Here is a 144,179-nt window from a genome sequence, read left to right as displayed (position 1 = left end):
ATAGCCTGTAAAATGAGGCACACATTAAAAAGAAACAGTAAAAAAGTAAAAATACAATGAAACAATAGAAGATAATGTCTGGGCAGAGTGCTCTCAAGCCGTCCCAGGTCCAATCAACTACCAAATGAGTCTGGAGTAGTTTACTAGATCCTCAGATACAGTCAGGAATTATGGAGATTACTTACACAAATTAATATAAGGTTTAATAACAACACGTTTCTCTCATGGTCTTACCCAACTATGTGACTCCTACTTCCATTCTTCTTTAACATTTGCACTTATCTTCTTGTCCCTTCTACCTGCTTATCCTCCTATCCTTCTACAGTCATCAAACTCTAAGCTCTCCAAATGAAGGTTTGAGTGTCCTGTTAAGAACTGACCCAGAAAAATGTCTAGCATCACTACTGTATAACAAGGAAGCACCTCAGTCAGTCATAGTCCTAAAGCAAGGAGACCATCTGTCTGAGGCTATCTCTATAAGCCCTAGGTATTCATCACTGTACGACAGTCCAGGGAGATTACAATTCCCCAGACCTATGCAGAAGTCTGACATATCACAGCATCATGCTGCTGCTGCCATCTGTCATCCCAGTGGGATGAAGCTGGCTTTTTGGCATCCTACTTTTGATTTGTTTAATTTCTGTGTGGCTTTTGTTTATTTTTATGACTGTTAATAATGTTTATCATTATGAGATGATGACATAATTTCAGCTACACCTTATAAACTTTATTTTTCATTTTTCTTGGGCAAACCATTTTATCTTTGTCTCTTCATACAGTTTATGGTTGATATACACATTGCCGATTAAATGTCATGGAGGTCACACAACATATTTTGTTAATAGCTGCTGTCTATAAAAGCTTCTGACATCTGTGTATTGGATTTTATTTAAAATCAATGTCTGTAATAGGGACAATTAGGGGAATTTTTAAACATTCATTGACTTGCAAATTCCGTTCCATTTCTTTAGTTTTGCTTATTCAGTTGTTTTTTGTTTATCTTGGAATCTGACTAGCCTGCCGCATAAAACATTTTATTTTTTGACCACATTCTCAGTTAATTAATTTCCTGGTCAGTACCTTCATTTTTTTCACACAATCACATTCATATCATAATACCTGTAGAACTGGTACAAACTTAATCCAAGTTCCCCAGCATGCTTCCATACCACTGTTCCCACTGATCTCGACAACACCTTGCAGTTTGTTTCAGTCTCCAGTTATCCTTTAGCAGTCAGACAAATTAAACAAATATTAATCAGTCTGTCAATGTGATGTGTGAACCTCATATTTAAATAAACATAATTATAATATTTAAAAAATATATTATAGCTTATACATATTGTAATTACAGACTTGGCAATTAATGCTGCAAGTAGAATGACTTTTCCAGGAAACATAAAAAAAGTTCAGTTATTAATAGAGCAATGTAAATGAAGGAACCCTAGAAGGGTAATAAAAGGTCCTGCTAACATATGCAGTATTGGTCAGCAGAACAAGTATTCTTGAGGTTAATGGAAAATGGAGTAATGGGTAGTAACTGTCAGCAGATGGTTAATGGAAAATGATGCAATTTGCAGTAATGGTCAACAGAAAGTGTGCTTTCATTTGATTGATTACTTTCAGAACAAAGAGGCTGCTCTAAGGGTATGCAAATGAAATAAGCCCACTGAATTTTAAACCCTTTCTTATGGATGGACTGAAATATCTCCTGCTGCCTGTACCTAGGAAAATGCCTCTGTTATGTTTTAGCCAGGGTTTTTCCCTTGCTTATGTTTATATTCCTTTTCCTTGTCTTTTCTGTTAATTTTTCAGTTTCAGTTACAAAGTACTTATTATGATTATTTCTGTTAATTATTGTTCTTATCATTTAGCATTTATTCATTATGTTTTATGTATTATTGTTTTTAGGATGTTTAGAATTGTTTATGTACTGTTTCCTTACATTTCTTTATGTTCTCTTTGTTTTGGGGCTGGGACCCCAAAATGAGGTACCATCCCTTGCATCACCACTATAGAGACCATCCCAAACCCCATAAAAGGAAAGCTGGGAAGTGCAGTCTTTGGTGGAGTTAGAATTTCAGTTTGTAAGTACTGTATTGCTGTTTTCATTTAATTTTTTGTTTTTTTCCGTACGATTAAGATTATGATTTAGTATATTGTATTAGGATTTGTTTGTTTTTCAGGTTGGTTGTTTGGCAACTACTTTTGCCTCTTTATTTCTCTTTTGAGCATTTGTCATATTTTTCTGATTTTGTAAACAAATCCTCCTTTTATAAAGATTCTTTGTGTCGTCCAGCTCTTCTCAAACCAGGCATTTACAGTAATCCCTTCCAATTTTGACTATAGTTTGGGACTCTGCTTATATAGTTTTAACATTTTGAAACCAATCATTTCTGGGCAGGCTAGTTTTTTTTTTGTCCTGGTTTGTGAACATTTTGGAGAACTCACATTATGTTGGCCATTTCATGTGTTGAAGGCACAAGAGCCTCTGACTTTCCAGAAGATTGCCAAACAATAATTGAAGACCTCGCTGAAGAATTGTGAGACAATTTACTGTTCTTTCTACTTCCTTTAATGGTTTATAGAACATTAAAAAAACAACCTAAATATATTCTTTCTTTAGTGCTATAATTTTTGTCTAAATATCTCCATCCTGGTAATTGAAAAGGGATATATTGGTTGTTATATGGATTTCATTCTAAAAGTACACATTCATAGAGAGCATGCGCCCCTGCTGGATACATCATTACAATGATGATATTTATGCAGTCTCAAAATTATTTTGAAAAGGAATCAAACAGGAAAGTAACCCATCTGTTTTTGTTTGTGTTTTTCTTCTGACAATCACTCCTTTGTACTGTCTGACTATTGTAATGCTTTGTGGCCACACTATTTGAATCATTTAATGATCATAACTAGGAGTGTGACAATATAACATGAGTTCTTAAATTACTTAATTTTACTTGCAACTTTCATATTGCTCTCTTATATTTCTTTTTTAGTCAGTTGTAGAATTGTTTCCAGAATTTCCATTGCTCAGTCTTTTTATTCTTCTTTGTCTCCTCAGGGCCCAAGGTGGAACTCAGTCTTTCTTGGAGAGGATGACACTCATTTTTGGAAGAGGACCAGAATCGAAGATTTGAAAGTGCTAATTTTCAACCCAATTGCATTACATTCAGTTCTAAACCATTTAAGTATGTGCCAGAGATCATAGACTGATGAGGCCAGAGAAAAAAATACAATTAAAAAATATGCAATCCTTAGGTTCCCAAACTGGATGTTCTATAAGGAGTGGTTTTGCCTTAATACCCTTTAGATGAACATCACAAACAGAAGAGGAGAAAAGAAGCAACCATGGCAGAGTCCAGCACCCATATAGAGACATAACTCTTAATACAGAAATACAGGGAGCAAATTAATATGCAGTAGGATTCCCAAAATATCATATTCTTCAAGCACCTATCACAAACGTCTTTGAGATACATGACCATAAGTGTCTTTCAAAGTGCACCAAGCAGGACAGGACAGGACAGGAAAATGCCTCAAAAGAGAGGCCCAATTGCCTATCATGACCAAATCTGTAAGGTTTTACACTAAATATTTTTAGCTGATTATTATTCATATTTGCTGCTTTGTAAACCATTTTATAATAGTCTTAATGTTAAGAACTGTATTAAATAAATAAATAAAATGCCATGTGTCTATCTATCTTGTATGGAATCTCTGGAGGAATTATTAAAATGTCACCTGTCACCTTCTGCATGATTGGTGTTTTAAAAGGAAAACTGGCAACTGAATTCTGGACCAAAATCCATTGTTCTGACAGATTAATGTCCAACTAGATTTTAGATATGGTTTAAATAAACGCATAGATGATAAATCTGTTTTTTAAACTTTCTCCGCACCACAGCCCTCATTGGTTATGACAACAGAGACAACCTTGAATGCTGACCTCTCAAAGTGCTTCATGTCAATAATATTACTCCCTATAAAAAGTGGAAAGGGATAGCATAGAGCCTGAAAATGTTTCATGGCAGCTGAAAAGAAAATAGCATATTGGATATTCACCAATATTTTGTTAATTTGAAGGGCGTTTAGTCACAAAGTTCAAACCACAAAAGTATTACTAAGTAAGATGCTTAAATCTTTAGGAGATGCCAATGATGTCAAAAAATACTGAAAGACTGCCAGAAAAGTAACAGTTTTTGGGACTGGTAGGCATATTTTCATTTGAATTTGATTATGTGATTGGGATACTGCCATTTGCAATCTGATTGGCTTACTCCGTATTCCATTCTCTTGTTTCTTTTTAAAGTTAGTGGCATGTTCTGTCATTTTAGGATGTGCTCCTAATTGAGTTCATTTATTTAAATATTTATTTCCTAAAAATTGTACCATATTTATAAAATAGCACATTGTCACATTCTGAGCAAACATATTTTATTATGTTTTTGCACCCATCAGCTGAGCAAAGTAAACATTATTGCAAATGTTTTCAAATGAATTCAGTCAGTCATTATGCAACCCACTATATCCTAGCACAGGGTCACGGGGGTCTGCTGGAGCCAATCACAGCCAGCACAGGGGACAAGGCAAGAACAAATCCCGAGCAGGGTGCCAGTTGACCACAGGGCACACACACACGCCAAGCACACACTAGGGACAATTTAGGATTGCCAATGCACCTAACCTGCATGTCTTTGGACTGTGGAAGGAAACCAGAGGAAACCCACACAGACATAGGGAGGACCCAGGAAGCGAACCCAGGTCTCCTTACTGTGAGGCAGCAGCGCTACCATTGCACCACCGTGCTGCATATCAAATTAATTATTTAGGAAAAAAATGACATGTAAAGAACGATACTTTTAATGCAAGTGTATTTTTACTAAAATAACAATGCATGTCTGATTTACACCTAAAGGAATAGCCACAGCTTTGTTTAAAGTGTAAAATAATCCATAAAGAGAAACATCGTGAAAATGAAAGCCTGCAAACAGATCAACCATAAACAATGCTGATTTTTTACCTTTGATCCAAACTTCTTAAACTTAATTTCCCTAGTAAACACATTTTTGTTATTTGTTAAAGCTAAATAATTCTAGGAGTTACTAATACTATAACACTGATCATTGTAGTGCAAAACATTTGTCTGAAAAGGGTTTTTTATAGGAATACAAGGAAGATTAGGCCAGTGAAAGGTAAATTAGAATTCTTACTGACTTTGGCTGTTGTTAGTTTAGCTGTTTCACCTTATGTAAAACAGTTAATACCTCAGATCAAATTCCCATCTAAAATGAAGCACCTGCAGGCGGAACAAAAGAGCCCTTTGTTTTCAGCACTGTTCATTTAAATGGCATAATATATTCTCCAGAGTGTGTGAGATATGGCTATCTAACCTCAGTGTTTTGACCCCAGCTTTATTACCTGGTGAGGATGTTTTCATATCCTGTCCATGCCTGTGTGGATTTCCCCTAGTACATTAGCTTCTTCTCAAGACATATAAGGTTGACAGTATGATTTGAATTAACCAGATGTGGGCAAGTGTACTAGTAGTAATAGTACTAGTACAACTAGTAGTGTTGCCACAGAATACAGTGAAATAATACACTGGCATACAAAAAATGATAGGTTCCTGCCTGACACTTTTTGCTGATAAAAGCAAGAATGCACAAAGATTAATTGATTGATAACAATCTGGTGGCCAAGTATGTGACAAATAGCACTGTAATATCACAGAACTTGAGCCACAGTTTGATTCCCAGGCTAGTAGCCTACTATTACATGTTCCCATTTGTTTACTCCAAAAGACCAAAAACAAAGATGACTAAATATTCCCATTCTGAATGACTATGGGAACTACAAGGGAACAGCATGCAGTGCGACAAATCTAGTTAGAATACCAGCTAGGATCCAGTCTTTCAGGTTCTCCAGTTTAGTCCTGTATTCTAAAGACATGCGGTTAGGGTTATGGGCTAAACTGTTCTGGTTCAGTGTGTTATCTGCAGAAATTCTTAAGATAATTCTGCACTTAGAGGTGTATTGATAAGGGGGATGAGACAGAGTACAGGAGTCCGGTTTAAACCTTTGTTTCTTGGTGCAGGAATAATTATCTGCAACTTAACATCGACAATACCAAGGAGCTGGTTGTTGATTCCACAAGCACATGGGGGTCCACATAATTGACAGGTTGGACTAGTCTCATAACACAGACAGGGAAGATCAGGTTGTTTTTTCTTAGGAAGTGGGGAGGGACATCCTTCAGATCTTCTGTAACTCTGTGATAACCAGTATGATTTTCTACTCTGTCGTGTGCTGGCCTGGTAGCATCACTTCAGCAGAGGCCTACCAAATCAACAAGCTAATTAAAATGGCTGGCCCAGTTATGAGATGTACTCTGGACCCTAGCAAAGGAGAGAATGAAAAAAAAACTGAGTGCCATTAAGAACAATTCTTCACATCCTCTCTGTGACACACTAGCATTCAGGACTTTCAGCCAAATAATTATTTAGCAAAAGTATGTCAAGAAAAGGTAATGAATGGAGCTTTAAAAAATGGTAATATGCCTGCAAAATGCTGCAGTGTGACTTCTTTTCTTTTTAATCTTCTCCCACTTTAGTCACATTTTTGGTATGTGTTCATAAGTTAATGTGTCTATCTATCTATCTATCTATCTATCTATCTATCTATCTATCTATCTATATCTATCTATCTATCTTTGTGTGTGTTATTTACCATAGATATATCATCTATGGCTATTTTCTGCCTTGTTATTAGATAAATGTATTCAGAAAACTGATTACTGAATCAAGTGTCCATGTTTGTGGGTGAACACTGCAGAAGACTTGACTTCAAACCAGTGCAAGTTTCCATCCTACATCCAATGACAAAGACCTTGTGGTAGAAACAAAAAACTCACACAAAAATATTCATAGAACAATTAATAGGCATTTTGGCTGGTAAAATATTATTCTCTTTTAGGCATGTTGGCAATATACACAAAGACACTGGAACATTTATTCCAATGTTCTACAGAACAGAACCATATCCATTACAACTGGAATGCTAAAGAGGCCCTACCTAAAATATACATACAAACCACTAAATCTTCCTACTTTCATCCTCCAGTTGAGTTTTAAATATGTATGTAACTCTCATTCAGAGCAAATACCTAAATATAACGCTTTACCATAGTCATTTCTGGGATGAATTTGGTCCCATTATCTTGACTACCTGTATTCTGTTTAAAATTAGGTGTTTGTTAAATTGATAATTTTGTTTTTCTCTTAATATGAATAAATAACACATCAAGACATCTTTTGAGTGTTTGAGGTGGTTATTTGTTTTTGTAATGCTGCTAGTTCATGGTAAATGCATTGTGATTTTTTTCAGGTAAGGCAGACAGTGGTTTTGAAGTCAGATTTGTTATACTCACAAATTCTGGCACCAGAGAATGGCAACACGGTATATGTTGATTTGTACATGCAACTAAGAATTTCAACATACTGTAAATGTTACAGTAATGGTCCTATAATGATTTATAAAGATACAGGGTGAAATCAGTCAATGGTTATGACATCACCATGGTCTAGCTGCATTCATTCCCATCAACACAGTTTCTGTACTGAGAGGAAGAATCAATGAAGGCTCACAATTCCTTCAGTAGACATACATTTCTAGGAAGAAAAAAACTATTGGAAATAAAACAGGAACCAATATTAGCCTGGTTCCTGGAGTTAGTAGAAAAGAGTCACCACAGCTACAAAAGTAAATAGTTCTTTTCTGAAGTACTTCATTCTCTTGAGTCAGCTAGTCATTTTATAACCTGCTTATTCCTTAACAGAAGAGCAGGGGGTACTGGAGCCTATACCAACTAGCAGAAGGATAGCTAGGAAGGCAGGAAACAATCTCCTGGACAGGGTGCCATTCCAACGCATGGCGAACACACACACACCAGCCACAGACTAGGGCCAATTTAGCATCACCAATTCACCTAACCAGCAAGTCTTTGGACTGTGGAAAGAAACATGAGCACCCTGAGGAAAATCACACCTACACAGGGAGAACATACAAATTCCACACAGAAAGGGACGTGAACTCAGGTCTCCTTACTGTGAGGCAGCAGTGCTACCATTGTACAACCCATAGCCCATAATTTTGAGAAGAAAATGCAAGAACAGCTGCTCATTGTAGAGAAGACACCCCTGAATATTACCTCATACAGACAAAGAGCTTTCTCTTAACACTGATCCACCCTAACAAAAGGACAAGTGTCTGTGTATCCATGTGTTTGTCTGGTTGCTATATCTGTGTCATTCCAACAGGTGGTGCATTACAAACATGTGTAGTACTAAAATGCATTGAATTTGTCATTCTAAAAGATGGTACACCACAAACATTAACACTGTTTTTACAAATTATGTACGAAATGCCCTATAACAGAGACATATGCATTGCATCTTTCATTTCAGCAGATGGCGCATCACAAACATCTAAATTGTTCTAATTTTCTAATGTTCTAAATGTTTGTAATGTGCCATCTATTGGAATTATTAATACAATGCATTTTACTACTATATTTTATTACTACATTAATTAATAAATAATAATAATAATAATAATAATAATGAATAACTATTTACAGGTGCCAGTCATAAAATTAGAATATCATGACAAAGTTGATTTATTTCAGTAATTCCATTCAAAAAGTGAAACTTGTATATTAGATTCATTCATTACACACAGACTGATGTATTTCAAATGTTTATTTCTTTTAATTTTGATGATTATAACTGACAACTAATGAAAGTCCCAAATTCAGTATCTCGGAAAATTAGAATATCAATTAAGACCAATGCAAAAAAAGGATTTTTAGAAATGTTGGCCAACTGAAAGGTATGAACATGAAAAGTGTGAGCATGTACAGCACTCAATATTTAGTTGGGGCTCCTTTGGCCTGGATTACTGCAGCAATGTGGCGTGGCATGGAGTCGATCAGTCTGTGGCACTGCTCAGGTGTTATGAGAGCCCATGCTGCTTTGATAGTGGCCTTCAGCTCTTCTGAATTGTTGGGTCTGGCGTATTGCATCTTCCTCTTCACAATACCCCATAGATTTTTTATGGGGGTAAGGTCAGGTGAGTTTGCTGGCCAATCAAGAACAGGGATACCACGGTCCATAAACCAGGTACTAGTAGTTTTGGCACTTTGTGCCTTGCCAGTTCCTGTTGGAAAATGAAATCTGCATCTCCATGAAGTTCGTCAGCAGCAGGAAGCATGAAGTGCTCTAAAACTTCTTGGTAGACGGCTGCGTTGACCTTGGACCTCAGAAAACACAATGGACCAACACCAGCAGATGACATGGCACCCCAAACCATCACTGACTGTGGAAACTTTACACTGGACCTCAAGCAACGTGGATTCTGTGCCTCTCCTCTCTTCCTCCAGACTCTGGGACCTTGATTTCCAAAGGAAATGCAAAATTTACTTTCATCAGAGAACATAACTTTGGACCACTCAGCAGCAGTTTTGTCTTTAGCCCAGGTGAGACGCTTCTGACGCTGTCTCTTGTTTAAGAGTGGCTTGACACAAGGAATGCGACAGTTGAAACCCATGTCTTGCATACTTCTGTGCGTGGTGGTTCTTGAAGCACTGACTCCAGCTGCAGTCCACTCTTTGTGAATCTCCCCCACAGTTTTGAATGGGTTTTGTTTCACAATCCTCTCCAGGGTGTGTTTATCCCTATTGCTTGCACAGTTTTTTCTACCACATCTTGTCCTTCCCTTCACCTCTCTATTAATGTGCTTGGACACAGAGCTCTGTGAACAGCCAGCCTCTTTAGCAATGACCTTTTGTTTCTTGCCCTCCTTGTGCAAGGTGTCAATGGTCGTCTTTTGGACAACTGTCAAGTCAGCAGTCTTCCCCATGATTGTGTAGCCTACAGAACTCGACTGAGAGACCATTTAAAGGCTTTTGCAGGTGTTTTGAGTTAATTAGCTGATTAGAGTGTGGCACCAGGTGTCTTCAATATTGAACCTTTTCACAATATTCTAATTTTCCGAGATACTGAATTTGGAACTTTCATTAGTTGTCAGTTATAATCATCAAAATTAAAAGAAATAAACATTTGAAATACATCAGTCTGTGTGTAATGAATGAATCTAATATAAAAGTTTCACTTTTTTAATGGAATTACTGAAATAAATCAACTTTGTCATGATATTCTAATTTTATGACCGGCACCTGTACATTTATATAGCACTTTTCATAGTGAGTGGGGAACCACTTCACCGTCACTAATATGCAGCATCCACCTAGATGATGAGATGACAGCCATTTTATGCCAGTATAGTCACAATATACAGTATTACCTATTAGGTGGTGAATTAAAGAAAGATAGTTAGCCAATTAGAGACAAGAGATGATCAGGGGCCAGAATGACTAGGCCATGGTGGGCAATTTAACCAAGACATCAGGATGCACCCTACTCTTTATGATCTTTTATGACTGCAGAGAGTCGGGACCTCAGTTTTATCTCTCATCTGAAGGATGGCACCATTTTTACAGCACAGTTTCCCTGCCACTGCACTGGGGCATTGGGATCCACATTCAGAACACAGGGAAAATGCCCCCTGCTGGTCTCAACTACATTTCATCCAGTGGCAACCCAACCTTTTCCTGGCTGGTCTGCCTCCCAAGTACTGGCTGGACCTGAACATGCTTAGCTTCAGGTGGATTGTCTGTTCTGAAGTGCATGTGGTATGGCTGCTTGTCCATTAACATACATGTATGTATAAAATACATTACAATAGATGCTGCACTGCAAACATGAACCCTGAGGTCTAAGCTGATTATTTATCTTTCAAACCTGTCTTAGACAGGTAGCACAGCTAGTTTTTTTAGATGAGTTAAAATACTAATGAAAAGCCAACTGTATTTAGCTTTTTTAGAAATAAGACTGCAGTAAAGTCTATATAATTTTACATTTTAAATATATTTTATTTACTTAACAGAAGCTACGTGTATATTCTGAAATGTTGAATGGTGTCTATGGGAAGCTCTTGAAAGTTTTCACATTTATTGTTATACAAGAATAAATCACAATGTGTTTAATTTGGCTTTTATGAAACTGATCAAATGTAAAAGACTCTAATTATGATAGGGGAACCTAGATCTCTGCAAATTGATCTAAATTAATTACAAATATAAACAGAAAACAATCAATTGCATACACATTCACCCATTTCAAATCAGTAGTTAGTAGATGCACCTTTGTCAACCATGACAGCCATGAGCCCTCTTAGCAAAACTGCTCAAGCTCTGTCAGGTTGCTTGCTGATCATGAGTGAACAGACTTTTCCAAGCCCAGCCACAAATTGTCAATTGATTGAGATCTAGACTCTGACTCAGCTACTACAGGACTTTAAAGTTGTTGTTTTTAAGCGCTTCCTGTGTAAATTTGGCTTTAAGTTTGAGGCTCTTGTTTTTCAGGAAAACAAATCTTCTCCAAAGGAGCAGGTGTCTTGCTGAATCCATTAGGCTTTACTCTAGGGCTTTCCTGTGTTTTGATGGATTCACAAGCCTTATTACAGGGCCTGCTGCATCCATACAGTATGACTCAGCCACCAACCATGCTTCACATGGCTGGTGTGTTTTAGTATAATGTGTTGTGTTTGGGTGCTGCTAAACATGGCATTAGACCTGATGGCTCAATTTTGGTTTCATCAGACCATAACCTTCTTCCAGCTGACCTCAGCCTCTCCCATGTGCCTTCTTTTTTTTTTTTTTAATTTTAGTAATTTTATTGTAATCTTTCCATACAAGTAGATCAATTTTTACAAAAAAATAGGATTGAAAAACAAGACCCCCCCACCCCTGAGAGAGAGCATGGCCAATGGAGTCAAACTTAAGGCTTGTAAACATACCTAAATTGATTGAGTTTAATAGGGCAATAGAGATGAATAGAGACGAAAAAGAAATGCAGAGATAATTGCTTCCTCGGTGCTTTGAGAGCTTATTCTAAAATATTATTGATTAGATCCTGACAGGTTTTGAAAAAATTCTGTACAGATCCTCTAATTAAATATTTGATTTTTTCCAATTTCAAATAGTATAGAACATTGGTTTTCCACTGACTAAAAAACAGGAGAGTTAGGATTCCTTCAGTTTAGCAAAATAAGTCTGCATGCCAAAAGGGTAGTGAAGGCAATCACAGTTTGTTTGTCCTTCCCCACTTCAAACCCATCTGGAAGAACACCACACACAGCTGTTAGTTGATTAGGAGGGATTGTGACACCAAGGCTGTCAGAAAGGCACTTAAAAAGTTTGGTCCAAAATGATGTTAATTTGGTGCAGGACCAAAACATGTGACCCAGTGAGGCTGGGACTTGATTGCAGTGTTCGCAGGTTGGATCTTGCCCTGGAAACATTTTGGACAGTTTTAGGTGAGACAGATGTGCTCGATATATAATTTTGAGTTTAATAATTGTATGCTTTGCGCATATGGAGCTCAAGTGAATTCTCTGCATTGCTATTTTCCACTCTTTTTCTGATATATTGATTAAGAGATCTTTTTCCCAGTGTCACCTTGGATCTTTAAAAGGGAGGGACTGTAAAATAATTTTATATATTGCAGAGATCGTGTCTAAGTCTTTGAAATTTAGCAATATTTTTTCCGGCATGGAGGAGGGTGCAAGATGAGGAAAATCAGGCAGGTTCTGTTTAACAAAGTTCCTAATTTGAAGATAGTGAAAGAAATGTGTGGTTGGAAAGTTACATTTGGAATGTAATTGTTCATAGGATGCAAAGATGTTGTCTACATAAAGATCTTTAAGCAATTTAATCCCAAATCTTTTCCAGATATTAAAAACTGCATATGTTTACGATGGTTGAAAGAGGTGGTTCTCTTGCAGATGTGCCACAGATAAAAGCTTCTCCATCTTAAAATGCTTTCTACATTGGTTCCATATTCTGAGTGAGTGAAGCACATTTGGGTTGTTAGCATATTGCCGGTAGCTTGCATTTATTGGTGCACAAAGCAGGGAATATAGAGAAGTACTGCAGGATTTTACTTCTATTGCAGACCAAGCCTGTGTATGTTCATCTATTTGTGTCCAGGTTTTTATAGCTTGTATGTTTGCTGCCCAATAATAAAACTGAAAGATGGGTAGAGCCATGCCACCTTCTGCCTTAGGTCTTTGTAGGGTCGCTCTTTGGATACGTGGATGTTTTGAGTTCCAAATAAATGAGGTTATTGTTGAATCTAATTGCTTAAAAAATAATTTATTGATGTATATTGGAATTTTTGAAATAAAAAAAGAAGCTTAGGAAGAATATTCATCTTAACATTGTTAATTCTTCCAGCTAGAGTGAGATGAAGGGTTGACCATCTATGCAAGTCCTGCTTAATTTTTTCCATAGAGACGGCGAAATTTTGTCGATAAAGAGCTTTATGTTTACTTGTGATATTTACCCCTAGGTATTTAAACTGATCTGCAATGATGAAAGGTAGGGTGTCTAATCTAATATTATATGCTTGAGAATTCACTGGAAAGAGTACATTTTTATTCAAATTAATTCTGGGACCAGAGATCTTTTGAAATTCTATAAGTGCTGTTAAGACTGCAGGCACATAATTTTGTGGGTCTGATATATACAATGCCATATCATCTGGATATAGAGAAATTTTCTGTTTCAGTCCTTCTCTGATAATCCCCTTTATCTGATAAGAATTTCGATAGTGAACTGCCAGTGATTCAATGGCAATTGCAAATAGCAGTGGTGACAAGGGGCATGCTTGTCTCTGCATCCAATGATAATAATATTTCTGGGTTGTTTGACTTTGCTGGTGAGTATATTACATTAAACAGGCATCGAAGATTTGAAGATAAGTGTCGGCCCTGCCCATGTGCCTTCTTCCAAACTCTAGCCAAGATGTCCTGAGAGTTGTTTTCTTTCTTTTAAACAGTGGTTTTCTCTTTGCATAAAGCTCTTTCATAAAGCTGAGAATGAAGCACTTGGGCACAGTTGCTGTATATACAGTCTCTTCAAACTAAGTTACTGTAGCTTGTTACTCCTTTAGAATTATCAGAGATCTCTTGGTGGTCTCGCTCACTAGTTATCTTCTTTCACAATCAGTTAGTGTTTGTAGATGGCCTGTTCTAGACCGATTTACATGATTGAATTAACTGGATTCCAAAGGGTATTCAGTGACTTGGATATTTTCTTGTTTCCATCCCATAGTTTGTACTTTTCAAGTGTGTTCTTTTTTGTCTTCATTGAGTAGCTTAGGCCACGATAGTGACCACCACAAGTCAGGACTTCCAGGCACAGGTGCATTAAATGACAATCAGTTGAAAACCCAGACAGGTAACGTCCATTTCACTAATGTGGCTTCAAAATCCAACCATGATGCATCTGCGATGATGGAGGAGGGCATATTAATTATTTGTGGCTAGTCTTCAAGAAGTCTTTACAACCAACAATTCCCAACAGAGCTGGAACAGTTTTGCAAATATCTTTTTGCTGTAATTACTGCCAAAGGTGCATCTACTATATACTGTCATGAAAATGGTGAATTCTTCTGCAATCATTTATTTTATGTTTTATTTTTGTAATTAATTTAACCACTTGTGGTGATATATATTTTACTTTGCTATTTATCAACGTCAAAAGCCAAAAATGTGATAACTTTCAAGGGGGTTCATGCTTTTTATAAGCACACTAGTTTGGGTTCCTACTAACCAGAATGGTTTCGAGAAATGATGCAAAGATTGATTTTAAAGTTATTTTTATTTCAAGCTGTAGTTAAATGTCATGGCACATTCAGCCCGCCCTGTGTCATATTTTAAATTCTGCGACTGTCGCTATTGTTTTGACGGGTGTAAAAGATACTTTATCTGGATTGGTCATTATACCCGTCAATCTAACCGTTTCCTGCCAGTCAGGAGGCGGAAGTTCGAATTTTCGAGAGCAACGCTGAAAAAGGCGCCATGTTGGCTCTTTAGACTAGTATCGATCTCTACCTGCTGCTTTGTTTGTAGACTCCAGAATGGAGGGCGCAGGGTTGCAGTTGCGTGCCACTCCCACGAGGCGTGGTCGAGGTGGGCGAGAGGAGGTTGTGTGTTAGTGTTTGGTTTGGTTTGGTTCAGGAGGATTTTTTTTCGCAGGGCGTTATGGCGAGTTGGGGTCACTCTGCGACAGGAGCGGAAGGTGGTTCCGATGACGAGCAGTCGAGTTCCGAGGAAGGAGAATATCTAGTGCAGACGGCACAGTCGGCTCCGACATTCCAGCTTTCAGGACTCGGAGAGGACGTGAGACTGAGTTGCGGACGGTCGGATGCCGCTGTAAGTTACCTGCATCTGCTTTGGGATCCAAATCGATCAGGAGCGGACTCGGCACCCGCGTCCTCTGCACGGGGAGAGCAAAAACGCCTGGGCAAGATCAGTGTGACACGGGTCAAGAGGCACGTTAAAGCGCATCGGACATGGGGACCCATAGGGAAAGACGTACACGGTGAGTAGAGTCGCTGTTTGAAGGCAATCGAAAATGTTTGCTATAGGTACTTTGCAAATCTGCAACAGATTATACATAGAAAAATAAACCAAGGTAAGACTAAGCTGTGACAGCAGACATAACTTATAATAACAACACGGGGAACCCTCACCGCCAAGCAGCTTGTAATGGCACTTGGGGAATTTCAGCATCAGGCGTCATCGAAAAAAAATTGCACGTGGATTGGTAATTTAACAACAGACTTTTCTTGGAAAAAAACAAAAACGAATGCATCTGCATTTTTTAAAAAGTAATTGTCAGAATGCTATTTAATCAACAAACTTAATTGATAGAGTACATTCTCGTCGTTTTCAAAAACAATCGGGTTACGGATATATAAATGGGCAAATAAATATAAGTAGTTGCAGGTACGTTTTACTCATCGCTTTACCCCTTGGGGTTCTTTACTAACAAAAGGTGTGGCCTCTGACCCCAGTATATACCTTATCATGGGTCCTCAAACACGGTCCTGGAGGGCTGCAGGCTTTTGCTTCAAACCATTTGCTTAATAATAAGCGTTTATTGCTCAAGTAACACTTCTGCTTCACTTTAGTTGTCTCGCTTATTAAGATTTTGAACCCTTATTGCTTATGTTAGTCTTAAACAGCTGTATTCTTGGTTTTTAATTGCTCCTTATTAGCAATAACATGCAAATGACAAAATAGACCAGCATTTCTCCATTTAGCTTGTTACTATTTACACCTGTGTGTATTTATCATGTACTATTGGGTTTAATTAAATACTTGAAAGGAAAGTGAAGAGAAAAAAGTGAAGGACCGAGAATTGCTCACCTGTTTTAGCCTTCAGATCATTTGGATGATATCCTTAGAAAGGGGAAGAAAATCTGGGATATGAGCATTACCTGACATAGCAGAGTTAAAGCACTAACAAGCCATGAAATTAAATTATTGGCAAGAATTGCTTTCTAATTAAGCATCCGGGTTAGAACAAAAACCTGCAGCCACTGTGGTCCTCCAAGACTGTGATTGAGGACCCCTGCCTTATACAGTATGTTTGTTTTTATGGTAAATTCCTTGTCAGAGCAATTTCTTTGCAAATAACTGTTTATTACCTGCCCTGTGAGGAAGGGTGAATGTAAGAAGACAAATAAGGCGAGGATATCTGTTTTGAGAATGTAGCAGACAGCCCTCGGGCTCCCAAATTAAAGTTGAAAAGGTCACTGTGTTGCCAATCCTTGTCCGTCCAGGACAGTTAATCTGAACCTCTTAAGTTTGAGAAGAACCAGGTTATTGAAAGAGTTGATGAGGGGTTTGTGATAGATGCCTATTGTCTTTGTGAGCACATGGAAGATTCTAAACACCCATTCCAGAAAAGTTTTTATTGATTTTGATTTTCACCTGCTTTTAATACCACCCAGCCTTGCATTTTCACAAAGAAGCTAACTGATAGCTTTAGTTTGGTTCTTAGCTTTGGTAGTTGGATCATGGATTTTTTTAACTAATGGAACACAAAAGTATTGGTGGATAACTACTTCTCTTGATGAGTTTTGTACTTGTGTGTGAGTTCTTTTTTTAGCTAAATATATATTTAAACCAAAGATATGGTCATAGGTTTCAGAAATTCCATTCTTTCTACTCAATATTAATAAAAAGGCAGATAGGGAGGATAACACATCACTATAGATGTTTAAGGGCAGTCATTTATAATAGGCTGACATTTAATCTGATCACAAAACAAATGCTAAAGGAAATTTGGCTGTTCCAAGAACTCTGAATAGTTTTAAAGTAGACAAAGATAGTTTCATTTGTGTATAAACCAGTTATTTTTGTTTTTTTAATGCTGGTTTCAGAATTTTTGTTAAAAGAGCAAAAATTGTTTTAGGGCCATTGTCTTTGGGGGGAAAAAAGTGTATTTGTTGTCATCCCAGACTTGGATTTCTAAGAGCCAAAAAATCCCACTCCCCCCAGTAATATAAGCAATTTGAAATGTAGTGGCTACAAGGACACTGCTGAAGTCATAATTCTTATTTGTAAGAATCCTAGATTTGTGTTTTGAATGATTATAATAATGGATAATACTTGGTTTGCACTTCTTAACCTGTGCCCATTTGGGGCTTGTTCCATGTACTCCAGTGTTTTTCCAATGACGTGTAGGTTAGGCTGATTGATAAGTGAAAAGTTGTTTGCTATTGTGCTCTGTGATGCCATGTCCATGGTTGGTTCCTACCTTTTACCAGAAGCTGAAGGCTCCAGCCCCCAGGGGTTAATTGGGTTCAGGAAATGGGAAGATGGGTTTCTAGAACAAACACATTTTAGTTAGCAAAATACTTAAGGGCATGAAAAGTGTTTTCATTGTCTGATTCAGTTGAAAGTAAACTATATTAGAGTTTCGAAAATACCAGTAATTATTTCTCATATTTCAGAAATGTTTCACTTTTTGTAGTATTCAAATATCCTTTTTTCAGGCAAAGTACTACACCTGTGTATTATTTCACCTTAGCTATTAGCTAAACAAACAAGCTTGATGGTCAGAATGGTGTCCTTTTGTTTGTCAAATTTATATCTTATCCAACGTATCACATCACAGCTTGTTTGACTCTGTCATCATTGTAGGTTATGAAGAAGGAATATAATTTGCTTAGTATGGTTTCCTAGTACAGTAATTCCATTAATATGTAAATTACTTGAAGTAGTAAATTGTTTGTGATTTGATTCTGTATGGGATATGAAAGGCACCTTAATATTTTGAGCTACAATATAATCACTTCCAAATCTAATATGAGCACATTTCAGTCTGTCTGGTAGTTATACACTGTTGGGTGTGTTATATTGTGATGTAGCATTTATTGTGATTTATGTAGTAATAAAATGCATTGTATTTTTCATTCCAACCGATAGTACATCATCAAACATTAGCACTGCTATTGAGAACATACATGTTGTATACCCATATAAAGGAGACAACAGACAAATTGGCATTGTAACTTAATAAAGAGAACTTGAAATAGAACAAAATAACAAATACAAAAGAATTATTGAGAAAGTACTCCTCAACTGAGGCCGTTAAACATTCTTGTGATCTACTCTCATTAATGTAGCAAAATGAAGGCAGGAATAAAATTCTGTAAGTCAATAACAAATTCCATTAACAGCTATAAAAAAGGCACACTGTCCACTGTCCTGAGTTTGAGATCCCTATGGTTATAACATCAACTACGTACCTCTTTGTGGCAGTTGGCTGCAATAGGATTAGTACTTTCCCTATCATTCTTTTCCATTTTCCATATAACCGTCAGGTTATAGTGTTGATTGTATATGCAGTCTTTTGGAATGAAGCATTCAGTGCGATTTATTGTTACACTTCAACAAACACCTTGGAAAGGGCATATTGTGAATGATGCTCTTGTGTGAGTGTGTTGTGAGTAACATTGCAAGTATCGCGAACTGCAGTTATGCTCTGTTGAACTCCTTTTAAATAGATGATGCTTCTGTATATTGAGTTAAGTGGCAGATTAGTCACAGATTGGACCAGCTATTATAAAATACTGTATATATTGTCAAGCTTGGGTCACAGAGTTGCACAGGAGACTGGAGAGAAAAAAAAGAACCAGGTTTCCAAAGCACAAAACCTTTATTGCTGAACTGGCAGGAACATACACAAGCCTTTATTTAAAAGGGGATTATCTTCAGCAGGCAAGCACTCTCTTTACAAATGAATAAACCAGCTCTTTGTATTACTGTTAAAGTTCTTCTCCTTTTTAAACACATTTTAAAATACTGTTTCATCCTCTAACGGAATGGTTGTTTGATGGATTATATTGTAGTTTTCCCAAGAAATGTATGAAATATGGTTTTTCTGAGAAACTATTATAGCATATATAATGCCATTCTTGAGTTCAGATAATTTTTACTTACAAGTAAAAGTTTTGTATCTCCCTTTCTTTTCAGCTGGGAAAAGGCTACGTGAAGCTGCTAATTCAAATGATATTGATACTGGTAAGTTTGTTTAGATTTCATAAATTCCAATAAGCTTCAAAATACTGCAGTAGAAATTTGTATCCATCCATTATCAGACCTATTTATTCCATGCTTAGGAAGCCATAGCCAAAATTACTGCAAAATGCAATGGAAGTCCACTTCATTCCAGGCCAATTTAGACTTGCTAGGTAGCCTAACATGAGCATATTTGACAAGTGGAGAAAACCAGAGTAGTTGCAGAAAATGCACACAAAGAGAAAATGCTAACCATACACCGTGCATGGGATGTGGTTGAAACTTTGGACTTATGAGACAACAGTACTAAAAATGAACCACTGATCTGCCCATGAAAACAATATGTAATTTATATGGCTTGTTTATTCAGATGCTAAGTAAACATTCTTTTTGTTTTTTTTTTTCTTTGAATGAAACAATGTGAATTCCTTGCGCTGTGTGAAAAATGATAATGGGAAAACTTGCACACTTAGAAAATATATAAATGACCCAAAATGCTGTGGCTGCTTGGCAAACTTGACAGATCTCATGTTCGCTGACCATGATGTGTCTCTCACAAAGAATAGCGTTTTTAAAAAAAATAGAAAAATTAACAATACTTAAGTTTACAAAAAGCTTTAAAGAACAGTATTGTCCCAGACTCCATGCATTAATGAAATATTGGCAAAATAAAAGCACCTGTCATTAATTTCTCAGACCTACCTTGTAATATCACATATATATAAACTAGATCTTAAGTGCTAAAACTAACCCTTTATCTATTTATTTATTAACTGACATACATACATACATACAGTTAGATCCATAAATATTTATATATGTGTGTGTATATATATATATATATATATATATATATATATATATATATATATATATATATATATATATATATATATATATATATATATATATTATACTAATAAAAGACAAAGCCCTGACTCATCACTAATTCTCCAACTTCCCGTGTAGGTAGAAGGCTGAAATTTGGCAGGCTCATTATTCCATAATATTTGAAGTGATACAGTTTTCAGAAATTTGACTCTGTGCACCACCATAATATTTTTGAAATGAAGCAATCAAGATGTGATTGAAGTGTAGACTTGCAGTTTTAAATTAATCTATTTAACAGAAAATTGTATAGGCCATTTAGAAAAGACAGCCATATTTATTCATGACCTCCACCCCCATTTTCAGGGGCTCAAAAGTTTTTGGACAGACTAACATAATCATGAATATAGCAATCATTTTTCAATACTTGGTTAAAAATACTTTGCAGTCAGTGACTCCCTGAAGTCTGGAACTGATTTTTTTTCTTTCGGCTAATTTAGTTGAAGTAGAGCTATGATTGTGCCAACACTTGAGAAAAACCGAAGTACATTTTTGGGCTCTTTGATGTTTAGGAGATACATTTGGCAGATAACTTCCTCCTCTGCTAATTCAATTCTCATACTGTTTAGGACAGAAAACTCTTGAGGATGCTTTCTACAGATGCTTCAAATGTAGTATTTGTGTATTGTATATTTATTGATAACAAGAGTGCCTCAGAATAAGTAAGACTGAAAGCTGCATAAAAGAATGGAGAATGTTAAATGTAAGGATGCATTTTGAATTATATTAAAAAAAATTTCAAGTTTGTGTGCCATGCATAAAAATATAAAAATAAGTAGCACTTTTCATAATTAAGTATATTTTTACCAAAATGAAAACTGAATATTTTTAAAATCATAAAGTTTTCCTTTATTCCTTTTGGACATCAGATATGTAATTAAATTTTTTTTTTTCTATAGTCTGGAATAACCTACACATAATTGAGAAAAACATGAATTCCTGAAGTCTGTTTGCAGTGTAATTATAGCTTTGAGTATTATTAATGTTTATAGCAGAGCTGAATTTAATTGATAACTGATGTCTTAAAGGAGTACTACACTTAAAAATGATAATTCATCATATTTAAATAAATTCAGCATAAATAAATCCCAAAAATCTTGATACAGTTGGCTTTAATGGAAATGCATCTCAAAATCTCAAAAACCATACATAAAAATAACTTATTATATTGTTAAATGAACTACTCCCAGAAAATGCCCTTGTGCATAAAACAGAAGCACTTTCAAACTGAGTGGAGCTATTGAACTCAAATTCCATTTCTCCATACTTTTTTTTTTATTATTTTTTTTTTTTTATAAATAGCAGCTTACCACCAAGAACAAATGCTAATATCAGCAAATTAAAAGAAAATGAAATTGTGCCAGTTTAGGTTCCAAAATATTGAGGGTTCTAATGGTCCATCTCCATATGAAAATTTAGTCAGACAGTTGTTCATAACAGTTATTAAATGGCAGAAATAATGTGCAACTCCTATTCATCCTCCAAACAGGATATTGGCAAACATCTTATAATTGGGGAAAATACTAATCTTCAAATACATTTTCTTCACTGCGGCAAGAAGATAGTGTGAACCACCAAGGGGCATACAGCTCCCCAAACCCAAACACAACAGACACTCAGTCTTGCCACACAGCATACATTTATTTTAACTGGGGGAAACACTTTTCGTTTACTCCCCACTACACAACATAATGCAAGCACCAAACAGCACGAATACACTGTCCCTTTTTTCTTTCTGTTTATCTGTCTCTGCTCCTCCTCCAGCAAGTTTCGTCCAACTCTTCACGATTCTGGCTTCTCGAGTTGTGGCAGGTGGCCCCTTTTATAGAACACCTGGAAGTGTTCCACTATCTCCTTCCAGCTGCGCATCTAGGTTTCGTGGCAACCCTGCAGAGAAGGGCTCAGCCGTTCTCCATACAGTCCCTGGCAGTGGCCACGGGCCCCACCCAGCAGGATTGGACTTCCCTGCTCCAAACCTGTGGCAGTGTAGCAAGCCATGGGGCCTAACCTCTGTCATCCCAAGGGAGGTATTGCACTGTGCAAGGTTCATCCTCCCTGTCCTTCAATTATGAAGGCGTCCCAGCCGGGTTAGAATCCTGGCTGTCCGTTACAATAGGCAATAAGAAAGCCTGGAACTGGTACTATGTGATATTTCAGAACAACTGTTAGCAATGACGTTTCGTTCAAATTGTATACTTAATTGAAATTAAATTTTTCTGTTTTAGTTCAGAAGCTTTTAGATGAGGAGACTGATCCCTGTGCTGCCGATGACAAAGGACGGACAGCATTACATTTTGCTTCCTGTAATGGTAATGATCAAATAGGTGAGTGTGAGTTTCCAGTGACTTGAATTTCTTTTTAGAGCCATATATCAGTGCCAAAAATTGGCAGTGTTACTGCTTTGCTGCATTTTCTGTTAAATCTGACTTGGCCGTTTTACCAGTGTACGTTTAGTTACTTGTAGCTCCTTTCACCATAGCCCTAATACTTGGCATGTAACCTATTCTTTTAAACTTGAATATTACCATCCACCAGATGCTCGTTTTAACACTACATTTTAGAAAAGTAGTGTGAGCCTGTTAAATGTAGTAATAACAATACATAATGGAAATTGAGTGATACTTTGACATGGATTTCATGAGAAATGTTTAGGGCCTTTATTCTACACAGCTGTTTTTGTATATCTGATAAAATTCACAAAATGTTTACCAATTTTAACTTTGTTAAACAGTATATACCAACTTTATATTTAGTGTATTGAATAAATCATTGTGAAAAATGGCAAACATGATGAAATTTACTGTCTTATTTTGCTCTGTGTAGAAGCTGCTTTATGGTACAAATGGGGGGGGGAACACACTTGTCCCTGGTACACAGACATAGTTACTCATTAACGCGTACTGCAACAGCCTTGTAGTTTACTGGATTGATATTCATACAAGAAAGTCTCATCCCAGGTAGGTTGCAGGCACTGATGTCACATGTTTTGTTTAAAAGGAAATATTTTGGGTGACTAAAGCATCGTAGGTGAGTAGCTAAGTACTGCATTCATCATTTTTTCCACAATGTACTTAAAAATGTATATATAGAATTTGATACATCAACGATACTATGAATGAGAAACAAAAAAAATAAAAGAACCAGATATGAAGCAGCAAAGATCCAAAGACGTATGCAATTGCATTTTACTGCATTTTCTTGAAAGTTGTACTAAGCTGAATTTTCATAAGATTGGTGCCGCAGACCACTGCTTTACAGATGTCTGACTGATGAAAACAGTGGTTGTAAACTGATGTGAATGGCACATAGATATGCTCAGTATTACACAACATCAATTTCCACCTTAGTTACTGTATATAATTAATGCAGGCTCTGATCGGGGCTCTCGAGAGACTGAGCAAGGAGTTTGAGTGTCTGGGCTTGCAAGTGTCCTGGATAAAAACCAAGATCCAAGCCTTTAATGTCATCTTGGTCACAGCAATTAGTAGTGTGTCTGTCTGCGGAGAGAATGTTGACCTCTTTAAGAGATTTTCTTACCTCAGCAGTGACATTCATGTCTCATTCATGTGGTGCTCCCGATATCTATGCAAAAGAACAAAAGTCCAAGTCTTTATAGAGTCCTGGTGCTTCCTGTCTCGCTATATGGTTGCAAGATATGAATGCTATCAAGTGACTTGAGAGGAGGGCTGGACACCTTTGGTACTGTGTCTTTTCGAAGAGTACTTGGGTACCACTGCTTTGACATTGTGTTGAATGAGCAGTTACTCACAGAGTCCCAAATGAGGCACATTAACTGCATTGTGAGGGAGCATCAATTATGGCACTACAGCCATGTGGCGCGATTTCCTGAGGGTGATCTGGCTCGCAGGATCCACATTGTTGAGGACCTGAGAAGCTGAACCAGGCTAAGGGGACGCCCATGTAACACCAGGCTGTGGCAAATACAAACCGGATTCCAAAAAAGTTGGGACACAATACAAATCGTGAATAAAAACTGAATGCAATGATGTGGAGGTGCCAACTTCTAATATTTTATTCAGAATAGAACATAAATCACGGAACAAAAGTTTAAACCGAGAAAATGTATCATTTTAAGGGTAATATATGATGATTCAGAATTTCATGGTGTCAACAAATCCCAAAAAAGTTGGGACAAGGCCATTTTCACCACTGTGTGGCATCTCCCCTTCTTACAACACTCAACAGACGTCTGGGGACCGAGGAGACCAGTTTCTCAAGTTTAGAAATAGGACTGCTCTCCCATTCTTGTCTAATACAGGCCTCTAACTGTTCAATCGTCTTGGGCCTTCTTTGTCGCACCTTCCTCTTTATGATGCACCAAATGTTCTCTATAGGTGAAAGATCTGGACTGCAGACTGGCTATTTCAGTACCCGGGTCCTTCTCCTACGCAGCCATGATGTTGTGATTGATTCAGAATGTGGTCTGGCATTATCTTCTTGAAAAATGCAGGGTCCTCCCTGAAAGAGATGACGTCTGGATGGGAGCATATGTTGTTCTAGAACCTGAATATATTTTTCTGCATTGATGGTGCCTTTCCAGACATGCAAGCTGCCCATGCCACACACACTCATGCAACCCCATACCATCAGAGATGCAGGCTTCTGAACTGAGCATTGATAACAACTTGGGTTGTCCTTGTTCTCTTTGGTCCGGATGACATGGCGTCCCAGATTTCCGAAAAGAACTTCGAATCGTGACTCGTCTGACCACAGAACAGTCTTCCATTTTGCCACACTCCATTTTAAATAATCCCTGGCCCAGTGAAAACGCCTGAGCTTGTGGATCTTGCTTAGAAATGGCTTCTTCTTTGCACTGTAGAGTTTCAGCTGGCAACGGCGGATGGCACGGTGGATTGTGTTCACTGACAACAGTTTCTGGAAGTATTCCTGAGCCCATTCTGTGATTTCCTTTACAGTAGCATTCCTGGTTGTGGTGCAGTGTCGTTTAAGGGCCCGGAGATCACGGGCATCCAGTATGGTTTTACGGCCTTGACCCTTACGAGATTGTTCCAGATTCTCTGAATCTTCGGATGATGTTATGCACAGTTGATGATGATAGATGCAAATTCTTTGCAATTTTTCGCTGGGTAACACCTTTCTGATATTGCTGCACTATCTTTCTGCGCAACATTGTGGGAATTGGTGAACCTCTACCCATCTTGGCTTCTGAGAGACACTGCCACTCTGAGAAGCTCTTTTTATACCCAATCATGTTGCCAATTGACCTAATTAGTGTTAATTGGTCTTCCAGCTCTTCGTTATGCTCAAATTTACTTTTTCCAGCCTCTTATTGCTACTTGTCCCAACTTTTTTGGGATTTGTTGACACCGTGAAATTTTGAATCAACATATTTTTTCCTTTAAAATGATACATTTACTCGGATTAAACGTTTGATCTGTCATCTACGTTCTATTACAAAGAAAATATTGACATTTGCCATCTCCACATCATTACATTCAGTTTTTATTCACAATTTCTTTAGTGTCCCAACTTTTTTGGAATCCGGTTTGTAGATTGCCATTTTCAGATGGTAGGACTGGAATGCATGTCTGCCTGGGGGGTTGCCAACCAGGATCTTGAGCTGTTTCGTCATGTCGTGGGTGCAGCAATGTGGTGTATTACATACTCCCCAACCTGACCTGACATGACTATATAGAAAGTCCCTTATTTCAAAATTGGTTGAATTTCAGGTGCTTCTCAAATATAAAGCCTTCCAAAACAAAACTTCTGTGACATGACTAAGGTAATTATAGACTTGTATATGCTCTATCTTGTATAAGCTCTATCTTGTGATGACTGGTTCATTTTTTATCAACTTCAGTGCTTAAGTGAGTCCATTTCAATGTTTTGCCTACTTAATCAGTTTTACAATTTTGTTTATGCAGAACAAAACCTTGCAAAATCCGGAGAATGATGGTAGATCTTGGCATGATATTATGGAGTACAGACACTAGACACCATATTCTAGACTGAAGTAGTATATATCTCATATTAGAATATTGTCTGTGGGGGGGTCGGTAATCTTTCTCATAGCTGGTCACAAATTAATTAATACATCATCTTAATCTAAACTGTGTCTCTTGTTGTTTTGTTGCTAGATGTAAAATATTAACAGCTGTCCTAACATTTTTGCACAGCTTTTGTCGTGTATCAAATATAGCTTGAGTACTGTTACAAGACACAACTGTTGTGATGCTCACTTTTTGAACAAAAGAATGTCTAGTATAAACCTATTGTATCTTATTTGATTAGATCTGAAACACATTTCAAAATGTGCTTGGGCATCATATCTGATTCGAACATTTGAATGTTAAGGATCAGCTTACATAGTAGTAACACCTACAAGAAGTTTGCTTTCACAAAGAATATTCCACAGGGTAATAAGTATTGGTAATTGTTGCAAAAAAAGAGTAATTTTAATCAATAGGAAGAATTGTATATACCAGTTCTAACTCCTGAGTAAGCATTTTCCAGTTCTAGAAGTTTAATAATTTTCTGCTACAGGGTTCTGCTGTTTTGAAAGACTGGATTTGGTTCAAACATGAATTGTTTTTGGTTCTTTAAAGAGTTTATCTTTTTTGTTTACTTATATTGGTTACTTTTTAACATGCCATTAGTAAATCTAAGTACCTTTTTTTAAAGCTTTAAAAATCAACAAGTAGATGTTTAACTGTGCACACACTGCATAACCTGGTTTTGCCATTAACCTGACTCTGTGGTTGAGAGATTAAGTAACCAAGTGAGAAGTGAGCATCTGGAGCAGAGCAGCTATTTAAAGTATAAAAACAAGGAGAAAACTTAGATGATGGGTATGTAATAAATGATACTTTGAACCTATGAAAATACTAGCATTGTATTTATGGTTACTGCCTAATCAAATTCAAATCTTATTTAACCTGATCAAATTTTATGGCCAAAATAAACATAATTTAATCCAGAAACCAAATTTATTTATTTTTTTGTTGTAAACATGTAACAAATGTGTTTACTGATCAGCAAACCTGATAATGAGAAATGGAGTTACAGGGAAATTCTTGACATGCTGAATGCAAATTGAATTCTACCTTAGTTGACTTTGTGGAGTTTGCATGTTTTCTCCAAATCCTATGGTTTCCCTGACACCTCCCTAAAGATATGCTTGTTATGTTGATTAGTGTGTGTTAGTCTTTTGTGAGTGGGTATTGGTGTCTGTTTGCAGTAGGCTGGTGTCCTGTACAGGGCTGTTTCCTGTCTTGCTCCCAGCACTAGTGAGATAGGATCACAGATGCCCAGTGCCTAAGCTGGATCAAGCAACTTGAGTAGACACAATTATGATTTCTGTGTGTGTGTAATTACCTTCAAAAACTCTAGTTTTTACATTAGAATTGTTTTATATATAAAGCACATTACATTTATCAATTCTAATTGATCCACCAACAATTTTAAAAAGTTTTCTGTTGCCTCACATTTTCTTTTCTAGTTCTGCAGTAAAATGTAGCATAACATATTCTTTAATTTTAATACATGAATACTGGTAATTCACTGTGAAGCTACTTCCTTGTGCCTGCAAAGGAGTAAGTAAGTATTCCTCTAAAAATAATAAACATTTTATCAAATTAAGTATTACTTGGGCATACACTGCTTATGCATTTGATCCACTGTTATGTATATACATTTTTTCATTGCTTGTGTTTTGCTGTATGAAAGTGCCTGCTTAATATGTATGACAAGCTATTGAATATGAAGTAGTTTCATTCATGGGCATTTAACTGAGTCATCAAGGAATCATCAGCAGTATGCTATCCTAAGATTGAGTAAAACCCCTCCTATAGTAGAGAACAATCAGACTAGGGGAGAAGAGTCTTTCTTGTAACTGGCATGCAGTAAGTACTCCTGCCACTAGGCTGTACTGCTTTATTTCATGCTTAAGGGCCAGTAAGGTGATTTCCTCATTACCTGACCTGATTGGTACCATAGGCTCATAGCGACCCTTATGTAAGAAGTAATCGGAGTAAGCTGTTGTTAAAGTGTGATGTTTGTTAAGATATTGTGAACCATGTTTGAGTCAACAATTTACTTACAGTATAAACGTTTGAGAGAGAGAAAAATATGTGAAAGGGAGATGTTGTGGCATGTTAGAAAAAAAGGCAAGTTGTCATCACAGAGGTATTTAATGTTCTGATGTATGGTGTTTCCACAATTTTTTTTAAATCTACCTGAATTTTGTATAATTACAAGTGCATTTGGTGTTCTGGTACTCTTGTATTCTGGGTACCAACTATTAGTGTAACAATATGATAAAACATTTTTTCAGTTAAAACTGAAAAATTTACTACATAAAGCTTTTCTTTATAGTGTGAGCAATTTTTAAAATAATTTTATAATTACAACAAATTACAATTTTTTGGTGTGCATGGCGCAAAAATGGACAGTTATCAATTTAATCGTGCTACAGACAATTTTCATTTTGCTAATCTTATTAGCATTTCAAGATAACAAATAGTGAAGTGTTCTTAAAATGTTTTTTAGTGATATGCCCAAGGCATGTAACAACTTCTTTCTTTTGCCAGTCCAACTCCTGTTGGCTCATGGTGCAGACCCCAACCAAAGGGATGGACTTGGAAACACTCCACTACACTTAGGTAAGTGATTAGTAAGTATAATGTAGTAGTACATAACACGACTTGACTATTCTTATTTATTATGAGGCACAGCATCAGACACGTTTATTTCCCTTTACAGACACTTTGCATTTAAAATAGTTAAAAATAGTGCCTTTGTGGAAATAGATGAATATCACACATTGAAGTTAAAAGGAGAAATAAATTTTTAAACTATATTCTATTGCTTCTCATATCTCATCCTTGTGTATCCTTGAGACTGAGATATTTCATTTGAACTGATTTTGAAACTGACCTGCATATAATTCGTTACGTAGATAACTTGTTTTCTTCTGAGCAGTTCGACAAAGCTTAAACAGTAAATCATGTGTGATATTTTCTTTTTATTAAGGGTAGAAGGTGTGTATAGGGTGGTACAGATCTAATTGTGCAACTTTTAATGCAATGCAGGAAAACAATACAAAACAAAAGAATTGCTGTTCGACTGACAACCATCTCCCCGCCATTTTGGAACATAGGGCAGGTGCTGCCATCTATCAGCAACAAAAAGAATTTTTTGTGAATTCTCTATGTAATAAACTTAAGTTATAGCATAATGAAAATTGCATAATTAGATCTGAACCACCCTGTATTTATATTCTGAAATAGTTAATCTCTCCAGGTTTTGCTTTTACCTTTTTTATTTTTTTCCCTAAATAGAACTACCCTATTTCTCAACATTGTACATGGAATGAGCTACTCTTCTGTATAAAACAGAATTTGTTTTACATTTGTTTATTACACCCAAATCAAGCAAAATGTGTTTTGTTACATGTTTATGTGAGCAAGCATTAAATAAAAGACTTTGAACTGGAGAAATCTTTGATTGGGATAACTGTCACGCTCTTGTGACTGATGCAATGTACACCATCGTAGGCTGCCTGCATTTCCAATTAAAGTAATTAAGCTGTTTGTGATATTCTGCAAGGCAGGGTTGCTTATTTATTATTTGACTTGACCTGTTTAAAAAGCAAACAGTATCTTATGCGTTATTTATCATTAATCATCCAGAGTGAACTGTCAATCATACACCATGTTAAACATTAGGATATTATTCAAGCAGTATTACAAAATAATTCTGACACAGTACCAAATGTAAGTACCAGTAGGTACATTATATCTCAATTTAACTAAAAATCCTGTATGAAAATAATTACAGCAACAATGTGTGCTTAAAATTAAAAAACATTACTACCTTGTCTTTTCTTCTTCTTGGGTGACAGGTACAGTATAACAAAGGCTAAATTGACATTTTGAAATAATTTCAGAAATTTTATTCTTGTTTCCTGCAGCTGCCTGCACTAATCACATTCTTGTCATCACAACTCTGCTCAGAGGAGGTTAGTTTTTTTGTTAAGATTTGTTTTCAGTAAGCTGATTAACTATATTTAGTGCAACCATGAACTTTGTGCAGTCTATTTGAGTAAAGTCTGTCATATTCTGTTTGTATATCAGGCGCTCGTGTGGATGCTTTGGACCGTGCAGGAAGAACACCACTTCATTTGGCCAAGTCCAAACTAAACATACTGCAAGAAGGCCACTCTAGAAGCTTAGAAGCACTACGAAAAGAAGTCAAACAAGTTAGTTTTGGCAGCTGCCGATTGTGACTTTAGAAATGTGTATAGCAGTACATTTAATTTTCCATTCTTTATATTTGTACCTGCAGATAATACAAATGTTGCGTGAGTATCTAAACAAGCTAGGCCACCATGAAGGCAAGGAACGACTTGATCATCTCTGCACACAGCTTCAGATGACCAGCACTAAAGAGCAGGTATGAGCCAGTTGTTTTTGGTAAACCTGTCCATATTTGGTAGATAATTCCCAACCTGCTCCTGCCCCATCACCTGGCAATATATATTTTTTTTTAATCTTAAACCAGTGCCAAATTTACACTGCATTCATAATGTATGTGTAGGCTTGGCATGTTAACTTGGTTCTGTTGTATAATGGACAGACAACTGAAGGCTGTATATCTGATGTCAAAAATATGAAGCTTATGATGATAAAGGCAATAAAAGGCAAACTGAGAATAAAGCAGGAATGTGATTTCTCTTATATTTTAAAAATATGGCTGCATGACTATAATTCATTTAACATTTAGAATTGGGAAGAGATAAAGAATCAGTCTTCAGTTTGTGAGTGAAGCTACAGATATAAGGTTATCTATACCAAAGCATCCAGCTGGCACAATTGTTGTAGCTGTTGTTTGTGCAACAGCCCAGTATGCACAGTGTGAAAATAATAATGAATTGTGGTAAAAATTATGATGATAAATATTGTAAGTAACAAAGGGGATAAAATTCTCCCAATAAAGTATATGAGAAATGCACCCTTTGCTATGATCACAAATATGTAAAAAAATTGAGTCCTCAGTGCTCATTTTAGTTGTGTAGCACAGCCAAGCTCAATTACTTTAACAGTATTCCTCTCAAGTTAATGATGTTGCAGATCATTTGTACAATATCTAAATTACATAATTTTTTGCTATGAATCGTGTTAACTTCTGTGCTGAAACATGCAATATTAGTAGCTAATTAATACATAATACATAATGCAAAATGCATAGAAATATTCGTGATTGTTTTTGCAGCTTAATGTTGTTTTGTCCGTCCCCTAAATGGCAGCAGAATACTGTCCCAAGAGTTATTTGGGCTTACTACTGTAAACCTAATCATTATACCTCACCGTAAGACTGACTCTGGCTTAACGGTAATTACTTAGAATTCTGAACCAGATTCACACTCGGGGTTAACACCAAGGAGGTTAAGGAACTATTAAAACTAGTAAGACAGAAAACATTTACCCTCTGAAATTTTCATACATGTGATTTGTAATATTTTGTCCACACTACGCAAAAGCTAATATCTCAAAATCACTTTCTGTAAAATGTCTTCTTCTTTCAATGGAACTTCCTGTCTATTTTTAGATATCTGAAAATGGATTTTGAGATATTTTGAAATGTGCAGGAAGTTGTTTTAAGATATCTGAAAATGCATTTCAGATATCTTAAAAATGAATGTTGAAGTTATTTTAAGATACAATATCTCAAAATGTAATTAAGAAATCTTTAAAAAGCATTTAAGATATTTTGAAATTCACTGTTATTTGAGATATCTAAAATGCATTTTAGATATTTCAAATTAATTTCATAATATCTTAAAATAAGTCTCTGCTCCACTTGAGATATTTTAGATTGTAATTCATCTCAATAGCATTTTCAGATATCTACAATAAAATTTAAGATATCAGAAATACATTTAAATACAGTTAAACTGAACATAGACCAGATAAAGGAGAGAGTTGTCTGAGGAGATTAGAAACCTCTAAGCAGCCTGATGTTCTTGTGAAGAGATGCAACTATTAAGAATTTTAAGGTCCATGGGACTGTAGTCAACCTCCCTGGACATGACTGCAAGAGGAAAATTGACCCACAGAATAGGTAGAAGATAGTGAGAATGGTAGACAAAAAGGCAGCTTCATAAGAGATACAAGCTGAACTCCATGCTCAAGGTCCATCAATGTCTGATTGCACCATCTGGAAGAAGACCAAAGAGGACTCCACTGATGAATAGAAAAACCCAAAAAAGCCAGACTGGAATTTGCCAAAATGCACATTGACAAACCAGTGTTTTTGGGAGAATTTGCTTTGGACAGAAGAGACAAAACTGGCGCTATTTGGCAAGTCACATCAGCTCCATGTCCACAGACAAAAAAATAAGCTTTCAAAGAAAAGAACACCATAACTCCAGTTTTGGGCTTTTTTGCTGTGTATGGCACAGGGTGTCTTGAGTCTGTGCAACAAACAATGAAAACTCAGAACTATCAAGAAATTCTGGAGCACTGTCAAAAAGTTGTCTCAGTCACAGGTCCAACAGCTAAAACGCACACAAATGCCTAAGTACAAAGCATTTGACTATTCTAAAGAGGCCTTCTATGATCCCTGATATGAATCCTGTCAACATCTATAGAAAGATCTGAAACATGCAGTCAGGAGAAGGCAACCATCAATTCTGACACAGCTGGAGCTGTTTGCTCAAGTAGAGTGGGACAATCTACTTGTGCACAGGTGCAAAAGTGTCATAAGAACCCCAGGAATTAATTGCTACCAAATGTTGTACGACACATTTTTTAGGTTAAGGGGCCCCATTAGTTTAGTTTATGCCATATTAATTTGTGTTATTATTTGAGATATTCTGTTGAATCAAAACTCTAAAGAAAAGCATGTTTTTTTTTGTTAAATAGGGAATAAACAATGATGGGTGCCAATTGCTTTTGTCTGTTTCGAGTTGTTTAGGAGACAGATGTGGATTCTTCTTTTTTTTTTTGTGGAGGGATATCAACAGAGTTGTCCACGTCGGTGTAATATGAAATAATGGAAAACTGTAAATGATGTGTTGTAAACTAAAAAAGTATTTTGCAATAAACTGAAGAGTCTTGGTGAATCAGACACTGCTATCTTTAAAAGAAATGACTCAATGAGATACAGACTCATTATATTATAATCCATAGATAATGATGAGTTAGAATGAATAGTCTCCTAACCTGAAAATTTTTGAGATCTCTGGAATGATGCTGAGTGTGTGCCCTGACTCTAATATTGAGTAATTTATTATAATGTCTAAATCTTTCTAAGCAGTTTTCTTCTATTTGCAGGTAGATGAGGTGACTGATCTTCTTGCCAGTTTCACATCACTCAGTCTACAAATGCACAGTTTTGGGGAGAGGTAAAAAACAGAAAAATGACAAGGAGCTGATTGAAAGACTTAATGCAGCATAAGCAGTTTATGACACATCCTTGGCTTTTTTTTATCATTGACTGACCTTCAACCAGTTTGTAAATGATTTTTAGTGTTGACGTGAAATCTTTTGTCCAGTTGCTTATGAATTTTGGTAGACAGACTTAACTGACAAGAAGGAATATGTTCTGCCAGTTTTTTTTCCAATAAGGTGTCTACAGTCCAGAACCAAAGTGTCCACATGTGTTTCACAAACTATTTAAAAATCCAACTGAGGATGTATACACCAGCTTCTCTATATGATATGCTGTTAGTTGAACATACAAGTGACCGAGTGACTGCTGAATGTTACAGACAGACTAAAAATTTAGATGGTCAATGTCAAAATGTTCGAAATGATCATAGCATATACTGTACACAAATTGTACACAGGCAATAGAAGTTGGAGTGATACAGAAAAAGAAGATTTTTGTTTATTGCTTCCATAATGTTTTATACTATTTATGGATTATTTTTATAACAGAAGAATATTCATCAATGGTTTTAATTATTGTGTGCAAACATTTATTGTGAATAGTTACCTTTTGTATATGTTGTAATTGTTTTTAGTCCTGTCACGCAAACAAAAACCTCAATTTTTTTTTTTAAATATTATATCGCAACAATTGTTTTAATACCCATGTCAATGTTGCAGACTTCAGCAAATGTAGTTTGTTGTAAAGCTTAAAATACAAAATGCAGGTAGCCTAATGGAGCTTGCATAAATGAACAGAAAATCACCAGTATAGTAATTCACAATATGTATACAATGTCATCATTTTCATTCCAATTAATATAAAAAGATACATTTTGTTGGTCAAACTGGGAGATTTTTGTGTTTTAAAAGAGAAAAAAAAGATCAGATATGAAGAGACATCTGCTTGAACAAGTTAGAACTCCATAGAAAAATGTTAAGATGAAGGAGAAAAAATGTCTATATAATTCAGCCTCATCCTTACTTGTGGTTGGGGTTTTTTATTTTTTTTGAGTTTCCTTGTTTGGAAAAAAACAAAATGTTATTAAAATGGAAAAATAGTGATGTAATTATAAGGAAGATCTTGGGCAAACAAAAAATTAAACTTTTGAAATAATATTATTTTATATATTTTACATAGGTTCAGGCAGGTGAACATTCATTCAATTGGTAAATGTTTGGAAAAACCTTTATTAAAGGATAGAACTTTTGGCAAGGTATTCTCATTGCAGTCTCCACATAGAATTAAAATGTACTGGCAAAGAGACTGATGATTCAGCAGTGTTGGAGAAGTGCAGTGCAGTTGGTGCAAAGTGAGCTTCACAACCACTCTCCGCAACATAATGAAACAATGCTTTTTGAAAAATGTTTCCACTTTTGGTTTACACTTAAAATTGACTGTCAAGCACCTTGCATTTTTTTCCTGTATTCTTGAGGTATATAATAAATACTTGTTCGCATGTAGCTGTCGAATTAAAAGTATTCATATCTTAACAGTCATCCCCTTTCTATGTCTATGGTTGTATTACTTGATTTTGTTTTGTTACTGCATAGCTTCCTTAGGAAATGTAACTAGCATATCCTAAAATTTCTGGTACAACACTGAAGTAAAGAGAGATGTTACTGTAATTTCCAATTAACTTGTAAATATGTTTTGTTTCTGTGTATTGTTTCTCTTCATACAAAATTAAACATCTGAAGATGTAAATTGCGTGTTGCATGTTATTTGATTAACTGTAAATTTAAATATCCATCCATCCATTTTCCAACCCGCTGAATCCTAACTACAGGGTCATGGGGGTCTGCTGGATCCAATCCCAGCCAACACAGGGCACAAGGCAGGAACCAATCCCGGGCAGGGTGCCAACCCACCGCAGGACACACACAAACACACCCACACACCAAGCGTCAATTTAGAATTGCCAATCCACCTAACCTGCATGTCTTTGGACTGTGGGAGGAAACCCACGCAGACACGGGGAGAACATGCAAACTCCACGCAGGGAGGACCCGGGAAGCGAACCCAGGTCTCCTAACTGCGAGGCAGCAGCGCTACCCACCGCACCACCGTGCCGCCCGCTAAATTTAAATATGTTCAAGTTTAATCAATTTACATTTTAAAGTCTAAATATAACTGTTTATTTCAGCATTACATTTTATCTGTTATGACTTCACATTTGTTTTGTGACACCTTTATCCAAAGCAACTTGCTAGATCAGAATACGGTACTAGTGTTTATTTATGTTTTACATTTGAGAGAAAAAGGAAGAAGGAGAAGGGGGGGAGACGTGTCTGGAGGAGAGGAGGAAAGAAAAAGAGTGGAACTGAGGGTAGGAACTTTGAATATTGGCAGTATGACTAGTAAGGAGGAGAGAGTTAGCAGATATGATGGAGAGAAGGAGGGTTGATATACAGTATTGTGCATGCAAGAGACTAAATGGAAGGGGAGTAAGGCCAAGTGGATCGGAGGTGGATTCAAATTGTTCTATCATGATGTGGATGGGAGGAGAAATGGGGAAGAAGTTATTCTGAAGGAACAGTATGTCAAGAGTGTTTTGGAGGTGAAAAGGGTGTCAGACAGAGTAATGATTATGAAGCTGGAAATTGGAGGTGTGATGATGAATGTTGTTAATGCATATGCATTGCAAGTTGGGTGTGCAATGGGCAAGAAAGAAGATTTTTTTTTTGGAGCGAGTTGGATGAAGTGATGAACAGTGTACCCAAGGGACAGAAAGTGGTGATTGGAGTGGATTTCAATGGGCATGTTGGTGAAGGAAACAGTGGAGACGAGGAGGTGATGGGTAGGTATGGTGGCAAGGAGAGGAATGAATAAGGTCAGAGGATAGTAGATTTTGCCAAAAGGATGGACATTGCTGTGGTGAATATGTATTTTAAGAAGAGGGAGGAACATAGAGTTATGTACAAGAGTGGAGGAAGATGCACACAGGTAGATTACATCCTGTGCAGAAGAGTTGATCTGAAGGAGATTGAAGACTACAAAGTGGTCGCAGTGGAAAGTGTAGTTAAGCAGCATAGGATGGTGGTCTGTAGGATGACATTGGAGATCAAGAAGAGGAAGAGAGTGAGGGCAGAGCCAAGGATCAAATGGTGGAAGTTGGAAAAAGGAAGACTGCAAAGGTTGAGTTTAGGGAGGAGGTTAGACAGGCAGTGGGTGGCAGTGAAGAGTTACCAGACAGCTGGGAAACTATAGCAAATGTATTAAGGGTGACAGCAAGAAGGGTGCTTGGCGTGACATCTGGAAAAAGGAAGGAGGAAAAGGAAACCAGGTAGTGGAATAAGGAAATACAGGAGAGTATACAGAGGAAGAGGGTGGCAAAGAAGTGGGATAGTCAAAGATGCAGAAAGTAGACAAGAGTACAAGGAGATAAGGTGCAAGGTGAAGACAGAGGTGGCGAAGGCCAAAGAAAAAGGCTTATGATGAGTTGTATGAGAGGTTGGATACTAAGGAGGGAGAAAAGCACTTGTACCAATTGGCTAGACAGAGGGACCGAGCTGGGAAAGATGTGCAGCAGGTTAGGGTGATAAAGGATAAAGATGGATACGTACTCCTAAGCAAGAAGAGTGTGTTGAGTGATGGAAAGAGTACTTTGAGAGGCTGATGAATGAAGAGAACGAAAGAGAGAGAACGGAAGTTGGATGATGTGGAGATGGTGAATCAGGAAGTGCAATGGATTAGCAAGGAGGAAGTAAGGACGGCTATGAAGAGGATGAAAAATGGAAAGGCCGTTGGTCCAGATGACATACCTGTGGAAGCATGGAGGTGTCTAGGTAAGATGGCAGTGGAGTTTTTAACCAGATTGTTTAATGGAATCTTGGAAAGAGAGAGGATGCCTGAGGAGTGAAGAAGTGTACTGGTGCCAATATTTAAGAATAAGGGGGATGTGCAGGACTGCAGTAATTACAGGGGAATAAAATTGATGAGCCACAACATGAAGTTATGGGAAAGAGTAGTGGAAGCTAGGTTAAGAAGTGAGGTGATGATTAGTGAGCAGCAGTATGATTTCTTGCCAAGAAAGAGCACCACAGATGCAATGTTTGCTCTGGGGATGTTGATGGAGAAGTTTAAAGAAGGCCAGAAGGAGGTGCATTGCGTCTTTGTGGACCTGGAGAAAGCATATAACAGGGTGCCTCGAGAGGAGCTGTGGTATTGTATGAGGAAGTCGGGAGTGGCAGAGAAGTACGTAAGAGTTGTACAGGATATGTACAAGGGAAGTGTGACAGTGGTGAGGTCTGCAGTAGGAGTGATGGATGCATTCATGTTGGAGGTGGGATTACATCAGGGATCGGCTCTGAGCTCTTTCTTATTTACAATGGTGATGGACAGGTTGACAGACGAGATTAGACAGGAGTCCCCATGGACTAAGATGTTTGCTGATGACATTGTGATCTGTAGCAATAGTAGGGAGCAGGTTGAGGAGACCCTGGAGAAGTGGAGATATACTCTAGAGAGGAGAGGAATGAAGGTCAGTAGGAACAAGACAGAATACATGTGTGTAAATGAAAGGGAGGTCAGAGGAATGATGTGGATGCAAGGAGTAGAGTTGGCGAAGGAGGATGACTTTAAATACTTGGAATCAACAGTACAGAGTAATGGGGATTGAGGAAGAGATGTGAAAAACAGAGGTGGAATGGGTGGAGAAGAGTGACAGGGTGGAATGGGTGGAGAAGAGTGTGAGGAGTAATTTGTGACAGACGGGTATCAGCAAGAGTGAAAGGGAAGGTCTACAGGACGGTAGTGAGACCAGCTATGTTATATGGGTTGGAGACGGTGGCACTGACCAGAAAGCAGGAGACAGAGGTGGAGGTGGTAGAGTTAAAGATGCTAAGATTTGCATTGGGTGTGCGAGGATGGGTAGGATTAGAAATGAGTACATTAGAGGGTCAGCTCAAGTTGGACGGTTGGGAGACAGAGTCAGAGAGGCAAGATTGTGTTGGTTGGGACATGTGCCGAAGAGAGATGCTGGGTATATTGGAAGAAGGATGCTAAGGGTAGAGCTGCCAGGGAAGAGGAAAAGAGGAAGGCCTAAGTGAAGGTTTATGGATGTGGTGAGAGAGGACATGCAGGTGATGGGTGTAACAGAACAAGATGCAGAGGACAGAAAGATATAGAAGAAGATGATCCGCTGTGGCAATCCCTAACAGGAGCAGCCGAAAGAAGACGACGACATATGAGAGAAAAAGGTGGGATAAGAGACTTGCACATGATCACAGCGAATCCACATTGAGGAATTAAATAGACAACGTGGTAGTCCAGTGCATTAGCTTCTGCACTGCCACCACTTTAAAATATTTAAACAATGTGAAATTTAGGGGGAGTTAGAAAGAATTTACACTGGACAAAACAAATGAATTTGTATTTTGATACAGCTTGCATATGCAGGTACATCAAAGGATTTTTTTATAGTCTGTGATGTAGTTGCATTTGTATATGCTGGATGGGTTCTGTAAATGTTAGCAAATATTGAGCCAGTGCCTTTTGATTAAATATATAAATGACCAGGAAAATGCTTACATATCCTAATATCAAAACCAAAACTGAAATAATCCATATTTTGCCAGTACCTACATTTATAGATAAAATGAGTCTGCTTGGACTTTTCTTTCAACATTACTCAGTTTAACAGCTTAAAACGTTGTGACTGAGTAATCAAAACAAATCCTTTATCATGGTGATTTTCAAAGTAGGCCGAGGACCACTTTGTCACACTCGATTTGTCTGACCTCCTTTGGCCAGCATTGATTTATTAGCGTAATTTTTTCTGCATGTACTGATGTAGACAAATTGTGTACAAACCAAAAGTGCAAAGAGGAAGAACTGGTGCACGAATATGCTATATGGCAAAAAATAATGTGGACACCCTCCAAATGGCTGCGTTCAGCCGTTTCCGTCACACCCATTGCTAACAGGTCCCCAAAATCAACCACATAGCCATGCAATCTCCATTAACACACATTGCCAGTAGAATGGGTCTTACTGAAGAACTTGGTGACTTCAAATTTGGTACTGTTATAGGATGTCACCTTTGTCACAAGTCAGTGCTTGAAATTTCTGATTTGCTAGATCTGCTATGTCAACTTAAATGCTATTATTGTGAAGTGGAAATGTTGACGGGCGCCAACAGCTCTGCCATGAAGCAAAGACATTTTAGACAATTTTGTGCTTCCAACATCATGGTAAACAGACTGGGAAAGACCCTTTCCTGTTTCTGCATGACTGTGCCCCTGTGCACATATCCAGGTCTATAAAGAACTGTAAGAACTTGTTTGGCCTGTACTGAGCACTGACCTCATTCCTGCTGAACACTTTTGAGAATAACTGGAAAGCTGATTGTCAGCCAAGTCTTCCTGTCTAACATCAATGGTTGGTCTCACAAATGTTCTTTTGGCTGAATAAGCATAGATTCCTTAAGACACACTCCAAAAATGTGTGGATTGTCTTGCTAGAATAGTGGAGGCAGTCATACCTGTAAAGGGGGGTTACAACTCCATATTAATGCTTGTGATTTTGTAATGGAATGTTCAACAAGCTCATGGTCAGGTTTCCTCAAACCTTTGGGCATATAGTGTACTGTACATGTAGTGCGTTGAATGAATATAGAATGAATAATAATGAATATATATTTATGGCATATCCATGAATATAGATATTTGAATACATCTCCATAATTTAACTGCCTCTACAGTATCATCTGTTACAGCTTCAGGAGAAAAGTAAGAAAGATGGCAAGAACCCCACCACAAATGGGATGCTGCTAAATCTGTGCAGTTCCTTTGTCACTTTCTGTGTCACATGCTTCTTTACTGAGTAGACAAGCTGGCTCATTCTCTTTTGGTTTTAACTGCAAGTTTCCAACTCTCACCTATAATCATCTTCCAGATCCAGACGACCCACACTGTTCTGATTTGTATATGTTGCCTGCCAGTTTGATAGCAAATGAGTCAGACACTACTTTTTTTCTAGACTTGTGTTCAAAGTCCTAGATTTCAGCCAACGATCCATAATAAACTGTTGGCCTTGAAGGTGTTACAGGAGACAAAATGAAAAATGGATACTGCTGAAGCAGTGCACGTCAGTGGACCGTTAAAAAGATTACCATGCATTGAGGAATTCTTCTCCAATTGTACGAGACGCTGAATATAAAACATAGTAACAGGGTTTGGTTGGACAGGAGCACCACAGCAGCAAATCTGAACAGTTGTCGAAATGGATAAATGGTCCTATCAATAAATAGCAACATGCAGAACGGGCAGGAGAGAAGTACAAGTAAACAATGTTACCATCCACAAGACAGAATGCTGTCTGTTATGGCTACATCCATGGGAAGATTCATCTAAGAAAGACAACCTGAACCAGATGCAATCCTCCCACCTGTCCCTCTATTCAGGTGACAAAATGATCTGCTCCATATGTTCATTCCAAAATAAAATTTATTTGGTTAGTGTTTCAAATGGTTCACATTGCCAAGACATTTTCTATGCAAATCTCTAACAATACGACATGTAACGAGTTAACATAAGTCCAAAGAATTTGAGATGTGTTGTTAGCGGAGCTGCTAAAACAGAATACTTAATTACTGAAATCGAATTAGCAAACACTACATTTATGTTGTTGTGTTTTTGAAATCAAATAAATGTTCATTATTATAACAACTAAAATGTGCCAAACGTGATGATAGCACAAATGGCACATAATTGGATGGAAGAGGAGTGAAGGGGATGCAGCCTCCACTTACCAGTAATTGCTGCTGTTCCATTCAGTGGCGAAATCTGGATAAGTATACAGGCATAAGTAATAGGAAAGCATGATCAGTTGTGTAAGGCAGCATGAAAATGACAGAACAGAAGATTTTTTACATTCATTCTGAAATTATAATAATCTTAAATTAACAAGTTTAATAATAATACATTCTATTCACAAAAGTAACCTTAAAGATTAACAAATACTAAAAAGGCAGCAAAGATTTGAAAACTCTTCAGGTGTGTGATAACTAAAATTTGAGTTAATCTGACTTGTCCATTAAACATCAAACTAAAAGAAGTGGGACTTCAGGGAATGGTGTATAGGTGGGTACAAAATTGGCTCAGACACAGGAAGGAAAAGGTTATGGTTAGGGGAAAGAGAAAGAGTTAAAAGTGGTGTCACTCAGGGATCACTGATGAGCCACTGCTATTTTTAATATATATAAATGGTCTCAGCAGGAAATAAATAACAAGTTGGTTAAGTTTACAGATGATACATGACTAGGTAGAATAGTAGATAATGTAGAATCAGCTAAACTGTTGCAGAGGGACTTACTCCTCATATAGACTTGCGTAGATTTGTGGCAGATGAAGTTTAATGTAAGTAAATGTAGAGTATTGCATGTAGAAAGGAAAAATGTTGTATTTAAATAAACAATGGGACATCTGAAACTTCAAAGTACACCTTATGAGAAGGACCTAGCAGTCAAAGTGGACTCATCCCTACCTATCATCCCTACCTACATCAAAACAGTGAACAGAACTGATCAAGAAGGCGTAAAGGACATTAGGTTATATGCCACAAGTCAATGGAGGGTATACAGCTACTCATATGGTTAGAAATTATATAATGCTCTAGTGAGGCCTCACCTAGATTTTTGGTTTCCAAATCACAAAAAAATATAGCAAGGCTAGAGAATGTCCAGAGAAGAGCAATTAGGCTGATTCTGGGACAGGGAGGATTGAACTATAAGGAGCTATCGAAGGAGTTGCACCTTTTCAGTTTACGAAAACAGAGACTAAGTGAAGGCATGACTGAAGTGTTTAAAATTATGAAAGGAATTAAAGTAAATTCCGAAATTAGAACATGGGCACGTGGTTGGAAACTTGTTAAGGACAGATTTTCCACAAACCTTATAAAGGTTTTATTTACACAAAGAACCACAGACATATTGAGTTATTTTGGACTATCTAGGTGAACAGGATAAAAAAGCTTGTTGGGCTGAATGGCCTGTTTTCATCATAATTGTTCTAATGTTCATTACTTTTCTGTGTTACTAACAAGCTAAAGTCTCCTCCATACACTGATGCAATCTCACAACAGCAAATGTCACAAACCTGAGAAAGTGATTTTTTGGCAAACATGATTTAAAAAGTATAAGATTATAAGCAGCTTTACTAGTTAGTGTAAATGTCCTCAGTTATTCTGACATTCACTAATGCACATGGCAATGATATAATTATGTTGTTTCTAATATTGGTTTTAAGCAGTGTTTATTTTTCAGTTAACAGACAAAAATGTAATAAATGTAGTATGTGCACAAAGTGAAGATGAAATTGAGTAGTCTACAATCATAATATCATTCTTTATAAACCCTTTGGTGAAATCACTCAGAGTCACTAAAATGACCCCCACTTGTTCTTACCCTGGGGGAAAATCCCTCTCTGAAATTCAAGACACATGTACACGCAAAAAACGTTCATCAAAATCTGGTTAAAAGCCCTCCAATAAGATATTTGGTTGGTGTGTTGGATAAAGAAATATAACTTTTAGCTTTAGCTAACAAGAATTAAGTACTTAGCAATTTCAGATAAAAAGAAAGAAACCTGACCTAGGGCGGAAGCTATTAAAAGGCAAATAAAATATTTAGAGTATACAGTAAAATTTATTGAATATAAATGAATAGGTGTTGTGCTCACAGAGTACATTGTGGTAGTGAGACCACATCTGGAGTACTTCTATACAATCCTGATTAGTTCAGTTAATCACAATTTCAAGGACAATAGTGGACTTAAAAGATAAGTGCATTTAAGACAAATGACAGTTAATACATCTTCTTGTAAAGAATTTTACATATCCAAACTAAAAATCAAGTAGCTGAAGTGGAAAATTTAACAATCTTTAAAAAATAACTGGATGAGATATTGGGACAAGTTAGCTATTAGCTAATAAACAAACCTGAATGGTCTACTCTGAGTTGACAAGATTTATGTTTTTAAATGGACACACACACTCACAAATATACATACAGTATACTGTATGCCCCATCAGTGGTGATGATGAGATGGCTTACAGAGAGGAGGTCAAGTAACTTGTAGGCTGGTGTGAGAACAATAACCTGACCCTGAATGTTGATACAATAATGGAGATCACTGTCAGCTTTAGGAAGAACCTTGCCACTCACCTTCTCCTTTCTATCAACAGCTCCACTTTGGAGTCAGTCAGGAGCACAATGCTCCTAGAAGTGTAGATAACAAATTGTCTCTTCTAGACACCAAAACACCTCCTCCCTAGTCAAGATAGGACAGAAGTGATTGTATGTCCTGAAGTGCATGAGAAGAGCTTGACTCACCCACTCACTCTCATCTCATTCTACAGAAGCAGCACAGAGAGTGTACTGACCACCTGCATCTCCATCTGGCATAGGGACTGTACTGCCTCAAAACAGGTTTCCCTGCAGAGAATGGTGAGTGCAGCTGAGAAAATTACATGGAAATCTCTCCATCCCATACAGGAACTCTACTACAAACACTGTCAAAAAGGGCCATCAGCATTATCAGACAATGGACTGTTTGCCTTTCTGTCCTCTGGAATGTGGAACTGAAGTATATGGTGCAGAACTGACAGATTTCATAACAGGGTCCCACAAGTCATTAGACTCTTCAGCAATGATCAGTCTGAAAATACGATGCTAGTTTGTTAAAATTGAACAATATATATATATATATTATCTGTGAAATATGTTACTGATCCTCTGTTGTTTGATTTTGTTATTCTTGTTTATTTTGTTGGCTATTCTTGCACATTTTAGGCTGGGTGACACAATTTTGTTCTGCTGTATACTGCTGTGTGTGGTTTAGCATGACAAATAAAGTGAACTTTGAACATACTGTACACAGTGTATATACATGCTAGTCATGCATGTCCCAAGTGTGCTTCCTGCCTCGAACCCAATACTGGGCACCAGTTTACCATGATCCTGATCTGGAGAAGTGGGTTAGAAAAACAATGGATGGATGCATCCATTGGAAGTCTATGCATTCTGCCCCTTTCCATCCATTGTAATTCATTTGTTTTGAAAATACATATTTTAAAGACACAAGTCTGTGCCTTATAATAATGATTACACATGGGTTTGGATAACAAAGTAATTTTCTGAGGAGATGAATATTCTGAGGGCGGCACGGTGGCACAGTGGTAGCACTGCTGCCTCGTAGTAAGGAGACCCGGGTTAGCTTCCTGGGTCCTCCCTGCATGGAGCTTGCATGTTCTCCCCGTGTCTGCGTGGGTTTCCTCTGGGTGCTCTGGTTTCCTTCCACAGTCCAAAGACATGCAGGTTAGGTGCATTGGCGATCCTAAATTGTCCATAGTGTGTGGGTTTGTGTGCCCTGCGGTGGGCTGGCACTCTGCCCAGTGTTTGTTTCCTGCTTTGCGCCCTGTGTTGGCTGGGAATGGCTTTGGTGGACCCCCGTGACCCTATAGTTAGGATGCAGCAGGTTGGATGATCGATGGATGGATGAATATCCTGAATAATTTGCACAAGCATATTATTAATTACTAGATCTGTTCATTCCCCTATTGAGTAAAATTGTAAGCTGGTCCCCCTTCTGGCAACACTGAGTATAAGGCAGGAACCATAACTGGATTAGATGACAATCCACTGCATGACACAGAAATTAGCATGACAATACTAATCAATCTCAGGTCACTTTGAGTTGCAAACTGTACACATATGGAAGGAAACTAAAGCTAAAAAAAAGTTATACAAATAATCAGCAAAATAACCAAACTTCACACAGTGACTGAGTTGGCAATTAACTAAAAGAAATAAGGTCTAAAAATCTGAATTAGCGCAATATGCCCTTTATAAGAAATAGGATTTACTTCATAAGGTAAAAATAGTATATAATAAACAATGATAGTTGCATCAGATATTTGAAATATTTAAATGTGTGCTTCAAAGATAACGTATAAAGTTATATTCTTAATTGTAATAGAAATTTGTCATTTTTCACCCACTGATAAAGGTCAATAGAGGGCTAGCCCTAGTAAAGGGATAAAAATAACATGTTCTTAATCATTGACCTTGTGATGATCTTAAAAGGTACCACACCTTCTTATGTTTGAAATTTGTCATTTTAACCTTCTAGGAGTGGATTTTAGAAGGCTATGACCAGCAGTAAAGAATCCTATATCAAATCTATTGTCAACATTGTTATCAGCAGCCTTGAAATAACATAAAACGACACTCCACATGCCTGTATTACCAATCCCCATTTTTTTCAAAGTGTTATGAAAAGCAGTAACTTGTATCCCATTAGGGTGTGTTGATGTGGCATGTACAACTTCTGATTATAAGGATACAATTTCCTGCCCAAAATATATTAAAAATGGCCTACAAATTAGGGTTTTTGGGGAGTCTAGTGGGGGAAAATGGGAGATGTGACCCCAAAATGCTCGACGTATTGCATAACTAGACATCAAGGCAAGTAGAACAACAGTATATGACATGTGGGGATGTCTCGGATCGTCGAATCAGGAAGAGGCGCCAGACAATATTACAAGAATTAACATAAACCACACTTTATTCAATGGTGATAAAAAGAAACAACACACCATACGCTAAAGGTGTCAGAATTGTGGATAGGGAACAGCAAAATCAGACTTTAAACGAATAAACATGTATCAACCAATCTTCTGAATCCACTCAGACCATAGCAGGACGATGGCAGGATGTTCCCCAGATACCACATCAGCCCATTAGCGGACGCTGTTGGCTGCACATTTACACTTTCAGAGAATGTTCAGATTTTAACGCAGCACTTACTAGTTTAGGATCTGATGCGTATATGAAGCTAATCTGGATTTGCTAGCAAGCACACACACACATACGCGTTCGCACAAAGCTGTACTATGTAACTGGCCAGAATGTGAACTCAGCCTACTGGAACCGTGAGGTCCCAGTTTTAATCACTACAATCCCCTATTAAAATCTGATCATTAAATCATTACTTCGTTCGGAACAACAACAGTCCTCACGGGGCACCGGTACCCACTGCCACACTCGTGCATGCTTCTCCTATTTATAGTCTGACTATGCTAAAATGTATAAACACAAGAAAATCCATTTTGTTTTGTCTGGCTGTGATTTTACCTGTAAGCAAACGTTCTATGAAGTGGCATGATTAGAAGATGTCACCGCCTCATACACCTTTTACACAGAATTGAACTAAAAACACGAATATTGCAATGGCTAAAGTGCACACTTGTCCCAATTAAACTCTTGAACATTAAAACACATCCACACGGTATACAAAAGCGACTACAGTGTCCTCTCCAGTAGCGGCGAAGCTATTGTCTACTTGACCCTGTGCCGCCAGCCCCCGCTCCCACCTCCCTTCTCGCGTCTCCACCCCGGGAATCCTTTTTGTCGGGCAGCACTAAGATGGCGGCGCATTTAACCGGTGAGCGGGACTCTGAAGTTGCACACTGAAGGTACAAAGCAAACTTGGACTGCGTAAGCGCCTTGTTTTGGCCTGGATGTCTTCCGATGGCTGTCCGATCACCTTTTCTTATTTTGGCATGTCCAGGCAACCGTACAATAAGCTGGCGGTTCCTCCGCGGCCTGGACTGATGGGCAGAGCCCCGCATCTCGAGTTAGAAGAGTGGCCGAGAGAAACGCCATGACGGCCCAGCGCAGTTAAATGAACGGAATAATTTAGGCGGAGGGTGGGCTAGCAAGGGGTGTGTTTGTTTGTGTTTTTTAAAAAAATGGCAGGCGGGAATTCCGGGCGAGTGGTATGGGGTTTGAAAAGGAGGACTTGGTCGCTTAAATAAAACTAATTGAATTCGGGAATAATAATAGTATGCAGCATGCGAGGTGCCTTCTTTTGCCATTCATGTCACTCCATCGTTAAATTATAAGATGGCCATTTAGTTTAATTTAACTCGCTGTTATCATCAGGAACAAGTCGCCACATAAGCGTGCGTGCATTTTATACAATGTCTTGAAGACGCTGCTTACAGACAGATCTCATTCAGTTTATCAGAGGTGCTGCTGCTTTAACAATAAACCCAAGTAACCGCTTATTTCTGCTGAAACTTCGTAATTATGATTAGTGGGTTCATTCGTGCATCTGTTTTACCCGTTAGTTTGATCAGTAGAGTAGTATTAGTGACATGTATCGCATGTTTTTATGTTAGTGAACAAAACTGCATTTTTGGAAATGCTAAAATTTATGTCCAAGTTCGAATCATACTTGAGATCTCAATTATATTAATGGGATAAAAAACAAGCAAACATACTTTGTCATGTTTTTCAACATTTTGCATTACAAACACAATACAGGAACATTCATTCATTTCAGATGGAATAATGAGAATTGGCTCAATTTCAGGTTAAAAGGAAAATGTGAACAGATAAAAAGAGACTTGACTGGAGTTTGGGCAAACATCCATCCTCACCTCTTCTCGTCTAAACCTGCTTTGAGTCAATCCATCCATCCATCTTCTAAACCAGCTTTATCCTGAGCAGAGCTGCCGGGAAGCAGGAGGCTATTCCCACAAGGCAGGGTGCCAAAGAGGGCAACATGAATTATGGCAAGGAACTTTGGGAGAGTAAATAAAGCCACTTGTACAACTGAGATCTGTAGAATTAAGTGATTAAGAAAAGGTCCACCTTTGGGTAAATTTTTGAATTGCAGGACTGAAGAATCCGCCTAAGCAGATGCAGGGAAAGAATTACAAAAAGTGGTTGTCGGGGTCCTATATAGCTAGAAGATCAGCTTCCCATACAATCGGCTGTTCACAGAATTATTGAATGGTGAGCTGTAGATGCTGTTAAACAGTTAATGCTTACTTTTTATTATGCTTCCTTAATTCAAATAGAATTAATATTCTGCCTGCTTTTTAAGCCAGTGTTCATGACGTGTATTTTGAATTTACTGCTTATATTTTCCATTTATCCATTTTTTAAAAGTTTATTTTTTTTAATACAGTGTTTGGGAGACAGAGAACTGAAGATTATATTGGCAGCATCTTTTTAAAAATACGATCCAACCCTGTGAAGGATGACAGTCCATTATGTACTCCTATAGGACCAATTTAGAATCTTCAGTTATGCAAGGAGAATCCAGTGTGAATCTGGGAAGAACATTTAAATACATAAACACAGTGAGCTGCTGTACTAATGTCATTAGTCTGTAGCACATGTGCTAGTGGGAGTCTCGTGTATTGCACATGCATGGCAGTAAATCAGAACGTGATTCTACAGGAATCAAGCCGAGGTTTCTGATGTTGTAAAGCGTCACTGTACTATCAATGGAGAAGATATATATATAGGGAAATGGTACAGGCACTTGCACAATTATAAGAGTTAATATTTAATAATATGTGATTACAAAATATGTTGAAGTGAGCAAGTTAAATATTTTGCTAGAAACGCCCAATTGCATGTGAAATTTAATCATTTGTTAGCCGTGGGAAAAATGCAAATATAGAGAAATACTAAGATTTGTTTGTCCATTTTTAAATCCTGAAATATTTTATAGCATTACTTGGATATTTGTAAACTGTGTTTTTGTCCATGTCTGAACTCGTCATGTCCCAAGAAATAAGTCTGAAGATCTTTTCTATAAGATCTTATCTAAGTCTCTTATCTATAACATTCACCACAGGCAATGTTACATTGACTCTGGATATGTCCAGAGTGCAGACCTTATCCTGTACTGCCCACAGTCTTTTAGAATATCACCAGAAATCGTTTTAAATCTTCATCATCAGTTGTTCCAGAATTACCATTGCCATAGACACACAAACACAGTACTTATAAAATATATATAAAAAACCTGTGAAGTAAATAATAATGAAAATATGAATTGTCAGAAATTATTATTGATTGAAAGGCCTAGTGCTCAAATCTTTAATTAGGTTACAGTTATTAAAATCGGCAGTTCACAGGCTTATTAAATGGTGAGCTGTACTTTAAAAGATGTTACTAACTTGCTACTATTTATCATTAATTAAACATAATGCATATTTTGCCTGCTTTTGCCATCTTTGCCTGCTTTTGCTTATTTTCCCATAATAGTTAAAAGTTCATTCTTAACTTAGTAAAGCTTTGCATAAAATATTTTTATTTGTTAATTTACAAGATATATGTTTAAAAAGAAATTTCATACCTTCACGACCTTATGACCATAGTATAGATATTATTCTTAGTAGAAGTGTTGTATTTTTTTCATTCTTATTTGTGAGGACAATGAGATTTTTCTTCACAGTCAACCATTTTTGTGAGAGAGCATTACATAGTTAACAATATAGTATAACATTACATTCTGAAATCTGCTTTATCCAATTCATGCTTCTGTAGAACTGGGCATTTAGCGTTGTTTGTCATACTTTTAATGCGTACCTGAAAAAAATGCATGCAAATATGTGGAGATTACGCAGACTCCACACAGACAGTGGACTTCGGTGCAAGATTTAAATTCAGGATGCTGGGCAACTGAGGAGAGGTTGTAACTGCTGCAGCACTATGGTGCTTGTGTTAAGCAGGTGCAAGTGACAGTCAACTGAAGAATAGCAGCAAAACAAAAGTGTTTATAGTATTGATTTGTACCAGACTGGCTTTTTATTAAAAAAATAACTCTGACTTTTTGGTTAGTGTTATTTGAGACTTTGTATTTTCACTATATTCCTGGTTATGACATTAATCTGCATCCAGCCCTGCATGTAGGCCCTCCATCCTGTAGGGAAAAACCTGTGGGTTGGTGGAAGAATTAACAGTGCAGCCACCATAAAAAACCTCACACTGTTCCATTCCATCTGAACTAGTGTGGTGCTGAGGTGTCACCCGTTGCATGGCTGCTGTCGGGTCCTAATCTGGGATCCTAAGTTAGTTTGTCATATGGTGGGTGCGGCAATGCCCTGTATCAGCGTGTGGTCCTATCCTCTCTCTCTCTCTCTTCCAATAGTCTACAGTATGTTGATATATATACCAAAATGATAAGGAAATTACTCTTTAAGATGAGGTCTTCCTAGGTTTATACTTTTTGTTACATATGGCTTCTTTATTGGCAGTTTCCAATGCAGAAGGGAGGTGGCCATCGCAGTCTTTCTTCACCAATGTTCAAGCAGTACAGCCACAAAATTCGACCATCTGCAATGGCATATGAAGAAATTAAGAAAAAAGGAGGTATGGTATATAAATGGTACTTGTGTGTCTTTTATGTGAATACATTTTATGATTAATAAAAATAATGTATCCATTGTAAATTCATATTTATTTATTTTACAACTTATTGTCCAGCAACATGCAGTTTAAAAATACTGCGCAAAACTCTGATGGCAAAGGCTGCCTGTACTGAAATATTGTGTTATGCTGATCTGATGTGACAGTTTTTCAGCTCATCATTTATGGTATGAAATACTGTATATTTAGTGATTGTTCTGTTTTTATGTTAGTTAACAAATGTTTTTGACACCATCAGTGCAGGGTCTGTCATTCTACTGCACCGCTGGAGCAATTTTCAGGTTAGGGGTCTTGCTTAAGGGCCCAGTGGAGTAGGATCCCTTCAGACAGTAATCGGATGTGAACCAATAACCTTTTAGATACCAGCGCAAATCCTTAGCCTCAGAGCCACCACTCTACCTATGAATATAGCATAATTCCACTGTCAGAATTGGACATCTTACTAGATGACATAATGGCATTTTTTTAAAAGTGCAGTATGGAATTTGCAAGTTTTAATGCGTTTGGTCAGAAGGCTCTTGTTTGGTGACTGAAGGAGAAACATAGAGAATGGAAACCACAAAGCTGATTAACCATATACTAACAGTTGCATAATATGGCATTAGAAATGAAATTGTGGGGTCTCTATGGTATCTTTAGGTAGTATTTAACTCTTTTCAAAGTAAAATATTCTCTAGCTCTCTTATTGGAGCTTAATACTTAAATTTTTTTATCTCGAGACACAGTACACTGTATTAAACAGTTTAAAGAGGTTAAAGATTTTTATACATAGTAAAAGAAGACAAACGTACCACTGAAGTATCCTCAAATATATGAAAGTCATTGGTTCCTTGCATTTGGTAGAAGCACATTTGGCCATATTTCCAACTTTAAGCTTAATGTATTATATCATTGTATTTGATTTTGGGGGTCTTCAGAAATTGTAGTTGTAAGTTTTCTCCTCATCATTAGATCTAAATCTGACCTAGGTCTTTGATTATAAGTCACTGAATTTCATTTAGTCTTTGGTCAAGTGCCACTAATTTATTTGCTACATTTGGAGCCACTCTAGTATTAATGGGGCTTTATGCTTGTGATAATTATGTATTGAAATTTGAATTTTGTTGCAATGTGACGGTCTTTTGTAGTCAGAAGAAGATACTTCTTAAGGAAACTGACTGTGCTCATTTCTGAAAATTAGTTTACATTATTGTTCTGAAATGTACTAAATTTGATAATGGTGTCCTGAATATATTTTATGTGCACATTTAAATTTCATCTCTCAACCATAATCAGCTGTTGATATTTGAAAGATAAGTATTCGTTCAGTAAAACATTTGTGAAATTAACATTGATCAGTAAAGCCTGCTCTTAATCAAGGCACTTTAGCAAGGAACATTATTGTACTTAAGTACCTCTTTACTTTTAAAGTATAATCTTAGTATTTTTCAAGTCCAAGTTATTTTTTTACAATTATAGAATATGCTAATTTGGCACAGGAAATTGTGTTCTTAAGTGAGGCATTTGTTTTATAAATGTAAAAAATACTGTACTGCTCCTGCAGTTTAAAGTGGTATGTATGTATGTATGTATGTATGAATAAAGTCCTGTTCAGGACATGAAAACAGAAACCTTAAAACATACTCAATATGTTAGTTTCCTAGGCCTGAATGTTTCCAATTATTGTTTCATATGTTGAGCTTTCACACTTATTATAAAACAATGTAGTCTTGTTGCTGGAGTTTTTGTGAGGTTCTGACATTTTGAAAGAATTCAATCATTGCTCTTTGCATTATTCCCTGTCTCTTTTCACTGATACCTCTCTTCCCCATGAATATTGCTTCCTGGAACTTCTTTTCTGAATGCTGAAGTTATGTTGAAAGTGATTCAAATTCGTAGAGTAAGTTTTTTTTAGGGTTTATACAAAGTTGTTTCATATCAGAGATAGGTCTGACTATGGGGATGAGGATACGTTTAGCCTTATTACTGAAGTGTATTGTTTTATTACTAGGTTTAGAGTCCCTGTTTCCCATTGTTAAACTTTTTGTGGACTTGAAATGTTTATTCAAACCTCAGTATATTTTATCGTTTTGAGGGTGACCTTTTATGGTGCTGTCTTGTTGGTTTTTTTTTTTTTGTTTTTTTGTGGACATGGGTATTTTGTGCAAGTTTTGAATTGCAGTGGAAATGTTTTTATGTTGACATCTGCTGTTATTCTTATGATCAGATACTTTCAATTATACATTTCTTCATCATACCCCCAATATTTAAAATTGCAATATGGCAATGTTTTTGTCTGTGTATTAGAGTCATTTAAAAATAGGGATGTCACATTAACTGATACTTAGATACCAAGTTGATACAAAAATTCAGAAAAAGTAACTGTACATTTTTATAATATTTAGGGATGCACCGAAATTTCGGCCGCCGAAAATTTTCGGCCGAAATAGCATTATCGGTTTCGGCGAAGCGTAAGCGCCGAAAATAAAGCCGAAATTGTGCCACGCCTCTCCCATCCTCCCGTCTCGTCCGCGCTGTCATTACGCATCAAACACGGAGTATGTCGGCGGTTTGGAAGCACTTCAAAGTTTCAGATGAGGACAGCAAAGTTGCAATATGCAACATTTGCTCTGCAAAAGTTTCAAGAGGGGGTTCAACAGCAAAGACATTTTCGACTACAGGTTTAATACACCACCTTAAGTCAAGACACGCAATTGAATTTGAGGAATACCGTCAAACAACGTTGGTTAAAACTAAGCCAACTAGCACATCAACACCCTCGGTTGCCACATTTTTCGAAAAAATTAAGAAATTTGCAAATGACAGTGCTAAAGCACGTGACATAACAGAGAAAGTAATGGAATTCATTGCTTTAGATGACCAGCCGTTTTCAGTCGTGGAGGACATCGGATTTCGTAGGCTAATACACCACATTGAGCCGCGTTACACACTGCCAAGCAGACGGTATTTTGCAGAGACCTCTCTACCTGAAATGTATGACCGTGTTGCAAAACATGTTCATGAGCTCATGACCACAGATATCTCTGCTCTAGGTTTTACCACAGACATATGGAGCTCTGACGTTAGTCCAACTAGCATGCTCAGTTTGACAGCGCAGTGGATAAACGCGGAGTTTAAATTGCAAAACATTCTGCTTCATGCACAGGAGTTTGTCGGCTCGCACACTGCAGCAGCAATATCCGATGCTTTGGCTAACATGTTTGAAACTTGGAACATAGACAAGTCTAAAGTGCATGTGATTGTGAGAGATAATGCACGGAACATGATAAAGGCTATGGATGACAGTGGATTAAAAAGCATACCTTGCATGGCACACACGCTGCAGTTGGCTGTGAATGAGGGAGTGCTTAGTCAGCGGAGCATATCAGAAATCACAGCAACTGGGAGAAAAATTGTGGGACATTTTAAGCATTCTCCGCTTGCTTATTCCAGACTACTAGATTTGCAAAAACAGGTTGGGATGCCAACAAAACAACTACAGCAAGATGTGGCCACTCGCTGGAACAGTACATACTATATGTTGCAAGGATTACTTGAACAGAAGCGGGTTTTAGCTGCATACATGACAGATCACGACCTGCCAGCAACTTTGAGTGCACACCAGTGGATGTTGGTGGAAAACATTGTCTCTCTTCTCGCCCCGTTCGAACAGTTAACCAAGGAAATAAGCTCAGCTCAAGCGTCTGTTGCTGAAGTTATTCCACTGATCGCAGCACTGAAGCGCCTGCTTGGAAAAGAGGCGGAAACAGATAATGGCGTAAAAACAGCTAAAAAAAAAACTCTACTGGAGGCTGTTAACAAACGCTTCCAAGACATTGAGTCCAACCCTCTTTACGGCATTGCAACAATATTAGATCCACGCTTTAAAGACCATTACTTTGACGATGAGAAAAGGCAGGATGTACACGAAATGGTGCAAACAGAGCTTACGGCTCTTGAAACCTCTTGTGAAGCACAAGCCGCGACGGGGAGAACAGAGCAAACTGTGCCTGAGAAACGGTCACGTGCAAGTGATGAGGCGCACATTCCTTCGCTTTCTGATATGTTTGACGAAATTTTACAGGAAAGCGTCCCAACCCACAGCGGTGTAAGAGCAAGCGCAGCCTCACAAGAAGTAGCAACCTATCTAGCTGAACTACCCATTGGCAGAAGTGACAATCCACTTGACTACTGGCGCGCGAGCAAAGATCGCTTTCCTTTGCTTGCATGGACTGCGCGCAAGTACTTATCTGCCCCAAGCACCAGCACAGACAGTGAGAGATTATTCAGTGCAGCATCTCATGTTCTTGATGAGAACAGAAATCGTCTCTCCAGCCAGAAAGCTGAACAACTTTTGTTCATAAAGAGAAATCTGCCACTTTTGCTAAAATAAAAGCAGCCTAATTTGATGTGGTTTACAGTTAAAGGTTTGATTTATTTATTCTGTTATTGCAATGTTGTTTTGCACAGTAATTTAAAATTGAAGTAAAACGTTTAATGCAGGTAATATTTTGCACAATTCGTAAAGGCACTAAAAGCTAGCACAGACTGAGTGATTTTATTCAGTGCAGTATGTTCTTCATGAGAAGAGGAACTGTGTCTTCAGCCAGAAAACTGAAAAACTTTTGTTCATAAAGATAAACCTGCTTCTTTTGCTTAAATTAAAAGCAGACCAATTTAGTGTGTATAGTTATGTTGTTTACAGTAAGAGGTTGGATTTATTTATTTTTCTTCTGTTTGTGCACTGTTGTTTGGTACAGTAATTTAAAATTGAAGTAAAAAAGCAGCTAGCATTTTTTTTGCACAATTTTGTTACAGAAAGAAATTTTATTTAGTTTTGTTATTGTTAAACAGCCTTATTACTGTTATTTATTATCAATAAAAGTTTGATTGCTTAATTAATTTGTAGTTTTTTTAATACAAACAAAAAGAAAATATTTTAAACATGTTTTTTAATGAAGCCATTTTCGGTTTCGGTATCGGTTTTCGGCCAAGTGCATCCAAACATTTCGGTTTCGTTTTCGGCCCAGAATTTTCATTTCGGTGCATCCCTAATAATATTGGTACTATTCAGTGAAAGTCAGTCTGACTACAAACTGAAAAAATATTTGGGGATGCAGACCAACATGTGAGTAAAAAAACTACATATGAAAGCAGCTAGTGAACTATACGCAAGGTAAATGCCACCATTAACACAAATTAGGCATTCACCTAGGACACCGATTATAAGGGGGGAAACCCAGCCACATGGCTTAACTACTGAACAGTCGGTTGGCAAACTAATAAACAAAATAACAGCACTGGCACTGGCTACACCTATAGCACTTCATAATGTAGCATTTGTCAAAATAAAAAAAACAGCATAAGTGTTAACTGTGAAAAGCACATGCAGGATGGGGGAGGTGATTATGGAGTCTTACTGCAGTAGTGAGATTTGGTAATATGTTAGATGTTATAAGGATGCTTCAAACTTATACAAAGTTGGTTTTAAAATTACTAATTATTTTTACTCAGTCAAAAAAACAGCATCCTTATCTGTATATACTCTTAATATTAATAATTTGCCATACATTATAAACATAAATTGGTGTGTAACATTTCCTTCTGTTATGTTTGGCTTAACTCGACCACATAATGTTCATTTCCCTACTTGCACATGACACTCTATGAAAAGTGTTAAATGTTGCTTATTGTAAACTTACAGTAGTAAGAGTATGCAGGTGAACAGTGGCATTGGCATTTTCAAAAAATTGCAGTCTTTGCTGTGATATTAAAAGTGATGTTAGTTTGTTTTAGATTTATTACCACATGTACAGAGTTTAATGAAACCTATTTGAATGCTTAACCAACATACATCTCTCCCCAAGTCTCCAGCAGTGTAAATATCTATCAGTAGTATATGTGTAGGAACACAAATTGTAATAAATGAACAGTAGTCTTCGTGACTACTATAGTGCCTTCATGATCCCATGAATTCCTCTGTACATGAGTATAAATACTTTGCCATCGAGGCCAATATTCAGGATAAAATTAGATTAGATAAATTTTATGAATCCCAATGGGAAATTCACATGTATATAGCAGCAGAAACATAAAAACAAGGATACAGCGTCACAGGACAAATAATGCAGCCAGTCAATCAATCCATGTGTAAATATTGAGTGCCCTGGGAGGACGCATTGAAATACCTGATAGCACTGGGCAGAAAAGACCACCAGAGGCACAGCACACTGTGGAGGAATAAGCCTGTGGTTAAATGTGCTCCTCAAGTGTGCCTCCTGTATAGGATGAAGAGGATTTTTCATGGTGGTATCTAATTTTGCCACCATCCTCTTTTTTTACAGCAGCTTCCATTGTGTCCAGGGTTCGTCCTGTGATGGCACAGGCTTTCCTGATAAATTTTTTCAGGCATTGTGCTTTGGCGTAGAGCACCACACTGGCTACTATGGACTGATAGAATGTTTGCGATTGCTTGCTTCTTACAAAATAAGACCGGAGTCTTCTTAGCAAGTGCAGTCCGCTCTGGCCTTTTTTATATAGTGCCACTGTGTTGTCAGACCAGCCCAGTTTGTTGTTTATATGGACCTCTTGGTACTTGTAGCTCTGCACCACTTCTATGTCCTCCCCTGGATGGTGACTGGTCTTCAAGGCTCCTTGGCACAGCTAAAGTCCACCAAAAGCTTCTTTGTCTTATTGATGTTGAGTTGTTGTCCCTGCACCACAAGACGAAGTCCTCTGCAGACTTCCTGTAATCTGACTTGTCTCCATCATTAATGCAGCCTATGATGGGGGAGTCGTCTGAAAATTTCTGTAGATGACAAATGGTGGTATTTTGCTGGACATCTGTTGTGTAGAGGCTGAACAGGAAGAGAGACAGGACAGTTCCCTAAGGTGCTCTAGTAATACATACCACCATTTCTGACACAAAGTCTCTCTCAGCCTCTCAAACCGCTGTCTGTTGGTCAGGTAGTGCATGATCCAAGTGGGGGCATCAAGATGCAAAGCTATGAGCTTTTCTCCTAGTCAGTGAGGCAGAATGGTGTTAAAAGCACTGGAAAAGTCAAATAACTTTATCCTGACTGTGGTGCCAGCTTTGTCCAAGTGGGAGTAGGTTCTGTGGAGCATATAGATGAGCACATCTTCCACACTTGTATGGGTCTGATAGGCAAACTGCAGAGGATCAAGAAGTTCTGACATCTGGGACCATAGCTGTTTTAGGATTAGCCTCTCAAAGGTCTTCATGATGTATGAAGTAACAGCAATTAATCTGATGTCCTCTCCACTGAAAGGGAGAACAGGAGTTGTAGGACCCCACAGAGCTGGCTAGCACCCTGGGGTTAATTCCATCTGGCCCTGAAGCCTTGTTTATGCATCATTGGTTTTGAATAAACAGTCTTTAAACAATGGCTCTGACCAATACAAACCAAAGGGGAAACCATCTAAATTTGGCTTAGCACATAAAGAACCAACAGTATGATTTTTAGTAAAGAGTGAGTTTCAGCTTATGATAACATTATTTTGCAACTAGTATCATGTGTTGTTATCCAGAAATGCAGATATTGCCATTCTTTTTATATTTGAAAATAATATAACCATTAAGTCATATTTCAACATAATATACTGGTAGTTTTTTTGTGTAGATCTTTACAGACATTATTGGTATTGGTCACTGTGTCAGTAAATTTTAATTTCTGTTTGTACTCTGAGTTTATAAAAGAACCATAGCATGGCAACCTGCTGAAGGCCTTAACATGTGAATTTCACTTTTTTGCTTAGTATTTTTTTTTTACTAACTTAATAACAGTGTTCACTTTATTTTTAAAACAATTTTACTCATAGTTCAAGTTATATAATTATAAAGTCTACATTATGCTGAATAACGCTGAGGAAATTAAGTTTAAATATTCTTATATGCTCCATTTTGGCACGTTCATATTACCAAACAAACACTGTTAATGCATAACATGATCATGGAGGTTATTGTTACAATTCATAACATAATCAGTCAAGTTTTTTTTTTTTTGATCCATGATTATATATCATAGCACTTCCAAGGTTCTGTATGGAAATCTGTGTGATAGAGTATATTATTTTGATATTCATGAATATCAATATTTTTTTTCTCTTCATCTCTTCCCACTTTTTTGTGGAGTCGTATTGCCTGATCAGCTGTCAATATACAGTTCAGTCCTGCACCTCTGCCTCCCCAGTCTGACCATTTTTCTTCAAACCTGCTTTTACTGTATCGATCCACCTCTGCTTCAGCCTCCTCCGCATTGCCTTCCCCTTGCACTTCCAATATTAGTTTCCCTAAATAATAGGTAACTTCTTGAAGGCTACACTGACATTTTAAAGTTGTTACTGTTGTTAGTATTTGTACATTTTATACTCTCTTACAGAATAAAATCATGATTGATCATTTGAATAATAGAGATACTTCTAAAACAAAACAACCATTTAATTACTTGAAGGTTGTTACCGTTGTTTAAATTTTTATTTGTTTGTGTAAAACATTTTTTAATCAAGGAGAGTGTGTTGAATGGGATTTCTGTTTTTGCTGTATTGTTGAATGGGTGTTAAGTTAATTTGAAATGTAACTAGTATTGATGTCGACTACAAAAATTCTGGTATCATGACAGCCCACCCTACTTATAAAACAAATCTAGATAGCATAATGCACTTTTTTATTTCTTCCTTTCATATTTGATTTTCACTTGTTGAGCTTTTGATGATCAGTACTTTTGACTTCTTCTCTGCCTTTTGACACTTTCCTTAGCATTATAGGAAGCTTAAAGGCACTTTCAACAAGGCTTATGAACTAGGACCTTTACCTGTTTCATTCAGAATGACTTCAGTTTGTGTTTTTGGATAGTCGGCTTGTGTTCTTGTTTCTCCCAGTATAAGAGTCCTATGTACCTCTTTGATTTTGGTGCCATTCCTGATGGCAGGGCCTTCCTTGATCTCTTTGAGATCATAGCCAGAATATTCTGATGAAGAGCTCCAAAAGATCGAAGATGAGAAAAAAAGAGAGACAGAAGGAGGAACATACATATCCTGAAGCCAAGGTGAGAGTCTGGACAACTGGCGAGGTAACTTGAAGGTATCATGAAATACCATAATTAGTAGATGGAAACTGTAAACACTTTATTTTTTCCATTTTACTTTGACATCCTTTGTATGTTTATTTTCAAATTATTTTACCAAAAAAAAAATTAAACAGCTTCTGGTATATGTGTGGTTTCATGCAATTTTGAGTCATTGTTTACACAGTTGTTTACACTGTGAAAAGAGATGTGTACAGAAAGATACCCTTACCCCAGGAAAATATTGCCAAGAATTTGTGATAATGAGTAATTATTTTTTTATATACAGAAATCTACCTTAGGAATGTGGAAGGCTTTATCCATATCAAAGTGTGATGCATTTGATTATTTTAAAGGCTTTTTTTCACACATTTGAACTACAGTGGGATGCAAAAGTTTGGGCAACCTTGTTAATAGTCATTATTTTCCTGTATAAATCGTTGGTTGTTACGATAAAAAATGTCAGTTAAATATATCATATAGGAGACACACACAGTGATATTTGAGAAGTGAAATGAAGTTTATTGGATTTACAGAAAGTGTGCAATAATTGTTCAAACAAAATCAGGCAGGTGCATAAATTTGGGCACCACAAAAAAAGAAATGAAATCAATATTTAGTAGATCTGCCTTTTGCAGAAATTACAGCCTCTAAACGCTTGCTGTAGGTTCCAATGAGAGTCTGGATTGTGGTTGAAGGTATTTTGGACCATTCCTCTTTACAAAACATCTCTAGTTCATTCAGGTTTGATGGCTTCCGAGCATGGACAGCTCTCTTTAACTCACACCACAGATTTTCAATTATATTCAGGTCTGGGGACTGAGATGGCCATTCCAGAACGTTGTACTTGTTCCTCTGCATGAATGCCTTAGTGGATTTTGAGCAGTGTTTTGGGTCGTTGTCTTGTTGAAAGATCCAGCCCCGGCGCAGCTTCAGCTTTGTCACGGATTCCTGGACATTGGTCTCCAGAATCTGCTGATACTGAGTGGAATCCATGCGTCCCTCAACTTTGACAAGATTCCCAGTCCCTGCACTGGCCACACAGCCCCACAGCATGATGGAACCACCACCATATTTTACTGTAGGTAGCAGGTGTTTTCTTGGAATGCTGTGTTCTTTTTCCTCCATGCATAACGCCCCTTGTTATGCCCAAATAACTGAATTTTAGTTTCATCAGTCCACAGCACCTTATTCCAAAATGAAGCTGGCTTGTTCAAATGTGCTTGAGCATACCTCAAGCGGCTCTGTTTGTGCTGTGGGCGGAGAAAAGGCTTCCTCTGCATCACTCTCGCATACAGCATCTCCTTGTGTAAAGTGTGCCGAATGGTTGAAAGATGCACAGTGACTCCATCTGCTGCAAGATGATGTTGTAGGTCTTTGGTGCTGGTCTGTGGGTTGACTCTGACTGTTCTCACCATTCGTCGCTTCTGTCTATCCGAAATCTTTCTTGGTCTGCCACTTCGAGCCTTAACTTGAACTGAGCCTGTGGTCTTCCATTTCCTCAATATGTTCCTAACTGTGGAAATAGACAGCTTAAATCTCTGGGACAGCTTTCTGTATCCTTCCCCTAAACCATGATGGTGAACAATCTTTGTCTTCAGGTCATTTGAGAGTTGTTTTGTGACCCCCATGTTGCTACTCTTCAGAGAAAATTAAAGGAAGAGGGAAACTTACAATTGACCCCCTTAAATACTCTTTCTCATTATAGGATTCACCTGTGTATGTAGGTCAGGGATCACTGAGCTTACCAAGCCAATTTGAGTTCCAATAATTAGTTCTAAAAGTTTTGGAATCAATAAAATGACAACGGTGCCCAAATTTATGCACCTGCCTGATTTTGTTTGAACAATTATTGCACACTTTCTGTAAATCCAATAAACTACATTTCACTACTCAAATATCACTGTGTGTGTCTCTTATATGATATATTTAACTGACATTTTTTATCGTAACAACCAACGATTTATACAAGAAAATAATGACTATTAACAAGGTTGCCCAAACTTTTGCATCCCACTGTAAACCCTGTATTACCCATTTATAAACACTAACAAGCATTTTTTTTCTTAACAACAATCCTTGACCATAAAATATAATTTGCCTTGCCAAACTAAAGTATACTATGATTGTCTGAAATACCTTTAACTTGAAAACTATCAAGCATCCTTTAAGAGGGAATGTTTGAGATAGAATAGACTTTAAGCTATAGTATAGCTTTTCATTTCTTATCTGGCTGCTTGAGAAATGGCTGGGTGGCCCTTAATTTTCTCACATTACCTACTGTCTGATACATTTAAAAGCACTGTATTACGGATTGAGACACATCACATTTTGCAACTATTTCCTCATCTTGGATATTTAGCTTATGAATCTTATTTGCATATGTGGTTTGCATACCCCATACCGGTTTGAGCAAAACATCTTAATAAGTTTTCTCAAAATAATTTAGGGTATGATTGCAACAAAATATAAATTATAATGTTGCTGGAAGAATATCTGTGCCTTCCAGAAACTGGCATTCATAGTCAAGTTAAAATCAAAAGAAATAAATCCATGCCAATCAAAGTATTCTCTGGTTCATTTATTTTTTTTTTAAATGGTAAGTTTATAAAGTTGATAATGTGACCATTGCCAGAGTGTGTTATTCTGAGCAAGAGAAACATATATAAACACATTAGGAACTTCTGCAGAGGGAGGGTGTCTGTTAGCAAAAGGTACTTAAAAAAGCTTCACTTCATTGATTATGTAGAGACAGTAAAGAAAAACAATTGTTGCCATGAAGAAATATATTTATTTATCTACAGGCTACAAAGAAAATACAAATAATACATGCAAACCTGTATCACATAAAATTTAATAACTATTGAATATTGATAAATACTTAATAACTAAAGTGGCCATTTTTATAAATTTTGGTTATGTTGCTGATTGAAACAGTCAGTATATCATTGAAGGACATATTAGCAGATTTTGTTTCATCCTGTTTAGGAAACTTCACAAGCTCATCAGCTGGTAGCAGACTTGTTCAGACTCTAGTGCCGTCTAGTGGACAGTGAATTATCAGTTGTGTGTTTTAAAGTTTGAGAAGACAGAAGAATACTCCCCTCAAAAATTATATATTGTAAAATTTTTACTTACTTGTGTTGTTTACCGTGATGACAGAGAAAACTTTTTAGTCTAATGAAATAAAGTTCTTGAATTAATAATGCCAGTCCAGTGCTCCCATTTTTATTAAATGAGTTTGTGAAGCTGCCTGAGGAATTGACCTTCCCTTCTGTTTGTTGAAGAACCTCAAATATGTACAAATACAAGGCATACTTTAACCCCAATAATGTTTTTATTTATTTTTTATCGTTTAATGTCTAATTGTACATCTCTTTTGACCATGTGCTACAATATTAATATCGTGTGAACCACCATGGTAGCTAATGGTTTTAATTCAAAAGCTTGTTTCTGTGTGAACACATTCCCAGTTGTATGCAGTTAACAATATTTTTGCCAAAGTTCAAGTGTTTGGTACATTGTGAATATATGATAGGATTCCTCACATTTAGGTTATGCGACACAAGTAATTTGTCATTTTTAATGGACGTGTTTATATTTGGTTTTGTTCAGTGTTAGCCCCTGCTCAAGCCATTTGTATCAGGAATTGTGTTATGTATATTCTTCTTGAAAATATGAGATTTGGATTTTCTGTGCCATGACTATGAAAATGAGGGGTACATAACAGAATAAAAACCTACCATTTTTGGCTGGCTATTCCTTTCTCAGATTCCAAAGATATTTATGTTTCTTAAGGTTTCCTTTGTACCTCACAGTAATACCAAAGTGTGTTGATGATCTTCTAAAAGAAGGTTGGTAATGGTAGGTTTAGGATATGTCTCCAGGTGCCTTTCTTCTGTTACTAGGCATTAAACAGATATTTATATGTTAGAGGGGCATTTCGTTATATGAGTTGACTACAGCTAAAACTTACGGTAAAATTAATAAATGATGTATCATATTATGTAATGGAGTATGGAGAGTGAGAGAAAGCGATTGACATAGGAGTCCTCAGTGGTACACTTTTTACTTAATCTTACCACTTCAGGAGGGAAAAGAAGTTTGAAGATTCAAACAAACCAACAGTTTTGACTCTGTCCTGTTTACTTTAACATGCTGCATTCTTTCTGTATTAATTTTTCCATTGTGTCATATTGTAATAGAGGGACCTTTTTTGTTTACTTTTGCTGCCATAAGGGGCCTCAATTCTTACAACATATACCCTCTGAGCTTGGTCTGCTATATCAAAATAAGTAACAAAGGTAGAGATGAATTATCAGTTCTTTTATGTTTTATTTAATAAAGGTATTTGCAGTATAAATTTAATAAAGGATTTGTTAATTAAGTTAAAGTTTGAGGAAGTGATGAAATTTGAACATACCTACTTAACTGATAGGTTACTCTGTCAGCCTGTTGAAGTCTTTTGTAGTTATGCATGCTGCTAGGAGAGTGTATGTGAACTAATTTTTATCCTTTATGTGGTTCAGATTCTTCTGTTTATGGATATGAAGCCAGTTTTGCAGCATATAAATTTGAAGGCTTTCAGTATGATGCTGCAGTGGTTTCAGGAGATTGGTTTCTAGACAGGGACTGGTGACAATGTTTTTTTGTGCTGCATATTGTTACTATGCCCACCTGGGGTTGTTCGTTTTGTTCTTCTGTTTTTTTACCCCAAACTGCAAATATCTGTGTAATGTGGTAATTAGATATTTAAAATTGGTCCAGTGTGTGTGTGAATGTGCTTTGCTGTGCACTGGTACTGTGCCCAAAATTGATTATTGCCTTTGATGTTGGTACTGTTGAGATATGCTCCAGATTCATGTATTAAATTGGTTTGAAAACGATTATAATAAGGCAGTGTTAATTTTACTAGACTTCATTAAAACTTACCTCGCAGATACTACAGATCCAGTCCCTCATATATGGCCACCTCAATTTTATCCACATCCATGGATTATAAGTAATACACCAGTAGTCCTTAATGTCTCCTGTTGTACTATTATTAAAAGGTTTTTGGAGTTGTTTCATTTGCTTGTTTCTTCTGAAAATATTTGCATTTAAAAAAATAATAAGGTAAAGCTTAAAAGAACTACTGCAGATACTCAACTGAAGTTGTGTAGAGAATGTTCAGATATTGTTGTGTTGAGACTGGCAGTACATCAATTTGCAAAATAACAATTTTGTATCTTATATAATAAGTAAAGCTTTCAATAAATGTTTTGTTGTTTTTATAGACAGCATCGTGTTGGAGAGTGGGATTGAGGAAGTGGGTTTAGTTGCAGGCCGAAGTCAGAGAGAAAAAAAACGTTCCTATAAAGATCTCCTCCGAGAAGAGGAGGAAATTGCTGCTCAAGTGAGAAAATCCTCAAAGAAACGCAAGGTAATCTATTCTAGCTTCTGGTGAAGTATAGTTTGAAGTTAAAATTTCAAGTTAATTTTCTTAAAAATATCAACATCTTGAAAATTAATGTATCATGGAGTAATTTTTTATGTGTTTTATTTTGTCAGAATAATCAGTGATACTTGCTGGTTTGCGATACAGCAGCACAGATGCACAGTGATATCAGCAATTTAATCAACAATTCAGAAGCAGTAACTCCAGATGCAGAATGCACTTGTGCACTTGTGTTTAAAATCACTGAAGACAGAAAGCTGTTTTTGCTAGAAGCATTTTTCAGTAGCCAAAGGTTTATATCCTCTTTGTAAAATTTTTCAGACTCTTTTACTTGCTGGATTACTAGAGATAATTAGAAATCATAAGTACAGTACTGTATGTTTATGGCTTGCAGAAAATGAAACATTTAAAAGCAAAATTTATTTGTCGGCAAATATCTTAAAGTAAAAACTGAAGCATGATGCTTTACTGTCATTATTAAGCAGTTAATTCATTGCATCTATGTAAAAAAAGTGCTATCTCTCATACCACAGTCACAACACTTAAGAGGAGGCAAAGCAGCAGAAGAAAGCTGCCACAAACAATCATTTTGTAAACAATTTATTGAGTAGTAATAGCAGTAACTGATAAGTGCATTTAGCAGACAATTTATCTGTTCTGGGCAAAGAAGAAATGTGGTTTTAACTTTTGTCTCAACACTCATCACTAGAATCAGTTTGCCAAGGTAACCAACTTCACAACACTTAAAGAACTATTGCTGAACAGCCAAGTAAGTGTAAATAGGTTACTTATTGTTGGCTTCTTTTACAGGAGTTCATTCATTGAGCTAGTGTTGTTGTGGAACAACACACAATGATCAAACAACTACTTTCTCAGATTTTCGGGTGAAATATTCCCACACTGAAGAGACTTTTTCTTGATATTTTGAGGAATGTTATTCTACTAAATGTGGTGCAGCTGCTGCCATGATTAGCCTACTCAAAAACAGTACAAAAAGTCATAGCATGCCAGCGTGCAGTATAGGGGCAGTGACAACTAATCAATTTAGTAATAAACTTGCATTTTCTTAAAGTTTTAATCAACTACATTGATTAGTTATGGCAGCTCTACAGCAGAATAGGCTTGGTGCTAATAAGAAATTACTGTGTCACTATAAACAAAGTTCAGGTGTGTATTAAATGAGTGATAGAGTTACTGCAATTTTAGCAAAACAACAGGCAGATGTTGCTAAGGTTGTTAAACTGAACATTCAAGTGTTTTTCATTTCAAGTGTATTCAAAATGTTTTTTCACTAATTTATTTCTTTACTGTAAAACAAAATTTGGACACTAAGTTAACTTATATGTGGTCATATTATATGACATTTCTGGTGTGATGTGACTAGTCACATAACATACATCTTGTATCCAGCAATCCTGTAGCATCGTAGTGACCAGAAATACAAAATGGCAGTGCGCATGAAAGCTAGAAGCACAAAATTGTGGTAGCCAAATAAGCAAACAAATGCATATCAAAATAGTGGCACTAAGGGAACTTTATTTATATAAAATAATGTCAATAATGAGGTCACCATCATAGTGGTAATTTATAAACAAAAGATACAATGAAAATGAAAAGATATTTGTGCATTCTTGAAAGACATTGGGCAAGAACATTGTTTAAATTTGCCAAATGAAGTGGCTCTGCTTATCTTAACTACATCATTGATTGTCCTATACTCTGATTAACTAAACATGGCAGAGTTAATTACTGCTAGACCTGGTTGTTGCAGAGGCACTTCTGAGTTTCTGGTTGCTACAGGTAGAATGGTCAGTGGGTTATTTGTTTAATCTCAGGGTTAGAGGTGTTTGCATTTGAAAGTTGGTGTTGAAATGTCAGAACCTCTTGTTGTTGTAGACATTTTAGGGCTGTACACCATAGCAATAATTAATCTTCTTCTTTCGGCTGCTTCCATTAGGGTTGCCACAGCAGATCATCTTCTTCCATATCTTTCTGTCCTCTGCATCTTGTTCTGTTACACCTATCACCTGCATGCCCTCTCTCACCACATCCATCCTCCTCTTAGGCCTTCCTCTTTTTCTCTTCCCTGGCAGCTCTATCCTTAGCATCCTTCTCCCAATATACTCAGCATCTCTCCTCTCCCAACCAATGCAATCTCGCCTCTCTGACTTTGTCTCCCAACCCTCCAACTTGAGCTGACCCTCTAATGCACTCATTTCTTATCCCTGTCACACCCAATGCAAATCTTAGCATCTTTAACTTGGCTATCTCCAGCTCTGTCTCCTGCTTTCTGGTCAGTGCCACCGTCTCCATCCCATATAACATAGCTGGTCTCACTACCGTCCTGTAGACCTTCCTGTAACAAAAATGAAAATGAGAAGTTAATGTACCAGTCAGCTAATTAAGATCACAGTGAACATTTACAACCATCAACAGCCTCTACAAAGTAAAAATGGTTTAAGTAAAAACAGTGAGTGCCCACTTCTTTTTTCATAATTAGGGTATTTTTTCACTATTTTCTAGTGCTTGGCCTAAGCACAGGTTAAGATAAGTTATTTATGTAATACATTCCAAAGTGAAGAGACAGTCAATTGTCTGACGCCAGCCCTTGACTTTATGCTTTTTCGTTCACAGGACAGTGAGTTTTATTTGTTACCCGGAGAATCACATAAGAAAAAGAAGAAGTATTATGATGAGGAATATCATTATGGAGGTACAGACAATATGTAAAAGAACAGACAGCTTTGTTTGTCTAGTTTTTGAATTATAAAGGACATAAAGTAGTTAAATTAAAGTGCAGTAAATGTGGATTTGTGCTTGTTATGGACATATGTATATGATGAAATGCATTCTTTGCAGATTAGCATGGAAACGATTAAAAAGCTGATAGAATTATTTTCTGTTATGTTTAACTCACTTAGTTTCATATACTGTAGAGGGAAATTTAAACATGAGAAATTCTAAGTGGAATGAAACAGCATCATTGAGTGTGTTTATATACATACACAAAACAGTGATAAGGTGAGTAACCGAGTTAAGCCAGAAATCTGAAACAAATCTGCATTTACTTGTGCAAGTAATCTTCTGCAGTTGTTCTTTGGCAAAATGTTTCAACATCATTAAACTGCACTAAAAAAGAGTTACATGTCCTCATTGGCCTCTATGAATTTAAAAATAAGCAAGAAACCAGTGATAATTTTCTTGTTTTTTATAAATATATTCTCCATGTCTTCAGAAACACATAACATTTATTTTGTTTTTTTACGTTCTTGACCTGAGCTACCGATGATGAACACTGGCTGCTGCATCACCTGATCACACTATTTTGACATATCTATAGCAAATAGCTGATGAAAACTAAACTGACAGATATGTTTTTCTTTTACTAAATTGCATGTAGCATACTTTTTTCTGCGTGGTTGTGATGGAGTTCTGCTATGGAGCATTGTACCAGTATGTTTGCTTCTTGCCTTATTCCCAATGCTGCTGCAATAATAGTAGCAAAGGTATTTTTACTTCAATAAAATAAATATTGCATTATGTTACTTGGTACTTTAAAAAGTAATCTACTGCTTAATGCATGCTACTTTTACTTGTTATCCTGCTGTTCTCTAGATTGTGCTGCTGAGCTTAGCACTGTATGTTCACCTCATTAACATAAATTTGGTGACTTCGGAAATATTGAGACAGATTATTTAAACCAGAAGAATGAATAATGCTGTAGCTTATGCATTATGCAAACACGGTCTTGACAGAGGACAACGGACATGCGCAGACTACAAAATCCTTAACTTTAACCAGGTTAAGTGTTAATTAGCCAGATAATTGGGTTATTCACTGAGAAATCTACATCTGTTAACCAGGCTTTTCAGAGACCAATAACCCGGTTCAGTAACAGGAATAATGGTTTAATTCAATTGTAGAAGCCATGTTTTTTTATTACTAACAGGATTATGAAAGTGTATGCGAATGTAAATGTATTGTACACTTGTTGAATACAGTTGCCATTGCTTTAAAGTCCACAGGAATAACAAGAAACACATAAAGAGAGTAAAAATAAATAAAACAATTAAAAAAACAACTTTTTTTTCAAACTGCTACGTGGACATAGTTAAGCTTCTGTGCAGTTGCAGCACCTTTTTAATGATGTTATTTACCATCCCTGTCAAAAATTTCATATTGCCCCAACTTTTGTGAATATATCCAGCTCTAACTCTAAATATGCAATTAAGAAAACTTTTGTTCACTTAGATGCAGATAACAAATTGAAGGGAAACAATAAAATGACAACAGAAGCCTTATGCCAGTGTAAAAAGACAAAGTTTTTAGTGTCCGTATTTAAATGCAGACCTAAATCAAGGGGGGTGAGCAGCAGAAAAAACCTGGAGACGTGTTTAGGCCAAAGGTTACTTTACAAAGAATGTAAGAATGTAAACCTAGAAGTAGTCATAATACAAATATTACAGAAGATAAAAAGTACAGTAATGAAGTAGCAAAAACTTACTTAAAAGCAAACAAAGTCTCAGCAATAAGTGTAGCAAAGAGATTCTGTGGTTTTCAGGTGTATCAATAAATTGCTACATGGTGCTTTTCCAAAAAATGTTTTTTGATTAACAAATGAGACAGTTAAGAGACCCTTTCTTTGAAATAATTGGAATGACAACCCACTTTAATAAAATTTAAGAACATAAACTATTTGAAACATAGGCATAGGGCTGCTTATTGCGTAATGTACTTATATTTTCATTCTTAATGCACTGCCCTATTTTTTATTGCTGTTTTATACATCTTTACCTATGAATTGCTTGCTATTTGAGTGAAATGCTTTTTCAGCATGAATTGTGCATGTTCACATGTACAGTATATACAGAAAAATGTTTTTAGTTGATTTGCTTCTTTGTTCACTTGAAACTTAAACAAAATATTAAAGTGGATTATTAAATGCTACTACTGTTAAGTGTGCATTCATTTTTGTAAAGTATGTTATTTGTGCATTGTTTTTCTTGTCTAATTTTAATTTGTTTTTCTTTGTATATAATTACTTCTTTGACATCTTGTATCTTGCACATGAACTACATAGTTTGTATGATAATATGCTATAGAAATAAATGTTGTTGCAAAGTGTTAATATCATTCTCCAGACTGCCTTCTCCTACAGTGTACTGGAGTAGTGCTGTGCATTGTCTATAGACTTTCTACCAAGTATCCTAAAGTTTACAACTGGTAAAGCAATACTGAATCTTCTGAGTCATGTCAGTATACTGCATATCAGTTTCCACGAAGACGACAGCCTCCATCTAATTTTTCTAAATGTAGATGATAGACAGTGATTCCTGGAACTGAAGGGATCTGGTTAGCAGACCATAAAATAAAAGGGAAAACATATCTGTTTATAGTGTTTAAGTCTTTGTCAGTCAAGTCATTCACTTTACTAATCATAATAACATTTTTATAATTGTACAATTAAGTTCTGATAGTTTTTAAAATAATGTAGCCCAGATCTAAATGTTCTTGTAATGGTTTTTTTTTATTTTAGAGCTCTCTCCATTACACTCGCTGAAAAAGAAGAAAAAAGTGGAATCCTCCTCATCTTCTTCACACACTGATACAGCAATGGGTCTCCTGAAGGCCATAACTTCTCCCCTGGCTACAGGATCAAAACCGAGCAGCCATTCCAAAAAAACAGCTTTCTCTCCCTATAGCCACAACTCTTTCTCAATGTATTCTGGTAGTGGCAGTGGTATTAAGGAGCGTCGGAAATCTGGGGATGATTTGGTACATCATAAATCCTTAAAGAAGTCATCTTCTAAAGGAACAGGACTGTATGTGAATACAAATCTTTCAGAACCCCTGACTCTGCGGGATGCAGAAGGACTGAAGATGAAACTTATTCTTTCTCCAAAAGACGAAGGAGGGGACAGTGACAATTTTAGTTACCCAGCCTCACATAGCACCCCTATGCATACCTCCAGTCATTCAAAGAAATCTTCAAAGAAACCCAGCCGTGACCATGGAAGTGGAGGCACTGTAGTGTTAAGTAAGACTATTCGTAAAAAACATCCCAAAGAACCTTTGCCTATTGTAGGTCAGGAAGTGGAAGTTGAAGGTAAGTGCTAGACACAATCAAGAAAATAAAGTGATCAGACATAAATTTAGAAACAAGAATTATTTTTTCTAGTTTAGAACATTGTTTTTATAACACGAGGGATCTTATTCATTCTGATATTTTTTTTTTCTGAATTTAGAATCTCTTCTGAATGTTGATTCAGTAATATTCATCACCAATTTAGCAGCCATTTAACAAACTTATCCAGGTTAGCTGGTCCTCCCCTATCCCCCATCTTTATAAATGAAAGGATCTTTTGTTCATGTGTGACTTATATTCAGTATTACAGATTTACCTGACCTTCAGCCTTTACTCTGCTAGCTGTTTAAGTTGAAAACTGCCCTTATTGGTAATTAAATTAGGACTGCAAACCATTACAATATTGGTAAAATTGACTTGTAGTGTTTCAGCTGTTCTAAATACTGAAAATGCTGACCCAACTGGCTTTTTTTTTTAGTTTACTTATTTTTTTAAATAAAACCCCACTGTGTTTTGGAGAGATTTTGGGAAGAAATTGCACAGTGCATCATATTTAATAAATATACATACACCAAAAATGTGCAGCTTAGGCAAATTGGTAAATGGACATCAAATCATTATATGTGAGAGAGGGTGCATGGTTGATTGTGCCCTGTGATGGCCTGATGTCCTATCGCATACTGGTTACTTTGTTTCATATGAACACCACAATCTTGAAATTGAATAGGCAAATTCACAAAATGAAATAATTTAATTTTAGGCTGATAGACTGCAATTGATTACTGCTTTGAAATATAATTTTCACACTCTTAAGTGGTGTTTCATTGTACAGTATATAAGATATACTATTTAATGCATAGTTTGAAAACCTTAGTTTTGAGCAGTGGTGCTTTGAGCTCAACCTTTAATGTCTAAGTTTAACGTAATGGTGAATGGCTTTTTTGAACAACAGGTACTGCAGTGAAGATAGTGGTACTCATAATTAATATTAAAAGTCAAATGTTCAAAAAGGAGTTTTGGTAATATACTATGTGCAACTAATGAGTCTCTTCAGCTTCAGAATGTACTCCTTTTAAAAGATTTTTTTAAAGTAAATGTAAATTTGCAAATATAAAATTTTGCTTTTCAGGTTTAAAAAGATGCCCATTTGGTAACTATGATAGTAAAGTGTTTCATCTAAAACTTGTCAAGCAAAATGACAGTCTGTGCAATATTGTTTTAAAAGAAACAACAATAATAAGGTCATCTAACTAAATCTCTATATAATAATAGGTCTGTTATTAATATATGCATTAAGTATATTCTGTAACAAATTAAGGAAAGGCAGACTACTTGCATAAAATTTATAAAAGATGTACTGCCCTCCAAACAAAAAACATTCAGTTAGATTAGGTAAAATGTTTTAATCCCAAGGTGAAATTTAGATGTATACAACAGCAGAAACATAAAAAACAGATAATGCAATCAATCAGTTAAATAATAATATATGTATATTGTTTAGAAATTGCAAGATCAACTTAAAGAGTATAAACATGTCGAGAGGAAGCATAAAGTTAAATTTGAGCAGCAATAGCTTCCCATATAACAATATAACTAAAGCATATACATTCCACCTCAATGGGCATTTCAAACTCTGCTCACTAGGGCATGCACTTTCTTGAAGAGATTTACTTTATGCTGCAGTTTTCCCCTGCCAGAGTCAGCTAACTTTTCTTCACCAGCTATATCATCAGGTATAAGCAGCAAACCAAATGTTATTAGTACAATCACAGTTATTTATTGGACTTTTAAAATCATATTTGCTTGTAAAATGCCTCTGATCTGGAGAGGGTTAAATTACCATTGAATTGAGTGGCAAAACTTGAAGTGATCACTATGCTAACACATTTGAGAAGGATGAAAGGGTAGAGAAAATACATATGTGTAACATCAGTCAATACAATACAATTCAGAACAGTATTGACTGAAAATCTGCACCCTCAGTTCCCAGGTTCATATCGTATACCATTAATGACTGTTACAGTGGAGTGAAATAGATAAACTAATAGTGTTAGAACTGGCATTTTAAACAGATGAATGACATTTTTTCTTCAGTTTTACAATATATTGAGCGAAATACATACATCAGTTGTGCAACACACGTTTCTTAAACTGTAAAAGGGCGTTACATATTTCATTCTTCTCTCTACTAACAATTTTAATTAACCTATGGAATGTACAAATTTTTTTCCTTCCAAACAAAGTCAAACTGTAGTTTATCTCTCCCAGATAAAAATCCCTTAAATTCCTTTAATAAGTAACAAAAGTACAGTTTCTCTGTTTTTCACTCATACATTATATTTGCTGCCCCTTAGTGTTTTAAACATCCGATTTAACATCAGAGTTATCCCCATACAGTGCATGTATTCCCTGAGGTAGTTCCTTTGCCTGTCATTGATAACCAAACTACACACAAAGTTTGTCCAGTCTTTAATAATTATGGGATATAGATGTTGACATTTATGTAGTTACTTCATTTACTTTATATACAGGACATTTCCCTGGTCTTATGGGAAAGGCTCCTATGACAGTAACCAATGTGGAAATACTAAAAACTGGCGCACCCCCAGCAAAACAAAATGATGATGCAAAGTGATAGTAAATAAAATTAAGTCTTTACAGAGAGAGTCTTGAAGAATATGAATGTTACCCTTGGATAAATAAACCCCTGATCAGTGTACACCTTTAGTGAAACAAGTTTTGAATAATTAATAAAAAAGGAAGAAATCAGTAGGGGCCTCGTGTATAAACAGTGCATATACACAAAAATGTTGCATACACCTGTTTCCAGACTCTCATTCAGATATATAAAAACTAAACATGGTGTAATGCCACCCACATTTTGAAGACAGCCTCAGACCATGTGTGCGCATGTTTCTGCTCAGTGTTGTAAACGGGTGGCACCCAACTTCAAAGCAGTGGTACTGTTTCTGTGTGGTTTTCCTTTCTTTTTTATATTTGCATCTATGACAACCAATTTAATTGCATATCATTTACAAATTTAATTCACTTGATTGTAATCAATCTGTAACAATACAATTTAATTGCAAATGCTGCCTCGAGACCTAGGGTGATGTTTAGCACCATAGATACTCTCTTAAACCCACCTATCAGCGACCTCCTTGAGAGTACGCCTGAGACCTGTGAGCTTTTTCTTAATTATTTTATAAATAAAATTCAAGCCATACTTTCCAGCATTGCTCTTCCAAGTGTTGATTACTGTGGGAAGATACCAATCACTCTAAGGCCAGTACACAGCCAGTTTACTTCCTTTCAACTTATTTCTTCTTCTCAGCTAGCTGATATAATCCTGCATATGAAACCTTCCAATTATCTGCTAGATATCTTACCTGCACACCTACGTAAAGATACTTTTAAAGCGTTTTGTCCAATTGTGTTGGCTATTATTAACAACTGTCTAAAATCCAGAATAATGCCAGACAACTTTAAACATGCAATTGTTCAGCCTTTGCTGAAGAAGTCCACACTTGATCCTACAGCTCTTTCAAACTATAGGGTGGTCCAGATCTAATTATGCAATTTTCATTATGCTATAAGTTTATTACATAGAAAATCACCTGAAAAATTCCAGACCATTGAGATGTGTGCAAACTGACGACATGAAGAATTGTCTTCGTGCCGAACTGGAATCTTCCACGCATAAATCAAAGTCATCCATACTATCTGGATCTGCATAATTAGATCTGGACCACCCTGTATAGGCCTATTTCTAAGCTCCCATTTCTGTCCAAAATTATGGAGAAAGTGGTTTCTTTGCAGTTAATTTCATATCTGGAGGATAACAATGTATGTAATGTGTTTTAGTCAGGTTTTAAAAAACTTCATAGTACTGAATCGGCTCTACTGAAGGTAACAAATGATATTTTATTAACTTTGGACTCTGGTTCTTCTGCAGTCTTGGTCTTGCTGGATCTCAGAGCGGCATTTGACACAGTGGACAGTCTAATATATAAACAATCAGAAAACTCCATACATGTATAGCAGATAATGACTCAATTATTTTTGCTAATCTAATTTCTCATTTATCTTTTTTAAAATAGGGAGGTTTGAACCAGAGTTCTATGGAGATGTATCTGGGTTTGATCTCTCTGGTGTATCTGGTGGATCTTTAGAAGGGTTTGGAGACACCGGATCTTCCTCAGGTGGAGAGCTGGAGGCCGGAGAACTTATCATTGATGATTCATACAGAGAGGTGCAGAAAAAAAAAAAGAAATCAAAAAAGAGTAAAAAAAAGAAAGATAAAGAAAAACACAAAAGTGAGAAGAAACATAGCAAACTCAGCAAGAAAAGTAGCAGTGGTAGTAATGTTCAACCGGTGACATCTCCAGGTAAAATGACATTTCTAAACAATGACATTTTAAATATTTGGTGTTTAGTTTTTTTTTTTTTTGGTTAGTGCAAGGTATAATAGTCTCTTACATTTTTAAGCAGCTATCTCCTGTTTTATTATCGTATTTCAGTTATATATTATAGTATATGTGACAGCTATATGTGATAGTTATGTTAATTGACAATGCAATGGAACCAAAAAATCTAGAGGTCGTTTTGGTAACTAGGCAAGAAAAATTGATTATAGTAATAGGAAGCACTTTTTCATGCACAGTATTGTGGCAGGCTGGAGCAAATTACTGAGATATGCATTTAAAGCAGACATGCTAACAACATTTAAACAGTCTCTGCATGATATTAGAGGGCAGCTTTGCTATCCCACAGTAATGAAGTGAACTAAATTGGCTGAATGGTCTTACTTGTCACCAACCTCCTTTCAAGAATCATCAAAGATAAAGAGTATAGGCAAAAGATAAATATACTGTATGTTCTTTTTTTCTAAGAACTCATTTTTCATTGTTCAAATCAGCCAGACTTGCAAAATATTTGTCACATTTGCAATTTTTACAAAACTGCAGATGAATGATACAAATAGGCTTAGTCTTGCTATTCTTAAAACATTGTTCAACCAGCTGGCTGCAGGGTCTCAGATCTTTACAGCGTCTCTTTAAGCATTTGTGCAGTTCCTTCTTCATTTTCAGAATCCTTCATTATTCTTCTGACTGTGGCTTCTAAAATCTTCAGCATTGAGTATTTTAGACTAATAACCTACATAGCTGTGTAACTTTTGAGAGTTTTTTTTTTTTTTTTAATTATAACACTGTCAACCTCTGTTCTGTACCCCACTTACAATCTGTATAAAGCCATACAATTTTTAACTTGTACCATTTCCAAGGATCTTCCTCTCCCAAAAAGAAGTTTACAGAAGTAGCAGTAAGAGTTTCACCTAAACTGTGACAACTCAAGCTGTTAGTGGTGCAAACATATAAAAATGTAATCACACATTGACACCTGCATTTGAAATGAAGGTATGCATATGTATAACGTATGGATTACTCTTATGTAATTAATTATTTTAATCTTCTGTTATTTAATATATTGGAAATGTTTACATTCTTCACAGTCCTAATGATTATTCGTTGAATATAAAACGATAACATATTTAATCATTTTAGCGATTAAAATGATTACCTGATTTGGTGAATTGACCATACAGATCACTGTATGATCTGCAACATTTTTTCCTGATAAGTTTAAATTTTATGTGTATTTAAAAGCTGAATTTTGAGAATACCACAAAAGAAACAAACCTGTAAAATTAACACCTAGTTGAATTAGAAGGTAAAAAAAAAATACAGTAATGAGGCCACTGATAGGAAAGCAAGATAAAAATATGGAGAGTGTGTACAAGAGATACTTTCAATATTCCCTGATAAATAAATAGCTATAGTAAAAACCCGACTTATTATTGTTCTATTTATATTTTGCTGTTAAGTATTTGGTTAATAAAATAAATAAATGTTTATGTAATCTAGCCTATTAGAATATTGGGTGTGTTTACCCTGCATAATCAGATCTGGTTCAAAATATATTCTGGTAGTATATCTAAATAGGACTATGGTATACAGTGGAGGAAATAATTATTTGACCCCTCACTGATTTTGTAAGTTTGTCCAATGACAAAGAAATGAAAAGTCTCAGAACAGTATCATTTCAATGGTAGGTTTATTTCAACAGTGGCAGATTGCACATCAAAAGGAAAATCGAAAAAATAACTTTAAATAAAAGATAGAAATTGATTTGCATTTCATTGAGGGAAATAAGTTTTTGAACCCCTACCAACCATTAAGAGTTCTGGCTCCCACAGAGTGGTTAGACACTTCTACTCAATTAGTCACCCTCATTAAGGACACCTGTCTTAACTAGTCACCTGTATAAAAGACACCTGTCCACAGAATCAATCAATCAAGCAGACTCCACACTCTACAACATGGGAAAGACCAAAGAGCTGTCCAAGGATGTCAGAGACAAAATTGTAGACCTGCACAAGGCTGGAATGGGCTACAAAACCATTAGCAAGAAGCTGGGAAAGAAGGTGACAACTGTTGGTGCGATTGTTAGAAAATGGAAGGAGCACAAAATGACCATCAATCGACCTCGCTCTGGGGCTCCACGCAAGATCTCACCTCGTGGGGTGTCAATGGTTCTGAGAAAGGTGAAAAAGAATCCTAGAACTACACGGGAGGAGTTAGTTAATGACCTCAAATTAGCAGGGACCACAGTCACCAAGAAAACCATTGGAAACACATTACACGCAATGGATTAAAATCCTGCAGGGCTCAAGGTCCCCCTGCTCAAGAAGGCACATGTGCAGGCCGTCTGAAGTTTGCCAATGAACACCTGAATGATTCAGAGAGTGACTGGGAGAAGGTGCTGTGGTCTGATGAGACCAAAATAGAGCTCTTTGGCATTAACTCAACTCGCTGTGTTTGGAGGAAGAAAAATGCTGCCTATGACCCCCAAAACACCATCCCCACCGTCAAGCATGGGGGTGGAAACATTTTGCTTTGGGGGTGTTTTTCTGCTAAGGGCACAGGACAACTTAATCGCATTAACGGAAAATGGACGGAGCCATGTATCGTGAAATCCTGAGCGACAATCTCCTTCCCTCTGCCAGGAAACTGAAAATGGGTCGTGGATGGGTGTTCCAGCACGACAATGACCCAAAACATACAGCAAAGGCAACAAAGGAGTGGCTCAAGAAGAAGCACATTAAGGTCATGGAGTGGCCTAGTCAGTCTCCGGACCTTAATCCAATAGAAAACCTATGGAGGGAGCTCAAGCTCAGAGTAGCACAGAGACAGCCTCGAAACCTTAGGGATTTAGAGATGATCTGCAAAGAGGAGTGGACCAACATTCCTCCTAAAATGTGCAAACTTGGTCATCAATTACAAGAAAGCGTTTGACCTCTGTGCTTGCAAACAAGGGTTTTTCCACTAAGTATTAAGTCTTTTTTTGTTAGAGGGTTCAAAAACTTATTTCCCTCAATGAAATGCAAATCAATTTCTATCTTTTATTTAAAGTTATTTTTCGATTTTCCTTTTGATGTGCAATCTGCCACTGTTGAAATAAACCTACCATTGAAATGATACTGTTCTGAGACTTTTCATTTCTTTGTCATTGGACAAACTTACAAAATCAGTGAGGGGTCAAATAATTATTTCCTCCACTGTAAGTGCTGTCTTTACAGCGTCTCTTTAAGCATTTGTGCAGTTCCTTCTTCATTTTCAGAATCCTTCATTATTCTTCTGACTGTGGCTTCTAAAATCTTCAGCATTGAGTATTTTAGACTAATAACCTACATAGCTGTGTAACTTTTGAGAGTTTTTTTTTTTTAATTATAACACTGTCAACCTCTGTTCTGTACCCCACTTACAATCTGTATAAAGCCATACAATTTTTAACTTGTACCATTTCCAAGGATCTTCCTCTCCCAAAAAGAAGTTTACAGAAGTAGCAGTAAGAGTTTCACCTAAACTGTGACAACTCAAGCTGTTAGTGGTGCAAACATATAAAAATGTAATCACACATTGACACCTGCATTTGAAATGAAGGTATGCATATGTATAACGATGGATTACTCTTATGTAATTAATTATTTTAATCTTCTGTTATTTAATATATTGGAAATGTTTACATTCTTCACAGTCCTAATGATTATTCGTTGAATATAAAGCGATAACATATTTAATCATTTTAGCGATTAAAATGATTACCTGATTTGGTGAATTGACCATACAGATCACTGTATGATCTGCAACATTTTTTCCTGATAAGTTTAAATTTTATGTGTATTTAAAAGCTGAATTTTGAGAATACCACAAAAGAAACAAACCTGTAAAATTAACACCTAGTTGAATTAGAAGGTAAAAAAAAAATACAGTAATGAGGCCACTGATAGGAAAGCAAGATAAAAATATGGAGAGTGTGTACAAGAGATACTTTCAATATTCCCTGATAAATAAATAGCTATAGTAAAAACCCGACTTATTATTGTTCTATTTATATTTTGCTGTTAAGTATTTGGTTAATAAAATAAATAAATGTTTATGTAATCTAGCCTATTAGAATATTGGGTGTGTTTACCCTGCATAATCAGATCTGGTTCAAAATATATTCTGGTAGTATTTTATCTAAATAGGACTATGGTATAAGTGCTGGTCATGTTGTTTAATGTAGTATAGATCCAGTTCAGATTTGTCTTAGATAGAGTAGATCCTTTTCTAAGTAACAACTATTATGCCCCACAAACTCAAAGAACTTTACAGTTTTTCTTTCCTTATATATTGACAGTCTTTCTCATAGCCTTCCAATATTAAAACACATTCTAAAGCAGTGTTTCTCGACCTTTTTGGTCCTCTAACCTTTTTTGTCGTTTTAATGTCACTGACAAATAGTGTTTATCAGCAAAATTTACCAAAATGTTTTTCACAGCAAATATGATGTTAGTTTATTCTGATATCAATAGATACATTTGATATATTTGAACAAATATGTCAACAGCAGTTTAACATCAATACAGTACCACATGAAAAATTGTGAGTGAACTCTGGATTCAGAATCAGACAGTCTTTTGTACATGCAGTAGTTTTTATGAAACTGTAACTAAACCATATTCAAGTTGGTCCACAAATACAGTGGAACCTCGGTTCACGAACGTCTCGGAACACGTACAAATCGGTTTATGACCAAAAAGTTCACCAAACTTTTGCATCTGTTCATGACCACAGACTCGGTATACGAACAAGCCAGTTTCCATTTCAGTTTGTGTGCGGCAATGATTTCCGCACGTGTTCAGTCTCTTCCTGTGCATTCACTGTGCAGCGAGCGAGTAAGAGAGAGAAGAGAGACACCCACCCACACACACACAGACACACGTGCAAGCGAGAGAGAGAGAGAGACACACACACACACACACCACGCGCGCGAGAGACAGACAGACAGACAGACAGACAGACAGACAGACAGACAAGCAAGAGAGAGATTGACACACACACACGCACACACAGAGAGAGACATGTGCGTGCAAGAGAGAGAGAGACACACACACACACACGAGTGAGACGGCTGGACACATAAGGCCGAGAAGGCAGTTAAAACAATGCACCAGGCTTGTTTTTAAAGAGACAGATCCGAGTATTGTTTTAACCTTGTTGTATTTAATGAAGACTTTTTCCTATTGGATTTTAACCTCCACTTCACTTCTGTTTACAGCGATCGGTTCGTAGCGTGCATTGTTGCAATGTTCAATGTTACTTTTCTTGGTGTTTTATTAAATTACGGATTTTTCAAATGTTCATTTTTTCCCCTGTGCTTAAAACTCATTAAAAAAAGTGTTTTTAGCGAGCGGTTCGTAGTGCTATAGCGCAAACTCTTGCAGTGTTAGTTTTCTCTGTTGTTCAAGGTTTTCTCAGTGTTATTCAATGTTTTTACATTTAGCTTACTATTACGCTGTGCATTCTATGGTATGATTAACTATATTTGTACTTAAAAATCTTAAAAAAAATATATATTTACATACAGTTCGTATGGTCTGGAACGGATTAATTGTATTTACATACAATCCTATGGGGGAAATTACTTCGGTTCACAACCAAATTGGTTTACGACCAGAGTTTTGGAACGAATTATGGTCGTGAACCGAGGTTCCACTGTATGAGCAAGATATATATGAAATAAAATGTATGATTTAGTTGTAGCATAACTTTACTGTTTCCAGGACAGTACCATATTTCAATCCCAATTTACCTATTCTAAAAATTCTTTTTGTCCTATGTTTTAGATGTGGCCAGTTTCTTGCATGCCCTGGCAATATAGATTATGTTAAGCCTTGATTTCAAAAATAGAACCTTCAAAAACGGAGACAACCAGTCCATGTCAAACTGAGAAAAAACATTTTTAAATTCCATTTTTGTAAATTACTATAGCATGGCTGTCAGTGATTCTGTTGGTGCATTCTCCGTAACAATTGTTTAAACATGTTATATAATAGAATGTGGCAATACAACAGAAAAACAAACAAATTAATGTTTATATTTTATTGCATATTACAAATATTTAATTTAAAATAGCAGTGAAAAATGCAATAATGTCATATGATGCTGAATATTTATCTGAAATTTCATGTAGTACTATTCTTTCCAGTACCTGAAATCTTAGTACACAATGAAAAAATATTCAAGTGTTGGATATAATCAAAGATGTGTCAAGTTAATTGAGCATGTTCTCAACAGGTTCTACTATAGCTCATTCTTCTAATGAAGCTACACATGGACATAGTCATTCGGTTTCCAAATCCAGTCATGGAGCCTCTGGTACATCAGGAACTGGTGTTTTTGCAGGTTCTGCATCCACATCTACATCAAGCACAGGAGCTTTTGTGGTTAATCCACCTCCTATTATTCACCACCATCATCATCATCATCATTCCACAGAATCATCAGCTGAAAAGAAGAAAAAGAAAGATAAAGAGGACAGGGAAAAAGACAAATCAGAGAAGGAGAAGGTAAAAATATGCATTTTTCTTTGTTGTAAGTACTGTTTTTTCATTGCATAAATTAGCCAATCTTGATAAAACGTTTGTCACATTGGTAATTTAAAAAAACAAAAACTGTAGTGAACTTCAGAGAGGCCTATCTTTAGTGACCAATGAATTCAGAAACACAAAGAAACTGTTACCTCTTTTTCATTAGTAGGATAAACATTACATTTTCTTTACTTTAAACTGGTAGTTTTTACTTTTTCTTTTTAAAATTTTATTGTTTTATTAGCCTAAAAAGAAGAACATGACAGCCTATCAAGTGTTTTGCAAAGAGTACAGAATCAATATTAATGCCGAACACCCTGGCCTTGGTAAGTATGCAGTTTTCTTTCTCATAATTGTTGGTTCAGATATCTTGCTGTATATTTACAGCATGTTTTGGATTTCCAAAATATGTATTTGTTTTTGTAATGAAAACTTAGTTATAGCTTAATTAGGAAATCCAGTTGCATGTCAATTAAGACCTCTCTAGGTTATGCAGGGTTGTTTTAGACCTGTCAATCATGAAGAATCCACTGCATCCACTTAACAGTGTTATCTCCAGGCAGAGGAGTAACTTCAGTGACAGACTTTTGTCAATGTCTTGCTCCGCTAATAGACTGAGCAGATCGTTCCTCCCCCGCACTATGCGACTCTTCAATTCCACCCGGGGGAGTAAATGCTAACATTGCTCAAAGTTATTGTCTGCTTTTACATGCATTTTTATTTCTATTTAATATTGTGTTTTTTTGTATCAGTATACTGCTGCTGGATTATGTGAATAATAAAGTATCTATCTATCTATCTATCTATCTATCTATCTATCTATCTATCTATCTATCTATCTATCTATCTATCTATCTATCTATCATTTACTACATACTAGATCTATCTATCTATCTATCTATCTATCTATCTATCTATCTATCTATCTATCTATCTATCTATCTATCTATCATTTACTACATACTAGAACGCCTTCTTGATCTGTAAATGAAGTGTTCTGTAAAGACTTTTTTTAATCTAGTAGTGTTTTCAAGGAATACTCTTCCCAAGAAGGATATTTTTTTTTTCTTTTAGTTGTTACTTGCCCTGTGTTTTTATTTTTAATCTTATATTTACATCAGAAAATGGAAATAACATAAATTACTATGGGGACCAATACAGACTAAACAGCAAACAGTATCAAAACATCCATGAAACTTTTTCCTACTTGTATCATGTAATCAGTTCAGGACTTCTGACCAATGAATGAGTAGTGTGGCAGATGTTCAGTTTGAATGATCATTCTCTTTTGGGCATGCTACCCAGACCCTCTTGAGAGTCTTTTCTGGTAGTGTTTCTGACATTTTGAGCGCATGACTGGGTGTTAGGTGTGTGGATTATGCAACATGAGTAAACAGATGTTTTTCATGGATGTTTTAATACTGTTTTGTGTTTGTTCAGTATTGGTCCCAATTAAAGCCTATTGTGACAGGAACTTTTTTGAATCTATGTTCTCATTTTTTTTTATCAGCCATCACTACAAATAACATGGAATAAGTAACAGATTAAAAATATTGCTTTTGAATGGCATGTTCTTTTAACAAGAAATGTGTTGAGTAATGGAACCTTTAGTGAAACTTTTGAGCTTATTTTATTTGAAGGCATGCTTACATTAGTCCAGTGATGATTTTTAGCCTTAATTCCTTCTGCTTTTTATTGTTGTGAATATGTATGACAATATTCTGTATTCACTTTTATTTAGTAAAAAGTGATTGCAGCTTGGTAAAACTTAAACAGAATATCAAGTTGTTCTCAGTTGTACCTTACTTTGCTTTTGTAGTCTTCGGTGAGTTAAGCAAAAAGTTGGCTGAAGTCTGGAAACATCTTCCTGAAAAAGACAAACTGGTGAGAAAACTGTTCGAGCATGAATCAATTGTATATCCTTCCTTTGGAATTTAAACTTGCAAAACTGTAAACGTATATGTACAGTTTGTATAAACTTTATATATACACACATATATACAGGTAGAATCCCATTGTACTGAAGTTTATGGGCCCATAAGAATATTTTGTTATACTAAAATTTTGTTTTAATGAATATGGGTAAAATATGTATACCTGTCTTGTGACCAGGGTCACCGGTGATTCACCATCTCTAACCACGCAAGGACAATTCTATAGCTGCTCTGCTGCATCTGGTAAACAGTAAACCATTAGCAAAGTAATTGGTTAATAATAATATATATAATAATATAATATATATATATTTATATAGCGCTTTTCTCACTGCTCAAAGCGCTCAGCGATTGCAGGTTAAGGGCCTTGTTTATGGGCCCAACAGAGCAGAGTCCCTTTGGGCATTTACGGGATTCGAACTGGCAACCTTCTGATTACCAGCACAGATCTCTAGCCTCCGAGCCACCACTCCGCCTTCTCTGTGTGATCAGGCTTACTGCGTAATGTGCTTGTTGCACAATGTTTAGAACAAATAACACATGACCTGCTCTTTCTTGCGCTGTCCTGATCCCTCCTTTCCAGACCACGTCTGCTATGGCGTTGATTCCAAGCCGCTGGTGTTCTGTAAGAGTTAGCCTGCTGCAAGGCTCTGGAGACTCTACGAAAGCATAGGCGCGGCATTAAGTATTTTTTGCATTGCATTATCTTTGGTGACATTTTTGTTGAATAAATGTTTGTTACACTGAAATTTACATTTTGATAATACAAAATTTGTTAAATGTGATGTTGTATGAACATTTGCTTGGGCCAGCAAAAAATAATTGTTATTCTGAAAATGTGTTATATTATACATTATATTATAACAAGATTTGACCTGTGTATGTGTGTGCATGTATACATATACATACATACATACACACTGCCTTGCCAAAAAGATCCATTGGATAAGTACTGAAGTGATTAATATGTTTCAGCTGGCAACAAGTTATTTACTTAAGTGATGAGTTCCCTTGTCATCTCTTAAACAACCATGTCGGAAGACATATCTTGTGGTGTGTGTGTGTGTACAGTGGGTACGGAAAGTATTCAGACCCCCTTCAATTTTTCACTCTTTGTTATATTGCAGCCATTTGTTAAAATCATTTTAATTAATTTTTTCCCTCATTAATGTACACACAGCACCCCATATTGACAGACAAAAAAAAGAATTTTTGAAATTGTTGCAGATTTATTAAAAAAGAAAATGATCACATGGTCCTAAGTATTCAGACCCTTTGCTCAGTATTTAGTAGAAGCACCCTTTTGAGCTAATACAGTCATGAGTCTTCTTGGGAAAGATGCAACAAGTTTTTCACACCTGGATTTGGGGATCCTCTGCCAGGATGCAAACCCAGGTCTCCTAACTGTGAGGCAGCAGTGCTACCACTGCGCCACCATGCCGCCCCTGCATAATTATATTATTGAATTATTTAAGAATAAAAGTAATTATTAATTTGAATGTTGCTACCAACAAAGAGTCAATGTACACATAAATAAGATTAAAAAAAACAGTGAAGTACAGAATTGAAAGGTAAAAAAAAAAAAAATTAGGGGAAAAACAAACTGGATCACACAGCCACTGTACATTAACAATGATGGGCTGATTGCCAGGTTTTATGGCATTTGAGTTTTAAGCAGTCACTGATGTCATCTTCTTTGGGTTTATACTCTATGCATTTAAAAAACATCACATGAAATACCAAATTGTATTATCTTTTTTCCTGCTTATGTTCTGACAGTTACAGTTAAATTACTGTTGTAATAGATTATGAAGAAGTTGTATCCAAGAGGAATATGCATTTTCCTCTATTAGCAAAGCTTTTCTTTATTTCTATGCACTTTCCAGGTGTGGAAGCAAAAGGCACAGTATCTGCAGCACAAACAGAACAAAGCAGAAGCCATGACAGTCAAGAGAAAGAGTTCAGTATCTGATGGAGGAACTCCAAAAAATAAAGGTATTATGATTTATCAAGTGAATAGTGTAAAATAAGTATCAGTGACTAGAGTAGTCTTCATAGAGAAACTCTCCAGCTATACCTCAGTTGAGTGTGGTTAATGTTTTCCTACTCTTATTGTTAAACAACACAAACAACTGAGCTGAAAAAGGGCTGTGTTTCTAAGGGAAATCTCATTCAATCAATACAAATAAGGAAATAAGGTGCTTATTAAGATTTTAAACCCTTATTTTAGTCTTAAATAGCATTCTTGGTTTTTAATTGCTCCTTATTAGCAGTAAGATGTAAATGGCAAAAGAAACCAGCAGTTCTCCATTTAGCTTGTTTCCATTTCCTCCTTTGTGTATTCATCGTACAATATTTGGTTTAATTAAATACTTGTAAGTAAAGTGAAGAAAAAAAAGTGAAGGACTGAGAATTACCCATCAGTTTTAGGCTTCAAATGATTTGGATGATATCCTTAGAAAGGTAAAAAAGAAATATAGGATACTAGCAAAATACCCGCGCTTCGCAGCGGAGAAGTAGTGTGTTTGCTATATATATATAGCAAAATACCCGCACTTCGCAGCGGCAAAGTACTGTATTAAAATTTTTATTAAGAAGAAAATTAAACCTTTTTAAACTGAGGGAAAATATTCCAATAATTATTTGTTAAAGATCTCTTTGTATACCACATTGTCAGCTCGGCTCTCTGGTTGTAATATGACGAAGCTGTGCGCTGAGCTTACTCTTGAGCATGCAACTTACAGTTGGCCATGTGAACAGTAATCTTGTCTCAAATCTGACAGCTTGGATTGCTGCTGTCATAATCGGTTTGAGTTTTATGGTTTGTTTCAATTACAACAGTATTTGCAGGACTTGTGTTGAAGTGACATTCGGCATCTGTCAAGCGTTGTAAGCACACAACCGGTTTCATCGATAAAATTACATCCAGCTTTTGAGAGTTTAAACATTCATAAACATCAAAGTGTCCAATACTGAAATCGTCACCTGTGAATCTAAAATGTTTAAGAGGCATTGGCGGTTGTCGAAAGTTGTAAAATGTTTGGCTATTTCGGTACACTTGAAAGCGACAAACAAACAATTCAGCGGCAGTCATCAACTCACGTGCAGAACCATAGGTGAAGGGCTTAAGCATTTCACTCTTATAGTGCTCCTGTGTAGTATAATTATCTCCTGTACCGTCATCAGTCCATCAGTTAAGCGTTATGACCGTTACATGTAGAATTTCGAAATGAAACCTGCTAAACTTTTGTAAGTAAGCTGTAAGGAATGAGCCTGCCAAATTTCAGCCTTCTACCTACACGGGAAGTTGGAGAATTAGTGATGTTGGAAAATTCAATATGGCAGCTGACAGTGGCATCATACCACCAAAATAAGTATGTACATTGGTTTCGGTTAGCTCAGGGAAGCCACCTACCAAATTTCGTGAAGATGGGGCTGTAAATAAGAAAGTTCAACATGGCGGACGTTTGTTTACCGTTATGACCGTTACGCGTAGAATTTCGAAATGAAACCTGCTAAACTTTTGTAAGTAAGCTGTAAGGAATGAGCCTGCCAAATTTCAGCCTTCTACCTACACGGAACGTTGGAGAATTAGTGACGTTGGAAAGTTCAATATGGCGGCCGACAGTGGTGTCATACCAACGAAATAAGTATGTACCTCGGTTTCCATTAAAAGTTCAATATGGCGGCCGACAGTGGCATCATACCACCGAAATAAGTACCAAATTTCAGCCTTCTACCTACACGGGAACTTGGAGAATTAGTGATGTTGGAAAATTCAATATGGCAGCTGACAGTGGCATCATACCACCGAAATAAGTATGTACATTGGTTTCGGTTTGCGCATTGAAGCCGCCTACCAAATTTCGTGAAGATGGGGCAATGAATAAGAAAGTTAAATATGGCAGACGTTGTTGACCGTTATGCGGAGAATTTCGAAATGAAACCTGCTTAACTTTTGTAAGTAAGCTGTAAGGAATGGGCCTCCCAAATTTCAGCCTTCTACTTACACGGGAAGTTGGAGAATTAGTGACGTTTTGAAAATTCAATATGGCGGCCAACAGTGGCGTCATACCACCGAAATAAGTAAGTACATCGGTTTCGGTTAGTGCAGGGAAGCCACCTACCAAATTTCGTGAAGATGGGGCCGTAAATAAGAAAGTTCAACATGGCGCACGTTGTCGACCGTTATCGACCGTTATGATCGTTACGTGTAGAATTTCAAAATGAAACCTGCTTAACTTTTGTAAGTAAGCTGTAAGGAATAAGCCTGCCAAATTTCAGCTTTTTACCTACATGGGAAGTTGGAGAATTAGTGATGAGTCAGTGAGTCAGTCAGTCAGTCAGTCAGTGAGGGCTTTGCCTTTTATTAGTATAGATGAGAATGACCTGACTTGGCAGAGTTAAAGCATTAGCAAGCCATGAAATTAAATTATTGGTAAGTATCGTTTCCTAATTAAACCACTGTGTCCCTCCAGGATCGACTTTACCCAATATAAAAATAAATGTTATTATTGATGATGATGTTGTTTTTGAATAAAAACACAAGAAAAAAAATCACAATTTCAATAATTTATTCATTGAAAATCTCAATAGATATTATGATCTGCTGTGGAAAAAGTAAGTACACCCCTGACCTTAGAAGCTGATATTGCCCTCTTTAGCAGAAGTGACTTCTTGTAGATGTTTTGCACAACTGCTCACCAGTCTCTGAAATCAACTCAGGAAATTTTTGACTACTGCAAAATTCCTTTACTTGCAAGGTGTTTGTGAACTTTCTTGCATGTACTGCCCATTTCAAAGCCCCTGCAGCATTTCAATGGTATCCGAATTGGGGCTTTGTGCAGTCCATTTCTGATTGCACTTGCAGAAATTTTGACACCAACTTTTGCAAGAATTACCTGCAAATGACACAGTTTGATATTTGTGTTCTTGGAGATTTCTTTTACTACCAAATGGTTAGTACTTCGGCTGGATTTGCTGGGTTGTTCGGTCTTGGACAGATTAGCAGTCATTTGAAATCCACGCCACTGTAGATGATTTTCCTTAAAGTGGAATGATTGACTTGAAATTGGCAGTCTTTTTAAATCCCACACTAGACTCATAGGCATCCTCAACTTTATTTCAGAGGGCCTTAGAGAGCTCTTTTTATCTTGGTATGATGACACGAAACATGTCAATAGCAAAAAGAATACCAGACCCTCAATAGCTGTGGTTTAAGTAAGACAGGGTCCACCTGTATACTCACTAATGATGATGTAATCGTTAGCCCCTAATCTAGAAAACCTGATTCTAGATTCATGGATTTAGAGTGGTGATACATGTAGAGGTGTAGTTACTTTTTCCACATGACAAATATGCATTTTTGTTAATTTAGGTAATGAGAATGTGTAAGCTTTGTGTGCCGTCTGTTCAAGTACAGGTATATCATCCTTACTCACTGCTTGCATTAAGATATAATGTTTGCCTGTTGAAAAAGTCGGCAATGGGATGTACTTTGTTTTTCACATGACTCTACTAAAATGGCAGAGAGTTGCAAGGAAGGGTGCTGGTGAGAAATAAAATTGGGAGGAACACACTTTTGATCCAAGAGAGAAGCTTATGCAAGCCAGGCATTTAAAACAGAAAAAGCCAGCAAATATGAAACAAGGATATAGTCTTGTCTGCCTGGCAGAGTAAAAAGGAAAATTCCGTGGGGTGTAGTTACCAAGGGGAGTCAACTAAATTTAGTTCAGAAGCAAAAGGGGCATCTATAGTGGGGGTTTACACTGATTTTAAGGGGGGAACAAATCGCCTAATTGGGGGTTCATATTGGAATTTGCATTAATATCCTGAATTAGCTTAAAGACACTAACATTTAAATGTTGATTAGATAGCAAAGAAAAACGATGATTGATATGGAGTAGGGGTGTAAGTAGCACAAAGTTGAGGTTTCATTGTGAAACCGAAAGTGGAGATTATATTGCATAATAGCTACTCTGCAGTCCTTTGATTGGACACAAGATGGGCAGTGACTAAATAACAGCTATTACCAAAATAGAGTATAACTTTAGTTGGCATCCAAGTTTGCTACTGGAAAACAATATCAACATGCATGCACCAGAAGTATTCTAACATTCCTAAACGTTTATTATTGGACCCAAAGACACAATTGTTCAAACTTGGCACAGTGAGCTATGGTTTTATAATTAGATACAATACACCCCCAAAATTCACGGGGGTTACGTTACTAGAGCACCCACAAATTGTGACAAACCGTGACTTTTGAATGTGGTTAAAAAATGCCTTTCAAATGCCTATTTTTATAGTTTAATCCCTAAATACAGTATGCCCCCAAAGCACTTTCATTTTGTTGCATACTCAGCTTAATACATTACCTAAAAAATTACCTTAGTACATTACCTAAAAACAGAATGTAAAGGTAAACCCATATACTGTGCAGTACTGTACTGCTTTGTCTCCCGCGCTGCTAGAATGTAAAATACTGATGTTACCACTATATGTACTGTAACTCATGCGTGTTTTCTTTGGTATGTGCTGACATTTTCTTTGTTATAAGTAGAGTAAATACATAATAATTTAATTAAAATACATTAAAATGTACGGGTACTCAGTGGTGGAAAAAACACATGGACACTCACCTGGAGACACGTCACAGGGCAGCAGTAAACCAGCAGCAAGGAGAAATGAATAACGCTCTTGGATTGGCTACTTTCACCATCCCAAACCGCATTCCCTCAGTGGTGGAAAATGCGTGGACACTCACCTGGAGACACGTCATAGGGCAGCAGTCAACCAGCAGCAAGGAGAAATGATTAATGCTTTCGGAATGGCTACTTTCACCATCCCAAACTGGGTTTCCCTCAGCGGTTGCTTCCTGTTCTCTCTACAGCACAGTATTGCTACGAAAAAAGCCATACAAATTGAGGAGGATATTTGCGCTTTCCACTAACAATTAATAGTTAGGTTCTAAGGAAAAATCCGTGAACTACAGGGGTCTACTGTATATCATCAATGTTAAGTGGAATGCACCTAAGGACACACATGTGTAAAGATGCTATAGTTTTATCATTAGCTGTGTCATATATTTTTACCAGAAGTGTTTTTTAGACATTCCTCCAACAGTAAGAATCGCTGTTAAGATGTGTGCCTAAAAGCAAATATAATAACATTGTTGTGTTGATAATTTAGATTGCTCTGATTTAGATATCTAATGGCTAAAGGGTTTACCTTCAAAATATTTAGCAATTATTAAAGTGCAGTTTTACATTGCTTTCTGTGAATTAAGTATAAATTGTGTGCCCATGTAGAATTACGTAAATATTATTCTTTGATAAAATATTTAAACAGAAGAAAGTAGCTTGCTGTTTGATACCTGTTTAATGGGCATCTTCTGCTTATCTTTTAGTTCCTTCACCTCGTGTAACCTCACCATGTAGGAAGTCTCCTACAGGAAGTGTGTCCATGTCTATGTCACCAGCCCGTGTTCCAGATGTAGACCCAATAGATGTAGCAGCACACCTACAATTGCTTGGTGAATCTCTAAGCCTCATTGGACATCGTTTGCAAGAAACTGAGGTCAGGCATAACTTACTGTTTTTCTGAATTTATTAAATTGAAATTGGAGGTCAGATTATGCTAGAATGTAGACCATGTTTTGTTTTGTTTTTAAATCTAGTAAAATTAAATGAAGTCAGTATTACAGACAGTGATATCCAGAATCTGAGAAATAGGAAAAACACCTAAAAGCTAGTGTAGACTGAATCAGTAAGCCTAAAACCAAGTTACTTTACTGCTTTTGTTTTGGTACAATAAATGTGTGTCCCCTGTAAAGAGTGTTCAGATATATTTTAATTTTCTGTATTATATGAACATCTTAGAACTTTCTTAATCTTCTGAATTTGAAGAAGGGAAGTCAGTATTTATCTCAATATTCTAAGTTGGAAGTTAATACGGACTAAAAGTTACATCAGCCAGTGCACTGCTTCAGGTAATTTCTTCAGTGCTCACAGAGTTTAAATAGTAACATCGGCAAATGTGGCATGTCATCAAAGGTAGCAATTTCTCTGTCTCACAGCAATTATCTTAGTCTTTTTGTCTCATCTTAGATTGTGTTTAGACATACTGTATTTACAAGACACTTTTCCCCCGTTTATTTTAATCTGGACTCCTTTCTGAGAAATGTGTTGTCAAAACCAGTGTATGCAGTGTTCCTCCTTCCCCATCCCCAACCTTAAAGGACTCCCACACACAAATACCTGTTTTTTGTAAGTTTTGGTGTAGCAAACTTGGACGTAAAATGTGACATATTCACAAGCAAACTCAGCTGTTGTCCACCAGCATATTGTGATGAAGGTCACAATACCAATCAACGATGAGTGTTATGCACATTTTAAAGTTTAAAAATATAGCTACTCTGCAGTCCTTTGATTGGACACAAGATGGGCAGCGACTAAATAACAGCTATTACCAAAATAGAGTATAACTTTAGTTGGCATCCAGGTTTGCTAGTGGAAAGCAATATCAACATGCATGCACCAGAAGCATTCTAAAATTCCTAAACATTTATTATTGGACCCAAAGACACAATTGTTCATACTTGTTAAAAAATACAAATATTGTATACAGAAAAGTGCTTAGCTAGTTACATTCTACTACTGATACATCCAGTTAACCAATGGAACTATAACTGAGGCCCAACGTCTCCTGGACAGAAATTCTCCTGGACAATGTTGGGTAGCACAGCTACTATTACCTATTTCCGAAATCTCATTTCTTTCCTTTCCCAGCAGAGGCTGAGTCAGTGCACTGCAAAATGCATATGCAAAAAAACAAACAAAAAACTTTAAATAGGAGTTGTTTTGCTTATATTTAGCAAATAAATCTGCCAAAGGGGTAAGCAAAATTTATTTGAAAAGATTTCTTAAAGTAAGCTAAATAATTGTAAATACACATTTTTGGATAAGTCAGTAATTCCTACAGTAAGAAAGGTAGACTTAATGTCATGTGTGAAAGCCGGCCCGGACACAGACAGGCGGGCACGTTAATGTCACTCAACACACGTTTATTTACACAGTCCATTATTTACAAGGTCCCCAAAAGTCCTGGCCACAACAATGCCTTCCTTCTTCAGGCCGCCTGTTTGCCTCCTCCTAAGACCTTGTCTCCTTTACCTCCCAACTCCAGCCATTGTCTGAAGGGAGGTGGCCCCTTTTATATGCACCCGGATGTGCTCCAGGTGCTTCCTGGCAATCTTCCACCGGCACTCCCCAGTGTGGCGGAAGTGCCAGCTGCGTACCTGGAGGCACTCCGGGTGTCCGCGCTTCTCTTCCCCCCGGCACTTCCGGGTGTGGCGGAAGTGCAGAGGTCCTGGGCTCCCAAGGCACAGGGGCGCCTCCTGGTGGTGACCACGGGCCCCTACAGGGTAGAGCTTCAAAGCTCTTTACCCATGGAACCCAAAGGAACCAGGGTGGTCTCCCCCACGTGGTCTGAGGTGGACGTAAGCCCTCTTCCGGTCTTCCTGGGTGTCCCAGCCGGGTCGCCACCCCAGTCATCTCTGACACAAGATTTAAATACTTCTCACTTGGCTTAGATTTAATTTTTTGCAGTGTAAATAGCATACAGGATTAAACTAAACTCTGTTTCTCTTTTTCAGTTTCTGCAAAAACGTAATACAGGTGAACTTAATAATTATTTTGCCTTAAGCCTTTATTTTATGTAATGTATATTAGCTTGGATTTTCTCTGAGTACTCTGGTTTACTTGTTACCTGACATTTCTAAATAAGCTGGGTGCACTTGATGGGTAGTCTGTGACTAGATGATATCACTTTTCAGGGTTTAATTCTGCTTTCTCCCTGATTTTGAAAATGATTGACTTCAGATTTTTCTAACCTTTTCTTGGATTAAGCTATTTAAGAATATAGCGGAATTGATTCACCTATGGCAACAGATTGGCCTCCATTTGAATTTAGGTTTACATTTTATTAATCACAGGACACATTTTGTGATTGGTAAACTTATGTTTATTTTTGGAGGTAAACATTAAGCTAGAGGGATACCATGTAAAAATAAAATTGATAAATGAAAATAACCAAGATAACAACCTTTATGTTCTCCTTTGCTTTCTTATTTACAGTGTACTTAAATTTTGTCAGCCTTTTATTGTTCTGACAATGTAAATCCTCTGTTCATCAGAGGAACTTTTTGGAAACCTTACTGTACAGTGCCTTGTGGTGTGAAATAGCCACACATACAGCTTGCTAGTCTTATAAAGCTTGCACTGTACTGCACTCTTTCTGTTGTAGGATTTTGTATCATAAAATTAAGCTATGCTGTTTCTGTATCATGATGTATGACCACTTTTTCATGGCAAACTTACTCTTGATTTGTGCAGCTGAAGGTATGATTTCTGAAATTGTTTTGTTTAGCTTTTGCATTTTTAAATTATTTAACCCGGTAGTCAATCCGTACATGAAATATAACAAGTTAAGTTATGAGACCACAGGAGCCACTCTAGTTATCCAGTTATTCTTCAGTCCACACATTCATTTTTCAGGCCTGCTTGTTCAAGTACAGTGTTGCAGAAAGGTGGATCCTATTGAAGCAGCATTGCAGTATACCCTTGAAATACAGTAACCACTTTAGAGTCTACAGTTAACTAAAATGCACTTCTCAAGATTCTTTTTCTCTGTTGTTTGTTGTGCACAGGGTATGGTTGCAGTATCTGGTAGCCTTTCTGTATTACTTGATTCAATTCTTTGTGCTCTTGGACCTCTGGCCTGCCTGACAGCTCAAGTTCCTGAACTGAATGGATGTCCTAGACCAGTACTAGTGAGTATTTTTTTTTGTAAATACTATGTTTTTACATAACATACATTTTATTTGAATTATTGTAAAATACTATCATTTAGCTTAGAGTTTTGTAAACTAAACAAGCAGAAAACTATACAAAGAAAAAAAGGCAAACAGAACCTGAAGTCCTAAATCAGTTGGCCACAGTCTCTGAAGGATTTTACCTCAGTCAATTTCTTAATTAGAAGCTATTTATTATTTCTGGAGTTAAGACTCAGAACTGTTAATGGCTGATTTTCATTTTAAACAACTGTATTCAAATTTTTATTCTTTTTGTAACCAGTTACTCTAGTGAACTTGGGTAGCATCAGTTATCAAAGTCAAGTTGGGGAGCATGCACTGGTACAGTGTGTTGCTGCACCCACTACATGACAAAACAACTCAGGATCTCGGTTGGCAACCCCCCAGGCACACATGCGGTCCAGTCCCACCCTCCCGAAATGACCCGCTACATGCTGCAGCCAGGTGTTACATGGGTGACCCCTTGGCCTGGTCCAGCCACTCGGGTCCCCAACAATGAGGATCTTATGAGCTGGATCACCCTCGGGGAAACACGCTACATGGCCGTATTGCCGTAACTGATGCTCCCTCACAGTGCAGGTAATGTGCCTCATTCGGGACTCCTTGAGCAACCGCTCATTCGACACAAACTCAAACTAGCGGTACCCAAGGATTTTCCGGAGAGACACAGTACCAAAGGAGTCCAGCCTTCGTCTCAGGTCACTGGATAGCGTCCATGTCTCGCAACCATATAGCAAGACGGGAAGTATCAGGTGTGGTCGATAGGGGGCGCTCTCGCTCCCTTGAAACCCTGTCCACGACTCCAAACACCAGGTAAAAGTCCAACAGTTGACTTTATTAATTCACCACAGTGCACAAAGCACACTCTCCACCGCAATACTCATATAAATCAGTCACTAATCACAATAATAAACCAATCCTCCAGCTCCCAGACGCGTTGCCACCCTTCCACCCAGCTCAGGTCGCCATCTGGGAGCTCCCACAGTCCTTTTATATTCCCTGACCCGGAAGTGTTCTCAATCCCCAGTCCATGTGATCCTCAATCACTTCCGGGTCAAGTAAAAGTTCTTTTCTTCACCCGGAAGCCTTGTGCAGGGAGGGCGCTCTTTCTATGACGAGCTTCCGGGTCATAGGGCACAAATGAGTCCTCGGTCCTCCTTGCAGCACCCTCTTGCGGCCCCTGGGGTATCCAGCAGTTGAACTGAAAACCTGCAGCCCTTCCGGACCAAAACTGAAGACCCATATATTCAAGAAAAGAAGCAATGGGATCTACTGTATATGTAACTTGCCTAATTTTAATTCACTTATTTATTAAGGTTGTGTGTCCTTTATTTTTTTTCCTTAACAAGCAGCCAAAAATAATGAAATGCAAAGTGAGTGTTTGGCTACTGGTTATGTAAAAAATTAAGGCAAAAAAAGCCATGCATTCCATGAGAAGCAGTAATGGGTCGCTAATTAAAGTGGCCAGAACGAAAACCAGCAGCCACCGCAATTCTCCAGGATGAGTTTGACAATCCTTGCTTGAGGTAAATCAATTTTAATAATAACGTAACATGATTGACAATGTAATTGTGTTGTCATTGTCATGAATGTTGCTGGCATATATATATATATATATATATTAGGGGTGGAACTCGATTAAAAAATTAATCTAATTAATTAGTGGCTGTGTAAGAATTAATCTTGATTAATCGTATGTAATCACACATGAAAATTTGCCCCAAATCGCAAATGTTTTTTTCTAATTTAAAAGGGTTTTAGTGGGCGACAGAATCAAATAATAGACATGGACATGAATATTGTAAACTCAAGCTCTTTTAATTTATGAAAAAAAAAATGCTTTTAAACTGCATTTCAATTTAAAACAGAAACAAAAATATCATCCCTGGCTAAAATTGGGCAGACTTGAAAATAAAGTGGTATTTTAAGTACATTTTCAGAATGGTATTGTCTTTAAATAATAATAACAAAAATTTCAAGATAAAGTGCAGTTTTTCTTCTTAAAAAAATAAGGCAGAAACATAAAAGGTAATTTGACCAGCTTCACCTTTAAATTCTGTGTAACCTTAGCCAAAATTATTTTGTACATTAGGCTAAAACAGTGTGATCATTGAACATTTTGTAATTAGATGTAATTAGAATTACTAACGGTCACGGAAGTCCAATGATCCCCAGTAAGAGCCACAAAGTCCGCTTTCTGTAATGCATCTAATTTTGCTTGCTTTTCAGTGTGCACAAAACCATGCTTTTATCAAGGCTTCCGTCGGGTAGTCTTTTGAAATGAAATTTTCCTCCGATCAGTCATAGGAACGCGCTTTATTCCGACTCTAACATTTTTGTAGCTCTGATGTGTGCATCAATGTAATCGATGTACCAGGAAATCATGCATTGACAAAAGTTCCCCTTTGCTTGGAATTGAAAGTGTGATTAAATGCATTATTTTTAACGCATTATGGAGTACATGCATCGAAGCTTCTCAGCTGTGCTTGTGCTAAGAAAAGGAAACATTTTAAAAATAACGTAACATAATTGTGAAAGTAATAGTTTTGTGACCGTTATGAGTGTTGCTGTCATCAAGGATTTGATTATAATTTCTTTCAATCAGATTCGCATTTTCACAGTTTGCACAAGACCACGCTTTTATCAAGGCTTCCGTCGGATAGTCTTTTGAAGTGAAATTTGCCTCCGATCAGTCTTAGCAACGCGCTTTGTATCCATTATTCATAAAGCTTCAATTGGTGATCTTTCTTTCTGCGTTAACCGCATATTTTTTCATACGTCTCAAACCAAGGGGATGCGAGGGTAAAATGAATCGGGAAGCACGCGTACATACTCAGTGCACCCCCTCTCGGGAATTGAACCTTGGATGTCGGCGCTAGAGGTGAAGCCTCTACCATTGCGCCACGGCGTGTGGTTTGTCTATTTGAGAGTATGTAGATCGGGGTATATATATATATATATATATATATATATATATATATATATATATATATATATATATATATATATATACCGCGAGAAGTAGTGTGTTAAAGAAGTTATGAAAAAGAAAAGGGAACATTTTAAAAATAACATAACATGATTGTCAATATACAGTAATTGTTTTGTGAGTGTTATGAGTGTTGCTGTCATCAAGGATTTGATTATCGTTATTTCTTTCAGTCAGGTTCGTATTTGTAGGATGTGTTGTGTTCAAGTTACATTCCATGTTTGTCAATCGTTGTAAAGATAACAGGTTCCATTCATCGATTCGTTTCTTACTGCATCCATAAACAGCTTGTCTTCCTCTTTATCTGAGACGTGACACACTGCATGCATGGGTTTTTTTTTACACTGTCTTCCTTTAGCGGGACATTGACTTTTTCTGCCGTGTGCTTTTTTTCCGCAGTAGCTGCACTTATGAATATGCCTGTATGTATCAGACGCTTCATATTTTTTTGCTGCCTTCTCAATTGTGTAATTCGGTTTTTGTTCAGCACTCTTTGGAACTGTTGCTTTTTGTCTGTGTACTGTGTCATTTCACGTGAGCCACTCGGTGTACATGCATTGAAGGTTCCCAGCTGTGCTGGTTCTATCTCGTGCGATGTCCACGGCTGTATTTAATGTTAGCTAAGACCCGGCACTTAAATGTTTCTCTCGCAGTTTCGCTGAGTTTGTGCCAAACACCACCCTGACCATCTCATTTTCCTCTGCATAAGCACAGTCCTTCACCCGTGAATATTTAGCGGCAGTGTTTCTATTGGATTGCCACTGACGGACGGCCTTATATGGGCAGGCACTAAATTACATGGGAGGTGTAACTCCGCCTCCCACGGGCATCGAGCAGAAGTCTATTATAGTATATGGACGAAAAAATAGGTTCCAGTTATGACCATTACGCATAGAATTTCGTAATGAAACCTGCCCAACTTTTGTAAGTAAGCTGTAAGGAATGAGCCTGCCAAATTTTAGCCTTTGACCTACACGGGAAGCTGGAGAATTAGTGATGAGTCAGTCAGTGAGTGAGTGAGTCAATGAGGGCTTTGCCTTTTATTAGTATAGATAGTGATTGCATTGATGTTGGCACAGAACTGGCAGACAAAAATCTCATTAGCTTGGGCAACAGTGGATAAAAGCACAAACTGGTTTAACCAGAGGTGTTTATTAATTACAAAAAATGCATCTGACAGTAAATGTCAGTTGAAGAAGGGATTTGGGTGTTTCATACTGGACATTTTGTCAAACTTCTTGGAGAGGAATGGTATGGTCAGGCTGCATATTAACATCTGGAAGTATACTTTTCTGGACTGAATGAGACAATGAGCATAAGCAGTGGTCTTCTAAGGAGTAGACGAGTAATTAAAACATTATAAAAGATACCCCCAGTAACACTAAAGTTTTAATTTTCATCAGAATTCCAGTGAACACTAACATACCTCTTACAACATCCATTAGTACTTTACAAATGCGTGATCTCAAAATTTAGCAGAAAAGTGTTGTAAATCTCTTCCTTATATCAGGCTGTAACATTTTTGTGTGCATGATTCCTATAAATATGTTAAATGTTGATCAGAAATAAAAATATAAAAATAAATACTGAACTGCGATTATTAAAGGGAATATTTTGTTGAGAACAGAAACACACAGCTAATTCAATGTGTATTGTTTTTCTTTTATGGCTTTGAACAAAGAAGTTTCTTTTAGAATAAAGAATTTATGAAGCTGTTGTTCTGTTTATGTGTCTCATTTTCATTTATGCTTCCATATTTGTTTCTCTTCTGTTGCTCCAGTCAAATACCTTGGACAACATTGCATACATCATGCCAGGCCTCTGACAACAGTGACGGCTTGGAGGACGACATACCTTCAGCTTTTGTGTAGATAATGGAAAAAAGAAATCTATTTTATATTTTTAAATTTACTTTAAAATGTGACACGACTGTTTTATTGGAAAAACAAACCAACTTTTTTATATGTCGATGGCATATGTTTTTTTAAAAAGGACTTTTTTCTCTGAAAACTTTATACATTTTAATAAGCTGCCAATGATGGGGAGTTTTAAAGTGCCAAGAATAATGAGGAATGGATGAGGGCCATTGGGAGCTGAGGTCACCGGGACAGACCAGAGGATGGCTGTTTTGTTGTTCTTGTTTATGTATCAGTACTCAGAAATTATGTGGTCTTTTCAAATAATGAATTACACAGCTGATCAACGTCAATTGTCTGTGTTTAAACTGTCTGCAAAGGAGACAAATGTTGATGATGATGTTTCATATGAGATTTCAGGAATATTTTGACTTTCCTCATCTGTTCAGCATTTAAAGTTTCAACTTGTTTCTTATTTTGCTTTTAAAATGTTTTTAAAAAATTGAAATAAAACAAACACTTAAATTAGTTGTAGCATATCATCTTAAATTTTTCTTGCACTATTTCTGTAGACATTTGTATGAGTTTGTATGTGGTGGTTAGTACTGTGTATAAACTTCATTGGTTTTTGTATCCTGGGTTTTTCTCCAGGCGCTCAGCTTTTATTCTCACATCTCAAAGATATTTGTAGTAGTTTGACTGGTGACTGTAAATTTTCCCTGTGTGAGTTAGCAGTATGTTGTTTTGAATGGATCCTGCAGCTGACAGTCAGTGTTATAGGGATAGACTGTATCCTGCTGCGCCCACGAATTGGACTATTCAAATTTGAGAATATTATGTTGTGTTGTTGTTATAGCCTCTCTCATAGACAATAATGTAATGAGGCACTTTTACAAAGTGGACAAGAACACAAAATACTAAGGTAAATTGCATTAAATTGTAATTAATGACGTTAAATATTAATACAGCTGAAGTCTGCACTTGTCCTGAATTCAGGTCAGTACGGAACACCAGTAAAGAGTTCACAGCGATGTTCAATTATGGAACATATTTTGGCTTTTTAAACAAGTGCATTCACAATATAAAAATAGTGTAAGGACTCAGGAAATGGGTTTTCCAGGGACTGAAAGAAGAATTTATTGAGTACCATTACACACCTGATGAGTCACACAAAAATAAAACCATTCGCTGCTGGGCAATTTTAGTTAATTGACTTTTAACTAAAATAAGTTAATAACAAGAATGACAGGTGTGTTGAAAGGAGTGTTGAAATAAAGATTGCAGAGTGATTAACATATGCATAATGAATTTTGCTTTAAAGGAATACTCTACCCAAAAGTAATATTTTTTATATAGTACTTGCCCGTGTGTTTTGAGAAAAAATCTCATGTTTTCATTCAGAACAGTGCATTCAGGAATATCACAGTAAGTTCAGCTGAAAACAAAAACAGCATTACTGCTAAACATAAAGGGCACTTGTTGAAGTTACAGGTGCCACTGATCATTTCTTCGGCTGCTGTGGTACTAAAGACAGGTAAAGTAAATCCTGCATTCACATTCTAAGGCAAAGCAATAATTTGTTTATAATTAAATATCAATTTTAAATTTCCATTGCAAGTAGACTGCTGAATTTATATATTTTGCTGCCATTTCCAAAACAGTATTGCTTAAATTAAAAACAACAAATATAGATAATGTGTTATTTATCACCAACAAACTGATTGTCTTCATTTTTCAAAGTCACTTTTAACCTGTTGAATGAGTCTGTCGAGGGAGTGACCTGCTTTGGCACTCCAAACATGGCTTGGGAGCGCAGAAATAAAAAAAGAAGAAATACACACATGGTGTGTAGTTCATAACTTTTAAAACAATATACAAATGTTGTACCACTTCAGACAGACCATCCTGAGCTAAAGTGGTGAGGCCATAACTTGGATCAAGAACAGAAAGAGAAGGCGAGTGGCCCCTGCTGTTGGCATAAGATAGACTATTGTAATAGCCAATTAGAATACAAACAACCTAACCAATCAGATGGTAAATAACTCCGTCCCACAAATTATGGATGGCTCTGTAAAATATTTAAGCACTAGAGAGAAGGGTTCAGGGGATTTTCTTAACATTTTTTACTTTGCTACTAAGCTAAACTGTTCTTTGAAAAAGGAAAGAATGAATAATATGTGACATTTAAATTCTGCCATTTTTCACCATCAGTTTTTTTATCTTATCAGAGACAGGGTTTTTTATAGCACATCTAAGGCTGTTGTATTGTTACTTCCACTATTGTTTTTGTTAATTGGATATGTTTGTTACAAAATTATAAGAGATTAAAGGCTATACAGTCCATTGAAAATGTTAAAAAGAATACTAAACCACACTTAAATTATTAAGAATATTTTGTCATGAGAGGCAAAAGGAAAAGAAAAATTGTTAACTACAGAACTTCTCAAGTTCCAAGTTCATAAACCTCTAACACTAAGTAACCTAGAGATGTTCACAGTAATGTAAGTTACAATGTATAAATGCTTGACTTCAAGCCATTTTAAGGTCAAGTATGATGTGCTTTTTTCCTTATCATCCTACACTGATATTTTTAAACCAACAACACAAAGACAAGAAAGAAAGCCCAGTGTAATTTTTCTTATGTTATGACTGCCAATAAAATGGAAGCATTCATAAAAACTGAGAAGTGTGGTCCAATATTTGTGAACATCTGCATGAATATCATCTCTACAAGTTACATTCAATGCATAAAAACTTTGTTTGCTTTCAGTAACTCTGTAGTATCATCTATGGTGTGCCCAGTCCTTGAGAACCTCATGAATGAGGGCACAAAGTGGGCATTGCCTGTTTTTCTGCGCTTTTTGTGGTGCATAAAGTCTGTTAAGACAACAGATGTAATGGGGAGTCACCCCCACTGCCTGCATTCCTGAGTTAACAGTAAAGTGAATGGCCAAAAGGCAGTTCTCCCAATAGTGTAAATCAGAGTTAATCTAACACTTCCGCCAAAAAAGTGCCCAAATGGACATTAATGTTATGCTTTTAATCACAAACTGGTCTCTGGCTGGTTGGATGTGATGGACAAAATAAGGCACCCATTAGCAGACACTGGGTCTGTAACTGCATGGGACCTTTGTCTTATCACAAGATGTTACAAAGTGCTTTACATGATGAGGAAAGAGAAAACAGACAAAGTAAGAATTAAAATTAGAGAACACTAATTAACATAGAATAAAAGTAAGGTCTGATGGCCAGGGAGGACAGAAAAAACAAAAAAAACCTCCAGATGGGTGGATAAAAAATAAAATCTGCAGGGGTTCCAAGGCCACGAGACCGCCCAGGCCCCTTTAGGCATTCTACCTAACATAAATGATCAGTCCTCATTGTATTCAGGGTTCTCATGGAAGGACTTGATAATGACGGTCACGTGGACTTCTGGCCTTTAACCCATCCATGTAGGGACATCATGGTGCTTTGATTAGGTGGTGGTGGTGCAGGTTACCACCACAGAAAACTTGAAAAAGAACTGAAGAGAGAGTAGGGGTTAGTGTGGATTTTGGAGCCACCATGAATATTGTCAGAGACTGCTGGGGAGGTGACCTAGCCGGGACGCCCAGGAGGACCAGAGGAGGGCTTGCGCCTTCCCCAGACCATGTGTGGGTGACTGCCCTGGTTGCTTTGGGGACCATGGGTAGGGAGCTTGGAAGCTCAACCCTGTAGGGGGCCTTCGGAGCCCTGGACCTCAGCACTTCTGCCACACCCGGAAGTGCTGAGGGGAAGAAGACTGGGGACACCTGGAGTGCTTCCAGGTGCACAGCCGGTACTTACGCCACACAGAGGAGTGTCCGCGGAGGAGTGTCAGGAAGCACCTGGAGCCCATCCGGGCTTGCATAAAAGGGGCCGCCTCCATCCATTCGATGGCTGGAGTCAGGTGGAAGAGGACAGAGTTTGAAGGAGAAGAGAGGAGAGGAGTGGAGGCGGACCAGAGAAGACATTGTGAGAAGGCCTGGACTTGAGGGGTGATTAGTGCTGCGGCACTGGGTTTGCGCACTATACTGTAAATAATATTGTAGATAAACGTGTGTGTCCTGATCAACATCATGTCTGCCTGTCTGTGTCCGGGCTGTACCCCACAATAGTTATGATAATTAAATGAATATGCAGAGCATCAGGAGCCTGGTGCTTTTCAGTTCCTTCAAAACTAGGTGCGTTTATCTCTTTGGTCTTTTCAGGGACCTCTTGTGTTGGGGGACTGGCAATCTGTGGTCTTTGGGGAGCTGACAAGCTGCACTCTCAGGGGCTGGGGTGAGAAGCCACCCACTCTCTGAGTAACAAAAAGCTCACAAACTTTCTGTACCCTGGAACCCACTCTCCATAGAGCCTTGGAGCCAGACATCCTAAACTAGATGGAAGATCCACTCTGCCAAGCTAAGCTCAGTGCCTGTGCCTGGACCCAGCCTAGCCATTATTTCAAGCACCTACACTGTTGTGTCAGACAGAGTAATGCTTTTTGCTATGAAGTAGTACAGGACACAGCAAAGAGCCTGAAGGCAAGCTGAGGAAGTCGGCAACATACCACACTATGGACAAAGTAGTTTTAACAACTGTACCCTAAAAAGTGGAGAACATTTAAAATCTTTCACATATAATGGCCACATGGCTACCCCTACTATTAACCTTTGCCGTGCTAATGTAGCCGGTCTTCGCTCTGCCATTGCATTCGAGAAAAAAAACACGCCATTCAGGTTTTTTTTCCACTGAGGTCTGAATAAAATGATACAAAAAATAAAAATAATTACACAGAAACTTGCTGCAACCACAAAACACATTAATATTAAAAATGACATTTTACAACAACAGTAAAATAATCCAAATAGGAGCTTGTGCATTATGTACACCGCCTCAGCCAAACATGGACAGAGGTCAACAATGAATAAGTAAAATACAGGAAAAAAAAATCATTTCACGTAATTTTTATCATAAACTGAATTCAACATAATTAAGCAAATGAAGGATTTGGGAGAAATTAAAGAAATGCATACAACTCCATTACACTAACAAAATTTCTAACACTTCCAGTTAGGCTTCTTTTCAAAGTAAAACTTTCTGTCTGCAACACACAAAGAAGTCATTTAAAAGAAGTCTTTTTCTGAGTGATCTCGCATTAAACAAAGCCGTCTTCACTGAAGCAATCCCAAGAGTTGTCTGCACCAATGGCAGGCAGCTGATAGCAGATCCTCTAAAAGGACCGAGAACAGAGCATATTCCAAAGCACGAAGACTACACGGATCGGGCCCACACCTACAGAGCTGTAACCTGGGTGGTAAATGATGGGGGCTGATAAAGACCATCCTGAGAGAGTACAGGACAACAGACAAAAACATGTGCAGGTGTTGATGAAGCAAGAAGGCGTTGACGATCACAATCCAAGGGAGCTGAGCTGCAAATTTAAATGTAGAAACAAAAGGAACAGAAGGAAGAGACAATGACTTTCTGATAAACAAGCTGCCAACATCCTGTGTCGGAATTTGTTTGCATGCTTTTTTGCATAAACGAGTACATACAGTCAATACTGGCATGGAAAGGAAGAAGAAATGAAAATGTCACATGCTTCAAGGGCCGATCTCAACCGCAGATAGAAAAAGGAAGAAGAAGGATGAATAGAGAACCTACATGTTAGGAACCATAAAATTCAGAATCTAGAGTCATTATACAAGTCATCCATTTTGGAAAAGAAATGGTCTGACTGCCAATATAAACTGTCTTATCAGAAACATTGGAGTATGAGAGAAAAATGTAGAGGTAAGTTTTAGAGCTATAGGACTAGTTCCATGTGGCACCAGGTCTTTACATAAAAGAGCCAAATATACTATGGACGGATCTAAACTACTGTGCATAGCATTCAACAGAAGCTGAGGCAGGTTACGAGGGGCGACTACATTTACTTCAGTGGGAGGCCTAATCCTGGCCCGTACTGGACAGATGGGGAAGGCACAATGAGAACATCTGAAGTTTATACAGGGCCCAATATTCATTTTTAAGATGGCCAAAGAAGAACTGAAAGGAAGTGGAAGATGGGATCATATGCAAAGGAAGAAATTAACCATAATTAAAAATGCCATGATAGATATTGCAATATCAGTTACTGATTTATAAATATGAATACCCAGATATCTGATGGTATTTGTAAAGAGAATATTAGAAGGAAGATATGACCCCAGCCAGAAATGATTCAAAGGGAACAGAGAGGAGTTTGTCCAGTTAATTATATGGCCAGATTAACCTTTGTAGGTATGAAATAACCTAAAGATGGAATGGCGGTCTGCAGCACTATTACTAAGGTAAAGCAAAATGCCATCGGCATGCAGAAAAGGTTTGAGGGGATGCCATAAGATAGGTGAAATTAAATTAGAATTGAGCAGGAATATAGCTAAGGTTCAAGACAGTTTAAACAGCAAAAGGAAGTCGTGAGAATTCTTGTCGAGCACCTTTGGAATTTCCAACTGATGCCGGAATTAGTGAGAATAGTAGAAGAAGGAGGGAAAGTATAGCATGCTTTACTCATGGTAATGAAGTTAGGTTCAAACCCTATGGAGTTATGAACCTACCATAAAAAAGGAGGCCATTCTGTGTATCAGATTTTCATACACACACTTAGCTCAGAGTGCATTGCAATAATAACGAACTGAACTCTCAAACAAGGCGAGAGGGTGTGAAGCCCCCAAAATGACCACAAAGTAACCACCAAGACCTTCAATGGCCAGTCCCGAAGAGGCCCACCACAAGGTTCAGATCCTCAGACTGCTATAATGTTATAATGTAACAGAAACAGCTTTTGATCCTGTGGCATCTGCACTGTATTCTCTTTACCTTTAAGTTTTAAAATGACTGAAATAGGTGCATTAAAGTTATAAATTACTGATACAATGCAGGAAGAATTTGTAAGAAAGAAGACTTTCAATGTACTGTAGTTAAATTGCCTTATGGTTCATCCTGGTTTGCTCAAACAAAATTAAAGTTTAATATAAGCAATCTGCAGTTTCAACATATGACGATTTTAAACTCCAGCACAAAGTATTATTCAATTACTGTAGATTGCCTCATAAATGAACAGTAAATAAACACCACCCAACCTGGTAATGGCGGACGTTATGTCTTTCCTGGCAGCTAACTCGGGTTCTTCTTGGTTTGGTTTCTTCTCTAATTTTCTGTTCTCCCTATTTTTAACTGCTCTTATAAAGCTCTTTGCCATTATCCAATGTTTAGAAGCTAAACGCTTCTAAAATCATCCGCTTTACTTCACGCCTCTGACATTGTAAATAGGAGCCCACAGCACGGCGCGCTGGTATAACTTAGAAGAAGCTTACGAAACTATAGGTGCATTGAGGCAGCGGATCTGCATTATACATTTGATTTAAAGCGCTTCTTATCTCCTAGCAATAAAAACCACCACAGCCAAGCAATTCCTAGGAAAATACAGCACAGCAGAGCTTATTGCAGCTTATCCGTCAAGTAGTTAGCAAAACATTTAGGTAATTCCTAAGTAAGCACAAAAGCATTCACAGACCCGGTGCAATTTCAGGACAAGCTGCTTTAACATGAAAGGCTGTTTTGGCTTAAGAAAAGGAATAAAGCGTCCTTGTGAAAGTCGACAAGGAAAGTTCTGCTCCTCCCTCCACAACTTCACCTTTCAGTTGGCTTTCTTTACCCAGAGGAATAAGCTGGATAACTCATCTGAGACGTGACGCTGCATACATAAACTGTGCAGAGGGATCCACCTGTGCAGGGCGTGGTGGTAAAAGGCAAATTACTTGGCTAAATAAGTTAACTTCACACACCAGGCGTCTTTGTCATTTATAGCCATGGCTGCTGCAGGCAAGATTCAAGATTTCGGTGAGTTGGTGTTTCACTGTATACTGTACACTGTGTTAGAAGAGGCAGGCGTCTTAAGATTTATTGAAATTATTTCAGACCATCATTTACCTGTGTAGGAAATTATGGCATCTTGGAGACTCGTGTTGAGTTATTTAGTCATATTCTTTTAAAAGTTTTACGTTTTTTAGCAGACATAAATAAAACTTGCATGCTCATTTTTAAAAACACACTCTGGACAGTGGCGTAGCCAGGGAGGGCAAAGGGGGGACATCAAGCATCCAGGGGGCGCCAAATTGAGGTTTCCAAATTTTAGAATGAAATGTTTTCCATACTTAAATGCACTAAAAAGTAAATAAAAAAACATTCGCATACTCAGTCCATCACTCCATCAGTTTGAGGATATATTTTTCCAATGTTTTTTGCCTCTTTCTAATTTCGAAGCACGTATTAGTTCTACATACCCAACAGACAATAATTTATCCCCTCCACTACTCTAACATGCTTGACTTATTAAAATATTAAAACATGTAAAACTATTTAAAATAAAACTTTTTTTTCTTTTCTTAAAATACTATTATTTTAAATACATTTTTTAAAATTTTCAATCCCTTCCCCATTGCATTTTGGCAAACAGTAGGGGGCGCGAAATCTTCAGTTGAGCCCGGGCGCTGAAATCCCTAGCTATGCCTCCGACTCTGGACAAGTGCAGAATAAAAACATAAAAAATGTTAAACTACAAGAGCAAACAACATAGTGAAGATAGGAGAAGTTGTACATATTGACTGTTTTTATTTTTCGGATCACTCTTGACTGGACGTTGACACTGAAGCATCTCTGGCGGCTGCTCTTCAGACTGTGCACTGGCTCCTGTCTGGCTGCTCTTATTGAGTTGTATTCACATACCGTGAATCGGTTTGGCATTGAATTTTAATTTCACACTACTGTTGGCTCTTTTTAGACATTTTAAAATTAATTTAAAGGCTTTCTGGGTGACAGATTTTTTTTATCTCGGATTTAATTCTGTGACCATTATTATGTTGGTTCTTTCACAGGGCTGCTTTATTTTTCTACATATGCCGCCATTTTAGGCACCTTTTTGATGACTTGTAATCATGGGCAGAGGTTGACATTTAGCTTGTTGGGCATACGAACCATAAAACATGATTGAATTTGTTTGGGTCACAGCCATACTGCTACATATTTACACTCTGTGACTCCCAAGTCACATATCATAAATTGTTTGTAATATAAAATTACAACATAGCCCAACCTAAATCTCACCTATATTAGCCCATTTAGTCATCATTTTCTAACCCACTTAGTTATGACCAGGATTGCATTGCTGGAGTGTGAGCCCAGCAAGCATAGTACACAAAGCAGGACAAACCTCTCTTACAATAATAATAATAATACATTTTATTTATATAGCGCCTTTGATATGCTCACGGTGCTTCACTGAGTCATAGAATAAAACAGCAGGGTTTATGTAACACTGGATACAAATGTTTTCCTGAATAGAACAATTAAACAGATAGCAAAGCATTAAATAGAATAAAGAACAATAAACCAGAGTTTAAACTAAATTCAATACTAAAAGAAAAACCTAACAAATAACCTCATTTGTGATATAGCAGACACACAAATGATCCTGAGGTCCTGAACAGAGAGGTAAACTGAAAGAAAGGGCAGAATATTAAGTTAAGTTAAAAGCCTTCCTAAATAGATGAGTTTTAATTTGTTTTTTAAAAGAATGAATTGTGTCAGCTGATCAAATTAATTTCGGATGTCATTCCAAAGTCTGGGTGCTATGGAGCTGAAGGCCCTGTCACCCATAGAGTGCAGGTTAGTGTGAGGCACAACAAGATTACCAGAATCAGAGGACCTTAGCAGGCAAACAGGAGCATAGTGATTTAGAAGGTCCCTGATGTAGTCCGGTGTGAGGCAATTTAAAGAATTTTATATTCAATCCTGTAAGACACATGGAGCCAGTGAAGGCAAAGCAGGATGGGTGTGATGTGCTCGCTGCTGCTGGTTCGAGTAAGGACTCTTGCAGCAGAATTTTGAATCAACTGGAGCTGTGATATAAGATTAGAAGGGGCACCTGCCAGCAGCGAGTCACAATAATTGATGCGGGATTTGATAAAAGCAGGGACAAGTTTCTCAGCATTAAAAAAAGGACAGGAATGAGCAAACATGGGATATGTTATGAAGGTGAAAGTAAGAAAGTTTCTTAATGTGGTTTATGTGGGCGGAATAAGAAAGGAAGGAATCAAAAATGAAACCAAGATTCCTTGCATCAGAAGAAGGTCTGATGAGATCACCGTCAAGAGTGACTGAAGAGGAGCTCATTTTCTTAAGTAGCACTTTAGTGCCAATTTGCAGGAGTTCAGCTTTGTTGCAATTTAATTTTCAAGTTCTGCTCCATCCAGATTTTAATTTTATTGAGGCAAGTTGTGAGCTGTGAAGTTGCACTTTTGACATTGAAATAGAGTTGAGTGTCATCTGCATAAAAATGATAACCCAGTCCATAGCTACTAATAATATGGCCAAGGGGAAGCATATAAATACAGAAGAGAAGAGGGCCGAGGACAGAGCCCTGAGGAACTCCTTGTGTGACTGGCGCTGAGCTGGATCTGCTGTTGCCAAAACTAATAAACTCTTGCCTATCAGTCAGATGGGACTTGAACCACTGGAGGGCAGTGCCAGAGATACCCAGCATTCTGGACAGTAGAATGTCATGTCTGACCTGAGTGTCAAATGCTGCGCTGAGGTCTAACAGAATTAATATGCTGGTTTGTCCAGAGTCTGCTGCCATAAGCAAATCATTGGTTACCCAAAAGAGAGCAGTTTCACAGCTATGCTGCACCCTGAAACCAGACTGAAAGGGTTCCATCAAGTTATTAGAAGTTAAGTTTAGTAAATGGTGAGTTGGGAGGCTCCAATACGCTCAAGAACTTTTGACAGAAAAAGTAAGTGGGAAATAGGCTGTAAATTGTTAAGACTGTCACCATCAAGACCAGACTTTTTAACAAGGAGGTTACAGAAGCGATTTTAAAAGTGAGCGGCATAAACCCAATGTCAAGGGATGTATTGATTATTGTTGTAACAGTTGAGATTATGGCATGAAGGCAGGATTTAAGAAGTGTGTTGGGGATGGGGTCCAGTACACAAGTAGTCGGCCTCATCTTACAAAGCAGGTCATTAACAAACGCAGATGTGAATGGTGAGAACTTAGAGAAAGAGCTGGATGGAGTGGGAAAACAGGGAAGGATTTAAATGGATGATGGATTTATGTTAGTTGAATTATTTAGATCTTTAATTTTGTTGCGGAAAAACTGGAGGAATTTTTCACAGACTTCAGTAGGGGAGGTAGTTGGGCCAGATGCAGGTTGAAGTAATTTATTAACTGCAGAGAACAAAACCCTTGGGTTATCATGGCGACTTTTTATTGTTCTGCCATAATGTGTGTTCTTGGCTGCAGTTAGTGCATCCCTAAGCCCTTTGATGGTCAGAGAAAGCCTGGATGTGCACGGTGAGGCCAGTCTTACGTGATATTCTCTCAAGGCGTTGGCCAGTTGCTTTCATAGATCGCAATTCTGAGTTATACCAAGGAGCTGAACGCTTAAAGGAAACCTCCTTATGTTTTAAAGGAGCTGTTTTATCTAATGCTGAATGAAGGGCTGAGTTATAGTGGTCAACAAGACTATCTTAGTGTTGACGGAATAGGTGAAGACAGAAAAAGAATAGAAATGGATCCAGCAAGAACAGAGGGACAGATATTTTTAAGGCTTCGGAAAGGAATTTGATGTTTACAGGTAAGAGGAGGGAGAGATAATGAGACAGTGAAAAATACTGCTTTATGGTCAGAGAGTCCCAAATCAGTGCTGTAAGTGTTGCCGACAGATCATCCAGATGTGCACATCAGGTCCAGTATATGACCACCAGAGTGGGTGGGAAAATCAACCTGCTGCACCAAGTCAAAACAGTCCAATAAGGATAGGAATTCATTTCTCAGTTTACATGTAGTAATGTCAATATGGATGTTGAAATCGTCAAGAAGAATGACTCTCTGAGAAAGTGAACTTAAGTGGGTTAATAATTCAGTCAGATCAGATGAAAAAGAGGCATTGTATTTCGGGAGACAATAGACAACAATAAGTGAGACAGGTCTAGATTTTGTTATTAGCTTAAGAGCCAGACACTCAAAAGACAATGGACCGTCAATGGGGATTCTTTTGATGTTTAACTTCGATTTAGCAATTGCTGCGACTCCTCCACCTTGTCTTGAGCTGCGAGGCTCCATGAAGTGAATGTATCCAGGCGGGGTCACCTCCATGACAGATGTAAAATCATTTGGTTTTTGCCAAGTTTCTGTTAAGCACAGCAAGTCAAGGTTTGAGTCTGTAATGAATTCTGATAGAACCAGTGCTTTGCCATTAAGAGATTTTGAGTTAAACAGTGCAATATTAGCCAATGTGGGTTCGTTGTGTGCAGATCCGTGACCATGAGTTTATTTTAACATATTGCAGATTTGGCACACTGACAGTCCTATTTCCAAAGCCGTGAGTAGGACGGCATATTCCTGAGCAAATGCTGCCAGTGAACTTTTCATTCGCAGCCCGGCTATGGCAGCGATCTGACCCGCGATGTAAATATTTTGGGCACTGCACAATACCATTGTCTTTTAGGACATTCCAGTCTGACCATTTGCTCTGGACAAACTGTTTAATATCATGAGAGTATTTTAGCATAGTAGAGAGCAATACTTATCTGAAAGTAGCAGAGAAGCAGCACAGCAGAAAAGGTGAGACGGGAGGATCGTGTGGCACAGATGAGCGGAAAAACCATAGTAGGAGATATTACAAAATGCACATGAAAATACCAAAATTTGGAGGTTCTAACATACAGCCACATACATATAATGCTGGGTAATCACAGGCAGGATTGCCCAGAGCCGCATCCAGCTGGTTGTAAAACCTCAGATCATGTCTTAGTCATTAAGCAAGTATAGAAGGAATCGAGAGCAATCCAGTGTATAAAATATAATCAAGAAGACAGGCCATTTCCGGGTCATAGATCGACACGGTGCAAAGAAATGTCCATAGGGCTCGTCCAGTGTGCCACAGAAAGATTCAGTTGTCCCCGAGGCAAACCCAGTCAAGGCAAAGTCTATAAAAGTAAATCCAAATTAACACAGTTTGAGTCAATTGCATCCATGAACTATACATACAATAAAAAGAAAGTGAACAATTGCAAAAAGTTTAGGATTAATGCAAATTTTAACGAAAAGTGTTGATAACAGGGAAGAGCAGTAGCAACATGTGTGTGCCAGTGTTCCCTCCACAGTCACTTGTTTTGTGTTGGTAAAGTGATATTTTACTCTACTTTTCCCCTTTTTATTATTAATATGTAGCCTTTTTCAGAATGCCTCAAATCTCACAGACTTACCACTGTTTATAAGGTATTGTACCATATACTGTACAATTAAAAAAAAAAAAAATTTAAATTCTAAAATTTTTATTTTTATGCTGTATTAAGGATTTGTTCTGTTCTGTGTATTGTGTTATATTGACCCCCTTTTTTTGACACCCACTGCACGCCCAACCTACCTGGAAAGGGGTCTCTCTTTGAACTGCCTTTCCCAAGGTTTCTTCCATTTTCCCTACAAGTTTTTTTGGGAGTTTTCCTTGTCTTCTCAGAGAGTCAAGGCTGGGGGGCTGTCAAGAGGCAGGGCCTGTTAAAGCCCATTGCGGCACTTCCTGTGTGATTTTGGGCTATACAAAAATAAACTGTATTGCATTGTATTGTATTGTACTGTAACTTCTCCCCACCTTCCCCTCTATATCTATAACCTCAGGCAATTGGGAGTAGTAAAAGACAAGCAGGAGCTAAGTTACAATTTAAACAATGTATTATTGACAATATTCATAAATAATAACAATATGCAAAGTACATTTGAATATTGGCAACCATACAACCTGATAAAGGGCGGCACGGTGGCGCAGTGGGTAGCGCTGCTGCCTCGCAGTAAGGAGACCTGGGTTCGCTTCCCGGGTGCACCCTGTGTGGAGTTTGCATGTTCTCCCCGTGTCTGCGTGGGTTTCCTCCCACAGTCCAAAGACATGCAGGTCAGGTGCTCCTAAATTATCCATAGTGTGTGCTTGGTGTGTGTGCCCTGCGGTGGGCTGGCACCCTGCCCAGAGGTCTGTTCCTGCCTTGTGCCCTGTACTGGCTGGGATTGGCTCCAGCAGACCCCTGTGCTAGGATATAGCGGGTTGGACAGTGACTGACTGACAACCTGATATATGTTGATGGGTAGTTTCAGGCAGCACACAGACTTGTTATTTACTTAAAATGTCTCAAGTTCATTTGTGGTCAGCTTTCTTCTGAACAGGCCACATGCCTGTCTCAAAATGGCTGCTGAGCTGTGCGCTTCATTGTGTTGTCCTTTTCAGGTCATGGTGTGAGATGGTCTTTCATCAGTTGACCACTCTTATCACTCACCTTTTTTTTCTTTCCTCCTCCTCCTCCAGAACTCTCTGCTGTTGTTCTCCATGCCTCAGGAACTGACTCCTCTGGGTACTGAATCTGTAGGGTGACATCACATGAATTACTTACAGTCAACTTGCACTTCTTCTACACCATCTGTCTTGGTGTTGCAACCCCACCTAAATTTTCAGTTTTTCTCCCACAGCTACAGTTCCTTGTTATTTTCACTTAAACACACCATAGAGCAATGGACACATACCATTTTCAAAATTTCCATTTCTTAAGGCCCAAAATCACAACTAATTCTCTATATTTACCAGGATATTGAAATGTTTTCATGCTGAAACCTTGTAGCTGGCTCCCCAAATAACAACAGGCAATACCCAAGAAAATAGAATTATGCCATGAGGTGGTACCCTCCACCTGCTCCCAAAAAATAATGAAAAGTAACATTCAGAACTTATTATATATATATATATAAGGTAACATTACATTATTACCTTCCATCTTAGTGAAATGCTCTTTGTTCTAATTATACAGTTTAATGTACAGTATCACCTGAGAAAGAGGTGCTCGCCAGTTTTAAAGGTAGCATAGTGAATTGGATACGTCTATGAACCAACACCTCTGAGTTCAATTCCCACAGATGACCAACAACTATTTCTTTCTTTAAATTAAACAAAATAAAAAAAAAAACCTCATCCATATTTGTCATTCCTCCATGACACTCCTTTTCAGGTTTTCTGTGTCTCATTTGATTATGCTTTGTTTTCCAGATTAGATTAGTCAATTCCACACACAAAATATGTTCTTCATTACCTCATTAAAGGCTTCACCAATTCACATTTATGTGTACACTCCTGATATTCACACTGAGAAGCCACAAGAACAAATCCTCACCAACATCTCTCATAGTTCAAAAAGCACAGCAAAGTGCAATATGTTTATATGAAACACCTGTGACTTTAAGTGTCACGCTGCTGGAATCCACGTTGTATTACAGTACAACTTGGTAAACATTACAACTTTATTTAATTGTCATTTATTAGAAGACAATATTTCAGCAGTTGACCAAGAAATAGTATTCTTATAACCCTCTTCCATCCTCCTTTGTATGATTTTGACTTCTTCAGTGATTGCTGTTACAACTCCATGTTCACAAACAAACCAGTGGAAAGGAAGCACAGTTGTTAATTTGGGTGCCAGGGTTCAGTCCCTGCATGCTACATGAATATTTAACAAACACAGCAGCTTTTCATTTTTCTTATTAAGGTTGTAATTAAGTAAGATTTTCCCCCAAATTCAAAAGAGAATACAATTTCACAACATGTTGCTCTTTTCTGGCCTTTCCTCTCATGCACTCGTCTCTCTGGTCACTTCTACAACTGTACAGTCTGTCTCCTATTGAATGACCCCATGCTCTGCCACCATCCATGCCTTCTTCTTCTTCTTCTTTCGGCTGCTCCCATTAGGGGTTGAAACAGCGGATCATCCTTTTTCATATCGTCCTGTCTTCCTGTTACACCATCACTTGCATGTCTTCTCTCACCACATCCATAAACCTTTGCTTAGGCCCTCCTCTTTTCCTTTTGCCTGGCAGCTCTATCTTTGACATCTTTTTTCCCAATATACCCAGCATCTCTCCTCTGCATATGTCTAAACCAACGCAATTTCGCCTCTCTGATTTTGTCTCCCAACCATCCAACTTGAGCTGACCCTCTAATGTACTTGGTCCTAATCCTGTCCATCCTTGTCACATCCAATGCAAATCTTAGCATCTTTTACTCTGCCACCTCCAGCTCTGTCTCCTGCTTTCTGGTCAGTGCCATCATCTCTAACCCATATAACAAAGCTAGTCTCACTACCATCCTGTAGACCAGGGGTACTCAAAGTTTTTGAATGCCGGTCCACATTCAGTTCGCCACCAACCATTGGGGTTCGCTATAGCCAGGTTTACCATGTAGGTCTGTAGGACTGTAGGTGTAGGTCTGTAGGAGGCTACTAATAGATTCAACGCAAATGATGAAATTTTTACAGAAGACCAAGACATGCACAAAACATGGAAAACAATTCAAAAAAGTCACATGACTACTTGCAATTAACACACCAATTACAACAGTTGGTACGTAAATGATTGTCACTCAGGGTGAAGTGTGAAACTGTTGTTACGATTTCATAATGGCAGCATAGTTCAGTGAGATAGATAGATAGATACTTTATTAATCCCAAGGGGAAATTCACATAATCCAGCAGCAGTATACTGATACAAAGAAACAATATTAAATTAAATAGTAATAAAAATGAAAAGAATTAAAATAAAATTAATGTTCGCATTTACTCCCCCGGGTGGAATTGAAGAGTCGCATAGTGTGGGGGAGGAACGATCTCTTCAGTCTGTCAGTGGAACAGGACAGTGACAAAAGTCTGTCACTGAAGCTGCTCCTCTGCCTGGAGATGATCCTGTTAAGTGGATGCAATGGATTCTTCATGATTGACAGGAGTCTGCTTAGTGCCCGTCGCTCTGCAACAGATGTTAAACTGTCCAACTTTAATCCTACAATGGAGCCTGCCTTCTTAACAAGTTTGTCCAGGCGTGAGACGTCTTTCATCTTTATGCTGCCACCCCAGCACACCACCGCGTTGAAGAGGGCACTCGCCACAACCGTCTGGTAGAACATCTGCAGCATCTTACTGCAGATGTTGAAGGATGCCACCCTTCTCAGAAAGTAAAGTCTGCTCTGAGCTTTCTTACATAGAGCATCAGTATTGGCAGTCCAGTCCAATTTGTCATCCAGCTGCACTCCCAGATATTTATAGGTCTGCACCCTCTGCACACAGTCACCTCTGATGATCACAGGGCCCATGAGGGGCCTGGGCCTCCTAAAATCCATCACCAGCTCCTTGGTCTTGCTGGTGTTAAGGTGTAAGTGGTTTGTATTCAAGGAATACATCTTCACGGAGATTCCAGAACCTTTCCAACACACGGCCCTTGCTTAACCATCTGACGTCATTGTGAAGCAGCAAATCTCCAAATTCTGTAGACATCTCTTCAAGAAAAGAACGAAACAGACGATGTTGCAGAGACGAATTACATCATAAAAAATTTACTAATTTCACAAGAGTAGACATCACTTCTGCCAGTTCGTCACAAAGTTTTGAACAGAGGGCCGACTGATGAATGATGTAGTGATAAGCAACAAGGTTGGGCTGAAGTGCCTTCATACGAGTGACAAGTCCTCTATCTTTACCAGTCATTGCTGGTGCCCCGTCTGTTGTAAGGGAAACCATTTTTGTTACATCCAATCCAGCTGCGTGCATAAACTGCGATAATGCTGAAAACATGTCCTCACCATGGTCTGTTTTGCTAGCGGTAGTAATGTCAGAAACTCTTCAACAAAATTATGGCCATCAAAAATTTTTGTGAACACACAGAGCTGAGACATGTCAGTTTTATCAGTGGATTCATCGCATGCGAGAGCAAACAATTCAGCCTGTTTAAGATCTGATATTAACTGACCACCGACATTGTCAGAAAGGTCATCTGCACGACGACTAGCAGTACTGTCTGATAATGGTATCTGCTGAATCAGTTCAACACACTTTTTGTCGGTAAACAGAACTGAAGAAGCAGACATCATGCATTCTTTAACAACCTCTGCATCAGTAAATGCTTTCTTATGTCTGTCAAGAACCCAAACAATGCGTAGCGAAGCTTCTGTAACATTTGATTGTGTGGTGGTCGCTTTTGTCATCAGCGATGAACTCGCTACCAACATCAACTTAAGGGCGTCGATCTTATGCGAACGGAGCTCTGACTTTGGTGGATAATTCACATTGTAGTACTCGGCGTGTTTCATCTCAAAATGTCGTTTTACATTGCCGCTTTTAATCATGCTTACCTTTTCCTGGCAAATAATGCACATGGGCATTATTTACAGAGTAAATAATAAAACAACAATAATTTTGGTGCTTTTATATTCGGACTTTTGGCTTACACAGAAGACAGTCGTGGTCCGCCAAAAACGTCTTGGCGGTCCGGATTGTGGACCGTGGTCCGCCGTTTGAGTACCCCTACTGTAGACCTTCCCTTTCACTCTTGCTGATGCCTGTTTATTATATCATAAATTACTACTTCTCCTTCTCCACCCATTTCACCCTTCCTTTACTCTCTTCTTCACCTCTCTGTTGATCCCAAGTATTTAAACTCATCCATCTTCGCCAGTTCTACTCCCTCCATCCTCACCATTCTACTGACCTCCCTCTCATTTACACACATATATTCTGTCTTGTTCCTACTGACCTTCATTCCTCTCCTCTCTAGAGCATATCTCCAACTCTCTAGGGTCTCTTCAGCCTGCACCCTACTATCGCTACAGATCACAATGTCATCAGCAAACATCATAGTCCTGACTCCTGTCTAATCTCATCTGTCAACCTGTCCATCACCATTGCAAATAAGAAAGGGCTCAGAGCTGATCCCTGATGTGATACCACCTCCATGTTGAATGTATCCGTCGCTCCTACTGCAGACTTCACCACTGTCACACTTCCCTCGTACATATCCTGTACAACTCTTACATACTTTTCTGCCACTCCCAACTTCCTCATACAATACCACAACTCCTCTCAAGGCACCCTGTTATATGCTTTCTCCAGGTCCACAAAGACACAATGTAGCTCCTTCTGGCCTTCTCTAAACTTCTCCATCAACACCCTCAGAGCAAACATTGGGTCTGTGGTGGTCTTTCTTGGCATGAAACCATACTGCTGCTCACTGATCATCACCTCACTTCTTAGCCTAGCTTCCACAACTCTTTCCCATAACTTCATGCTGTGGCTCATCAATTTTATTCCCTGTAGTTACTGTAGTCTTGCACATCCCCCTTATTCTTAAATATTGGCACCAGTACACTTCTTCTCCACTCCTCAGGCATCCTCTCTCTTTCCAAGATTCCATTAAACAATCTGATTAAAAACTCCACTGCCATCTCTCCTAGACACTTCTGTGCTTCCATAGGTGTGTCATCTGGACCAACGGCCTTTCCATTTTTCATCCTCTTCATAGCTGTTCTTACTTCCTTCTTGCTAATTCTTTGCACTTCCTTATTCACTATCTCCACATCATCCAACCTCTTCTCTCTCTCGTTCTCTTCATTCGTCAGCATCTCAAAGTACTCTTTCCATCTGCTCAACACACTCTCCTCGCTTGTGAGTATGTTTCCATCTTTATTACCCTAACCTGCTGCACATCTTTCCCAGCTCAGTCCCTCTGCCAATCGGTGTAGGTCGTTTTCTCTCTCCTTACTGTCCAACCTCTCATGCAACTCATCATAAGCTTTTTCTTTAGCCTTCGCCACCTCTCTCTTCACCTTGCGCCTTATCTCCTTGTACTCTTGTCTACTTTCTGCATCTCTCTGACTATCCCACTTTTTCTTTGTCATCCTCTTCCTCTGTATACTCTCCTGTATTTCCTCATTCCACCACCAGGTTTCCTTTTCCTTCTTCCTCTTTCCAGATGTCACGCCAAGCACCTTTCTTGCTGTCACCCTTACTACATCTGCTGTAGTTTCCCAGCTGTCTGGTAACTCTTCACTACCACCCAGTGCCTGTCTTACCTTCTCCCTAAACTCAAACTTGCAGTCTTTTTTTTTCATCTTCCACCATTTGATCCTTGGCTCCGCCCTCACTCTCTTCCTCTTCTTGATCTCCAATGTCATCCTACAGACCACCATCTTATGCTGCCTAACTACACTTTCCCCGGCCACCTTTTTGCAGTCTTCACTCTCCTTCAGATCAACTCTTCTGGAAAGGATGTAATCTACCTGTGTGCATTTTCCTCCACTCTTGTATGTAACCCTTTGTTCCTCCCTCTTCTTAAAATACGTATTCACCACAGCCATGTCCATCCTTTTGGCAAAATCCACTATCCTCTGACCTTATTCATTCCTCTCCTTGACACCATACCTACCCATCACCTCCTCGTCTCCACTGTTCCCTTCACCAACATGCCCATTGAAATCCGCTCCAATCACTACTTTCTGTCCCTTGGGTATACTGTTCATCACTTCATCCAACTCACTCCAAAAATCTTCTTTCTCACCCATTGCACACCCAAAGTGCGGTGCATATGCACTAACAACATTCATCATCACATCTCCAATTTCCAGCTTCATAATCATTAATGTTCCTTCAGAATAACTCCTGCCCCATTTCTCCTCCCATCCACACCATGATAGAACAATTTGAATCCACCTCCGATCCACTTGGCCTTACTCCCCTTCCATTTAGTCTCTTGCACGCACAATATATCAACCCTCCTTCTCTCCATCATATCTGCTAACTCTCTCCCCTTACCAATCATACTGCCAACATTCAAAGTTCCTACCCTCAGTTCAACTCTCTTTACTTTCCTCCTCTCCTCATGCCTCTGAACTATTCTTCTCCTTCGGCCAACAGTAACCCAATTTCTGCCAGCACCCTGTTGGCTAACGGTACTGGTGGCGGTCGTTGTTAAACCGGGACTCGACCGATCCGTTATGGAAATTTGTATTGTTGTCTGCATATTGATTTGGCAAAAGTTTACAACAGATGCCCTTCCTGATGTAACACTCCCCATTTATCCAGATTTGGGACTGGCACAAAAAACACTCTGTTTTGCGCATCTCCTGTGGCTGGGTTACACTTGCGCCTTTTGTGAAAGTGTTTATTTGATATTTGGATTTCAGGCTTCACATATTTCATGTGTACATTTTGTCATTTGTTACTAAAACATGAAAAACGTTTGTTTTAGCAATGTGTTTAAATAGACACGGAACACACATGAAATGTATGTATTCCAAATGACGATATATTATTTACCCTCTACAACTCAAGCACTTCACTTCAAGATAAACACTGAGCACTGAGAACATTCTTTGTGAAATTGAGCTGCGGTGGTGGGTGAGGGGATGGGATAGCAGGCTGCTTGTGTTGATCAACACATTTACTAGGCAAAAGATGCTGATGGAGAGGTGCAAAGGGATATAAGGTGGACTGGGACTACGAGTTTTTTCGTAGGCTTTGGTAATTCTAGTGTTATGAAGCAAGCCCTTTAATACTCATGTTATTATCGGCTGCATGTGCAATCTACATTTTTGGTAAATGTTACTATTGCCGCAGTAAAACTTAATACATGGTTCTCCTTGTATTCCTTTGCATTGACACTTAATAATGTGTAGTATTTGTGAAGCCTTTATACAGTATTTATTACAGATAATTATTATACCAATATCTCTGAATTCGTAATCGGGTGCGCATAAATTTCTGCTTACAATTAATGTGCTTCTTAATGAGAAAAGATTGTGTTCTTCAACAGGTACAGAAATGAGAAGTGGCGAAAATGGCACTGAGAGGACTTTCAGCAATTTAAGATGGCCTATTAATTTAAGGATTGTCTTGCTTGGGACAGCGCTGGCCGAGAAGATTCAAGTGGGCAATTTACTACTTGGCAAGATGGAATTTAGGCTGGAATGTAGCACTAAGGGGAGAATGAACAAGTCAGAGCGAAGAAGTGCTATACGGGAAGGGAAAGAGATCACTGTAGTCAACACACCAGATTTGCTTGACCCCAACATATTTTTTAAAGAACTTAAAATGGAAATGGAACAATGCACTAGTCTATGCTTCCCTGGACCCCATGCCTTCTTGATTATATTGAGAGAGGGGGCATTTGAAGAACGAGATAGAGAAGCAATCACACTGATTGAGAAGATATTTGGAAGAAGTGTGTTTGACCATTCTCTGCTGGTCTTTACAAAACACACTCACACAAGCAAGATGCTTAAAGAGTGTTTGAGAGAAGCAACAAGACACATCCAACAACTTGTGGACAGATGTAAGAAGAGATACCATCTTCTTAACATTGACGATGTCAACAATGACAGTCAGGTTATGGAACTCATGAGAAAAATTGAAGAAATGAGAGGAGGAAATCCAGAAAACTTCTACAGGAGCAGCTGGTTATCAATAGGAGCAGAAAGAATTCAACTTGATTTAAAAACAATTTTTGATAAAACACTGGGACACATGCAGACTGAATATAATTCACAAATGTTCTTAAAAATCAAAGAAATGAAAAGGAAGCAGAAGATAGAAGAAGAGAAAATGAAACAGACATTAGAAGAAGAATACAGTGTAAAAGTAAATTGGATGAAACAAGATTATGAAGAGAAATATCTAGAAAAAAAAAAGAAAATGAAGGATGAGTTTCAACAGAAAGAAACAGAAATGGATGTACAGCTTTTGGAAATGTGGGGAAACAAGTGGATTAAAACAGAAATGGAACTTACACAAACTTATGAACAAATCAAAGACAATGTAACAGCAGTGTTAAGAAAACATAGAAACCAGTTAGAATTTTTGAAGTATGATGAAGAAAGCAAAGGTGAACACCCCAGTAAGAGGAATGAAAACCTCAAACAAGATCAGAAAACAAGAATAAGTAACACAGATCAAAAAACACTAGCAGAGAAACAGAAAAATGAGGAATGGGGAAATGACCTTAAACAACTGAACCAGTCTCCTGAAGAGGCACATAGTGGCATGTTTGAAACTGTCTGGATGGAGTGTGAGGTGGAGTGGCACCAACTAAAACATAGGATTCAACAGAAACATGAAGAAGACCTTATTAAGAGGGAAAAGTTCTTGAAGCAGAAAATTAAAGCCAAATTCAATGAGAGAGAAAAGGAAAAAAAACAGCAGAAGGATACAATACTAAATCAGTTTAGCAAAACAGGCATTCAGGAACAAGCGAGCGAGCCTGAATATTATTTTGAAAGGCAGTCACAAAAGAACAGGAACACCATGAAACAAACCTTGGAGTCAAACTCTCTGAATAAGTTCACTGAAGAAGAAAAAAAACAAACAACAGAAAAGAAAGAACCAAAAGACATGGTACAGGTAACATTATGGAAGGATGCAAAAAATGAAAACCAAAAACTAAAAATAAATGAAGAGGATCTGAAGGAAAGAAAGGGAAAGAAGTCTAAGACACTGGTGGAGGAACCCTGCAAGGAAGAAACTGTGTCAGCTCTGGAGAATCGTGAAACAAACATGTTTCGTTTTGATCTGATGAGACAAAATACTTGTCAGACAAAAAGCACAAAGGAGGTAAAAACAGAGTCAGATACAAAGGAGAAACATGCAAATGTGGACAGAGAACGTAGTCAACAACACAAAGAAATGTGCAGGGAAACAAGTGAATGAAACGGAGAGCAGATCAGGAGAACCAAAGCTGCCATTCAGTGGACAGGAGTCGTTGAAAAGTAATAAAGATGGTAATCTGTCAGCTCTTGAGAATTGTGAAACAAACATGTTTCGTTTTGATGTGATGGGACCAAACACTTGTCAGACAAAAAAGGTAAAGTATTCAGGCGATATGGGCTTTGACAAAGCACAGCAAGATATACACCAAGACACAGAGGATGTGAAGAGAAGAAACAAACAACATGAACAAAATACACAATTTGCCAAACCACAAGACACACAAACGGACAAAAAACAATTAAGCAAGACAGAACATGACAAACAAAAAAAGGATGAGCCTATTCCAAAGAATGAGATTGGTCACTTTCACAAGGAGGAGAAGACCACAGGAGCAAACAACCCACAAGGAAAAAGGTCTGGAAATGGAAATGTCCAAATGAAAGAAGAGGAGACACTTTCAGGACACCAAAAATGTGCAATTTTAGGGATGAGGGAAAAGGATAAGCATACAAAACTGAGTATGGAGCTGGGCCAACAACAGATAAACACATTAAATGTACAGAACACAACAAAACAGTCAACACAGATACTAAATAAGGGGCCATTCAATGACCAGCCAGGACCAAAAGCAAACAAAGATGGAGCTCAAGAGATAAATAAGTCAGTAGTGAAAGAAAACAACAAGAAAGCCCGTGGCTCAAATCAGTTACCTTTTGGAAAACATGAAACCGACTTAACTGATTCTACCAAGGCTGTTATTCAAGGACAGTCTGAGATTAAGACTACCTGGGAAAAAGATGAGGATGTAGGAGATGGAGGTGTCAAGAAGGCAGACCAAGATCCACCTAAAAGGAAGGAAGATGAACTGATGATGAAAAGAAAACAAGAGTTTGAACATGAACAGCTCAGTAAAGCACAAAAGCAAAATCGAGAAAATGAAAATGAATTAAGAATAACAGAACCCGAGTCACAAAAGGATGAGACCCTAATTAGACAGAATGAGAACAAACAGATATACAAAGAAGATATGAACACAAGAACAAATAATATACAGACACAAGTGCATCAAGAAGAATATTCCAAAGTAGATGGTGGGCAGGAATTTTCAAGAAGCCAAAACAATGTCAATGTAGATTCTAAGGAAAAGGAAACACACACAACCACAAACAAAGAATATACTGAAGGAGACAAAACACTACAAAAGGGAGATATGAATAAAGTAAAAAGTAATAAAGATGTTGATCTAAAGCATAGCGGACAAGATATAAATGTGACAAAAACTGAGGTAAATAAGAATAAAGAAGGTGAGTTGAGTCAGATATCTCCAGAGGAACATAAGATAAGCCAGTGTGATGATGGCATCCCAAAAAAGACCAATATTAATGTTGAAACTGATAAGTTAAAGGATATAACAGAAGAAGGGGTGATAAATACTGAACAAGATGTACATCTAAAGACAAACACTGATGGGAAGCAAAAGAAGAAAAGAAAACAAGACTTGGGAAATAAAAATCTCATTACAGCACAAGAACATGAATGTGAAAAACAAAAGGGATTACACAAAATAAAACCTGAAGAAAAGCATGAAGAGATCTCCGTAACAAAGCAAGAGAATGACCAGGTTGACACAGACGACAAGGCAACAAGAAGAAACAACTCGGAAAGACAAAAATGTCAAGATGAAACAGAGGAACAGTCAAAGAGTACAAAGGAGGTAAAAACAGAGTCAGATACAAAGGAGAAACATGCAAATGTGGACAGAGAACGTAGTCAACAACACAAAGAAATGCAGGGAACAAGTGAATGAAACGGAGAGCAGATCAGGAGAACCAAAGCTGGCATTCAGTGGACAGGAGTCGTTGAAAAGTAATAAAGATGGTAATCTGTCAGCTCTTGAGAATTGTGAAACAAACATGTTTCGTTTTGATCCGATGGGACCAAACACTTGTCAAACAAAAAAGGTAAAGTATTCAGGCGATATGGGCTTTGACAAAGCACAGCAAGATATACACCAAGACACAGAGGATGTGAAGAGAAGGAACAAACAACATGAACAAAATACACAATTTGCCAAACCACAAGACACACAAACGGACAAAAAAGATTTAAGCAAGACAGAACATGACAAACAAAAAAAGGATGAGCCTATTCCAAAGAATGAGATTGGTCACTTGCACAAGGAGCAGAAGACCACAGGAGCAAACAACCCACAAGGAAAAAGGTCTGGAAATGGAAATGTCCAAATGAAAGAAGAGGAGACACTTTCAGGACACCAAAAATGTGCAATTTCAGGGATGAGGGAAAAGGATAAGCATACAAAACTGAGTATGGAGCTGGGCCAACAACAGATAAACACATTAAATGTACAGAACACAACAAAACAGTCAACACAGATACTAAATAAGGGGCCATTCAATGACCAGCCAGGACCAAAAGCAAACAAAGATGGAGCTCAAGAGATAAATAAGTCAGTAGTGAAAGAAAACAACAAGAAAGCCCGTGGCTCAAATCAGTTACCTTTTGGAAAACATGAAACCGACTTAACTGATTCTACCAAGGCTGTTATTCAAGGACAGTCTGAGATTAAGACTACCTGTGAAAAAGATGAGGATGTAGGAGATGGAGGTGTCAAGAAGGCAGACCAAGATCCACCTAAAATGAAGGAAGATGAACTGATGATGAAAAGAAAACAAGAGTATGAACATGAAAAGCTCAGTGAAGCACAAAAGCAAAATCGAGAAGATGAAAATGAATTAAGAATAACAGAACCCGAGTCACAAAAGGACGAGACCCTAATTAGACAGAATGAGAACAAACAGATATACAAAGAAGATATGAACACAAGAACAAATAATATACAGACACAAGTGCATCAAGAAGAATATTCCAAAGTAGACGGTGAGCAGGAATTTTCAAGAAGCCAAAACAATGTCAATGTAGATTCTAAGGAAAAGGAAACACACACAACCACAAACAAAGAATATACTGAACGAGACAAAACACTGCAAAAGGGAGATATGAATAAAGTAAAAAGTAATAAAGATGTTGATCTAAAGCATAGCGGACAAGATATAAATGTGACAAAAACCGAGGTAAATAAGAATAAAGAAGGTGAGTTGAGTCAGATATCTCCAGAGGAACATAAGATAAGCCAGTGTGATGATGGTATCCCAAAAAAGACCAATATTAATGTTGAAACTGATAAGTTAAAGGATAGAACAAAAGAAGGGGTGATAAATACTGAACAAGATGTAAGGACAAACACTGATGGGAAGAAAAAGAAGAAAAGAAAACAAGACTTGAGAAATAAAAATCTCATTACAGCACAAGAACATGAAAGTGAAAAACAAAAGGGATTAAGCAAAATAAAACCTGAAGAAAAGCATGAAGAGATCTCCGTAACAAAGCAAGAGAATGACCAGGTTGACACAGACGACAAGGCAACAAGAAGAAACAACTCGGAAAGACAAAAATGTCAAAATGAAACAGAGGAACAGTCAAAGAGTACAAAGGAGGTAAAAACAGAGTCAGATACAAAGGAGAAACATGCAAATGTGGACAGAGAACGTAGTCAACAACACAAAGAAATGCACAGGGAACAAGTGAATGAAACGGAGAGCAGATCAGGAGAACCAAAGCTGCCATTCAGTGGACAGGAGTTGTTGAAAAGTAATAAAGATGGCGATCTGCAGAAAGGAGGACTTGAGATGAGTAAATCTCCAGAAGAAGCTACAGTGGATGGCTGTGGCTTAAATCAAACAAACACCTGTTGCCCTGATATTTTGCAAATAAATGTGGCCAACAATTCAGATGGCATAAAAGATACAGAACATAAAGATGTGAGGAAAACTGGACAAGATTTGCATGCAGGGTTGATTGGTGAGACGAGTGAAAGAAACCAAACTTACTGAAGCAGAAAGAGTACTATGGTGTTGTACCGTGTTAGCCATTATGGATGTAGTGCAAAATCAAGCGCAATGACATCTTTTATTGGCTAACTAAGAAGATTACAATATGCAAGCTTTCGAGGCAACTCAGGCCTCTTCTTCAAGAGAAAACTCAACGCATGAAAATAAAGTGAAACACAAGTATCAGAGATTGCTGTTATAGGACATGTGAAATGACCCCAGAGATGCAGAACACAATACCCCAGACAAACACAATAATCTGAAGGGGATCAGTTCAAACTGAACGAATCAAAGACACGATTCAATAGCCAAAGTTATGTTGATTTCCAGCCTGGTAAAAAGGACGTGCATATAAACCTCCCTGAAGAATGTGGTCAACAACTTTACATGGGATAAGAGAATGCTTTGGACAAAGAGGCAGAAAAGATGGAAGAAGAGCCATGCAATGAAAAGCAAAGACTGAAAAACATTGAAGATGCTTATATGGAGAGTGAGGAGCAGAAAATGAGAAAGTCATCAATGAAGTAAACCAGTAACATGTAGGGAAAGTTCAGATCCATACCTGGTACCTTGATAATGTCCAAAAGCATACTTAAATAAATGTAACCAGCAATACAGATCTCTTTAAGAATACAACAGGTAAAGGTCTGAGAAAAATGGGGTAATATTTACATAATGGATGATGAGATGACTCAAAACTTGCAACAAGGATGCAGAAGATGAAAATACATAAAATAGAAAATGACCTTCAAAAAGAGCCCAATGAAAAGAAAATCATTATAAACTCGGGCAAAGAATACTAATGAACAGAGCATGACAATATTAGATTAAGAGCATTTCAGTGAACAGCAAAGATTAAAAAGCAATAACAGCAGAAAAATGAAGGGTGGAGGTCACAGCGGGTCGCTAGTCATGAAACCCTGCAGAAAATGCCTTTTTAGAAATGTCATATGTGCCATTATTCAAAAACAGACTGACATTAAGGTAATCTGCAAAACAAACGTATTAAAAGAGACATAAATATAGGAATCTGAATGACAGATCATGTCTTTATGTGTCTTTATGTAAGCATGGATAATGACGTGATGATGAACTGACATAAAAAGCAAACAGCTCACAGAAATAGAAATACAATCAAAAGAAAATGCAGCTCAAATCACAAATCAGGTGGATGACAACAAAGACAAGGAGGACAAGAGCATAACCAGAGGGAGTTTCTCAGCTCTGTGGTCTAAAGAAGAGCATTTCCAAGTAAAGGGAGGGAGTAGCAGCTAATGAAAATGGAGATAAGGTGGAGTGTACAAAGAAGAAATACGTAGAAGCTGAATGAAGAATGGAGTCGGCAAGCCAAAAAACTATGCAAAGTACAAGAGAATAAACTGGAAGGTACAACAGAACAGCCGACAGCAACATTAGGGAGCAGACATTTGGTGAGAAGCAAAGACTGAGAATACGGAGGGGATGAACCTAGAAGCAGGACAATTTACAGAGAAAGGTTTAAAAGACGAGTCTTTACAAGTGAATAGAAAGGAAAAACTGTTAGGTGCCAACGTGACTTCATCTCAGAAGAACACGCAGTGCGTCTCTGCCTGTTTTTTGTCTTCTGTGAGATGAAGAGGATATTTCTTCAGCAATTAGTTTATTTTTATTTTATAACCGATCTGAAAAAAAATTTTCAATTTCATATTGACATGCTGTAAAATGTTTTGTATTTCTAATTTCCAACCTTGTCTACTACTAAAATCCTAAATTTGGCTTCTGATCCACTGTGTCTGCCTGTGTCGCACATTTGCCTTTAGATGCTTACTGGTAACCACCACTAGCTGTGGCTCCAGGTACCCCCATTCCAAGTAGGGTTTGTTTTTATGTGAGCAATCATGGCCATCAATTTTGTATCAGTTTTTGTCCAACCCACCCAAATATAACGCAACCATAAAATGACACTGAGAGGTCAAGTTATTGTTTCACAACTTGTACAGCAGCAGCAATTCTGACTTTGCAGGATCAATGAAATAGAACCTAACTTTAAACAAAAGAAAACCCATTCAGACACTTTATGAGATATCGAATCAAATTAAATGTTAACTCTTACATGCAATTCAACAAATTGCAGTGAAATGCTTAGTTACAGAAGCTCAAGAAATAAATAAATATTCTAAAAAACAACAGTCCCCCAAACATGCATGAGAACGTCTGGCTTGGATAACAGAGAGCTGCTGCCGTCTGATCGCAGGCTTGTAGGTGGCAGCAAGATGGTCAGAGCTGCCCAGATGTGTCCCAGGTTTACATTTAACGGCTTAAGCACTGAGTACAGCGGGCTCAGCATGTTGTGTTTGTAAATGGAAAGTGATAATAGACGTTTGTTTATTCTGATGTTCCTCTGGTGGGTCTCACCAGCATTCTAGGGTCAAAATGATTCATCATTAGAGTGCTGGTGACAGAGTGAATCATTTCTGATGCTGCGTTAATGAACATTACCAGGGAGGATGTAACATATCTCCCTGGCCAGTTCAGTCAGTATTTCAATGCCTGGATAATACATTTTAGTTTTAATTAGAATGTGCTCATTTTATTGCAATTGCTCATTCATATAAATCTCCAGTCCTCCACCTTCCAACTCCATCTTACAATATTAGATAAAACTCATCCAACATTAGCATAGCATCTGAAATAAGACCTTTTCACCAGTTCTCTGCAGTACACAAAATGTCACAGTACTCGAACTCACCGTGACTCGCCATGAGATGTTAAAGTTCATCCAGCCTACTGTAACCACCAGGGGGAAAATACTGGTCCCCAAATCTCAGACACAGTAGAACCTAAAATGTTTCTGGGATAAAATAAAAGGTATTTACTGATCCAACACACTGTTACAATAATCACCGTTTTAAGATCAGTTAAATTAACAATAAAGCAAACCAGTTCTTCCACCTTTCTTCCTGCTGTTGAGTGTTTCCCACTGCCTCCTGACTCTGACTCAGATGATGTGAGATGGCGGGGCTGTTTTCAAGCCAGTCCTGGGAATGTTTCTGGTGCCATGCCGTGTCTTTTTTTTGGAAGCACTTCTGGGTCATATAGAAAGTAGGGAGGTCCCCAAACAGTGCCCGCTATCTGTACCCAGGGCCCTGACAGGGATCTACTTCCAGATTGCAACTCCTAAGCAACTCTGTGGGTGTCTCAGCTAGTTTACCACAAGAGGACCACTGCCACCAATTGTATGGGGGATAGAGTTGCTCCCAACGTCTGTCGCACAAAGTTATTTCTTTGTTCAGCCAGCCCTCTTGTCTTTCTTTCCGTTCTGGACTTCCATCCAGGTAACAAAATATGCATCTCCTCCGGGCTGCGATGCCTGCTTTCTTTCTATACTATATACTATATAAAGTTGTTGAACATCCCACATTTCTGGAGGCTGGTCAGTCCAGCTCCTTGGATGAGATGTAAAAGATCTCCTTAGGTGGCAGTGCTACCAGCTGATGGGAATATTTAAAATACCCCACTTTACATTACTCACTGTTAAAAAGAAGGCAGTCTGAATTATTTTAAGTTTATAAGAACTTTTGACTGTATATGAAATAGAACAGACTCTACATTTACTTGTGCTTTTGATACTTAAGTACAGCTGATATTTCATACTTCAAAACTTCTGAGAAAGACAGAAAAGCAGTAAGATAGATAGATAGATAGATAGATACTGTAGATGTTCTGAATACACACCTGAATTTATTTTTTTTTTTCTCCGGCCGTCTGGAGTTTTTTTTTCTGTCCCCCCTGGCCATTGGACCTTACTCTTATTCTATGTTAATTAATGTTGACTTATTTTATTTTCTTACTGTGTCTCTTATTTTTCTATTCTTCATTATGTAAAGCACTTTGAGCTACATTTTTTGTATGAAAATGTGCAATATAAATAAATGTTGTTGTTGTGTTGTTGTTGTTGAATGACTAAAATTGAAGATAATTAAAAAGAAAGAAGTCCCAGTCCCAGTGAGGTGCTATGCAGACATATTGCTGTTGGTATTAAGAAGCCCCCGTAATGTTTCCTCACACACTTCTGCTGAATAATTCATTGGCTGAAAGTCCTCATTGTGTCAGAGAGAGGAAGTGACGCGTTGTGCATAACGGCACTCATTTTGGTTTTAATTCTCTCTTTTGCTATTTCCCACTGGGGGGTCCAGAGCGAATAGAGTCTCCCATAACTGAGCCCCCCTCTTTTAATTAGCTTATTGATTTGGTGGGCCTGTCTTGAAGAGGTGTTACCAGCCCAGCACACCACAGTGTATAAAATTGCACTGCCCATGACAGAGTTGTAGAAGATGTGAAGGATGTCCCTTCCCTCATTAAAGCAACACAGTCTCCTAAAGAAGAGGAGCCTGCTCTGCCCTTTCTTATTTAGCACCTCTGTGTTAAGAGACCAGTCCAGCCTGTCATTGATGTGGAGCCCCAAGTGGCCGTTTGGTGTGGTGACAGTCAATGTCTTGTTCCTTGGTTTTGCTGATGTTACAATACAGGCAGATCTTTGCACCAAGAAACAAAGGAGTTCACCACCTGACTTCTGTTCTCTTTCTCTCCCCTTTTATCAATACACCCCATAAGTGCAGAAGCATCTGAGACATTTCTCCAAGTGACATGAGCTGGTGTTATGTTTCTAGTTGGAGGTGTACAGAGTAAAGAGACAGGACTGTTCCTTGTGGTGCTCCAGTATTGCTCAAACAGACTAGTGCCTTTATTAAACAGGTTTGCCTAATACAAACTCTTCATTTTAACCCATAATGCCACATGGCTCCTTCTCAGGCCAAGCAAGCTCTTGCCAGCACTACTGCTCTAACTCTGAACTCACCTGACTGGGGCACAGAAGCCTCCTTTTAAAGTCCACACCAGGAGCATCACCAACCACACCTGGAGAGCTTTGGCAGGTCTAGTTGCTTGAACTACACGTTTCCTGTAAGCTCAGCAGGGATCCAAACCAGAGTAGCCACACTGTGGCCCATGGGAACACATTGGCATTCATCCCCTATCCTTACATTAGTTTGTATTCCTGTCTGGAAAAAAAAAAAACAGTGACCAACCTGGATGGGCCACCATGGCATCCCATAACCTGCTTTACAATGAATGCTCACAGCAATTACACCAAGACCCAACTGGCTTTAGATCTTTGAAGAATTAATCTTCGAATCTGGAGATGTCTCAGTGTAGCCATCCTGACTTTAAGCTCATTTATCACCAAGCTGAATGTAGTCACATCATTTTTCTCTGCCTGCTGTTTTAATCGTTGCTTTTTTTGTTCAGTTTGCTTTTGTTTTATGCAGTATTCACCTGTCATGCAAAACATCAACACAACAGGGGGCTTAAAAATGAGGTGCAACAATTAGAACAATAAACATTTATTGTAAGTTGGACTTGTGACATCATGGAGATACTCGGAAGAAAACACATGCCCTACGAGTCCAGTAATTCTGAGAATGGACACATTTATTATAGCACAAGAAACATACAAAGGAGGGCAAATGGCAGGAATTCAACAGACACAAAATAATAAAGATTATGAGGGTCTCACTAACCACTCCTGGGGTGACTCATCAACTATCAAAAGCAAGTCAGTGGGCCTCCCTTTTCTTTCTCACTAGATGACCTTTGGCCTCTGACTCCAAGGTCACCTGACTAAGAAGGTGAATGAACACATCTGGTGCCATTTCTGCCTTCCAGGAAGCTCTTGCAGTTCATCCCTCAGCCCACTGCAAAAATATCTTCCCAGGAGCCTCCTCTCACTAGCGGCTTGGGGGATTAGTGACCTACTGCTTCATTTCGTGTCTTATCAGAGAGACGATAAATATGGCCTGTAAACTTGGACATCCAAGAAGGACAATTGAGAGAACACAAAACTACTTGAATTTTTCAAATTGTGTTGTAATGCTAACCTTTCACCTTAGTAATCTGAATAAAATAAAAAAATAATCTTATCAGCCAGAAATGCCATTTTTTGATCAAATTGCATTTGGAGCAAAGTATAATGAATTAAAAAATAATTTAATTTATAATAATAATAAATACTAACATTTAACATTGTTAGTTTGCTTTTTATTTGCTTTTTAAAAATAATCCTAACTACAGGGTGTATGGGGGTCTGCTGGAGCCAATCCCAGCCAACAAGGGCACAAAACAAATCCCGGGCAGAGTGCCAGTCCACTGCAGGGCACACACACAGCCACACATCAAGGACACACTAGGAACAATTTAGGATCGCTAATGCACCTAACCTGCATGTAACCATGCGCCCAGAGCGCCCGGAGGAAACCCGCGCAGACACGGGGAGAACATGCAAACTCCACGCAGGTAGGAAGGGAGGACCCGGGAAGCAAACCCAGGTCTCCTAACTGCGAGGTAGCAGCGCCACCGTGCCGCCACCAGTATGGAGACATGTAAAATGAAATGTAAAATTCTTCATTTCCCACCTTATTCTTTGGGTGCATGGGCACCGGTGAGTGCCAACCTCTTCAGTCATCTAGGTGGACCAGCTACTGGGTCAGTGGGGCTGTGAAAGCAGGGCATCCACTCACCCAAAATCCATCTGCACGGATGCACTGATGTTCTTTCAAAGTATGCCACCAGAGTCCTCCTAAAGAGAAAAAAGTCAAATATAAATGTGCCATGACAAGTCATGTGCATAGAACATAAAGAATTTCTTATTTGCATGTCTTTTCGGAAACAGTTGGCAAAAATGCAATGCAAAAAATAAATGAACTAAATAAAAATACACATTGCAGTATTTACAATTTGTATTTGCAAGTATGATATATCCAGTATGCAGGACGACATGGTGACACAGGGGTAGTGCTGCTGCCTTGCAACAAGGAGACCAGGGTTCACTCACTGCAGGAAGTTTATATGTTGTTTCTTCCCAAAGTCCAAAGACATACAGGTTAGTTGGACTGACGATGCTAAATTGAGCCCTGGTGTGTGTGAGAGTGTGTGTGTTCACCCCATTATGGGCCAGCACGCTGTCCAGGGATTGTTCCTGCCTTGTGCCTGATGTTTACTAAAGATCCCTCATGACCATGCTCTTAATAAACAGGTTGAGAAAATGGATGGATATTCATCAACCTTAATTAAAGGATACATATCAATGCATCTTTGTGTCTGTCTTGTCTGACATTCCAGCAGATGGCACATAGTAATGCATTTTATTAATACAAAATGTCTGTGATGCACCATCTGTTGGAATGGCAAATACAATGAATTTTACTACTTATTCTGTTGGGGCCTCTGTCTGGTGCCAGGTTTGGGGGATAGCCTGCAGGCAAGTGCCTGGTGGCCATGCCTTCCACAGGGCCTAGTTGGGCACAACCAAAACTTGTGATGTGGGCTTCTCTCCTCTGAGCCCACCACCTGCAGGAGGAATAGGGGATTGGTGCAATGTGACCTAGGCTGCACTCAAAGGCAGTGGTCTTGGCATACGGGAACCCAGACATACGTACTGACTCTTGTGGCATGGAATGTTACCTCTCATGGCGGGAAGGAGTCCGAGTTGGTGGGTGAGGTGGAGTGTTACCAACTAGATATAGCTAGGCTCATGTCCTCCCATTGCTGGTTTCTGGAACCAAACCTCTCAAAAGAGGATGGGCTCTCTTTTACTCTGAAGTTGCCCAGTGGGAAAGGCATCAGGTGAGAGTCAGCTTCTTCCTGAGATCTGCGTGGGCAATGCCATGTTGCAGTTTGTCCATGAGAGTTAGAGGGCTGCCCCTGTGTGGCCGAAGGTCACAGAGTGGAGAACTCTGACTGCTGTAGATGCTTATGTACTGAATGGTGGATCAAAGTACAAGGCCTTCGTTGAGTACCTGGAGGTACAAGGTACAGGTTATTGAGTTCTTCTAGGTAATTTCAACATTCATGTGGGTATCAATGGAGACACCTGGAGAGACATGATTAGAAGGAATGGCCTTCCTGATGTAAACCCAAGTGGTGTTTTGTTATTGGACTTCTGTACTAGGAATGGTTTTTCCACAATAAACCAGATCACATTATGCCGAAAATTTGTGATCGGTTGAGAGCGGCGGCGTCAGAGAGCGGCGGCGTCTCCCACAGGCACGTAGCCCTTCGAAAGCACACGAGCAAGTTCACCTGAGGTAAAGCCGGCAGCTGACCAGTAGAAATAACCGGCAGTGAGAAATTAAAGTCGATCGCTCAGCGGGTGGTGGAAACTTAAAGCGACGGTGATTCAGCTCAACACGGAAAGCGCAGAAGCACCTATAAAACGGCAAAGATGACTTCAACATTTAATGTAAGTTCTATCTGCTCTCTGCCCATCGAGGGCACGTTTATATGTTGTGTGTCCTGCAGTATGTACAGCTCAGGTTTTCCGGCCGACAGTGCAGATAGCTTCACCTGCCAAAAATGTTTAGTTAATTTAGAGTTGGTCGGGAAAATACGCGAATTGGAGGACCGCGTTAGGAATCTGATAGCGATTAGGCAAACCGAAAATTGGATCGACTCGGTTTGTTTAGACAATTCGGCTACATCTGATTCGCTTCAGTCTCTCCAGGTCCCACTGTAGTCAGTGCGAGGCCAAAATCAGCAGCACCAATTCAGCCACAGGGCGAGTGGGTAACAGTAAGACGGGGGTCTAAGAATCCAAAATTTAGTCCCCCAGCACCCAGGTCACCAATTCGGACCCAGAACAGGTTCTCAGCTCTCCGCAGCGCGCCTGTGGAAACTGAGAATAATAAAGTGCTCATAATTGGCGATTCCATAGTGCGGAATGTTAGAATTCCAAACTATGTTAAACCAGCAGTTAATGTTAAGTGCCTTGCAGGGGCCAAGATTTCTGGCATAAAGGCCGCATTGGACCGTGTTGCCGACGATGAAGTATCTACCTTATTGCTGCATGTCGGCACTAATGATATTTATTTACAGCAATCTGAGGTATTAAAGCGGAACTTCATCTCTCTATGCACCAAAGCTAAAACAAAATGTCGGAATTTAATTGTATCTGGTCCCTTACCAAGATTGTATAGAGGGATGTGATTTATAGCAGATTGCATTCCTTTCACTGCTGGCTAGAAACCTGGTGTGCAAATAAAAGCATAGCATTTGTGAACAATTGGGATGATTTTTGGGAAAGGCCTGGATTTTTCAGAAGAGATGGTCTTCATCCTAACTGGAGGGGATCTTATGTATTATCCCAAAATATGGCAGCAAAACTGCCTGGTTGACTGATTAGAGCACCATCCAGGCCGCAGTCATGTGATCTTAAATCACAGGCTGTTGTTTATCCCACCTGTTATTTTCCTGAAGCTGTTACCCATAATCCCTGTTGTGGGGCATCCAGTAAATTTAGTCTTGAAACAAACCATAAATTAATTGATAACCAAAAAATAAGGTGTATAATTAGACCAAGGGATAAAACCAGACACTCCACCAGGGGCATCTGTAATAGAAATTTAATTCAAATTAAAACAAAAAATATATCAGCAGTTCAGAAAGAACCATGCAGTTTTAAATGCTGTTTATTGAACATTCGCTCTCTTGGCACTAAAGCTGTTTTGGTAAATGATATCATATTAAGTTCAAAATCTGATCTGTGTCTTCTTACTGAAACCTGGCTTAGTAAATAGCTGAGGCGTCACCAGATGGATACTCGTTCCTTCATAAGTCTAGAGATTCTGGTCGAGGAGGAGGCCTTGGAATAATTCATTGTAACAAAATGCAAATCACTCCTAAAAATTTAGGCAACTTTACATCCTTTGAGGCATTCATTTTAAATATTAAAACAGATTCCAACACAATTATAGTGCTAGTCTACAGACCACCAGGGCCATATTCATTGTTCATGACTGAATTTAGCAACCTTCTGTCTGATTTGGCTATAAATTATGATCACGTAGTTCTGATGGGGGATTTTAATGTACACATTGATGTGGAAACTGACACTTTTAGCAAATGTTTTACTTATTTGTTAAATTCAGTAGGATTTTGTCAGATTGTCAAAGGTCCAACTCATAATCATAACCATACATTAGATTTAATTATAACTTACAAAGTTGAAATTCAAAATTTAAATATTACTCCATTAAATGTAGTTATTTCCGATCACTTCTTAATTACGTTTGATTTAGTTCTGCCCATGCCAGCGCACTCGCAGATTAAAACAAAGACAGTGCGACATCTAGATTGTAATTCTGCTTCAAAATTTATAGATACCTTGAGTAAGTCGAGTGTAATTGTGGAAAACCATTTAGATCAGTTAACATCAAATGTAAACGTGGAAAACAATTTAGATCAGCTAATATCACATTATAATGTGACCTTGAGAGATGCTCTGGACACAGTGGCTCCCCTAAAACAAAAGTGATCAAAGCACATAGAAACTCTCCCTGGTTTAATGAAAACACTCGAGCTCTTAAATTAGAGTGTCGAAAACTGGAGCAGATGGAGAACAACAAAGCTACATGTCTTTCAAATTGCATGGACAGAGAGTGTTAATAAATATAAAAGGCCCTCTTTAAAGCTCGCTCAGAATACTATTCTACATTAATAGATAGCAATAATAAAAATCCTAGGGTACTTTTTAGAGCAGTGGCTAAATTAACAAATGGAATTCAGATCAACAGTGCAAAATACCAACAGATATTAGCAGTACAGACTTTATGAACTTCTTCAATGAGAAAATTAAAAATATAAGATCCCAGATCTCAGCATCACAGTACAAACCAAATACTAGCTTAGCAGACCCTGCCTCACATTGCATTCAGCACTTTAATAATTTTAATCCTGTAACTCACCAGGAAGTCTTAACTTTAATTACTAAAATGAAGCCCACTACTTGTTCCCTAGATCCAGTGCCAACAAAACTAGTAAAAGTGCAATGGATGTTCTTGCAGCCCTATTCTAACATTATCAATAGTTCATTACTGCATGGCACAGTACCTGATGCACTAAAAGTGTCAGTCATTAAACCTTTACTTAAAAAGTCAGACCTAGACCCACACATACTAAATAACTATAGGCCTATTTCAAATTTACCATTTCTCTCTAAAATACTAGAAAAGTAGTCGCCAGTCAGCTTCAGTCACACCTTACGCATTACAATTTATTTGAGAAATTCCAGTCTGGCTTTCACTGGTCATAGTACAGAAACGGCACTAACACGGGTTGTAAATGACATTCTGATATCCTCTGATGAAGGAAATTCCACTGTAATTATGTTGTTGGACTTAAGTGCAGCATTTGACACCATTGACCATTCTATTTTACTGCACAGGCTAGAAAACGATGTTGGGCTTACAGGCCCGTGCTCGCTTGGTTCAGTTCTTATTTATCAAATCGATTCCAGTATGTACAGAAATGTGCTGACAGTACTCCATCATTATACACAGAAGTTCAATATGGTGTCCGCAGGGCTCAGTACTGGGACCTTTACTGTTTTCACTTTACATGCTTCCACTGGGATCTCTCATTAGGAAACATAATGTTAATTTTCACTCGTATGCAGATGACACCCAGTTATACCTTTCATTTAAATCAAATGAAGTTTCTCCGATGTTGTCTTTAATTAGTTGTGTTAGTGAATTAAAGGAATGGATGAATGAGAACTACTTGTCTTTAAATACAGATAAAACAGAGATGTTAATTGTTGGAGGGAATGACGCTGATCACAGCAATATTTTGTCGTCATTTAACTCAGTTGGAATCCCAATTAATTTTACTGAATCAGCCCGCAATCTAGGAGTTATCTTTGACTCTAGCATGTCATTTAAAGCATATTACAAAGTCGTCCAAAACATGTTTTTCCATCTTAAAAATATTAGGAAATTAAGGCGCTTTCTAAATAAACAGGATTGTGAGAAATTAATTCATGCATTTATCTCTAGTAGGATTGACTACTGCAATGCGGTGTTCACTGGCTGTTCAAACTGTTCTCTATACAGCCTCCAGTTAATCCAAAATGCGCTGCAAGAATTATTACAAGAACAAGAAAATATGAACACATAACCCCAGTTCTTAAATCTTTACACTGGCTCCCAGTTAAGTTTAGGGCAGATTTCAAAATCCTCCTTTTAACATATAAAGCATTAAATGGCCAAGGTCCGCTTACTTGTCTGAACTTATCATGACTTACAAACCTGAGCACATTAAGATCTCAAGATGCCGGTCTGCTTAGGATTCCAAGGATTAATAAAATAACAGTGGGAGGTCGAGCTTTTAGTTACAGGGCCCCTAAACTGTGGAATGGTCTTCCTGCTTCCATAAGAGATGCCCCTCGGTCTCAGCCTTTAAATCCCGGCTGAAGACTCACTACTTCAGTTTAGCATATCCTGACTAGAGCTGCTGATTAACTGTACATACTGCATCTCTGTTGTTAGTCATTAGCACTATAACATAAGTAACATGATAATTATATTTGAATACTAACCCTCACCTATTCTGTTTCTTTTCTCGGTACCCAAATGTGGCCATTGGTGCCACGGCCCACCTGCCAAGTTGTTTGCCTGCCTATGGTAAAGTCATCCCTGATGGAGGATCACAGGAATCATGGGAAAGAGGGGTCCTTTCATCGGAGCAATGTTTCAGCCGTGGCATGGCCAAATGGAGATGCAGCTAGATGGATGAGGTCTCCAGGACTCTAAAAATATCCAAACCTAATTATGTCATATCATCTACTGTTAAACCGTAATTCTAAAATTTTTATTATTATGCTGTCTTAAGGAATTGTTCTGTTCTGTGTATTGTATTGTATTGACCCCCTACTTTTGACACCCACTGCACGCCCAACCTACCTGGAAAGGGGTCTCTCTTTGAACTGCCTTTCCCGAGGTTTCTTCCATTTTTCCCTACAAGGTTTTTATTGGGAGTTTTTCCTTGTCTTCTCAGAGAGTCAAGGCTGGGGGGCTGTCAAAAGGCAGGGCCTGTTAAAGCCCATTGCGGCACTTCCTGTGTGATTTTGGGCTATACAAAAATAAACTGTATTGTATTGTATTGTATTATTTTATTAACAGAGTTTCAGCCATATGTTCTGGACACTTGGGTGAAGAGAGGGGAAGAGCAGTTAACTGATCACCACCCAGAGGTGAGTTGGATTAGATGGTGGAGGACGTGCCTGGACAGACCTGGAAACCCCAAGAGAGTTGTGAGTCTGGACAGTGAATAACTGGGGGATGCCCCTTTCAAGAAGATTGTCAACTCCCACCTCCGAAAGAGCATTTCCCGAATCCTAGTGGAGGCAGGGGACATAGAATCTGAATGAACCATTTTCAAAGCCTACATTGTGGAAGTGACTCCTAAAAACTTTGGCCTGAATTGCATAGGTGCCTCTTGAGGTGGCAACCCAAGGACCCAATGGTGGACACCAGAGGCGAGGGATGCCATTGGCTGGAGAAGTGCGGGTATAGTTAGCATAGGAGACTCCCAAAGTAGCAGACTGGTATCAGCAGGCCAAAACTATGTCAGCCTTGGTGGTCAGGGAAGCAGAGCTTGGAGAGACCATGGAAAGTGACTATGGCTGAGAAGGGGAAGGTGGAACTTCACCCAGACAGTTCTTACCAAAAATGGAGAAGTGCTGACCTGGACTGAGAAAGCAGTCTAGCAGCACGAGAAACATTTGGAGGAGTTCGCTAACCTGACAGAAAATTTGCCAGCATGCCGGAGCTGATCAGTCAGTGCCATATATTCATTGAGCAGCCAGCTCATGACCACTGCCAACCCCAGCAGCACTGCAGCACCAGTGATTCAGGGATTCAGCCATTGCACTAGACTAGCCTGTCAGCATCAGTGTTAGCCTATGTGTGCTTGCGTGCTGCCATTTCAAGTGCAGTTGGCTCGGTGATTTACTGAATTTCCAACACAATTATAGTGCTAGTCTACAGACCACCAGGGCCATATTCATTGTTCATGACTGAACTTTAGCAACCTTCTATCTGATTTGGATATAAATTATGATCACGTAGTTCTGATGGGGGATTTTAATGTACACACTGATGTGGAAACTGACACTTTTAGCAAATGTTTTACTTATTTGTTAAATTCAGTAGGATTTTGTCAGATTGTCAAAGGTCCAACTCATAATCATAACCACACATTAGATTTAATTATAACTTACAAAGTTAAAATTCTAAATTTAAATATTACTCCATTAAATGAAGTTATTTCCGATCACTTCTTAATTACATTTGATTTAGTTCTGCCTATGCCAACGCACTCACAGATTAAAACAAAGACAGTGCGACATCTAGATTGTAATTCTGCTTCAAAATTTATAGATACCTTGAGTAAGTCGAGTGTAATTGTGGAAAACAATTTAGATCAGCTAACATCTCATTATAATGTGACCTTGAGAGATGCTCTGGACGCAGTGGCTCTCCTTAAAACAAAAGTGATCAAAGCACACAGAAACTCTCCCTGGTTTAATGAAATTACTCAAGCTCTTAAATTAGAGTGTCGAAAACTGAAGCGCAGATGGAGAACAACAAAGTTACATGTCTTTCAAATTGCATGGACAGAGAGTGTTATTAAATATAAAAAAGCCCTCTTTAAAGCTCGCTCAGAATACTATTCTACATTAATAGATAGCAATAATAAAAATCCTAGGGTACTGTTTAGTACAGTGGCTAAATTAAGAAATGGGAATTCAGATCAACAGTGCAAAATACCAACAGATATTAGCAGTACAGACTTTATGAACTTCTTCAATGAGAAAATTAAAAATATATGATCCCAGATTTCAGCATCACAGTACAAACCAAATACTAGCTTAGCAGGCCCTGCCTCACATTGCATTCAGCACTTTTGTAATTTTAATCCTGTAACTGAGCAGGAAGTCTTAACTTTAATGTAAAAAGTGCCATGGATGTTCTTGCAGCGCCTATTCTAACCGTTATCAATAGTTCATTACTGCATGGCACCGTACCTGATGCACTAAAAGTGTCATTCATTAAACCTTTACTTAAAAAGTCAGACCTAGATCCACACATACTAAATAATTATAGGCCTATTTCAAATTTACCATTTCTCTCTAAAATACTAGAAAAAATAGTCACACCTTACGCATTACAATTTATTTGAGAAATTCCAGTCTGGTTTTTGTACTGGTCATAATACAGAAACTGCACTAACATGGGTTGTAAATGACATTCTGATATCCTCTGATGAAGGAAACTCCACTGTAATTATGTTGTTAGACTTAAGTGCAGCATTTGACACCATTGACCATTCTATTTTACTGCACAGGCTAGAAAACGATGTTGGGCTTACAGGCCCCGTGCTCACTTGGTTTTATTTATCAAATCGATTCCAATATGTACAGAAATGTGCTGACAGTACTCCATCATTATACACAGAAGTTCAATATGGTGTCCCGCAGGGCTCAGTACTGGGACCTTTACTGTTTTCACTTTACATGCTTCCACTAGGATCTCTCATTAGGAAACATAATATTAATTTTCACTCGAATGCAGATGACACCAAGTTATACCTTTCATTTAAATCAAATGAAGTTTCTCCGATGTTGTCTTTAATTAGTTGTGTTAGTGAATTAAAGGAGTGGATGAATGAGAACTACTTGTCTTTAAATACAGATAAAACAGAGATGTTAATTGTTGGAGGGAAAGACGCTGATCACAGCAATATTTTGTCATCATTTAACTCAGTTGGAATCCCAATTAATTTTACTGAATCAGCTCGCAATCTAGGAGTTATCTTTGATTCCAGCATGTCATTTAAAGCACATATTACAAAGTTGTCCAAAACATGTTTCTTCCATCTTAAAAATGTTAGGAAATTAAGGCGCTTTCTAAATAAACAGGATTGTGAGAAATTAATTCATGCATTTATCTCTAGTAGGATTGACTACTGCAATGCGGTGTTCACTGGATGTTCAAACTGTTCTTTATACAACCTCCAGTTAATCCAAAATGCGGCTGCAAGAACTATTACAAGAACAAGAAAGTATGAACATAACTCCAGTTCTTAAATCCTTACACTGGCTCCCGGTTAAGTTTAGGGCAGGTTTCAAAATCCTCTTTTTAACATATAAAGCATTAGTTACAGGGCCCCTAAACTGTGGAATGGTCTTCCTGCTTCTATAAGAGATGCCCCCTCGGTCTCAACCTTTAAATCTCGGCTGAAGACTCACTACTTCAGTTTAGCACATTCTGACTAAAGCTGCTGATTAACTGTACAGACTGCATCTCTGTTGTTAGTCATTAGCACTAAAACATAAGTAGCATGATTGTTATAATTTGTTACTAACCCTCACCTATTCTGTTTCTGTTCTCGGTACTCAAATGTGGCAATTGGTGCCATGGCCCACCTGCCAAGTTCTTTGCCTGCCTATGGTAAAGTCATCCCTGATGGAGGATCATAGGAATCATGGGAAAAAGGGGTCCTTTCATCGGATTGGCTGGCCGAGCAACGTTTCAGCAGTTGAGTGGC

The 144,179-nt window shown here is 37.8% G+C and overlaps 3 protein-coding genes across 6 annotated transcripts; all 3 read left to right on the top strand.

Annotated features, from left to right (window-relative positions):
* Nucleotides 1-14,966: 14,966 nt before the first annotated feature.
* On the top strand, nucleotides 14,967-33,786 carry ankrd54 (ankyrin repeat domain 54). 2 transcript variants are annotated; one of them, XM_039766451.1, is made up of 8 exons: nucleotides 14,967-15,511; nucleotides 19,459-19,506; nucleotides 22,617-22,715; nucleotides 28,962-29,033; nucleotides 30,344-30,391; nucleotides 30,507-30,631; nucleotides 30,718-30,825; nucleotides 33,708-33,786. In XM_039766451.1, the coding sequence occupies exons 1-8, from the start codon at nucleotides 15,172-15,174 to the stop codon at nucleotides 33,780-33,782; spliced, it is 915 nt and encodes a 304-aa protein (XP_039622385.1). In that variant the 5' UTR covers nucleotides 14,967-15,171; the 3' UTR covers nucleotides 33,783-33,786. The 2 variants fall into 2 exon arrangements, with proteins under 2 accessions (XP_039622385.1, XP_039622386.1); XM_039766452.1 differs by lacking the exon at nucleotides 14,967-15,511 and adding an exon at nucleotides 17,036-17,069.
* Nucleotides 33,787-47,155: 13,369 nt separating this feature from the next.
* On the top strand, nucleotides 47,156-100,372 carry hmgxb4a (HMG box domain containing 4a). 3 transcript variants are annotated; one of them, XM_039766446.1, is made up of 13 exons: nucleotides 47,156-47,280; nucleotides 50,866-50,980; nucleotides 65,376-65,521; nucleotides 68,171-68,249; nucleotides 71,073-71,642; nucleotides 75,722-76,009; nucleotides 82,304-82,575; nucleotides 82,841-82,922; nucleotides 84,416-84,480; nucleotides 86,417-86,525; nucleotides 91,939-92,108; nucleotides 95,239-95,361; nucleotides 100,173-100,372. In XM_039766446.1, exons 2-13 carry the CDS (start codon nucleotides 50,872-50,874, stop codon nucleotides 100,215-100,217), a joined length of 2,058 nt encoding a protein of 685 aa, XP_039622380.1. In that variant the 5' UTR covers nucleotides 47,156-47,280; nucleotides 50,866-50,871; the 3' UTR covers nucleotides 100,218-100,372. The 3 variants fall into 3 exon arrangements, with proteins under 3 accessions (XP_039622380.1, XP_039622381.1, XP_039622379.1); XM_039766447.1 differs by having other exon boundaries at nucleotides 47,160-47,249; XM_039766445.1 differs by lacking the exon at nucleotides 47,156-47,280 and adding an exon at nucleotides 48,467-48,607.
* Nucleotides 100,373-108,003: 7,631 nt separating this feature from the next.
* Nucleotides 108,004-123,949, top strand: LOC120537481 (uncharacterized protein PFB0145c-like). The gene is made up of 2 exons (XM_039766448.1): nucleotides 108,004-108,138; nucleotides 121,964-123,949. Exons 1-2 carry the CDS (start codon nucleotides 108,108-108,110, stop codon nucleotides 123,850-123,852), a joined length of 1,920 nt encoding a protein of 639 aa, XP_039622382.1. The 5' UTR covers nucleotides 108,004-108,107; the 3' UTR covers nucleotides 123,853-123,949.
* Nucleotides 123,950-144,179: the final 20,230 nt, after the last annotated feature.

Source organism: Polypterus senegalus, chromosome 10 (genome assembly GCF_016835505.1).
Source record: "Polypterus senegalus isolate Bchr_013 chromosome 10, ASM1683550v1, whole genome shotgun sequence".
In the NCBI taxonomy this organism is placed as follows: domain Eukaryota; kingdom Metazoa; phylum Chordata; class Cladistia; order Polypteriformes; family Polypteridae; genus Polypterus; species Polypterus senegalus.
Note: the sequence above shows the minus strand (reverse complement) of the source record. Positions and strands in the feature narration are given on the sequence as shown.

Excerpts from the sequence above, each read along its gene's own strand:
- ankrd54 (XM_039766451.1), top strand. The coding sequence starts at position 15,172 with ATGGCGAGTTGGGGTCACTCTGCGACAGGAGCGGAAGGTGGTTCCGAT. Across the intron at positions 19,507-22,616 it reads TTCAAATGATATTGATACTG|TTCAGAAGCTTTTAGATGAG; the intron begins GTAAGTTTGTTT and ends TTTCTGTTTTAG. Across the intron at positions 30,632-30,717 it reads TACGAAAAGAAGTCAAACAA|ATAATACAAATGTTGCGTGA; the intron begins GTTAGTTTTGGC and ends TTGTACCTGCAG.
- hmgxb4a (XM_039766445.1), top strand. Across the intron at positions 50,981-65,375 it reads AGAAATTAAGAAAAAAGGAG|ACAGCATCGTGTTGGAGAGT; the intron begins GTATGGTATATA and ends TTGTTTTTATAG. Across the intron at positions 71,643-75,721 it reads TCAGGAAGTGGAAGTTGAAG|GGAGGTTTGAACCAGAGTTC; the intron begins GTAAGTGCTAGA and ends TTTTTAAAATAG.
- LOC120537481 (XM_039766448.1), top strand. The coding sequence starts at position 108,108 with ATGGCTGCTGCAGGCAAGATTCAAGATTTCG. Across the intron at positions 108,139-121,963 it reads AGGCAAGATTCAAGATTTCG|GTACAGAAATGAGAAGTGGC; the intron begins GTGAGTTGGTGT and ends GTTCTTCAACAG.